Here is a 144179-nt window from a genome sequence, read left to right as displayed (position 1 = left end):
ATAACTCCAACTTCTTATTTAGGTCTTCCCTTGACTCTCCTATAAGGACGATATCATCGGCAAAAAGCATGCACCATGGCACAGGCTCTTGGATGTGCTCTGTGAGTACTTCCAAGACTAATGTGAAAATGTATGGACTTAAGGATGATCCCTGGTGTAATCCTATACTAATAGAAAATTCCTCTGTCACACCACCTTGAGTCTTCACACTAGTTGTGACCCCATCATACATGTCTTTAATTGCACGAATATATCCGATCCTTACTCTCCTCTTTTCTAAAACCTTCCATAAGACCTCCATTGGTACTCTATCATACGCTTTTTCCAAATCAGTAAACACCATATGTAGATCCCTTTTATTACCACAATACCTCTCCATCATCCTTCTTAATAGGTATATTACTTCAGTGGTAGATCTGCCTGGCATAAATCCAAATTGATTCTCTGTTACTTGTGTCTCTTTTCTCAATCTCCGTTCTATCACCATTTCCCATAACTTCATGGTATGACTCATAAGCTTGATTCCTCTATAGTTTTCGCAACTTTGTATATCCCTTTTATTCTCGTAGATAGGTACCAAGGTGCTCTTTCTCCACTCATTAGACATCTTCTTTGACCTTAAAATCTCATTAAAAAGCTTGGTTAACCAGTTGATGCCTTTTTCTCTAAGACCCTTCCAAACCTCAATTGGGATATTATCAGGTCCTACTGCCCTGCCATTTTTCATCTGCTTTAGAGTCTCTTTTACCTCGAAGTCTCGAAACCTTCGATAGTAGTCAAGGTTTTGATCTTCTTCCCTTGTGCATAATCGACCAAGGCTCGAAAGAGTCTTCTGTCCCTCATTAAATAACTCGTAGAAGTAGCTCCTCCACCTTTCATTAATCTTCTCCTCTTGAGCCAACACCTCTCTATCCTTATCCTTTATGCACTTAACCTGATCCAAATCCCTCGTTCTTCTTTCACGGCTCTTTGCGATTCTATATATACCTTTTTCTCCTTCTTTCGTACCCAAAGACTGGTAGAGACCCTCATATGCTCTTGTTCTTGCTTCACTTACAGCCACTTTTGTCTCTTTCTTAGTCGACTTATATTTTTTCCAGTTATCTGCGTTGATGCATAAAGACCACTCTTTAAAGCACTCCCTTTTTATCTTTATCTTTTCTTGTACACTCGTATTCCACCACCAGTACTCCTTGTCTCTTGGTCCTATTCCTTTAGATTCACCAAAGCTTTCTTTTGTTGTTCTTCTAATAACTTCTGTCATCTCCCTCCACATCTCTTCCGCACTTCCATTCCCATCCCACTTTGCCTCTTCTCCTACCCGTCTTAGGAAGCTTCTTTGTTCCTCACCTTTCATCCGCCACCACCTCGTCCTTGGGTTCTTCGTATGATGTCTTTTCCTCAACTTTTGCTCAACGCGAAAATCCATAACGAGCACCCTATGTTGTGTTGTCAAACTCTCTCCCGGGATAATTTTACAATTAATGCAAAATTTCCGGTTGAGTCTCTTCAAAAAGAAGAAGTCGATTTGAGAGCTTGTCATGCCACTCTTATAGGTTATAAGATGTTCGTCTCTCTTTTTAAAACATGTATTTGCGATGAGAAGATCAAATGTTGAGAAAAAGTCTAAAATAGTTTTACCCTCGGCGTTGATCACCCCGAAACCATGGCCACCGTGAATACTCCCATATCCAGTTACTTCTCTCCCAATATGGCCATTTAAATCTCCTCCTAAGAAAATCTTATCTTCCAAAGGTATGTCTTGAACCAAACTCTTTAGATCCTCCCAAAACCTTATCTTGTGTTGTTCGTCCGAACCCACTTGCGGTGCATAGGCACTAATCACATGGAAATCACCTCCCTCCACCACAAGTTTGATAGAGTTGATTCGATCTCCCACCCTCTTGACATTCACTACGTCCTTCTTCCACTGCTTATCCACAATTATTCCAACCCCATTCTTATTCTTCACCTTTCCTGTATATCAAAGTTTGAAACCAGAAGTATCCAACTCCCTAGCCTTCGCACCAACCCATTTTGTTTCTTCTAGGCACATAATGTTAATCTTCCTCCTTGTCATGATGTCCATCACCTCCATAGACTTTCCTGTTAGAGTGCCTATGTTCCATGACCTAAATCTCAACATTATGTCGCTCCGACCTTTACCTTTTACTATGTGAACTAGCTTATTTACCCTCGTCTATTCACGAAAACGCGAGAACCCTTGCTCATTTAACACTACATCCGAGTACCGATGCAGCGGCTCTTGCTCATTTAACACTGTACTCGAGCCATACAGCGCATTGCTTCCGGACAACGACCTAGCTTTATCGCAATAATGTATTTGATTCATGTCATGGGGGTTCGACTATATTTTTATGTTGGTTGTCGAAAACCTAACACAACCCTCCTCCTTTATCCGCGCTTGGGATCGGCTATGTACCGCAAGTGTAACATAGGCAGAGTTTGTCCACGCTATTTCAAACCTATGAAATATGAATTAGTTTAGGATAGAGAGATAGGATTTTTTTTGAAATAAATAAAAAATATTATTTATGGAGAGATTATGCCATTTGAATTATACTCATTTGCGAAGACATTAAAAAACTTTAATAAAGATTTAATATTCAATTATCATGAATTTAAGTTCAGTTGTGTTCGAAACCATATAACTTTTGAGTTGATTTGTGAAAAAATTATCCCGAGTATAATATTTGATTCATGGGTAGCAAACTAGAAATAATGCCACTTTCATTCAACAATTTTTTTTCCCCAAAATATCCTCGTATAGTCTTATTGCATTTGAGTTCCACTAAAGATCCCAGCCCATTGCTTTAGGCTTTAACTTCCCCATTCACACCATGCCTTTCTCATTGAGGAAAAATTACGTAGCAGAATACAAAGAGGAATTGAGTGAAAAGAGAGGGTATTTTTGGAAAATTAATAAAAAGATGGTTAAATGAGAATGGAGATAATAATTTGGGAGTGACATTAACATTAGTGCTACCCTTAATCAAACTCATCTAATTTGAACGTGAATTTTTTTTTCTCATTTCAAACGTTTACTCTGCATCTAAACAATTTCATTTTAAAAAAGTAATGATATGTATTGTTATCCATAAAAAATATCTTCAATTTATTTTAAGGGTTTTTTACTTAAATAAATTGTTTGCATTTCAAAATTACCTGATTCCCCTAAAACAGATTCTGCAACGTGATTATCCTTTTTGTATTATTATATAAATCGTCCTAGGGTGCAAAGGGTTATATAAAACATGAATCATCTCACCCTAAGACGATTAATGCATGAACTTGTGAGGCAAAGTAAGAGTAAATCGTGGCAGGGCTTCTTGGGTTAGAAGTAGAGCATAAATCGTCCCAGGGTAGTAGGTTTTATGTGTTAATGGGCTAAACCAAACTGGGCTGCCATGATTTATGTGTTATTGGGACCCTCAGGAGCCTGGGACGATTTATGTGTTACTTTGTAACACTCAAAGGGCTGGGACGATTAATGTCCAAGTTATAACCCTAAGGACTCAAGCACGAGTCATCTTTGTTGTTGCTGCGGCGTAAAGGGTTGAGGGAGGTCTTGGAGCCACCATATTTGACCGGAGAGGAAGTTTGGGGGGAGAACTGTTTTCGGGTGTGGGACTAGCCGGTGGCGGAGGTGCAACTGGTGGTGGGCAGAGGCGTCTGAGTGGCACCGGGGGTGGTGGCAGTGGGCCGTCGGTGGCCGGTTGGTGGAGTTGGGGGATCTCTCCGGCGGTGGTAATGGCCGCGAACCAAGGAGATATGTACCACCTAAACGGCATTGCGCATGTTGCCGGATTTATCGATCAAGAGGTAAGATTTTAAATTTTCTAATGTTTTTAAATTTTGGATGATATAGTATGTTGGATGATATTGTATAAGGTGAATATGCATCTTAGAATATTTTTTTATTAAGACGTTGCTGGATACCATGTATAGTGATTTAGTTAGTTTTTGGTTTAGTATAAGACGTTAGAAATAAGTGTTCTTAATAGCTTATGGAATTCGCTCATGATAGGGTGATGGTTCTGACGGTAGAATCCCATGAAATTTGCTGATTTTACTATTGAGTTCGGACCGGACCGGACCGAACCGGACCGGACCGAACAGGACTGGATCGAAGACGATCATGTGAAAGGAACCTACGTGCTACACGGAACCACCAGTCAAGATATTCAGCAGAGGGACGGGGATCTGGAACCAACTGAAAGGAAAGCACGCTCTGACGTCTCTCATCCCAACACTGATGCCATGTGGCGAACACCTCAGGAAACCACCTAGTGGGTCCTCTACCATCCTTCGATAACAAGAAGTCAATGTTGATGGCTGGCTCCGGGATGTGCTGAACTCCACCGAGCTGAGATAAAACCCTATCTACTTGATGCCACTCTATTGACGCAAAGTATATCAACGCAGTTGTCGACTTCCATAAAAGCGTGTGGTCAGGCCGGAGTATGTCAGGATGGACTACTTGGATCACCTCAAGACTGCTATATGGCATCCAGATGAACTGCAACATGGAAATCAGTCAACATTACCAACTGAGTATATGAAAACAGAAATACAGAAAATAGCATTATAGACATTCAAACTTATATCCAAGACTGTAGTAGCAACAGCGGTCCAGCGAGGTTCTTTACATTCCGATTCGCAACCCTACAGAGACACCTGTACAACCAAGACAAGGTGGCCGAAGCCTAGCTGTACTTGCCGAGTCCATCGAGGTCTGCAACATACGGGAGCCACCGTAAGTGTACCCTGGCACCAGACTTATTCGTGAACAGCGCGGTGGACAACAACATCATAATGTAACCCCGTGCATAGATCTGTACCGTCTCCTCTGACGCATGAGCGGGCAATACTCTAAACTTGTTCTGGAACCAAGAAAAAGAAACTGTGAAGTCATCGATGCAGTCCTCCAGTGGGAGTTCACCAAATAACTCTCCAAAGCACACCCATGCAGGCTTGCCACCCTCCATCAACTGCTCGAAGTCACTGAGGCACCCACTCACTGCATGACCGTCAATTGGAAGGCCAAACTGGTATGCCACATCTTGTAGTGTTATGGTACACTCCCCAAATGGCATGTGGAATGTATGTGTCTCGGGACGCCATCTCTCCACAAAAGCACTGATCAGCGGCTCATCAAGCTTGAACCAATAATCATTCAACCGAGCAACATGTAATAGGTTCGCACGATCTAAGTACGGGAGTATACGATCATGCAGTATCATCTTCTGTTGCCGATGCACGCTCTTAACGCACCGGGTTGGCTGAAAATATGCAAGCATAACGACATCATTATTTCGGGTCCTTATACAAACACACATAGAAAATAACTTAGTCCATGACAAATATTCAACTCACAGATGCCATCAAAATGGATATGTTCATAATAACATTTCATCTTCAAATCGACATTACCAATATAATGTAAGAACCATAAAAGTCACAACCGAACCGATCAAGTCAACGGGTTAACGGTTCAACCGGAAATTCACCGGTTGAACTGATTGACCTGGTGCAATATAATTAAAAAATAAAATATATTAAAAATTTTCAAATTTAAAATTTAAATACATATTTTCACTAATAATCCAACTTCAACTTTTTTAAAAAAATTTGAAACTCAAGCGGTTCGGTCGAACCGGTCTTACCGAGTGATATCAGTTTAAACCATTTCATTCCGGGTTTGACGATACCCAACCGGTTCGTTCCCTCATCCGGTCAGATCATCAGATTGGACCGGCTCAGGATCCCATTGCCCGGTTTTCCCCTCGAACCGGTTCGGTCCGGTCCGCTTCGATGCAGTCCTGTTCGGTCCGGTCCGAACTCAATAGTAAAATCAACAAATTTCATGGGATTCTACCGTCAGAACCATCACCCTATCATGAGCGAATTCCATAATCTATTAAGAACACTGATTTCTAACGTCTTATACTAAACCAAAAACTAACTAAATCACTATACATGGTATCCGGCAACGTCTTAATAAAAAAATATTCTAAGATGCATATTCACCCTATACAATATCATCCAACATACTATATCATCCAAAATTTAAAAACATTAGAAAATTTAAAATCTTACCTCTTGATCGATAAATCCGGCAACATGCGCAATGCCGTTTAGGCGGTACATATCTCCTTGGTTCGCGGCCATTACCACCGCCGGAGAGATCCCCCAACTCCACCAACCGGCCACCGACGGCCCACTGCCACCACCCTCGGTGCCACTCAGACGCCTCTGCCCACCACCAGTTGCACCTCCGCCACCGGCTGGTCCCACACCCGAAAACAGTTCTCCCCCCAAACTTCCTCTCCGGTCAAATATGGTGGCTCCAAGACCTCCCTCAACCCTTTACGCCGCAGCAACAACAAAGATGACTCGTGCTTGAGTCCTTAGGGTTATAACTTGGGCATAAATCGTCCCAACCCTTTGAGTGTTACAAAGTAACACATAAATCGTCCCAGGCTCCTGAGGGTCCCAATAACACATAAATCGTGGCAGCCCAGTTTGGTTTAGCCCATTAACACGTAAAACCTACTACCCTGGGACGATTTATGCTCTACTTCTAACCCAAGAAGCCCTGCCACGATTTACTCTTACTTTACCTCACAAGTTCATGCATTAATCGTCCTAGGGTGAGATGATTCATGTTTTATATAACCCTTTGCACCCTAGGACGATTTATATAATAATATAAAAAGGATAATCACGTTGCAGAATCTATTTTAGGGGAATCAGGTAATTTTAAAATGCAAACAATTTATTTAAGTAAAAAACCCTTATTTTAAAATGTGACAAAAATATACATCCATTTTAATTTGGATTCAATTAGATTTAAGATAATTCATATTTTTGTTTAGCTATCTCACAGTTACTTTTGCCACATAAAATGTCTTGTTAACTATGTTATGTTTTTTTTGTTAACGGAATAGATTTCTAATCATGACGGGATATTTTTGACATATTTTTAAATTATTGACAGTATTTTTGTTGATATCAAAATTTCAAAGTATTTTTGTCATTATCAAAATAATTCGAATGCATTTTTAATAGTTAAGCCTACTGAAGTCATAAGTGGAAACTTATGGGTTATGGCATGTTGCTCTAGGGTGTTTGGGTTAGTATGTAATAATGATTGTGGCTTGGTTTCATTATGTTTTGTTTTTTCGTGTTATGGCTTATGCGCCTGCTGGGTTTTCTTCTTGGATGGTGTTGGTGCTGTAACTTTGCGCCTAATCTTTTGATTAGGATTTACCAACATTGATCCTTAATACAGCATTGAGTAACAAGTGACAACATTGATCTCCTAAGATTGTAGAAAGCACATAGCAAAAAAAAGAATAAGATTATGTTGATACAAGATGTTGCTGAATATGCATGCATAGTCAATTCCACCTATGACTCCAAATTGAATAGCCAATTAAACAGCTGGCTAGTGTGTCTTGTGAACAACAACAACTTGTTCCCCAACATTCCCTGCATTTACAGCCTCACTATTCCTTACTCTTGTACGCAGCACAAACAAATATGATAATACATGAAAATATATATGCAACATTACAAATAAGCATCAAAGTTTGGTATATATTACCTGCATGAACATTATTATAGTGACCTCTGGCTTTGGAAGTGACCCACTCAAAAGGCATTAGTCATATGTATTGACCATGTGCACTGGATTCTTCCTACTCTCACTTTCGGTTATATCCAAACTCACTTGTCGCATCTATGTGAAGCTGTTTAATAATCTCCTTCCTTTCCAATTTCCATCTTCTTTATTACTCAGTACTCACTACTCTCCTATATTTTCATCTTATAGTCAAATGCATGCTCGCTCGGGACTCTCACAGGCACCCTTCACTCAATTCTACCGTAAAAAACAATACATCTATTTTAATTTAAATACAAATAAGATGAACAAGATGAATATAATTTGCACACTTCCAAGTATAAATGTTTATTTAGATACAAATCAAATATAAAGATGAGAAAAATGAACAAGTGAAAATCAAAATCCATTTTTCTCTTTTCAGTATTGGAATTCAAAAGAGAATTCTATTGAAGACCTCAATTTTTAAGAGAATTTTCTTGTTGTTTCGGTAGGATATCTGGAAGAAGAATCTCACGGACAACACCGAGCATTGAGTCATACTCCGCATCCTTACGTGCATACTTCTTTCGTAACCCCTTCTCAAACTCGATTTCACATTCTCTGCTGCGTGCACCTGCGCGAGGTTAGTACAGTTGGTGGCTGACTGGGAGATAAAAGCTATCTCTTCATCAGTGAGCTTCCTCAGGAACTTTGCTGGATTGCCTGCCCATATCTACAAACATATGCGAGTTTATTGTTTCAGATCTTCAACGACAAATATAATATCATAACATTATTTGAAACAAATTGGATGAATTTGTTTGAGCTTATTTTATAAGAAAAATACTTTTCTAATATAAATATATTTCTTAGACTTGTGTATAATGTTTGGATAACATTCCTAAAACACTAGAACAGAAAACAATTAAATTTTACTTATTTTTATTTATATAAATATGCAAAAGTTGCTTCCGATAAAAAGAAAAAAAAAAGAGTACACAGTACTTATTTTAAAAGTACCTTTTTGTCTTGTTTTAAAAGTGTTTTTTTTTTCCTTCATTTTCTTTAAGAAAAGGTCTATCCAAATGCAATCATAAGAACAACTACATACTAAAATAGCTTCACAATCTAACAAAACGTGTCCTGAATTCCACATTTGAGGTCATTAAAGGTTTCCATTACCATGAATCCATGATATAGCAATTTAGATACATCTTACAGGTTAGAAGGCATTAGTACTCATGCTGTTCAAGGGAAACAGCTCTTCCAATTGATCAAATAGGACACTTGTATTTGTTATAGAGTACAAAAATAATGCCATTAGTTCATACTTAATAGATATAAGTGATGGTCAATAAAAGTGGAGTAGCTAGGATGCCATATTAAGATGTCATCTATAAGAGTGAGTTAAGAACCAAGCTTGTATTTAAGGTTTATTGTTAAGATGATTTGGTGGAAAGAAATAAAGGATGAATCTTCCATAAATCTATTAAGGTATGTAAACAAAGAATATTTATTTATTTTAAGAAATAAGAATTAAACTGATATGTAAACAAAGAACATTAGATAACTAACTAAACTATGTCAATTTTGAAAGATATGTATATATATCTTTGGGGAACTAAAATTGGCACTAAGCAATAACAAAAAATCCATCAGTAGTTATTCTATTCTATATACGAATCTATATATCCGTATATCTATATATCTATCACTATTACCACACGCCTAGGCTTTGTCCCTTGAATCTTCAGGATTTGAGAGAACTAGAACTATCTTCTCCTACTCCTGCTCCTGGTTCTCAGGGTTGTTATCATTGTCAGCAGGATTGTTAGCAAAATTGCCAATGAGATCATCATTGAAGGGGTTATCAAAAATATTGCCAAGATAGAAAATAACCCTTCAATGGAAATGGCAGATTGAAATATCGGAGTTTAAGAAGGGATATGCATGTGTTCACCACTATGGAAATGTTTTGACTCCTGGATCCTCTGGAAAGGAGTCATACTCTAGCCTAGAACAAATATGCGAGTTTATTGTTTTAGATCTTCAATGACAAATATAATATCATAATATTATTTGAAACAAATTGGATGAACTTGTTTGAGCTTATTTTATAAGAAAAATACTTTTCTAATATAAATATATTTCTTAGACTTGTGTATAATAACATTCCTAAAACACTAGAACAGAAAACAATTAAGTTTTACTTATTTTTATTTATATAAATATGCCAAAGTTGCTTCCCAAAGAGAAAAAAAAAAAGAGTACAGAGTACTTATTTTAAAAGTACCTTTCTGTCTGTTTTAAAAGTACTTTTTTCTCCTTCATTTTCTTTAAGAAAAGGTATATCCAAAGTGCTAGATTGCCTGCCCATATCTACAAATATACGCAAGTTTATTGTTTTAAATCTTCAACGACAAATATAATATCATAACATTATTTGAAACAAATTGGATAAACTTGTTTGAACTTATTTTATAAGAAAAATACTTTTCTAATATAAAATATATTTCTTAGACTTGTGTATAATGTTTGGATAACATTCCTAAAACACTAGAACAGGAAACAGTTAGGTTTTACTTATTTTTATTTATATAAATATGCAAGAGTTGCTTCCGATAAAAAGACAAAAAAAAAAAGAGTACTTACTTTAAAAGTATCTTTCTATCTTGTTTTAAAAGTGCTTTTTTTTTCCTTCATTTTTTTTTTAAGAAAAGGTATATCCAAATGCAACCATAAGAACAACTACATACTAAAATAGCCTCACAATCTAACAAAATGTGTCCTGAATTTTACATTTGAGGTCATTAAATGTTTTCATGACCATGAATCCATGATATAGTGATTTAGATACATCTTGCAGGTTAGAAGGCATTAATAGTTTAATACTCATGCTGTTTTAAGGAAACAGTGCTTCCAATTGATCAGATAGGACACTTGTATTTGTTGTAGAGTGCAAAAATCATGTCATTAGTTCATACTTAATAGATATAAGTGATGGTCAATAAAAAATGGAGTAGGAACTCATCACGCTTCCTGTTTATGGCCCACTTGTCATAAAAAATAACTCCACATCAGTTTTTGAGTGATAAATAGTAAATAGGAACTCAAAACATCTCTCTCTTTTCCATTAGGAGGAACTAACTTTAGTCTCTATTGTGGTCCCACTTAATTAATTAATTAAAATACTTATAATTAATGTAATTAATTTTTTTTAATAATGTAATTTAAATATTTAAATTTAAAAATAATTCACTATTAAAAGATATTAATATTAAATAAATTCATATATAACAATAATACAGATAATTCGGGGTTACACTAATTTGTAAAATTACTTAATACAAAGAAAAACAAAATTAAACTCTATAGTTGACGACAAGCATTGTGAAATTGCCATATATGTTCAATCAAGTCCTCCTTCAATTGTCTATGCTGCTGCCTATTTCGAAGTTGGGCATTTCGTTGGAGAAATTGATGGTATGGTGCAAAATCTTCCTCTCCCAGCTGAGGTTGTGATAAGCCATTTCCGATAGAGGGGTTAAATATGGACGAAAATGGAAAATGGGGTGTTTGTGAATTTTGATTTTGCAGTTGGAATATAGGAAACTGATTATTATAAGGAGCTTGAAAATTGAAATTAAAAATATTTTGTGGATTTGGATTTTGAAATGAATTTGGTTGTGTGAAGTTTTGATTTGGAACTTAAGAGTTTGAGGTTTGAGATTGTTGGGTATTTGGAATTTGAGGAAAGTTTTGTAAGTAATTGCAGAAAGAGTTAAGTTGGTTTGGATCCATTTTTTCGAACAAAAAATAATAGTAGCAGAACTTTGATTTCGTAAACTTGGAAGAAGATAAAGAAAAGTAGTAGATAGTGTGAGAATAGAAGTGTATCTAAGTGGTATATATAAAGTAACAAAATATTAATTTATTAACAATAACGGTAACATAGTAACGACTAGTTTCTAACGGCTATTTTTACGACCGCTAGTTTTACAACGGTTAAATTAATATAATAATATAAATATAAATAATATTTAATATTAATTATGATATAAATAATTAATATAAATTATTAATTAAATAAAAATTTAATTATTTAATTTATTTAATTAGTCATTATAATTATTATTAAATTATTTATTATTTAATTATATAATATAATTATTTATTTTTTATTTTACTTGCCACTTGGCAATTATATATTGGTTAATGGGAGTCCCCATTCAGAGGGACTCCCTCTTCTTTCTCTTTTTGAAAAAAGTGAAGGAACTCACTTTAGTTCACTCCAACGGTCCAATTTCTTTTTTCTCTTACTAAATAGTAACTGGGCTTCTCCATTGGAGATGCTCTGAGAGCAACTCCAATGCTAAGAAATAGAGTTCCTATTCTAACATATGGGAAATCAATTACCATTGGAGTGAAAAGGAAAAGAGGGCTCTTCACGTGGATCAAGGTTGAGAGTCCCTCTAAGTAGGGACTTGCAACAACCAATAAAATCATGCCGTGCGGTAAGTTAATAAAAAAATAAAAAATATATTAAATATATATTAAATACTTATATATCTATTTAATTAATTATTTATATTAATTATTTAATAATTAGTTATATTAAATTATAATTAATATAAATAATTATGTTAAATCAATATCAAATATTATTTATATTGTTATATTAAATTATAATTAATTAAATTTATTTTACATAAAAAATAAATTTAATTTTTATATATTATAAAATAATTTTTAGTTGGATTATTTATTTTTATTTATAAAATTTAAAATACTAATTAAATTTAAGTTATTTATTTTAATATTTTATAATATTGAATTATTTTGAATTTATAAATTTAAATAATATTATTATAAAAAATAATAATTATATTAATTTTAATTATTTAATTAATTAATTAGGTAGGACCACAATAGGGATTAAAGTTAGTTCCTTCTAATAGAGAAGAGAGAGATTCATTGAGTTCCTATTTATTGGTTATGACGCAAAATCTGATGTGGAGTCACTTTTTATGACAGGTGGAGCATAAATAAAAACTGAAATGAGTTTCTTACTGGAGATGGTCTAAGATGTGATTTATAAGAGTGAGTTAAGTATATATATATATATATATATATATCAGCCTTGAAATATAAAAGGTGACACGTTACAATCAAAGCTGGAAAACAGAATAAGGGCTGGAAAACAGAATAAGGGCATTAGACATATTTGCTTATTTATTCATTGCTAAAACCTCATAATTCTTAAGGGCATATATTCTTATTTATTCATTTCAAAGGTTGCTGCATACACTTAGTGTTAATTCTTAAGGGCCTATTTATATATTAGAATAGGAAATATCTCTTAATAAACTTTATATATGTAAAAGAATAAGGCATAATAAGTGGCTGACAACAAAGAACCCTTCAGATATTTCTAATCCATGTTACATTTTGTGATTTATTTCTAGCATAATTATCCTTACCATATCTAAATATCCATGTAAAATCCCCTAAAAATAAATAAAATTGAACACGCAATTATCCATGTTACATTTTGTAATGGTTTTTAATCCGAAACCCCAAGTATAGACATGCTTAGCCTGAACACACACATACATACCTCTCCACTTGGAACCTTTGATTTCTGTCTCACAAGGGATCCAGCAGCAACCATCGCATGTTTCTCAACAACAACACCGTCAAGTAGTGTTGCACCCATACCAACAAAAGCCGGTCGACAACCACACTCTCATACCATTGTTAAGCATCTAAAGAAAGTGGAAACCACACCTTAAAAGCTAACTGATAAGAGAGAAGAACTACTCTCCTTATATACAACATCAAGCATCCCATAGTATCCGAGCTAGAACTTTGAGCATCCCATTATACCAAGTCCCTAACACAAGGATGGATATTATTATTAGTTCATCATCAATGGAACAAGAACAAGGTAAAGAGAACAAAGAAGAAGAAGCAGAAGTTCCTAAAGGAGGGGTGGTGGTTCCTTCTAGAAGCAGAGCTAGGAGGAAAACCAAACCAAGAAAGAGCAGTTAGTTTATGTATTATACATGATTATTATTTATAATTTATGATAATTAGTTCTTTTCTTTATTTCAGAAAGAAAAAAAGATTGGTTTCATGGATGGTTATGTTTAGGTTTTTTGAGGAATGACTGATATCAAGAGGTGATATTGTTATTGGGAATTAAACAAGAAGTTTCAATTATCAAAACCAAACTCCTCTTCAAGTTCTTATATATATATATATATATATATATATATAAAGATTGAAGATTAATCTTTATCTATCTTGGAGGGTTAATAAGTATTCTAATCCTTGCTTGAATACTAATTATAAGTAGATTTGAATTTCTTTAATAGTGTGGTTATGGATGAATATGTTGGTGATTGGTAGTGAAACTGCCATTGACAAAAGTAAATTCATTAAGACCTTCTTGATGCAACTCTTTGAGGTATCTCTATTTTATTCTCTATTTTGGTTGAGTAGCACTACGTAGTGACTAGTGACTAACTTTAGTATTAAGTACAGGTTTTTCATTTAATATTTTTAAATTGCCCTTTATATTTCAAGAGTAGTTTTTAATGTATATTTTAAAAAAAGACAAAAGTATAATTTAAAATTTGAAATTTAATTATTAAGAAAATAATATTTAAGATGAAATTATAATGCTGAAATATTATTTTAGGTACAAAATCATTTTGCAGATCCTCCTATTATTTCACTCCTAATTGAAAAAAAAGTTCCACATCTTGCTTAAAAGATGGTAATTTTTTTATTTTTTAATCATTCCTAAAGCTTGTTTAGTTTTTCTCTACGGTAATATTACTGTTGTGGTGTCTCCTGCAAGCTCATGTTCTCCAATGCCAAATTTGGTGCCTCTAAGGTTGCATTGGCCACAAGATTTCCATCCTTAATCTTGACAGGGCTAACCTCAGAGAGAAGGTCCAAGCATGATGGTGCTTCACATACCGCTTGAAGCAGGGAGTGAGCCTTCCAATACCCTAAAAGAAATTGTTCAGTGACATCACTCGACGGATCATAAGCTAAAGGCCCAGATGTCAACGGATAATAAGCTGAAGCCTGCATCATCTCAATCAAACAATTTAACAAATCAAGATTGACATCAATCAATTCTACTAAGAAAAGATCAACTGAAACGGTAGAAGATCATACATACAGGATATCCAGATAATGATGGTTGGGGAACACGAAACTTCAATTTCAACTGAAAATTTTTCATATGGATGTAGTGTTCTGACAAGTCAATTGTGCCAGATGCCTTGCGAGACTCAAACATGGACAGTAGAGAGAACCAACTTGAAGCATCATTTAAGGCGTCCATGGCAAGGCGACGGCCTTGGATGGTGGTGAGATCGCAGGAGAGAGCAATGTGGGTGCATAGGGCTCCCAGGTTGAAGAGAACAGAGGCCTTCTCCAAATGGATGTTATGCTGAGAAGAGTCCTGTTGAGGGTTGATGGCATTGTACCAAACAAAGATAGGTGGGTTGGGTGTGGCATTCATAGGAAAGAAAGGCACAATCATGCAAAGGCATTTGAAATAACGGATGAGGCAGTCACGGCGAAGGGGTAGCGAAAGGTCATCACGCAGCATCTCATTGCGCAATTTGTGTAGCATTTCGAGAAGGCCTTCTACTCTCTCTGCCACACTCTCAGAGTATTTGAGGACAAAGTAATTGCGGAGGGACTCATAGAGATTCAAGGACTCGCTCTTCTTCAAAGGAAGGAATGCAAGAATATCTGACGACGAAGAAGACAACGAAGATGAGAGGATTGCCGAATCTGTTGGATAAGGAGGAGGCATGTCCCATGGGTAAGCCACCAGCTTTCCATCCTTCATCATCTTGAAAGGATTGTACTCGGAGAGGATGAGGTCAACATACTGGTTTTGGTATTTCCTCGAGAGGCTGCAAAGCCCTCTAACTAATATCTCAGTGACACATTCTGTATCATGATCAAGAGCACAAGATTGGACCAATGACCATACTCCAGCAGGTCGCTCGGATTCGGGTAGGATGGATGATTTCCTCTGACAAGCCTCCGCCTGAAAGAATGTTGCCTTCTGGTAAAGATGAGTTATCCAGGTTCGGTCAAAAGAGAGGACATGTTTGCTTGCATCCGTATCAGTATATATCAGTTCAGCTGCTATATGATAAAGCTTATAAACCTACACATCATCATCATCATCATCATCATCAATTTATCATCATTAGAATGAAAAATAATTGTAAAATCAATCAAGAGTGAAGACAGACCGACATAAACGATCGGGCACATCGGTGTTGTTGGAGAACGTAACTGGCGTCGTTGTTGTTGAGCTGTTGCTGTAATTCGAGCTCGGAAGCCTGAGCTAAGAAGAGGTGGTGCAGAAACTCGGCGAAGACGAGAGTCAAATCGAGGGTGGCGGAGACCACGTCCTTGGTAAAAACCTTGCAGAGTTGGAAGAAGAAATTGGCGGCAACTTTAAAGGCTTCCGTTGCAAGGTGACGGCCAAGGGCGGTGGAACGGTCGCAAGAGGCAGCAATCTGGCTGTAGATGGCTCCAAGGTTGAAGACAACAGCGGCCTTCTACAATTGGATGGCGCTGCGCTGTGAGGAGACCCCATCCGGATGGTCAGGGTTGAAGGCGTCGTACCAGACAAAGAAAATGGGATCGGCGTCGGAAGAGATAGAGGTGAAGAGTGGCTCAACCATGGAAAGGCATTTGAAGTAGTGGAGGAGGCAGTCACGTTGCATTGGAAGGGAGAGGTCCCCTCTACGCTCCACCATGTCCCTGCGGCATTTGTTTAGGGTCTCGAGAACGCTTTCAACTTTTTGTGCATCGCTCTCTGAGTATTTTGAGGCTACCAACTTAGTAATGGCAGGTACAGCTCCACCGGATCAGTCTTTTTCAGTGGGATTGACAGCATCGTTTCCGGGTTCAACAATCCCCGATAATTGTTGTTCATGGCGGCGTCGAATTATGATAAGATTAGGAATCCCGGAATTGGAATTGGAATTGGATTTGCAAATTCCCCATAGATCCCCGCCTCTTTTAAGTTTGAATTCCGCTGGTCAATAGATTTTTGTACAATGTGTATAATGGACTGTTTATTTGATTTAATAGGAGTTAAAAATAAAAATTATTTACATTTATTTATAATATATAAAAGTTAATACCAATTTTCTATTATTAAAACAAAAAACTCTTATCTATTATTATTCAATTGAAACATTAAGTATTAATTAAATACAATAAATATACATTAAAAGTGTCATCATAATAATAATTATAAAAAAATTCAATTACAAATATTCAAATTCTACAGCTTATATATATTAAAACTCTTATTACTCTTCATTTTTTAATCTCTCATACTAATTATAAAAATTTTTTAAATTTAATATAACATTTTTATATGTTTTTTATTCTCATTCATTCATTTTTTTAATTATTTACAAAAAAAACGCAAGAAAAGACAAAGTGTAGCAATTAATACAAATCGAAAAAAATAAAGATACAGTTTTGTATGACTCTAATATAAATAATTTGTCTTTTTTTAAAATAAATAAATTCAAAATCATATTAAATATGTTCTTTAAAATATTTTTAATATAACATTTATTAAAATACACTATATAGTATAAATAATCTATCTCTCCACACATTACGCAGGTCTCACTCTAGTTTACTCTAATTTTAAAAATGTTGTTCATTTTTGTGTTAATCATCATTGTATATATTATACACTAATTACATTGCCTCCCCATACTTTTTTTAATCTATTCGAAGATTTTCAATTTTTAATTTTTAAATTATAAAATTCAAAATGTGAATAAGATAGAAAAAGTATTATAAGTTATTTATTGAGTATTAAATTTGGTCTATTGTCAAATCTAATCTACTGATTTAAAATTTATTAAAAAGTCTAATAATTTAAAAAATAAATAATTAAGTAAAATTAAAGATATTAAATATATTTAAAATAAAAATATTATATGTAATTAAAGAAACAAATAACCTAATAGATAAAAATCTAAATAAAATAAAGGATATAAGAAAGTTAGACAACGCGCATAATGAGAGACAGTAAAAATGTCACAATAAGTAAAAGATTATGAGAGAACGAGAGAACGTGAGGGGGGAAACACTGAGCGGGGTAGGTTTAGGGCTTGGCAACCACATCCAAAGGATCCTAGGGTTTGGAATCGAGAAGAATACCATCGCTTGGAAAATGAATCTTTCTCTGTGTTTGTGGATAACCTACCAGAAGATATTTCGAAGAAGGAACTATATCACCTGTTCAATTGGACGGGAAGGATTAACGATATCTATCTATCTCGAAAGCATAAACATGGCAGGGTGTATCTGTTTGCATTTGTGAGGTACACGACAAAAGGGGGTGCTCTGAAGGCTATCGCGGAGATGGATCGCTTGAACTTACGAGGGAAGACTGTATCCGTATTGGAAGCTAAATATCGTAGGCAACCGCAAGAGAGGAAACGAGTGGCACATGTAAAGCCGATAGTCCAGCATGAAAGAGAACATTCGGACCTTCAAGGTGGGACAGAAGTGCATATTGCTCATGATGAAGGGGGGTACAGCGGAGTATTCAAGGCTTGGACAAACATGGGAGCACGAGAAGAATTGAAGTGCCAGTAGTAGAACAGAATTTGGAGTGGTTGGCGAGGAGCTTGATAGGAAGCGCTTTGAAACCCATAGACCTCCAATCGTTGAAAAGAGCAGTTTGCAAGAATGTGCCTCATATTGTCGAAGTTAGCGAGATAGGGGCGCTAAAAGTTTTATTGACATTTGATACGGCACAGCATGCAGATGAGGCTTTTACGTTCAAATTGGATAGCCTGTTGCAATTGGTTCATAGAGTCTGGAGGTGGGATGAAGCTTTATGCTATGGGACTCGGAAAGTTTGGTTGGAATGCTGTGGAGTGCCACTGCATGTCTGGTCTCCAGAAACATTTAAAACTTTAGGTGGACTATGGGGTGAGGTGATTAGCTGCGACGCAACGACAGAAGCAAGACCTCCCTTTACGGCTGGGCGAGTTCAAGTTGAGACGTCTGTTTTTGACGTCATTAGAGATTGGGTTTACGTCACTGTTGGTAACCGGGAGTTTCATGTCTTTGTGAAAGAGGTCGGTATAGAGACATGTGGTGTAAGACCAGTGGGAGGAGGACAAGAAGACGGTTTTATGATTGGAAATTCTGGTTATTGTAGCAGTGGCATGTCGGAAGAAGCGATGCTGTGGGATCCGGTGGCGGACATGATGGAATTAGGTTCAAGGACCACCGATGAAGTGAAGGGCAGATTGGTCATTCAGGATGACTTTTTAAATGATTTCAATGTCGATTATTCTTTTTTGAAATCGAGGAATATCAGGGTGGATTCGGTTAGTGATTCGGAGGTTAATGGAAGGGCGGGTTTTCCGGAATTTGGATTAAATGAGGAAGAGGGGTCAGAAACAGAAAGAACTGTAACGCATGTATTTAAATTTGACAAGGATCGAAGGGAGGGGCTAAATAAGGGGTTAAGTTCTTGTGGCATTAAACTATTGGGCTCACATCTTCATAGCCCGATTAAGTGCTGTTTAGTTGAGGGTGTTGGACTGGGCTTGTATTCGTAGGGCCCATGTTTCAAAGAGAAGGAGTTTGGGCCACGGGATGAGGGGGACAGGCGGGTGGAGCGGAAGAGTCTGGTATCTGCTGAACAGGGCTGGGAAAGAATCCGACGAGTTGCTGGGTTGCTGATTGAGAATGCCACACGCAAAACAGCCACGATGAGCGATGGGGTTTCAACGGCTGCTCATGACCTGGGTAACGAAGCCACGCGGGACGCCGGAGAGACTGTACAAGACAGGGGAGGATGGCCGAACCTTCTAGGCTTCGGTGAAGGGGCGTCGTTGAGCGAAGAGTCCATAGAAGAGGATCCTTGTGGAGGAGGAGATAATAGAGGACAAAGGCCAGATCTGGGAAGGGAGGGAACTGTTGACGGGGTTAGCGGAGAGGGGGATCGGAGGGTGTCTCGGATGAGAGGGGAGCTCGGACTTGGTGAGGCAGGAAGGCCGCAGGGTCTGGTGGGGAGGGCGGGCGATGGAAATGGTCGTGTTGGGAGCGATAACTGCTCAAAGGATACGGCACAGGTAGATGGGAAGGATAGCGTTTTGGAACAAGCCAAAATGGTGGATACAGAGGTACATCGAAGAGCCAATAAGGGGAGCAAGGGGAGGGAGAATGCAGAGACGGTGTCGGAGACGGACATTGAGCTTGGGATAGATGGTGACAGACCAACAAAAGAAGAACAGATGAAGGAAAATGAGGCCACTTGGGCTTTGGCAGTGGAATCGGGTGCGGTCCTACATGATGAAGAAGAGGATATTATAGCAATTTTGCAAGCTCAGAATGAAAAATTAGCGGAGAGGAAGAAGATGGCCAAACATAAAGAAAAGGTACGAAGGAGTAGGCCTAAAAATCACAGTAAGGTGAGTAAAAATTTGTTTAAATGAATTTGAGCTGTTGGAATATTCGGGGGTTGAGGGGGATAGTAAATTGAGTATGGTGAAATCTTTGAAGAGAAATTATAAACTTAATATGTTAGACTTGATTGAAACAAAAAGGGAGGCAATCTCTAAATTTGATGTTGCTCGAATTTGGGGATATAGTACTGTGGGGTGGGAGTATGTGGAGTCTAGAGGGGCTTCGGGGGGATTGCTTTTAATGTGGGACGAGGCGATATTTAAATCTAGCAATTGTTATAAAGGAGATAGATAGCTGTATGTTGAAGGCGTGTTGATGAAAAACAGTTTTAATTGTGCGTTTTGTTTGGTGTATGGGGCGTTTGGGAGGGAGGAAAAGCGGGTGGTTTGGGAGGAGCTGAGCTATATTGTAGGGATGTGTCAGGTCCTGGTCTGCTTGTTTGGGGACTTTAATGAGGTTTTGCAGAGTGAAGAACGCAAAGGGGCGAGTAATTTACTGGCGTCATCGGAAGAGTTTAGGGATTGGGTACAGGATATGCAGTTGGTGGATTTACCTCTTCATGACAGAAAATTCACGTGGTTCAGAGGTCGTTCTTGCAGTAGAATTGATAGGGTTCTGGTCAATGTTGAGTGGCTTGAGGAATTTCCTGACATCCGAATTAAAGGTGGACCAAGAGGGTTGTCAGATCACTGCCCGTTAATTGTGGAAGTTTCAAGAGTTAGCAGGGGTCCCCGTCCATTTAGAAGCCTGGATTCCTGGTTTACGCATGAGTGTTTTCTGAGGTTGGTTAGAGATGAATGGAGAAACTTGGGGGATGCGCAGTTTACTTGCAAGTTGAAGGCCTTGACGGTACCTTTGCAAAAATGGCACAGGGACAACTTTGGGGACATGGATAGGAGATTACTGTTGTTGGAGGAGGAGATTAAGAAGGTGGATACTCAGGTGAGTAACGACACTTATGATGGAACGACAGAAGCTAGAAAGAAGGCGTTGGTGAGCTTCTGTGAGAAGTGGTATGTTCGGAAAGAGCTTCACTGGAAGCAGATGTCTAGGTCACAGCATGCTAGAAACATGGATAGAAATACTCGGTACTTCCATAACATTGCCTCGGCAAGAAGCAGGAATAACAGGATTGACGCTCTAAGGATTCATGGGCGAATTGTACGGAATCAGGCTAGGATAAAGGTTGCAATTCAAGGATTTTATAAGGATCTGTATAGGCAAGAATATGCGCCGAGGATTGGGTTTCGGGAGGGTTTGGTGAGACTGATTAATGGAGCTGAGGCGGAGGCCTTGGAAGTCATGCCGTCGGTGGAGGAGATTAGAGATGCAGTTTTGGACTGTGACTCTTCTAAAGCCCCAGGGAGTGATGGGTACAATATGAAGTTTATCAAACAATGTTGGGAAGAGATTGGTCAGGAGTTCACTGCGGCGATCGTGGGGTTCTTCAAAAGTGCGAAACTACCAACTGAGGCGAATGTTACATGGGTGACGCTAGCTCCGAAATTTGTGGGTGCTAATGAGATTAAGGACTTCAGGCCGATTAGTATGGTCGGGTGTGTCTATAAGGTGATTTCTAAGGTTATGGTGAGGAGGTTGAGAACAGTTATGCCTGAATTGGTTGGAGAAATGCAGACTGCTTTTGTGAATGGTAGAAAGATTCATGATGGCGCCCTTATTGCCTGTGAGACGGTGCAATGGCTCAAGACGCATAGAAAGAAGCGGCAATTATAAAGCTAGATTTTCAGAAAGTATATGATAGAGTTAGATGGAGCTTTGTGGATGTTGTGTTACAGAAGATGGGGTTCGGACAAAGATGGAGGAGTTGGGTGAAGGAGTGTGTAAGTACGGCAACTATGTCAGTCCTAGTGAATGGATCACCATCCAAGCCTTTTAAGATGGAGAGGGGCCTAAGGCAAGGAGATCCTTTGTCTTCTCTTCTGTTTGTTCTTGTGGTGGATGTCTTGCATAGGATGTTGGGAGAAGCGGTAAGGAATGGGCGTATTACTCCGCTATGGGTTGGGGGAGAACATATTGAACTGTCACACCTTCAATTTGCGGATGACACTATCCTATTTTGCCCTCCGGAGACAGAGACAATTGTGAATTATAAGAGGTTGCTGCGGTGTTTTGAGCTGATGTCGGGTCTGAGCATAAATTTTGATAAGTCGAATCTCATCTCAGTTAATTGTGAGCATGAGTGGGTGGAGCATGTGTGTGGCCTTCTAGAGTGCAAGCAAGCTGTTTTACCTGTGAGGTATCTCGGGATTCCTCTAGGAGCGAACCCGCATTTGGTGAAGACTTGGAAACTGGTCATAGATAAGGTGGAAGCGAAGCTAAGCTTATGGAAAGCGAAAGTTCTAAATAAAGCAGGCAAGCTAGTTCTTATTAAATCGGTGTTGAATAGCCTGCCGATTTACTACCTTAGCTTGTACAAGATGCCGAAGGCGGTCGCTGACAAGTTGATTGCCTTACAGAGGAGATTCTTGTGGTGTAAGGAGGATGGTAACAACGGTATACTTTTGGTGAAATGGGAAATGGTTCAGGCCCCTAAGAAGGCTGGAGGGTTGGGGGTTGGTGATGCAGTGCTCAGGAACACAGCGCTGCTGTTTAAGTGGTGGTGGCGGTTCTCCAAGGAAGATTGTCCGTTATGGAAGAGGATTGTATGCTCCTGTAACAACTTGAATCCTCAGGTTATGCTTTCTAGTCAGACTCTACCGGTAAAGGGTGGCCCCTGGAAAGACATCTGTCAGTTGAATATAAAGGATCAGCGGGTAAAAGAAAAAATGATGAGTGGGCTGACAATGGAAGTTGGAAATGGGTGTACAACACGCTTCTGGGAAGATAACTGGGTCCATGGGGGTTCTCTGAAAGCGAGTTTTCCAAGGCTCTTCTCTGTTTCAAACTAACAAGGATCTGTGATAAGGGATTGTGGGTTCTGGGATGGGTTTGAGTGGATTTGGAATTTCCATTGGAGGAGAGAGTTGTTTCAATGGGAGTTGGAACTAGTGCACCAACTACATGAGAAGTTAAGACCAGTGAAACTATCAGCTGACAGAGAGGATAATCTTATTTGGAAATTTGATAATAAAGGTATTTTTTCTACTAACTCTTTTTTGCAGGTGTTGCAATCTGAGAATCTTTCGGAGGAGATTACAAGTTATAGCTTCACAAGTGCGATCTGGAAAGGGTTGGTTCCGACTAGAGTCGAGCTATTTGGTTGGTTTGTGTTAGTGGGAAGAGTGAATACTAAAGAAAGATTGAGTAGATTAGGCATACTTCAACAGCATGATAATATCTGTGTCTTGTGTAAAAAGGATATTGAGTGTGTTCATCATTTGTTTATGTTCTGTGAGTTTACATGGCAGGTGTGGTGCGTCTGGTTGAGATGTTTTCACAGAGATTGGGCTGTCCCAAGAAGCATTAAGGGCTTGTTTGAGAGTTGGAATGGAACGACAAGTAGAAAAGAGGAGCAGAAGAGGTGGCTGGCTGGGTTTTTTGCGGTTATTTGGAATGTCTGGTTAGAACGCAATAACCGGATCTTCAACAATCAAGAGGTTAATGTTGGTGTCATTCAAAACAGGACGTTTTTTAGCTATAAGGAGTGGACTGGTATTGATCCTACTGGTTGTTGATGGCAATGCCGGAGATGACATAGGATTATTACCTTTTGTTTTTAGCTTTTCTTCTGTTTATGTCTGTTTTATGCTCCACTGTCTTGTGTCGAGCTTCCTTTGTTTCAAAAAAAAAATAAAGGATATAAGATTAAGTCTTTATTATTATATTCTTTTATAATAAAATTATATATTTAGATATTCTCAGAGACTCAAGTCGGCCTAACAGACTTAATTAGCTATTTTATAAGTGTGAGTCTGACCTGTTAAAAAATTTAAGCTTTTTACATAATTTGAGTCTGAATTTATCTTTTATCAGGTTAATCTAATATAAAGACTAGATCACAGACTCCTAACAGATCGTCTGACATGTTTTTATCGGTCCACCCTAATTCCAAAACAGTAAAACAAGAGAAAATTAAAAAAAAAAAACCAAGCAAAGAGCCTTGTGACATATAATAGAGGAGTAGTAGGGTTTATGGGGTAGTTTTCATGCATTTTAAAAAATACAATTTGCTTTCTTAAACTTCAGATTATATAAACATATATTTTTTAAGCTTTGAAATATCCTTAAAGAGATTACTATATAGTGCTAAAAAAGTAAAAATAAAAAATTTTATTAGTTTTCTTTTTTTTTCCAAAAATAATATTCCTCACATGATTATTTTTATTAGCATGTTTATTCTGAATATAATAATAAATTTAAAAAAAAATAGAAGTTAGTAGAACAAATTTCTATATACTATTTGAAACTTTTAAGTAGTAAAATAAATTGCACATTTTAAAATTTTAAGAGATAAATTTTAGTCAATAATTAAACAAAGACTTGTATATGTATTTCACAATTTCGCTCAATAAATAAGATAGATGGCCAGTAATTTTAGGGTAAGATTCCTGAATAAATTGTATACAAGTCAAGATGAAGAACATGATATTAAATTGATTTTTATTTTATTTTATTTTATTTTATTTTATTTTATTGTTGTTTGACAGTTGGTTGTGGAACCAAAAAGGAGCAAAAGGGTTGACATAATTGTCCTTCAAAAATTTATATGAATTATGAACCTCTCAATCTCAACCCTACTTGTGTTCTTGGGAGTTTACTCTCACACATCCCATATGCATTTTAGAAGATCTTGTCTCTAAATGCTGTAACAGGAAAAATAAACAAAAAAAATAAATCAACCATGTAAGGGGGCCTAAGGTGCGTAAATAGTGTCGAATCCAAAAATTTTAGGAGAGGGAGCTAAATTAAATATAAAATAAATTAAAATATAATATAACAAAAAGTTAACAAAATATAATTTATAGTATATATAGGTCAAAATTAATAATTATATTATATAAAAATTAATATTCAACTACATATTTTAGGATTTTTGTATTTTTAAATTTGTTCTACAATATTTTATATAACTAAAATATCAATTTATCATCTGAAATAAATTTTGAAACATTTTCTTTTTTAATATATACAATTATATAATCGGCTAAAAATCCATCTTCTATCATGTTTTAAAATCTTATTTTAATAATTTTTATTATTTAAAAAGTTTATTCAATTATTACTGTTGTCATAAAAAGAGTCAAAATAAAAAATTATAATTATTACTTTTTTACATTAATTCAAACATATTTTTTTCAATAACTTTTCAATTATTTATATATTTATACGTTTTTATTATTTTTTAAATTTATTTGTTAATTGCTACTAATATATTATAATACACATTATAATTTATACATATTAAGTTACTAACATATAATTTTTTTTTAATTTGTAATATACTAAAATATATTTAATCTATAATATATATATATTAATTATATAATAATAATAATAAATTAATAGTACTAATTTAAAAAAAAAAAAAAAACTGGGGACCATAGCCACCTTAAATCTGCCTTTGCTCTGAATGCTACTTCTTCTTCTTTTTCTCCTTTTTTTTTATTATTTTTCAATTTCGTTACCGTCGTCACCAACACCTCTTTCTCTTCCTCCTCCTCCTCCTCCTATTGGAATTTCGTCTCATCCTTCCTTTTTATTATTCTCCTCCTCCATCATCATCATCATCATTATCATCATCATTGTCTTCTTCTAATACGTATTGCCATTATCGTCATCATCGAATTCAAATTTATATAATGAACAATTTTCGGTTCTTTCAAGACGTAGGTGTTTCTGAATTTGAATTTATATAATGGACTATTTTCGGTTCATTTGGTATACAATATTTTTATTTTGACAACATTTTCGGTTCATTTGAGACACAGGTGTTTCTGAATTCGAGTTTATATAATGGACCATTTTCGATTCATTTGGTATTATACAATGGTTTTATTTTGATAATATTTTTGGTTCATTCGATCACCACAAAAAATTAGAATCAATAAAAATATTAGCAAAATGTTGGTGTTGTTGGTGATGACGATAATGATGATGGAGGAGGAAGAAGAAAAGGAAGGAGGAGATCAAAGAAATAGGAGGAGGAGGAGAAGAATGAAGAGGAGATGGATGTGGTAATATAGTGATAGTGACGATGATGATAATGAAAAAAAAAAAGAAGAAAAAGGAGAAGGAGAGAAAGAAGAAGCAAAAGGAGAAGAGGCAAAGCTAAATGAAATATTAGAAGGAACAAAAAATATTTACATAATAAAATAAGATTAAAATAAAATTTTAAAGAAGACTAAAATAAAATTTACATATAATTTATATGTTAAAAATTAAAATTAGGGGCATTGACCCCCTCCCCTTGCTAATTACTACTATGAGGCTCTATCTGTTCCTAAGAAGAAGGAAGAAGAGAAAGAAAAAGAAAAAATCGAAATCTCGTAGCGTAAACTAAATAACTTAAATGAACTTAGATATAAAATTAATTATATAATAATAACAATAAAATCTTATCTCACTAAATATGATTGATTATATAGATTAAATAATATCATTACATCCTATTATATATCACGTCTAAAAAAAATTGGTTATACGCACAAATCTCGTTTAATGGGTTTTTTAAATCTTTCTTCATCTCTAACTACTGATCTATTTTTCATATGATTCCTTCTCTTAATAATTGAATGTTATATAGTTCTTATATATTCAAACAAGTTAAAATGAAATTATGCATCTTCTATGTTTCAACAATCTACGTTACTCCAACTAAGCTTTCTCTCTCATATTATCCTTCCTTATTCTATGTTATGTATGAATAGTCATCCATCTATCTTATTGAATTTGGAATGCCAAGAAAGGTGTTGGCTGGATCAAAGATATGGTGATTTTCATTTTGTAAACAACTTGTAAGTACTAGTCTGTTATCTATTTTTGAAAACTATTGACCGTTTTTTTTTAGCAGAATCCAACTCTAGTCATCTTATTCTTAGCAAAGGATAATTTCATATGTGCTGTCAAGGTGTTAATTGACATTGATATCTCTTTGTTCAGACGATTCTTCTTGCGACTCATGGAGCCTATATCAGATATAGGTTTGGGCAAAATCAATGATATCATGTTCAATGACAGGACACCAGTGCTGCCAATTTGATTCAAGTCTTGAAACTGATTGAGCTGATGATCTTGCAAAACAATGACAGGAATCAACTTTCATATAGAATTCATTTTTTTTTTATTTTTTTAAAGCTTATGCTTGTCTACAACAACAACAACAACAAAAAAGTCTTGTCTCACTATGTGGGATCGGCTACATGAATCAAACGACGTTATTGAGCTCTATCATGTATCATGTCTACAGAGAGACCATTTACATGTAGATTTCGTTTGACCACCTCATGGATGGTCATCTTAGGTCTTTCTCTACCTTTCATCTTTGTCCATCTTCCATCTCATCCACTTTCTTGACTGGGTGTTCTCTCGGTCTTCTTTTCACATGTCCAAACCACCTAAAACGCGATTCTACCATCCTTTTCACAATTGGTGCTATTCAAACTCTCTTACTTATATCTTCGTTCCTTATTTTATCCAATCGCGTATGACCACTCATCCATGTCAATATCTTTATCTCTGTCACACTTAACTTATGTTCATACTCCCCTTTGGCCGCTCAACATTCCGTATCATAAAGTATAGCCGGTCTTATTGCAGTGCGCTAGAATTTACCTTTAAGTTTTAAAGGCACTTTTTTATCATATATAGAACCATATGCACTCCGCCATTTTGACCAACCTGCTTAGATCCTATTATTTACATCCTATTCAATCTCTCTATTATCCTGTATGATGCACCTAAGATACTTAAAACTTTTATGTTTTTGTAACGTCTTTGATTCATATCATAAAAATTCAACTAAGATTTTATGTTGGTTGTCGAAGACCTAGCACAACCCTCCCACTTTATTAGGTTTAGGACCGATTATGTACTGCAAGTATAATATAAGCAGAGTTTAAAACTTATGCTTGTCTACCCTAAAGTTTTGATGTAAGCCTTGCCTAACTTCTACACTCTGAATTGGTTGTAAGATGACAAAGTTGTTGATGGTATTGAACTATTAATAATTTAATACACACATCAAATTGAATTTCCATGAATTACGGAATCTATTTCTTTCTGTTTTTTTTGTGGGGGGGGGGGTAACGGAATCTATTTCATCCACATAAAAACCATGCTCTCCTATCACTTGAAGAGTAATTCAGCAAGCCATGATAGAAGTCAATCATTATTGATCCCTATATATTAGCTTGCTGCTTGTGAGGGATGACAATACCATTCGAATTCGTGGGTACCCACTCCGCCTCTATTTGTTCGGGACAGATTTTTAGGGGGCGGGTTTTTGAGAGGGGCGGAACGGAGTCGGGTTTAGATAATACCCGTCCCTATCCGCCCCACTATATATATAATATATATAATTTTAATATATAATATGTATAATATATGTAAAATATTTAGTAAATAATTAATAATATTGTATCATATTTAAATTTTTACTTTAATCTATATTATGTATGTGATGATGGTTATATAAATTTTGAAATTTAATTTTATTTATTGGATTTTAATAATTATAGGGACGGGACAGATACCCGTAAGAACGGATTAGGGTTTAACGTTTTACTACGCGCGGATAGAAGTGGAACGGGTTCTATGTGACTTGTTATATGACGGGACGGGATCAGGTAGAGCAAAAACCCGTTCCGTTGCCACCTACTTGCTACTTATGCGCTTTGATTCATGCTTTGGGCCCAAAAATAATACTCGCTTCCCTCATTCTGTTATTTTCCGTTATTATATAAATTTTGTTCCCAAAAATAAAGTTCTTTTTTTTATTATAAATATTTTAATGCACTTTTAATATCTTAAAAATATAATTTCGATATTTTCTTTTGAAGAATGATGTGTAATTAGGGGTATTTATGGATCAGATGAAATCGAGTTTATCCTAATTTAGATTCGGCCCTAAATATATACCGGGTCTATTTTTTAGACCCTAACCCGGTCATAGCACTACAAAAGACACCTTTAAAATCGACGGCCAAATCGACGGTTAGGCCGTCGATAATATTAAAAATTGACGGCAAAATCAATGGTGGATGAAGTCGCTATTAAACTTGTTGATTTTTCAAAATTCTAATAAAATCGACGGCATACCAGGCCGTCGATAATAATTCATTAAAATCAACGATCTTTTCATCTATAATATGAGTGTGAGAATTTTATCTTCTTAATAAAATCGACAATTTTGCCATCAATATTATTATACAAAATCGACACTGTTTCCGTTGATATTTGATTCAATAAAATCGACAAATAAGCCGTCGATATTATTATATAAAATCAACACCGTTTCTGCCGATATTTGATTCAATAAAATTGACAAAGAAGTCGTCGATTTAATTATTAAAATACCGACAAATTCGTTGTCTATATTTTGTTTCCTTTTGTCCATTTTAAATTTAAAAAGCGACAACTTTACCGTCGATTTTAATAGCCGAATTTTTTTTAAATCATTTATCACACCGCACCTTGAGCGGCTTTGGAAATACAACAACAACAATCTGCATCGAACATAAAATGATATTACAATCAGTAGAAAATTTAACTTTTAGGATGCAACGAAAGATGTAGATCAACAGCTACCTTTTGATAGTCAGCAAATGGCTTGAGCTTACGCTTACGTGCATTTTTGTGAACATTTGTTTGATCAATTATATAATTGCGAGGAATAATAGCTGCTCTCTTTAGCAGCACATTGAATACTCCGGTTACTTGATCCATCAAGCGATCAAATCTTTCACCACAGTCGTTCAACTGCACACAATTATTTGAGTTAAGCACAAATTAGAGACAGAAGAGAAGGATATATCAGTGTATCATTAACCTTCATCTGATCAAGAATCAAGTTTGTTCCAAGCAAAACATAACGCTTTTCTGGATGCTCTTCCACCCATTTTTCTGCCCATGTAGTCTTCCCTGAAGCAGGTAAATCCACCATCATTATCACCTCACAATTGCTTTGATCAGAAAAGGCAGGTCCCATGATGATGTTTCTGTCCTCAATAGCAGAGGCCCAAGGTTTGAACCCTTCTTGAGGAACAAGTCCGAATTGCATCTTAACCACCACATTTTTTAACAGCACATGTGGAAAAAGTGCTGATTTTCACTGTAAATCTTCCAGGGGAGAATCCACCACTCCAAGACCTAAAGGACTAGGGAAAAAATGGAATGCAGTTCCCAACCATTTACTATTCTTGGAGAAACCAATTGAAGCCATTGGCTTGCCTTCAAGGTCAATACAGCATACTATTGTATCACCAACACCAAACCTCTTACCATAATCTGAAGATTCTTCTTCATGTGAAAACTTTCCTGTCCCATCATATCCGAAGCTGTATTTGGTCTCCCCAACCCCAAGTTCCCCAAGCATATCATCCCCTCTAGATATACCAAGCCGGCAAATATGCCGCTCCTCAAAGTCGGTGTCCTCCATCGGAACCTGCTGCAAAGAAACAATTTTGCACCCGAAACAATATCTTCCCGTGGTTATTCCAACGTTAGCTCGGGCACCAGACCAACAATAAGCAAACCCCCGATCATGAAGTCCATCGGATTCCACATTGAAATCTAGCAACAATTCAATTTTCAGCAACTTAGTCATCACAAGCAGAATGCTATCAAATCAAATGCAATAACTAAAGAATGCAAAGATTTTTACTGCACATTAGGAAGAAAGAAAACAACAAAATACTTAACTATCGTGCACTTATTTCTCAGACATCACAAGCTGAATGTAATCAAATGCGAGTGACTAAAGAACGCACATTAGAAAGAAAATAAAAAAATAAGACAATCAAACATGCAAGTATCATGCACTAATACAAATTATCAACTCAATCATACAATCCAGAGCAAAAAAGGGAATATTCATGTTGAATTCACAAAACTCTAAGCAAAGTTCTTCTCTATTTAGCTAAAGGCGGCATCTTTAAGGGAGCCAAGAAAGATGATCGTGGAAGATAGGATTGAGAACAACGCGAGGAGAAGAAACGAAATGATGAGGGGTCATCGTGTTCGTGGAGTTCGGTATCCACTCCTCCGACAGTTGGCGCTTTGTGGAAGCCATTTGATAAAAGAGAGAGTCTCTTACTCTCAAGACTCACACTGCAACGAAGAAACAAGCGCCAAAAGCCATCGACAGCCATCGACAGTTGCTGCTTTCTCGCCTTCTACACTCAAGCATGCAAATTCCAAATCATTATATTTGGGTTTGGCCTTGTGCTTGGGCTTTCTTCTAAATTTTTGCAACAAGATATATGGCCTTTCATGTATCTCATAACTCATAACCACGCTAATTTGGGCCCAAGCAAGAAAAAACAGCATTCAATTACCTAAAATAGACCAAGTTAGATTGGTGTTGGTCTAGTGATTAGTTTTCTACTAGTATTTTTATTCATAATAATATTACGAGAATATAAATTTTTTAAAATGACGATCCACTTTATTCTGACAGTATAGATTATGCATCGGACAAAAAATTTATAAAATCAAACTACTTTAAAAAAAAGTCGTAGGTTGGCAAAAGTCTCTAGTTAAGAAGATCAAGCTATTTGTAGATTTTATCCGTAATAACATTACGGGAATATAAATTTTTAAAATTATGGTCCACTTTGTTCTGACAGTATAGATTATGCATCGCACAAAAGATTTATAAAATCAAACTACTTTTACAAAAAAAGTCGTAGGTTGACAAAAGTCTCCGACTAAGAAGATTAAGGTATCTGTAGATAAAAAATCAAATAATAAGATTTTTAGTTATTATTTTTATATAAAAAATTTAATTTTTTACTAATAATTAATTTTAACATTCGTTATCTAAAATTTAAAATAATTTAATGTGTATACTTTTACATTTAATTAGGTATTAATTATTAAATCTGTTGCACAAATAGAAATAATTAATTTTTATACTTGCTATTTAAAATAATATTTTTTTCTCTATGTATATAAAAATATAATTAGATATTAGTATAAAAAAATTATATTGATAGTTATAAAATTAACTCAAAATTAATTTTTTTAAACAATTGAATCTTAATTCTAACTTTTAATTATCACATTAGTATTCTCTCCAAACTATATATAATAAATATTTGAAAGAAGAGAAATGAAAATATAGATTAGAAAGATAAGCGATAAAAATTTAAAATTAAATAAAAAATTAAAAAGTTATGTATATAATAATAATAATAATAATAATAATAATAATAATAATAATAATAATAATATAATAATAATAATAATATTTTTTATTTATATTATATTATTTTATTAATTTTGTTTTCTCTAGAAGAGAAAGATAGAAAAAATAGAGAATGAGAGAAAATTAAAGAAAGAGAAAGATAAAGATGAAGAATAAGAGTGAGGGTGAGAGTTTGTTAATTTTAGAAGAAAAAAATTTATTTTAATTGTAAAAAAAATATCAGATGATATATTTTGATTTGTCAAATACTAATATAAAATATAAATTATATATAGAGTAAAAATAGTAGAGAGAAATAGAAAAATGAAGAGAGGTAGATAAGAAAATTTAGAAAGGGAGTTTATTAATTTAAAAAAAATTCTCTCAATTTTAATAAGAGGGTGTCATGTAAGTATATAACACATTTGATTATCAAATTAGATAGTAATATATGATACATAATATAGGTATATTCTAATTTCAATTTTAATATTTTAATTTTAATGCAATTAAAAAATATCATGTTGCATATTTTGATTGTCAAATTAGTAATTAGTCATTAATATTGATAATAATATATAAAATAGATAGAGTGGTTGAAGGAATGAGAGAAATAGAGAAAGGAAGAAGGAGGAGGGAAAAACTCTTTAATTTTGGAGGAAAAGATTTGATTTCAATTGCAATGAGAGAATGATATGTGGCACATTTTTTGTTGTAAAATTAGAGATATACAATAGATTTTACTCAAATAAGTGTCGGGTTCAAAATTTCGTTGTATATGCATTAACTTATTAACCAATCATAAATTCTTAAATAAAGTTCTAATCTATAATAAATTAGTCATTAATCTATCAAATCGTGAAATATTCATTGGTCGTTTATAAATTATATTATGAATCTACTACCATATACCTGGCGTGATAAAGAATCATTAAAAATTCTATATTTTTATTTGAGTAAATATTAAATAAGGCCAGTTATATGGTACAGATTTATTTATACAGATCGAAGGAGGTTGTGACAAATGGCACCGTAGGGGATAGACTTGGCAAAGCTCTGTCCCTTTGTCTGGACTTGCTAGTTGAATGGAGCCGTCCCCAACTGAGTTTAAGGAGGTGGCTGCCCAGTTGTTTTTGTTTTTTCATTTGGGTCATCAGTGGTGGCCTCTTTTAATCTAATTGGGTTTATACATCTTCTACCTTGCTTTAGCTTTTTATGGAATAGAACACTGCTGTAATCCCTCTTCTCTGGTCGCCGTCGTCGTGTTCCTCCCTGCTGGAGTTGGGGCCTTGTTCTTTTTGCTCTGCTTCGCTGTCTTTATCTGCTCGCGCCATTCTGAAACCTTTGCTCTACTCCGCCGTGGTGCCATGCTCTGTCCTCTCAGGCAAATCGACAACTCTCCGCCGTCCACGTCTTTCTCTCAAGCCTCTCGCATCACACTCGATCCTTAGGTATCTCTTCTTCTTTGTCTTTATTGCTTATTTCTTCTTAGTAATTTCTTGGAAGTTCTATTTCGAATCATTTTTTCTGATGTGCTGTTATCAAATTACCGAATTTAAGATTTTTCTCTTGAGAAATGCATCCAAAATAGTACTTATAACTCCACAATGCTTAATTGCTGTGATAATTGTTGTTGCTGGATTAATTTCTATATTTTGAAATACGAACTGATTTCTATTGTTGAACATAATAATGTAGGCTAAAAATGTGACTTGGAGGAGAAACTTAAGGGTCTCCAACATGAGGTTCATGCTGCTCAGCTAGATTGGGGAAGGTTAAGCTTTAATTGTGATATTTCGTATTTATGTTTTACCTAGATTTGGGAAACTTTTCTCCCTTATAATTCGTTATTGATCCAGGTTAAAGGAGAAAGAGACTAAGTTGATAAACAACGTAAATTTGCAGCCAACTGTTGTGGTATTTTTTTTATTATTATTATTATTATTATTATTATTATTATTATTATTATTATTATTATTGATTGATTGACTGACTTAATTATTAGGATCCAACTACTTCATCACTTCTTTAATTTGATTTTTGTTACCATGTTAACATACTAATACATACTTTTCTTCTTTAAACAGCGGATATAGTGTCAAATTTCAATTATTTAACAGTACTTCTATAATTGTGTGTATATGACAATAATATAAGACGGTGGATATTGGCTCACTTTTTTTGTTTAGTTTTATTTTTCTTTCATTTGGCTAAATTATCTTTCGGTTTATGTTGCTATTATAGGTTTATTAGCTCTAAAAGTTGATGGAGAGAACATGGACCAAAGTCTAGAAAATGCATGGATGGTGAGGCTTGATAGCTTAATAAGCTAATCACAAAGTATTAATCTTATGAGAAAGTTTAGGGGCAGCAATTTTTGTGTTTTGTGACCAATACTTAACCATTAAAAAAAAAGTGAGTGATCTTTTACCATTAGATGTAATCTCACACCATTAAAAATACTATTGATGGCCAATTGATGGTTACAAAACACAAAAATTGCTGGCCCTAGCATTCCTCTAATCTTATTATGATCTTGTGATAATTTTTTGCTAAAGGCATGGATAATGCATAGGCCTACTTTACTTTATGCCAAACCACTAGTTAATCATAAGCATTACTCACTACGCTTGATGTTTGATGTTTGAGAAATCTGAAAGTTGGATAAATGTAAATTTTATATTTAACCAAAGGTATTTTTGCATCTTGCTTTCTAGGTTTGGGATAATCCTTGTTAACTGAAAGTTGCTAGAGACAAAGCCTAAGTAAAGCAAAGAGGAACATGGTGGGGGTTTATAACGATATTCAACGTTCAAGACATCAGTCACCGAAAATGGAAAAATAGAAGCTAGGCAAAAATGAAGGTGTACGAAAAATGGAATAATTAATTATGCCCTTCTTGTATTGTTGCTGAGTCGTTAGATTTGTATTCAACTCTTTTTAAGTTAGAATATGTATTTTGTTTAAAGGCTTTTTATTAAATTGGCTTGTCATATATTGATATTTGAATTAGAAATCTTTATACAATACGTATAATGTTTTTGAAATTTTAACATGATAAAATTTATTGATCGTCTTTTTTATGTGTGTCTTTAATCTTATTGGATCCAAGTTATAATGGAATGCTTAAATTACGAGAAAAATATCAAAATGTAGCTATGATACTGCCACAAGAAAAAAGTCTGGTAAAAAAAAAATACCACAAGAAAAAAGCAATAGATTTAAAATATTTTGTAGAGCCTTTAAATTGATGCCATAATAATAATAGAAGAGACAATGGTTGTAAAATGATGCCATAGTAGGTTGAATTTCTTCATGACAACTCCAAGCAAGACACCTTGTTCAATAACATCAGCTGGTGTTTGTGATATTTTCATGACAACTGCAAGCAAGACAACATTATTTTCATCATCAAACAAGACGAAGATGTGGAAGCAACTAAATATGGAACGAAGATTTGAACGTTAAACATAAAAAAGAGAGGGATAAAAAATTTGAGTTAGACTTACCAAACCAGCAACCATGGCTTAAGGTTAGTCGAGAGAAGTAGGCATTCTAGTGATAGAAATTCAAATGGAGGAAAGTAAGAAGGAAGTAAAATGTTCGAGAAAATTCAGCACAAAAGTCTCATTGAAAGTGGTGTGAAGAGAAAAGTAAAGTTGACAAATACAGAGAAGGATAAAGCAGCTACTCATGCTCCTACGCGAGTTTCAAAACCAAAAACATTGAAAGGGAAATTCAAAAGAAATTTATACATTCAATTCAATTAAATTCAATTCAAATTACCCAATGCTCCAAACCTCTAAAGCAAGACACCATTTTGAATACTATAAAATCGAATAGAGCAAAAACAATGAAATTCATACCTGCGACGAGGACCAAACCAGAACAGCAGCAACTTCTGATCGCGCCGGCAGCGAAAGCGTGGACGGCCAAATGCAGGCAATGCGCGCTACGAGATGAATCCGTTCAACAATTTGCTTATATTTCAATCGATAGAGACAGGGAGGAGGGACCATGGAAGAAGTCGCTGACAACTTCAATGCATGTGGGGAGCGGACACGGGAGGTGATGGTCGGAATCACCACGAAGCAGGAGAAGGAGCTTCTTCAAGGCATTGGCAAGCGCAGTCCAAGGAGAATGAAATGACATGCGTGTTGGAGAGAGGTCGCAGTCATTGTGAAGAAGCACAAATGGTCACCATTGAACACGACCAACAGAGTTATCGAGTCGGGGTAAGCGCGACATGGGCGACCTCAAGAAGGCAGTACCTGAGGATTCTGATCGAGGCCACGGTTGAGGATCCAGGTTCCTGACTTTGCCTCCATGCAACAAAAGATGGCAGTCTTCAAGGGTGAGGGCGAGGAAGGGAGGTTTGGGGCTGTTAGGGGAGGGCGGGTCTCTACGTGGGTATTGGATAGTGCTTCGAGTCGGGCTGGTTCTGTTTGTGTGGGCTGGGTTAGCTCTTCGACCTAAGGCCATGTCCAAAAACACAAACAAAAAAAAAAATTTTGGCTAACTGGCTCAGCCACCCTTAACATAAAGCAGGAGACAAGTCCTGCAACAAAATAGCCAAGTGTCCATCTGATATTCATATAAAAGGAATATCTATAAATTTGTATCAAACAGTATCTGTACCATAGATTGACCCATTAAATAAATTCCAAGTGCATATTGTTTCTTATTTGGGTCTTATTTTTGTAAGATTTTTAATCCTAAATAAATCTAATACAAAAAAAGAGAATTGAATAGATTATAAATGTAATTTATTTCCTATTTTATCTTTTTTTTTAAAGCTTTTTAATTCAAATTGAATTGAAATTACCAAGAAAGCAAATTGAAAACTTCTTAAATATAACTGGAAGAATAAAAAAATTCAGGATTTCGTAATTTGTAATTTAATACACCCTCCTATTGAATACAAATATTTCCAAAGTTAAATTAGAAGAGTATAACATTTAAAGAAAAAAATGTTGGGAGAAGCAAGTAAATACACCCTCTTATTGAATACAAATATTTCCAAAGTTAAATTAGAAGAGTATAACATTTAAAGAAAAAAATGTTGGGAGAAGCAAGTATTTTGTTGATTAAGTTTCAATTAAATCTTTAAGAAGTTATTAGCTTTTTTTTTTTCATAAATAAAAGAGATTTTTTTGGGCAGTTAAGATCAAGAGGAAGGTAATTTGTTAAACTTACCGATAAAAAATTATATTATTCTCAAAATATCTTTTATATATTTTAAAAATTTTTGTCAACACTGTTACAAACCTATGAAATATGAATTAGTTTAGAGTAAAAAAATACCTTATGTAAATTTCTGGCTGAATTTTTTAAATATTGTAAAAAGGTGTGTGTTTTTCTTTAATATTTTTTTTTAGGTGAGTTTAACATTGGTCTGGGAGAGAAAGAATTTTTTGTCAGAAGATACAAAACGTCTCCAACGTTTTGTACATGATTTAAATTTTTTTAATAAATAAAACCAAAACGGCACAACGTTTTGTTAGAAATAAATAATTAAAAAAATAAGCATAGCTAAAAACGGCGTTGCCGTTTTGTCTACGTGGCAAAAAATTTTTAATTTAAAAATAGAAAACGGCGGTGACGTTTTGTGTTGAAACAAATTTTACCGTTGAAAATGGTCAAAACAGTGGTGACGTTTAGTACAAGTATGAATAAAAAAAATTTAAAATTAGCTATATAAGGTATGCTAATGTTATGCGAGAAACATCTTGAGTAGAGTAGAAAGTGAACGACACAGTTATTTGCCTCAAAATTTCAGAGAGCTTAGAGCTCTTTCTTCTTTAGCAGTTGAATTTGTTCTTACTTCTTTAGCTACTGAAGTTGTTCTTCATTCTTTAGCAGTTGAAGTTGTTCTGCATCTGTTGAGTGAAATAAGTTGTGGGTAAATGTAATAAGTGTATAAAATGGAGAGTTATGTTAGTTTAAAAATATATTTCAATGGTAAGATTTTGTATGATACACATGAGGGTGTGAGTTTTTTGTGTGAGAATCCATGTGTTATTATTGTTCCTCTTTCAATAACATATGAAGGACTTAAGAGTGTACTTTGTCAGAGTGTAGGTCAGCAAGACCGGAAGAGAGTGACCAATATTTTATATAGGCAGCCTGTGTTAGTATTTGGTGGTTTCGTTCAATTTCAAGTAATGCACGTGGCTGATGAAGCTAGTATACAAGGAATGTTTTCGACCTACCATCAATGTCCTTGCAATCATACCTAGATGCCCGACATAAGGATCGATACATGTGTGCAAGGCAAGCTGAACCCCAACTAAACTTGTGAATCTGAGAAAAGTCACGAAGCAACGGCAAATACTTCCAATGCACACTGATTCCAGACTTGTCACTAAATAAGGTTGTTCCAAATAGACACATTATGTGACATTTTACATAAATTTCCCTACTTACTGCGTCAGTCAAATGTTGGCGCCGCTTTAGGGTGCCGAACCATGCTAGCTTGACTCCGCTTCCTCTATGGTCGTTCGGGCCAGGAGCAATACCAAATTGGGTCATGCACTCATTCTCTAACCCACTTGTGCTGTGGTCAGTTGATCCAGTAACTGGCAAGCCATGAGTTCAGAGTCCAAAAATCATGGCGACGTCCTCCAACGTAATCGTGCACTCGCCGTGTGAAAGATGAAATGTGTGCGTCTCAGGCCGCCACCTTTCAACTAGTGTGTCTATAGTTGGACCGTGAGACATGATCCTTCCAATCTGAGATATATGATAGAATCCGCTCTCTCTGAGTTGTTCTTCCACCCTAGCATGTCTAGTGTGCAAATTTCTTGAACCCTGATAACAAAAATAATAACTAACCGTCAATAACCAGAACTAGTCAATATTACTAAACTAATACTCGGTTTAGTAACAAATATAATTAATATTTATTAAAAATCCAAATAATTTATAATTACTAATTGAATTATTAATTATTAAGCATAACAGTAAACACAAAAATTACTTACATATATAGGATGTTGAAGATATTCTGATATATGCTCGTCAGCACGTGTGATGTCACGTTTTCCCATTTTTTTCTTTAACACTACATTAAAATAATATAAAAAAAAATTACTTATATTTTTTCTTTTTTCTTTTCTACTGAAAACAATAATAATAATAACTCTTAATCTATTTACTAGATACATATCCTAAAAATTACTAATTATCCAATCTAAATATGTTGCCATTATTTTTCAATATATATTGCAAAAATGTCTAAAATTACTAACCATACTAAAATTTAATAACAATGATTTTGTTTTCCAATAATTAAATAAAATAAAAAACCGTAATGGTATATATATATATATATATATATATATATATATATATATAATTAATAATAATTCAATTTTATTATTAAAAACTTCACGCACTACATATATAAATTAACTAAAAATTTAAACTAATAAAAACTGAAACACCTAATATTTTATATAAAAAAATTTAAAAAATAACCCATGCTTATCAGATAATAATTAAGGTTATATATTTTAGTTAAATTTTAACCTAAAAACCTAAATTACTAAAAAATTATATCCGAATTAAATAAATATTTCTGTTTTAAAATCAATTATTTTAAATAAAACTAAAATTATTAAATTTTTTTCAAATAAATTATTTAAAATATAACTAAAATTATTAAAAACGTATGTTTCTCAAAAAAGTAAAAATTAAAACAAAACTATACAAAAATTCTAAAGCGACCTTTTTCTCACATAAATTACATAAAATCAAACTAAAATTAATAAAAATTCTGTTTTTTTTTTAAATTAATTTTTTTTTCTAAAGATAAATATTATTTTATTAATATAAAATAAAAGTGTTTCCATAAGGAAGTACAAAAGAATTGGGTATTCCCATTTATCATCAGCTGTGACTGAAAGACTAAGAGCTTAAAGAAGAGTAAAGTAAGAGTAAAGAAAAAGTAGCATCTATCACGTATGGTTCACGAGTTCACGCACTAAATTGCTAGCTTCTTTCACTATTTCTAGTGCTGGCCTTCTCAAAAACACACTGATTCCTCGCTTTCCAAGTGCTCCAACACAACGCCGCTATGAGGAGGGTCTTTTGTCTACCGTCGAATTGAGCCGCTGTCCAGGATAAGACTCGTTGCCACCAATTGAAAAAAGTTTCTTCTTCTCTCATCCATAGGTCAGGGGTTATTAAGCTTAGGCTCCATATTATTGAAGACAAGGGCATTGGAACAAAGCATGAGAAATTGATTCAGCCTTCAACATGCATCTTGGACAAGTGGCAGGAGTGGATGTGAACCGGCTGTGAACTTGTTGCAACACCGGAAGCTTTTCATGAAGACTTTTCCATAGAAAAATCTTAATTTTATGGGGTAATTTCAACTCCCAAATGCTATTCCAGACTCTGTTGTGTATGTTCTGGGACCTCAATGAAATAGGAGAATGAAAGAATCCATAAGCAATTTTGTATCCTGACCCAACTTCATATATACCAGATTTTGTCCAGCACCAATTAACTTCATCCTCCTCCTCTGTTGGTTTGATTGAAAAAATTTTATTGCATATATCAACTGAAAAAATCGACTCAATCAGATTTTTATTCCAACTTCTATCAGGATTTAGTAACGCATTAACGTAATACACTAACGATACGCTAACAATTAATACTATTATTTTAAGTTTATAACTATAACAAAGATAATATATTTTTTACTACTCTTAATCAAGAACTAATAATTAATTTATTCATCCACGTAATCAAAAAATTATTTTAAAAATATTATATACTATTTTTTTTTTACTTTTTATTTCAAAACAATAAAATTAACTCTAACTAATTACTAATAATACGTTTAAAATACTAACCTTGTTCTATCTTTAACTGTTGCCGTTTCCTTGTTGTGGTTGTTGCGGGAATGTGGGGCTGCCGTTTTTTTTGTTGTGGGGATGTAGGGTAAACAAAATGAAGAAGAAAAAATGAAGACTATGGATAAGAATAATGGAGACTATGAACTGAAGAAGAAAGAATGAAGGAAGAAGAGAGTTGGCATTTTCATCAACGTATGGGAAGAGAGAGGAACCTGCCACGTATTGATCATGCACAACAAAACGTCGGTAACGTTTTGATCAAAACGTCAGTGACGTTTTCCACATAACGACGTTGACGTTTTTCTTCCAGCATTTGACGGCTATTATAGCGACGTTAAACTCTCCTGTTTGGTCATTTTGGTGGGTAACACCACCTTTGGCCCAATACTAAAAAAAAAATTCTAGATTTCTCAACCAGTAAAATAAGTCAACAATATCATTTTATTAGATCTGAAACATTTACTTGTACATATAAACTAATCTATAGAGCAAGTGCTAATATATAATATAATTTAATCTATATTTACAATCCTCATCAAGTCATCAATAATCTCCTTCCTCCATTGATGGAAACAATGTCAATGACAAGTTCCCACCATTCAATCATGACTTACATTTCTTCAATTGTTTATTTGGAGCTTTAATTTTATCCAAACCATTCCCATCCATATCAAAGGGGTTGTAAAGAGCAAATGTATTATTCCTTGGCGTACTATACTCAAAATGCAAATCCTTAGCAACAAGAGCATGCAAAATATGTATAATAAATTATTTGCTTACGAAAAAATTAATACATATTGTTGAGAAGAATTAATTTACTTAATATATAGATAAATTAATTAATTAAATTTTTTTGTTATATTAATGTTCAACCTGATTAAAAAAAGTCAATATATAAATTTTTTTTAATAATATTTTTTAATATTTTAGTAACTTTAAAGATACATTTTAACTAAATATATAAAAAAATAAGTAAATAAAATTACTATTACATCTAATTAAAATTAACCATTAAAATTATTTTTTTTATATATTAATAGACTATTATGTAAATGTGTCAACTATTAATAACTTAAAAAATTAAAAAAAAATACTCTAGTTATTACAAATTTAAAATTGCATCTAATTAATAAAAAGTGCTCTAATTTACTGATAAAATAATGTAATTACATTTTATTTAATAACATTAGTTGGACATACTTTTTATTGGACGTGAATAATATTTATTAATATTATTTTTTTATTAGTAGTATATATAAAGGGCAAAAAACCATATTGAGCCAGAGCAAGAAACTTGTAACCAAAATGCGCCAAATCCAATTTCGTTTCAGCAATGAGCCAAAGTGTATTTTAATACAATTCGAACCAAGCTGGTTCGAATTGCACTCCTTCATAATTCGAACCAAGATGGTTCGATTTAGTGTTCCACGTTTTTGAATAATTCGAACCAAGATGGTTCGAACTTCTCCCACACATAATTCGAACCAATAAGGTTCGAACTTCTCTCATGCATAATTCGAACCAGGGTGGTTCGAATTATGCTTTGTATTCGAGTCCATGTAATTCGAACCAGGTCGGTTCGAATTACTCCTAATGCACTCCTTCATAATTCGAACCAGGCTGGTTCGAATTATGTGTGATTCGACTATATAAGGAGTTCGAATCACCCTCATTCGAACCATTATCCCTCCCCCCTACCCCACAAAATCTCAGAGAAAACGACCCAGATTCTCTCCGAGAAAGACCTGAACGGACTACTCTGCTGATGGGGGACGATCCGGCACGGTTATATCGGTTGGACGGAGTCGCTCATATAGCCGGGGTCATCAACGACGAGGTTAGTACGGAAATTTTTTTTGATTCAAGCGTTAGTTGTGCCATAGTGGTTTTGTATCTTGGTTAGACGGTAATTTATGTTAGTGGTTTATGTAGGTGGTTTAGGTGAGGGGATTATGTAGGTGGTTTATGATAGTGGTTTAAGCTAGCGGTATAAGTTAGTGGTTTATGTAAGTGGTTTAGGGTGGTGGTTTAGGGTAGTGGTTTTTGTTAGTGGTTTAAGTCAGTGGTTTTTGGTAGTGGTTTATGTTGGTGGTTTATGTTAGCGGTTTTTGTTAGCGGTTTTCGCAAGCGGTTTTTTTATGTGGTTTATGGTAGTTGTTTAATGCTAGGTGGTTTAAGTAAGCCGGTTTATTGAATTTGTTTCTTGTTAATGGGTCTCGTTAATTGTGGTATATGCTAGCGGTTTAGTTGTGTGGTTTAGGGTTTGTTTTCCAGTTAGTTATCTTTCATGTAATGTTATGCTGTTTAATTTAGAAAAATGGTTAATGTAAACCTGTTTATGGAAACCGTTTTATGTAAACCCGTTTACGTAGACCGGTTTACTGTGAACCGGTATATGTGAACCGGTTTACTGTAAAACCTGTGTAGTTATATATCTCAGTATGGGGTTCTTTTCATGCGCAGCCCGAGCGATGCATTAGGAGCATGAGGCGGCAGCAGGGCATGCGTCTTGATGACAGATACGTTCCATACTTGCAGATGGCAGGGCTATACCATCTTGCACGGCTGAACGACCGGTGGTTCCGGCTAGACGAGGCGCTCGTCAGTGCATTCGTTGAGAGATGGCGTCCCGAGACGCACACTTTTCATATGCCGTTCGGAGAGTGCACGATCACACTCCAGGACGTGGCATACCAGCTGGGTTTGCCAGTCGATGGCCGTTACGTGAGCGGGTGCCTGTCAGAGTTCCATATATACATCGATGGAGGCCGTCCACCCTGGGTCTGGTTCCAGGAGTTGCTAGGAGTTATACCTCCTCCCAGTCAGGTTCAGAAGTACGCAGTGAACTGCAGCTGGTTTCAGGAGACCTTTGGTGAGTGCCCTGAGGATGCAGATGATGACACTGTTCGCCGATATGTCCGTGCGTACATCATGATGTTGCTAGGCACGCAGTTGTTTGCGGACAAGTCTGGCAACCGGATTCACATTAGATGGCTTCCATATGTAGCGAGGCTGGAGGAGCTGGGTACGTACAGCTGGGGTTCGGCAGCACTGGCCTAGTTGTACCGGTGCATGTGCAGAGTGGCAAACAGACATGTTGTGAAGTTAGCGGGCCCGCTCCAGCTACTGCAGTCTTGGATCTTTTGGCGGTTTCCTCAGTTTAGGCCTGCAGGACATGAGACGTTTAGCTGGCCGTTGGCGTCGAGGTACTATACTGGGCCTATACTTTTTCAATATGACTTAGAGAATTGCGTGTATGTTAATACTCTATTGCATAATGTAAACACAGATATTAGTATATGTAACTCATGTGTATGGTGCAGATGGGCAGGTTACAACCCTTCCGGTAGCGAGAAGGGTCCGAGAGTGCGGTCGTGGAGGCTTAGGATAGACCGGTTACAGTCCAGGGAGGTTAGTCTGCTAATTAATAACTGATGCATTTTAGTTAAATATTTTACACTTGGGTCGTACAGTTGCCCTGATAAGGGTCGGTTTGTTCTGCAGTTTATATGGATGCCGTACAGTAGCCCCGACGTACTTCAGGTGTTGCACCCGGAGGTTTTGGAGCCTCGGCACATGGCGGTGTGGCGCAGTGTGACCGCGCTGATCTACTTTGCTGTCATAGAGTGGCATCAGATAGATCGTGTTCAGACCTCAGTATATCAAACCAGTAATCAAACTCAACCTCAGTCTTCGCGTACGCTGCATTCACGAGAAGCCTCCTAGCGTCTTTGCCCTTGAAGGTAAGGGCGAAATTGGCCGCTACGTGTCGTATGCAGAATGCACGGTACGCAGAAGGTGGTAACCAACCTCCGTCCGGGGCCTCAAGCGCAGACTTGATGCCGTTGTGCCTATCCGATATAACCAGCAGACCGGGAAGCTGGGTCACGTGCTGCCGAAGGTGCGAGAGAAAGAATGTCCACGACTCCGCATTCTCACCCTCTACTAGTGCGAATGCGACAGGTAGAATGTTGGAGTTCCCGTCCTGTGCAATCGCAATTAGCAACGTTCCCCCATACTTACCATATAGATGTGTGCCGTCAATGCTGACTAGCGGCTTGCAATGCCGGAATGCCTCGATGCATGGAGGGAAAGTCCAGAAAAGTCTGTGGAAATAAGCTTGAGACTCGTCCACCTGTCCTCCAACTAGAACCGGGCTCGTTCTGAGGACCGCAACAGAACCAGGCATCGTCAGCTGGACACCCAACACCCACCTAGGTATCTCGCTGTATGACTCATCCCAGTCACCGTAGATGAGGCCAACGGCCTTCTGCTTCGCCATCCAAACCCTCCTGTAAGTCGGCCTAAAACCAAAATGCGCTGCCGTGGCGTTCAGGAGCACCTTTATGCTAACCGATGCGTCAGCCCTAACCATTGGCATAATGAACGCCGAAATCACAGAATGATCCAAACTTCTGTGATCACTTGATATGGATGTGGCCAGGCAAGTGTGAGGGCCATTGTACCGTTTGACCTCCCAAATGCCCTTGCGCTTCCAGAGATTGAGCCGAATCAACCATGTGCACCCATTCCCGAACTCCGAACACTTGCCCACATACCGGCGGTGATCGGACTCCACCACCTTGTACTGTACCCCTCGCCGGATGCTGTAAGTCTTCACACTTAACAGGGCCTCATCTTTATCCTGGAATTGCTGACCAACCTGGAACTCTGTGAGACCAGCATTTCCTTCCGCATCTCTAGCTCCGAATCCAACAGGGTGACCTAGCGCACCCTCATGCGTCATGGCGTCCAGGTCCAGAGAAGAAAAATATGGTGGATACTGCTGTGTACCAGAGCTAGAACCACCGCCAGCCAATGCAGGCCCAGCCGCTTGAACCTCGTCCCCGCTATCATCCTCAATCGTTTCGGGCTCAACGTCGTCCTCATCAGGATCACCCAATTCTCCGTCTCCGACGCCAACCGGTGGAACGCCCTGTAAAGCGTTTGCCAGAACATCAAAGGATCCTACCTCGTCGCGGACGCCGTCATTCAAATCAACAGCAAATGACGGAGAGGCGACAAGTTGGGCCGCTGGCTCGTAAACTGGTACGGAGGAAGAGGCCACAGCAGCCATCGAACTGGAGCCAGCTGCCGTGGCTACATTGGCGGTATTCCGGTTCGAACCCCCTGAGCTGGATACCACATCAACCAGCTTTGCCAGCAACTCTGGTGTGCGGACCTCCGGAAACTGCCTCCGACAAAGAAACATGACTTGGAGGTCCTCATCACTACCAATCGTCAGACAATCATACTTCACCGTATCGTGCAGGATCGTGACTGGAATGCGATAGAAAAACTTCTTAATCCGCTTCGCACCTTCCAGGCCAAGTTTCATCAGCACAGCTCTAACCAGGTCATCATAGCTTGTCGTTCGATTCACCACAATATAGAGAGGATTCTTATCTGTGAACTTCACTCCAGACCGAGTTTTCCTCTTGATGGATCCTTTGTGGTGTACCAAAACAGCAAAACTCTCCTCCTCACTAGCCATCTTACGTCCTCTAATGAGAGCAATTCACGTTTACAGCGTTTATATAGAGCTCTGATTCCTACTAATTCGAACTAACCTGGTTCGAACCATCATACATGTAATTCGAACCAAGCCGGTTCGAATTACTACAATCAACCTCTCTTTGGTTCGAACCAACCTGGTTCGAACCAAGAAAGCATGTAATTCGAACCAGCCTGGTTCGAATTACTACAACCAAGCTCTCTCCCCATAATTCGAACCAACCAGGTTCGAATTACATGCTTTCTTGGTTCGAACCAATCTGGTTCGAATTATTCAAACTTTTCCAGTAGTAGTTCGAACCAAGTTGGTTCGAATTACTAGTTAATACAGTTCGAACCATGGTGGTTCGATTTATATAAAAATGCCTCTTGGCTTATTGCTGAAACAAATTTCTGTTTGGCGTATTTTGGTTAAACTTTTCTGCATGTGGCTTAATATGGTTTTTTGCCCATATATAAATTTATTTGTTATAATTTTTTTAGTGAGAGTACATAAAGAGTATATAATATATAGAACGTAATAAATATTTTAAAGAAAATTTTTTATTATTTTCAATAATAAAAATAACTTATTTTCAGATGATAAAATACCATAAAAAAACTAAAATTATCTTAAATATAATTTCATTTACTACCTATAATTTTTCTCTCACACGCATGCATGACACACACCACACAAAAAGATAACAATTATCTTTTTAAGCATTATAAAAATTTATTATTTTTCAACTGTGTTTGATTATTGATAGTTTATGAATTATATTATGAATCTTTTTTTTTTGGTGACTTAAAAGAAAAATAAACAAAAACTAAGAAAGAAAAAAAAACAAGAAACTGCTTAAGAAAGGCAGTCCCGCTGAATACTACTCTCAAACTCCTTCTAAGGCAATGGAAGCTCCACTTGGGGAGAAATAGTCCTCATTGCAGTCTTTGCCATGATGTCTGCTACTGTATTTGCATCTCTCAAGATCAACCGAAGATCAGCACGCCATTTCCAAGACATGATATCTCGGATTTTTAACACCAAAGGATTAGTAAACCCAGAGCAATCTTGTAAATTATTGACAATAGTAAAAGCCTCCACACAGTCTATCTCACATATAATGTCTCTTTGTCCCGAGTCCCATGCTAAAAGAAAGCCTCTCCAAATAGCAAACAACTCTCCTTGCAAAATGCTACGACTCTCAATTGTTCCCAGACAACCTCGTTGCCACCTTCCCTTCCAATCTCTGCTAACACAAGCAAAACCAACTCGAGCACCACTGCCAGGATAGCTAGCATCACAATTAATCTTAAAGGTACCCACTGAGGGGGGAATCCAAGAGCCACTAATGGTTGAGGGGATAGATAGTCGTTGCAACTCAAAAATATTTCGGAGCTCCTTTTCTAAGGACAAAGCCATACCAATCACCTTATCTGTGGTCCAATGCTCGTGAGGATGAAAGATCTCGTTGTTTCTCGAACACCAAATTATATTATGAATCTACTACTATATACATGGCGTGATAAAGATTCATTAAAAAATTTATATTTTTATTTGAATAAATATTAAATATTAAATAAATTCTAAGTACATATTGTTTCCTATTTCGGTTTTATTTTTGTAAGCTTTTTAATCTTAAATAAATTTAATACAAAAAAGGGAATTAAATAGATTCTAAACATAATTTATTTCCTATTTTATTCTTTGTTTTGTTGAAGTTTCTTAGTTCAAATTGAATTGAAATTACCAAAAAACAAATTGAAAACTCCTTAAATATAATTGGAAGAATTCAAAAATTCAGAGTTTTATAATTTGTAATTTAATACACCCTCCTTTTGAATACAAATATTTTCTAAGTCAAATTGGAAGAGTATAACATTTAGGGAAAAAAATGTTGGGGGAAGCAAGTATTTTACTGATTAAGTTTCAATTAAATCTTTTAAGAAGTTATTAGTTTTTTTTTTTCATAAAAAAAGAGATCTTTTTCTTGGCAGCTAATATTAAGAGGAAGGTAATTTATCAAATTTACCCGTAAAAAATTATATTATTCTTAAAATATGTTTTATATATTTTAAAAATTATTGTCAACACTATTACAAACCTATAAAATATGAATTAGTTTAGAGTAAAGAGATGCCTTATGTAGATTTCTCAACTAGTAAAATAAATCAACAATATCATTTTATTAGATCTCAAACATCTACTTATACATATAAACTAATCTATAGAGCAAGTGTTAATATATAATATAATCTAATCTATATTTACAATCCTCATCAAGTCATCAATAATCTCCTTCGTCCATTGATGGAAACAATGTCAATGACAAGTTCCCACCACTCAACCTTGACTTACATTTCTTCAATTGTTTATTTGGAGCTTCAATTTCATCCAAACCATTTCCATCCATATCAAAGGGGTTGTAAAGAGCAAATGTATTATTCCTTGGCGTACTATACTCAAAATGCAAATCCTTAGCAACAAGAGCCTGCAAAATATGTAAAATAATTTAAAACAAAAATTATAAAATTAGAATAACATAACATCATTGCTATTAACCTACTACTCTTGATACATACCGCTTCTCTAATAGCTTTGGAGACATGGAAAAGTCTATGCAAATCTTCATGTTCCACACCACATACCACCTTTATCTGCCATTCACCACATGCATTTTAATAATTAAAATGCTAACAAAACCCATTGACAAATAAGCTTGAAATTAACCACCCAAAATAGTTACATAATAATAATGATAATAATGTTACCAAAATATCAAGGGGAAGAGCTTCAAGGGGAGAACACTCAAATTTGAGAGTGATTTTATCACTGCACATTCTTTTCAATGGAACTTGCACCTTATTGGAAACCACAACCCTCTTCCTTCTAAATGTTAGTGTGCAAGGACTACTCATGGTGTGTTTACTAAGAAAATTTTTTTTCTTCTCTTTTTTGGCTGCAATATGCAGCATTCGAAATCCAAGGTAGAATTTATCTACCATTGTCACAATATCCTAAAAGGAAAATAGTGGAAACAAAATCCAACTTTTCCTAAAAAGATTGTCAAGCGGATCAACAAATTGAGGAAACAACATGGAAAAGACCACGAACAAAACCTATTTCTATTGGGAGATCCTATATTTAAGGTCATTTCTATTTATGCTTCTAGATATAAGAGAAAATTTGGTATCTTTTCAAAGATTGAGTGAACGAAACCGGTCCAGAAATCGAACTCAAAATTATAATTGAAACCAAATTGATAAAAGCTGCCTAATTGATTTAAGAATTGAATGCTAAACAAGCCTAAATTAGTGTGATAAAAATATTAGTGGAAAGTGTTAGCAAAAAGAATTTTTTTTTATTTAAAAAAATTCTAAAAAAAATATTGTTTTGTAACTTTTTTTTTAAATATCCTTAGATCTTATCCTTATCCTAAACTTAAAAAACCATGTCACATATAAGTCTAAAATAAATGCCTAAAAGGCTAAAATATCTTTGTCACATTTTGGATATCACAGAGTACAAGTAAATAAGCAAACAAGTAAATAACCGTCCAAATCTACAAGGAGGTATTGATTATGATATGATTATTGTGTCATAAACACAATCACACAAAAACACACTAGTCAGGTTGAATCTCATGCAACCTACAATACAAAATAAATTTCAACCTGCTAAATTTTAAGAATGACCCCGCAGTTTTCCGAGATTCCACACCTACACCGGGCAATTCCAAGTGGCTGCAGAGTTGTGTCTAATCAGGTAGAGAATCAAATCTTCACAATGTGCACCAGGAATGTACAGTTGAAAAGCATCAGAATATTCACAAGTAAAACAGATGCAGGCAGAGGTTGTTGGCATCAACTGTTTGTGAAGTAACAGTGGCAGCTGAGGCTGAGGAATTTCATATCCTTGCTTATGCTGTAAAACTTCAGCATCATAGCATTTCTGAAGCTCAGCCAAGGAGCATTTGATGCTATCACCAGAAAAGCTGTTGTTCATGAGTGTACCAGTTTTGTATTCTAGAGGTCATCCAACTCAACGAGCTGAGCCCGCCTCTCAGCTGCCTTCTTCCGAATAAAAATGCCCCATCTCAAAGCTGCCTTAAGCTTTAGCCAGCCCACGACGGCCTTTCCTGACGAACGGTTCTGCTCATTGTCAAAGTTGTAGCTCATGGAGTCTGTAGGCATGTAGTTAGATAAACAAGGGTATCCATCTTCGGCATTTAACGGAGTGCGGGGTTGGCCACCCATATTAAAAATGCGTAGCAGATGCTGCATATCTTCATTCTCTAGCATCTCGTGACTTCTGCTTCTAATCTCCTCCGCTGGAAAGTAATCTTCATATCCTCTATAACTAGGATTAGAAATGCCATTAGTGTGTAAGCCAGGAGTGTCTATTTGTGTTGGACCATTTCTTGGAAGTTGAGCATGGTGTGAAGCACTCATCATCTGGTTTGGTAGTGGGAACATTGTCTTATCGTACTGAATTGAAGAATTAAGATTAGCATTCTGCGGTTGCATTGAGAATCTAGTAGCTGCACTATCATGATAACCTGCACACGTAATTTAAACATAGTTAATTAGAAGCCAATAAATACTCATGTGAACATTGGACAAACATCTAGATGATAAAAAAAGTGCAAAAATATTTGGTTACTCTTGCTAATATGGCAATGGCACTGTATTACTTAGAACAATATACCTGCAAATGTTACTCCTGGATCCATCGAAGGTTGCCTTGTAGGTACAGGAACAGGTGAATTTGGGAAGGAGGTCTGGTGATCAAGCAAGTTTGAATTTGAATAATTATGGGAATCCATTAAATGTTGAAGTTGAGCAGTGCCCAATGTCTTCTGATTGTAATTTAGGAGAGACTTGCCATCATACTCAATTACATGCATCCAATTTTCATATGCCATCTTCACCAATGTGTCCACATATACCTATGAGAACAAAGACCATCCATATATTCATAACTAGCATCTTTTCTTTTGTGCCATGCTTTAAACAATATAGTGAGTGGTATTACATTTATATTAAGCCAACTTCTTAATAGTAGATACCCTATATAAGAGCAATATGTTTTAAACTTTCTTTTCATTTTTTGTAGAAGAACAAGAGTTTAAACTAGCCCAATGGTTGCTCCCATAAAAACTCGAAGATCAAAGAAAACTAAGCAAAAATTGACCAGCAGTCAAGGAATTCTTTGTTAAAACATTGAATAGCCTGGTTATTCAATTAAGAGTTGGACACTTTCAGATGAAAAATTACTTGTAAAAATAATAAAGTTATATGGAAAGAAAAATCATATTATATATATGAAGGAAAAATGTCTTAATTCCAAGTATCCAACAGTATTGTCCAAATATGACATGAATGCAAAACTTACTGTGCAGATTTACTTACTTTTTGACTATCAGAGAGAGAATCAGCCGAGTAGTATTGATCATTAGCTATTAAGCCACTCAACTCGTAGATGTTATTGAAAACAACACCAACACTCCTTGCATCATCAGGATAGTACACATAAAGTTTTCCGCTGAGAACACAAGTCTTTGCATGTTCAACGAGGACATCCCACATTTTATTTGACATGCCACTCCCAAGAATCTACATAAGGAAAGTTAAGCTATGAAAAACATAGATCAATGAAAAAATTTCAATCACTAAGTTAAACAATTTGATTGAACTTCAATCCCCCTGAGAAATGGTGTCTACATTCTTACATTTCGCAACCTCTGTGGGTCTTTAACCACAAGTCTAAGGACATCTTCAACAGTAAATATTCCTGCTCTATTTAACCTTTTGTGAAAGGACCCATCCTTGCCGATCTTCTCCAGTCTCCAGACCTCATCATTCAGGGCAGGTGGATAGTGTTTCTTGTATACTGTAACAAAGCAGATGTTCTGTTACAATAAGGCTGGGAAGGACAGACAGACTTCAAATAATGAGGTTATGTACTTCAGTACTTACATTCTCCCCGGTGATCTTTAACAGTGAAAGCTTCTGTTTTGGCTTCACGAATACGCTTTCCCTCATTACAATCTGAGGAAACTTTGAGCCCCAACCTGAACTTCCTACTCCTTATCCAGCTAGAGTTGTCTGTAAATGTAAGCTCACCCAATGTACCTACACCATCCTTCAGTATCACTTGCAGATCACCAGTCAAAAGAGGTCTCTTTCCTTCTCGCTCTTTCACAACATGGCTCTCAAATTCTTCTTCACTCCAATTATCATCATCCTCATTATTGAAATCCCCTTCAAGCACAATAACATCTAATTTTGCACATGACTCTGGACCAGATGTCACAATATGGCCTGTGCTTGCATCAACCAGGACAATATGTATGGCTGTGCCCTGCTCTCCCTCCACTTTCCCACCGGTAAAGAGAGGAAGAGATAACCTGGTCTTGAATTGTAATTGTAAATTGCCAACATCATGACCTTCTATTTGCTTAGGAGAAGTCCTGTATTTTACTCTGAGTATTAGACAAACACATTGTAGAAAACTGTTTTAAAAAGCAAAAGAGAAAAATATACCTCCCACTAAGCTTGGCAGTGCCTAGTTTTGCTAAAGCACGCTCCACTTCTTCACTAACCTGTTCAGCAACAAGCAAGAATATGATATAGGACACATCTATGATCATACATCATTCATTTTTAAGTGGCACATACATCTGGGGAAAAAAACCATTCATGCTAAGTGGCATATATTTACAATAGTCAGTATCATTCACAGACTTGTTTCCATTGAATTCTATTGGAAAACACTAGATACTGCAGAACAAAAGGAAAGATTATATCATACTTTTACCAAATAGGATCTAACACATTTATGAGTAAATAAATATTTTATTTCAATACAACTCTCTTAAAGTACTAAAGTAAACAGATAAATGTTTCAAGTTTTTAACCTTTTCAACTAGTTAATGTTTGAATGAGATCTCTAGTTCTCTATCTGACTTTGTCTCTCATAGAGTGACATCTAACCAAGGACTAAAACAGTCTAAAGGACAAAAGGGTTTCCAAATGGACCATGGGTAATAGGTGAAAGTGAAAACGTCTAGAAAATCAAACAATATGAACAAAATTTCCTTACAACTCTACGTAGGATAGGCTCCAGTGATGAACAAAGTTTCTGCAGACAGTCCACCTTCAGGGCTTCAACAATTACACTGCAGATGGATGTAAACAAATGAAGAACAAGATTAAGACCTACCTACAGTCCTACACATGTGAATATTAACATTTTAAGTGTAAACTATAGCAGGTATCTAATTACACATAATTGGTAGGGTCAATCACAAGTTTGATTTCCTTAATCATATTTACCAATTGTTACGGTCAGCATGCAAAACCTTTATATAACTTGCCTGAATCCTGTATTTAATACCACACCTTAATACCATTAATACTTTTAATAAAAGCATTTATACATATACATCCAAAGATTCACAATTACAGAGTCTAGTAAAGATAGTTTGCTTTGAGGTAAAGGTTAATAAACGAATAGCATCTAGAATCAGATAAAGTGACATCACATAATTTGTCATTTCCATTTATCATTTAGTATCCTTCTCTTTTCAGCTAAAATGCTTAATAGGTTCGAGCATAAAATCTCTTTCTTTTATTTTGTTTTTCCGCAAGAAAAAAAAATGAGGGACGTGAAAAAATGACCTGGCCAACGCAGGTCTCTTCTTTTGAGGTTCATCTTCATCAGCGGAGGTTGAATCCAAACTTCGCTTCTCCCTTGATCTCTCCAAGTACGTCGTTTGCATTGTTACCTTCTCAGCTGAATCTCCCTTGTCTGCTTGCTAGCTCACAGTTAAACAGTAAATCGAATTGTACTCTCTTCAGCTCAAAAACAAAAGTTCGCACCTTTTCCTTCGTTTTCTCACAGCCAAACAAACATGCAGTGTTTGCTAGCAAAATTTTGTGGCGGAATCGGTTTTAAAAGGGGAGAGGGTTCGCGTGTAGTGGATAGAAAAGTAGAAAGCTTGAACAAAGATGAAAATCTACACAAAAGGAAAAGAGTTCAGAATCTCTGAAATTTCGCCGAAGGGGTCTGCGAATTTTCTCTCCCACTTCGTTAGTGTTTTTTTTTTTTTTTTTTCAATCCGTCACTTTTCACTTTGTCGCACGAACCAAACAGACAGAGGATAAGAGAAAAAAAAAGAAAAGAAAAGAAAATGCAAAGACCTTGTATCCTTTTTTAGTTTCTTTTTGAGTAACGGTGTGACTGATGCTTTAACGGTTTGCGAATCTGGGATCGGTAGTTACTAGTTAGCTGTCGGTGGGGGCTTCGATCTTGCGGCTTAAGTAGATCTTGAGCTGTTAGCCGTTGGATTAAGAATCTTTGCCACGTGGGCCTCACGTTCACACTCTCGCTTCTTCTTTCTTCCTTTTCTGATAAAACATTTCTGTTGACTTTCAAGAACATCCATCCTTGGGCCTCGGCCCAACTTCTAGAAAGACAAAAAGCCCAAAGGGATGGGTCAACGTCAAAGAATGAGTGTTGAATTGTGAGGTAGCTTCCGTGAAAAGAGGGGGTTTGGAATGCTGAGGTGGCAGATGTGTCAAGAAAGAGGGCACAAAATGACAATCGGTCCTTGTGTTTTGTGAGCCATCGAATCCATCTCTCTCCTCTCTCGAAATCTCCATTTCCGAGATGGACCAATCCGATCACCAGCCGCACCTCCACCCCATAGTTTCGGACCGCGTAACCGTCAAAGGAGTCGTCACGCCGCTCGCTCTTCTCCCCGACGGTAGGCTGTGGTGGTCGGAGGGGCTCCAACGAAGCCTTCACCTCGAGAAGGATGTCCTCTCATTCGTCGCCAATGGCCCTAACATCACGCTTAGAACCATCCAGGAGGTCCGTGCCGGCTGCTGCAGCACAACTTCCGCTGGCAGCTTCGTCAGACGCGACGTCGTTTTCCAGCCATCCTCCAACGAATCGCACGTCCTCTGGTGCCAGAAGCTTCGGGAATACATTGAATCTCTCGGTAAAAAGCTAATACCTTATCCTAATTCTCTTATTTATTAAGCTTAATCATACAATATTAGCATGAATATCAGAATATATGTATTAATGTATATGATTATGTATTTATGTTCATGCAGGTCGACCGAAGAGGCTATTTGTTTTGGTTAACCCTTTTGGCGGGAAGAAATCTGCTAAGAAGGTATTTTGGAAGAAAGTGTCACCTCTTCTTTCAGACGCTCAGATCGAACTTACTGTCCAAGGTCCTCTCTTTTCTTCAACCATATTTCACTTATTTATTTTTCTTTCTCTTTATTTTGTTCATGTAGTTTTGATCATCTTGTATTTCCTCAGAGACTCAACATCAGCTCCATGCAAAGGAACTTGCTCGTTCGCTCGATCTTTCCCAGTACGATGGGATTGTCTGTGTTAGTGGAGATGGAATTCTCGTTGAGGTTAGTTTCATTGCCATTGGTACTCTGTAGATGTGAATTACTCTTGTGAAGGATCAAGATCAATAATTCAAAGAACATAGACAGTTCTATGAAGTTAGGTTATAACTGAATTTCTGTTTCAGTCTGATTCATGATGCATTTTCAGATTCAATCCTCGTTCTTCTTTTCTCTCATTCTCTAACTTTTCTACTCTCTGCTTTATTGATTCTCGTCATCCTCTAATTCTGCAAACCTTCACAACTCTGTGTATGTAACAGTGATAACTCTGTATTTCCCTTGATGTTTATAATGCAAAATGGTTTGTTACGCTGCTAGGAAATCATTTATTTTCTCTGCTTCATGCATATATACATGTACTTTATGTGTAAGAATTGACAGGACAACACCTTTACTGAGGTATTCATCCAATATATTTGCTAATGTTGTACTGTGAATCATTCTCATGGATTAATTGAAAAGTATTTAGTGAAGTTTTGAACTTAGCACTATTTATGTGAAATTGAAGTCTCAGAATTTTGGGAGCAGAGGCTTTTGGCCGGCTACCCGTTGAGTTCAGAATGCCTACTGGTCTTTGAGTGGAAATCATGAAACACTGAAACCTATGTGACTTACCTTCTAAATTTTGAATTTTAACCTGTGGATTATATATTAGTGCAGCGACTCACTAGTTCATTTATGACATATTTTCTGTCCTATATTGATTTCCTAATCTTACATAGACAGTACATTTTAGTAGGTTGTAAATGGACTGCTGGAAAGAGAGGACTGGCAAACTGCAATAAAGATACCCATTGGAGTAGTTCCTGCAGGTGGGCTAAGTAGAATTTATTACTTTGCTTGTATTTGGGCATGGGTGGGAGTCAGACATAAATCTACTTTGGACTGATTGTTAGTGAGAATGGTGTGATAGGGGGCTAGTAGTATTTGCTAAATGCTGTTCACAAAATCTACATGTAAACGGTCTCTCTGTAGACATGATACATGATAGAGCTCAATGGCGTCGTTTGATTCATGTAACCGACCCCACCTAGTGGGATAAGGTTTTGTTGTTGTTGTTGTTTGTATTTTTTTTTCCCTCCTGCTTTCTCTCTCTCTCTTTTTAATTTTAATATTTGAGTGCATCATCAATCATACAAAGTTAGTTACGCAAAGCTAATAAGATGTGCCATGGTTTTTGAAGGGACTGGAAATGGCATGGCAAAATCTCTTCTCGATTCTGTTGGTTATCCTTGTAAAGTAGCTAATGCGGTTCTTGCCATCATACGAGGTTCCAATCTATTTAAGTCGTTTCAACATGTCAAAACTTGGCCAATATATTTTTGCTCCTTGCTATTATGATAAGAATATCTTAATAATGACAGGCCATAAACGATCACTTGATGTGGCTACCATCAGACAAGGGGAAACCAGATTTTTCAGTGTGCTGATGCTTGCATGGGGTAATTACTCTCGCCATTTATTGAATATGCTTATGAAGTGGTAGCAGAATTGCTGAAACATCCAGCCAAATAGTTTGTTGTTATGATTTTCTTTGTTAATTTTTCTCTGTCATTTCTGAATATAGTTTGGGCCATGATGTTCACTCTAAAATATTCTCTATAATATGGTTATATTAATTAAAGACATTGTTATATTTCAGGTCTGATTGCAGATATTGATATTGAGTCCGAAAAGTATAGGTGGATGGGAAGTGCTCGCCTAGATTTTTATGTTAGTAAGCCATATATGATAATTAATGTGATGATATGTCCATTTAGGAAGCTCTTCTCTTATTGAAATGCTTGCATGTAATATCAATTGCAACTCATCCACTTTAGTTTTGGGTTATAATATAAAGTTGTTTATGACTTTTAGAATGCCTTAAACTACCTTCTTCAGAGAAAAAAGGCTTTTGCTTTGTAACAATAGAATCAGATATAACTAGTGGCAACACACATTAATGCTAAATTGCTAATCCAGTTTATTGATATATTCTTTTATTTTGTCCGCTGTTTTTATTTATTTTGATAAAATCCCTCTTTAATTTTGTTATTGTTTCTTTTCAGTCTTCTGCTGTTACTGTCCACTTACATCTTTTCTATGGTAACCATAATCATCCAAAATATAAAGGGAAAAGGAATTACATCATGGCTTTGATATTAGGAAACTTACCTTCCTTTAGCAAAGTTTTTCTTATATTTAAATTCCTCGTCTTGTTCAATTGTATTTTGAAGGGTGGTTCTGACCTCAATTTGTTTTTGCAACCCAAAGTGGACAACCCAAGCATAAAATTTGACATAACTATGCGTTTCTGAATTTGCATCTTGTTGTTTTGAATTGCATTGGTGTACCAGTTGTACTGCAATTAATTTGACATAAGCAATTAAAGACTAAGTTATGGTTCACTTTAGGCTATCTGTCGATTTCTCAATTTGAGGCACTACACCGGACGTGTTTCTTTTGTGCCTGCACCTGGATTTGAAGAGCACGGGGAGCCAAGTAGTTACCCTGGCCAATCCACCAGTGAAGGCAGCAACATAGATCCAAGTGAAGCAGAAAACACACAGTTACAAAAGCTTGGTTATCAAGGATCCAATATAAACTTGGAACATCTAAATTGGAGAGCTATAAATGGGCCCTTTGTTTCTGTCTGGCTTCACAATGTACCATGGGGAGCTGAAGATACAATGGCAGCACCTGATGCAAAGGTCGGTTTTGTGTGTTTTAAGCAGCTAGATAATTTTTTTTACACTTAAAGTTTCCCGTAGTTGCAAAATCATTGCTGACAAGTCTTTTGGCGAATGCAGTTCTCTGATGGTTATCTAGACTTGATCATAGTTAAGAATTGCCCAAGGTTACCTTTGTTGGCAATGATGACAGAATTGAATAAGGGAGGCCATGTAAAATCTCCATATGTCACGTACCTAAAGGTTTTACCACCAATATATTTCAGTTTCCCATTTTTTCGGTAATATATATACTCACATTGAACTCTGCAATTTTTTAATATACTATCCTGCAACAATTTGCAGGTGAAGGCTTTTGTGTTGGAGCCTGGTCCACGAACCAAGAAGCCAGAGAAGGAGGGTATAATAGATTCAGATGGTGAGGTTTTGGCTAGGGGTAAAGGGACTTACAAGTGTGATAAAAAAGGTTTGATGGCTTATGATAAACTTGAGATAACAGTGGATCAAGGTTTGGCTACACTTTTCACGCCTATTTGATGTACACTTTGATTCAAGTATTCATTGGTCCATTACATACGTATTCCAGGCATATATGGCTTCAAGTGAGGAGTGCTAAGGGGCTAGCAATTTTTGTGTTTTGTAACCATCAATTGGCCATCAATAGTTTTTTTAATAGTGTGAGATTACTTCCAATGGTGGGAGATCACTCATTTTTCTCTTGATGGTTAAGTGCTGGCCACAAAACACAAAAATTACTGGCCCCTAGACTTTTCCGGCTTCAAGTTGTATATGCCTAGTTGTACAGATTGGGTTGTGTGTCCTGTACAGCTCCATATATATTGGAATGAATACAATTTTGCCAATTTTCCTTTGCACCACAAAATTCATAGTAGTATATATTGAACAAAAACAAAGATGTTGGAGATTTTTCAACCAACTTTTTTTTCGTGAGAAGTGGGTAAACTGAAACAATGTTCTTTTGGTATGCTATCGTTAAGAATTGAGGGAAGATAAAAAAAATAAAAGATATATACAAAAAATGTTCGTAAAGTTACTCATTCTGCCATGGCAAAAATAGGTTAGAAGTAAGAAACACCGTGCTTAAAGCTCCGTTTGTGTATAGTATAAGACATGGATTTTATATAGACATAGATACAAAATACATGTTTTATGTTTGGCAAAGAACATACATAAAACACATCACATTTTAAAAAGTCAATAATACTCTCATTATTTATCTTTACCATCATCACTATTATCTATATTTCTTCAACAGCTACACTAAGTCTTTTCTTCCATCTCTATTCATAAAAAAAAATCCAAATAACAAAAATTCTAATAATTTTAACAACAAATTTAATACATATTTTTTTTCATTAAACAGCAATTCTCATTTTAAATTTCTTGTGTCAATCTTAAGTTGTTGAAGCGACTATGAACGAATGGAATATCAAATTAAAAAATTAATTAGAAAGTGAGATATTTCAACAGCATAAAAGCCAACAGCAAAGAATTGTTCATAGTATTCAAACTATAATTTTTTTCTTCTAAAAATATCACATATTAATAATAAAAAATAAAAGAAAAAATAAAATTTTATTTTAAAAAAAAAATCAGAAAAGGACAAATAGAAAGATGAATAGAGATGAAGATGGACGCACAATAGGTTCGATGATAGAGGCTCTCGTGAGACATGACGGAGACACAAGTCGCATATCAGAAGATTTAGAAGAAGGAAGAAGACAGTGGCAGAGACACTTCAATAAGAGGAGGTTGGTTGGCCATGAAGAGAGAAGAAACAAAAATTCAAATAGGAAGAAGAAGGGAAGGGAGAAGAGATTCTACTTGGTTGGCCATGAAGAGAGAAGAGACACAAGTTGAAATAGAGAAGAGAAAGGAAGGTAAAATGATCAAAATAACCAGTGTCTCAATATTAATTTTGTATCTCAATTTATTAAAAATACACTGAATACATGTAATTTGTATCAATTTATCTATTAATTGTGTCCTTTAAAATTGTGTGTCTCAACAACCAAATAAAGATAAAGACGTGTGTCAGTGTATCTTATGTAGGCATACCCACTAACCAAATACTACCACTTATAAATATTTTAATTTCAATTAATTAGCTCCCTTTGTTACGCATAATATTCAAAACTTCCAACTGTCGAGTACTAGTCAACAATGAAGCATGGGGTCGTTCCATCATATATTACCGGCTTCAATGTCAAATTATGTTACATACTTAGCGTACATGCTGATAGTATATGAATACTCTATATAGTATCATTAATATGGCATGTAGCCATGTAGGGGCGGGTAGTATATATATGTATATATCTAGCATCTAAAATACCTACCAAAATACGTACGTTAGCGGAAATTAATGGAAGAAATTATCCGCAAATTACTGTAATCAATCAATATAATAAGGAAAAGTATATGTAACCAAGAGATAAAGTAAACAACTTAACTAATTTATAATTATATTTAATTAATTTTATTTATTTTTAATTTATAATATTTTATATTAATTGCTTTTCACCCCCAAATTAAAATTCTGAATGATACGTTAAAGAAATATGGGGAGGATCATGGAACTTCTAACAATCCCGATTTTTAATATATAAAAAAATTTATAAAATATATAAAAAAATATCCATTTAGTATGAAAAAGAAACATTCTAATACTTAATAGAAGAAACATTCTAATAACTAGTATAAGTACCATTCACGTAAAGATTTTAGATTCAGCTAGAAGTATTTGACTAATTTTTTGCTAGTATCTTCTTAGTTTCCTAGCATTATTGATATAATAATCAAAGCATGATGGTTATAGCTAGCAACCTGCGTGGCAGCAAGTAGCACAGCCAATAATGAAACACTAAAAACAATGAATCACTATAATCATATTTGTGTGTTTGAGAAATTACGGAACAACGCCTTTTATGAACAAAGAAAAAAGAAATGTTAATTTTAATTTTAAAATTTAAATTTTAAATTAATTATATTTATTTATATTTAGTGGATCTAAGATATAATTTATTGTTCACAATCTCTATTATTTACCTAGCAAAATTGTGTGTGTTTTATTACGCAAATTTAGATAATAAAACACATATTTTATAAAAATTACAAAATCAATTATAATTAATTTTTTATTTTATTATTTTATTAATTTTTTATATTTTAAATGATGTTGGTTCTTTTATTACATAGCGGAAAAATAATGATCAAGTGGTCCCTATATATCCATAATCCATATTCATATTCGCATATACATTTATGGTTGTCTCGTGCGTGATTATTCTTTGTATGAGTACACACCTATAATTTATTCAAATATTCATGCAACTTTAACTTGTTGAATGACCGGGCCTAAACTTCATCGTTTTAAATATGAAGAGAGAACGAAGGATCGAATAAAAAAGACGTTTAATTTTGTCATTATCTAACACTAAGATTGATTTTAGATTTGGACTTTGTAAATAAAAATATAATATTGAAAGATTCCTATAATAATGTATGTATATACTGATTAATTAACTCACCATGAAATGTAAAAAAATCAGTAGACTTGAATGTTAACCAATATAATCTTAGGGTAAAACTAAAAGCTTAGTGTTCGAGTCGACAAGAACAAAGTTAGGGTATGGCCTCCCTTTGTGGACTATTCAAACTCCAAAGCGTTGAACCAAGAAATTATGAGCGTTGAAAAAGTGGCTTGCATTATAAAATATGCACTGAAGGTTGATAACAATAAAACATATATTCGTAGGGACAAGCTAAGTAGACAACTATGTATTTAGTAATTAGTACGTAACAATGAATTGAATGGAATTTTTAGATATATATTATATTTTCTGTACACATATATTTAATTATAAATTATCACATAAGTAAAAATAATTTTTTCTCACATTATTCATCACATGAATGATTGTGAAAAATATGCAGATCGATAATGTGAAACTCTTTACATATGGTTATCTAATCAAATTTTAGTTTTTGAATGATTATTTATATGGATAAAAGTTTTGTGAAACTTTTTTTTCTCACACATTATGTATATAAAGGTGGAAACTCAGATACAGTGTGAAGTTGATTAATGAGAGCGGTTAAATGATTTGACTGATTTGACTAAATTTTTATCTAACGACTCTCAACTATCAACTTTACATGAAGTCAACTGCACCTGAGTTTTCACCCTATATAAAACAATAACACGTTTACAAGTGCCGATTGTTGGATTTTCATTTTAAAAAAAAATTTACATGGAGCGGAATTTGGGTAGAAATAAACTCCTCTAAAAAAAAGTTTTGGATAGATTAAAGGATCAATCATAACATCCAATCTGCTACCCTTGTTTTTTCACATCAAACTCTATATATATGATTCAAAGTGACACTTGAGGCCTTGAATTAATCTAGTATCTTCTAGCAACAATAACAAGGTGGCAGATTTCTCGGAGAAACAAGCAACTAGGAAAACAACATTGTTGCTAGCAACATGTTTTAGATGTGGACGACATTGGTTCGCTTATCTCTTTTGTGGCAACCAACGTGTTTGTCATCATATGTAGTGTTCCCCATAGGCATATATCATCGGACGAAAAATCTAAGATCTTTCTTGTCCTGCTTCATATCTTCCGCGATTATGAATAGTTGATTTGCTCTAGTAATAATTTTCATATTGAATGCACGAATTTGATTGGAAGACCCACTTTATATAGTGCATATTTTTCCAAAGCTATGGTCATATATATTAATATTCAAAATACTATTCATACACTAAAATAAATTACTAACATTAGTTATTATATATAAATACATATGTTATTTATTTTTATTTTAATATATATTTTATATTTTAACATATATAAAATATATGTTAGGTAAACAAAAAAAATAAACAGAATTTGCCTTATTTAGCATTAATTAATTATCGCAACAATTAATGAATACTAAATAAGATAAATTATGACTATTTTTAATTGATTTTTTTTATTACCAAACATTTTTGTTTTATATTAGTAGTTGATTTTAATGTACATGTAATATAATTGATTAATATATATTTATGACATGCAATTATAGTAGCTAGCTAGCTAGGGTTGGTTACATGTTTCCAATTAGTATATACTGCAATAAAAGTGATAATATAGTTTAATATCGTAGATAGACAATTGTTGTATAATGTAATGTTTTTTGCCCCTACGACGATACATGTATAATGGCTGGTACGGATATATATGATAAAATTAAAGGGAGAACAACTATAAATGTTTCATCTCTTGAAACTGTAAAAGCTAAGTTATGTCTCATAAATTTGTTCTAATAAAAAATCTTAAAATGCCATGCCTTATTATTCAGAATCAAATCTAAAGGTTGGTACCTTATTTCTAAGTTTCAAGGATCTAATTTGTCGTGGTGGGTTTGGATTATTTGCAGACTAAAACTAAATATAGTACAGTTATTCGAAAGTGGAGAAATTCTTGCCAATTTAACTTTAATAATCAAATTAATTGGAGCTTTACAACCTTATATACTGTAATAGCTATAGTAACTTATTTAGGCTAAAGAAAATATCGATTTGTTTTCTTAAACTTATATGTAAATTATACTTTGTAGTAACTATAAATATCCAAACTACTAGAGATATGATAATTTTTTTATCAATTTCGCTAGGTAATTAATAGGAGTCTAACCAACAACAAGCCAACAAACATTTCTCAATTGCACTTTATATTAATTAATTATTATTAATTAATGATTATTTAAATTTTATTTTTAAAAAATATAAAATTAATAATTATTAATTGTAGTATTTAAAGTTGGCTGGTTAAAAATTATTTATTTATTTTTATTAATTAAAATTTAAATTTGATGCACTATTAATATAAAATAGTTTTATACGTATATTTAATTATATAATGTCATATTATTAAAAATAATTATATTTCACATTAATTATATAAATAGTCATTAAAAAAAAGAATGTAATTATATAATTATGTAAAATATTTTATAACATTAGTGCATTAAAATTATATTCTATTAATTATAGTCCTACTTTGGTAGTGACATTTTGGTGTCCTGCTGCCCTGTTTTGCTTTATTTTGTTATCTTTAAAGCCAATCATATATATAATAATGTGTTTCATTAATGAAATTTATCTTGTTATCATCGATAAAAGTTTAAAATATTGGAGAAATAATAAATACTTAGAATTTAGCTAACAAGTGCTATAAGAGTATTTGCAAATTAAATTACTAGTTTTTTAAAAGTGCTTATAAAAATATATTAAATATGTAGAAATTTTATGTTGAAAATTTAACATTTTCAAGTTTCTAAAATATTTATAAAAATAATATATAACTTATGAATTTCTCTTTTTTTTTTTGAAAAAAAAAAACTTAACGAACCAGTGTTCCTAGAATATTGGTTAGCAAAGTTCATATGTTAATACACTTAATCAACAATTATTAGTTAGACGATTGCTTACTAACTTTTAGGATTTCATGTAAGGTAAATTACTCATCACAATAGTATTAAATATTAATACGGTACTAATACTTTTAAGGACAACATATATATACAACTCTATGAAATGATGTGATTATGTAAGTTTAGAGGAAATTAAAAAAGAGAGTAGTAATTAGGTCCCTTGGAAATCACAAATGGAGATGGATTATGGAGTTAATTACGATACGTGAATGTGATGCGTGAGAACCCGGGCCATGGCCATGCAAGATAGTGTCTTAGTAATTGCCTAACCATATTAATAACCTCACTGCTATCACAATTCCCCACTATTTTTAAATAATTATTTCTTTCTCATTTTTAAATTAAATACTATTTTATTATTAAATGAAAATAAAAGATTTAGAAAAAGTAATTAATAAAAAAAAACTAATACTAAACATTTTTTATCTTTTCTTTTAATTATTTATATTTTTAATTAAATTTTATAATTGTCTTAATAATTATATACAAATAAAAAAATTAATTACTTAATTAGACACCATAATAATATATAAATAGTTGAATATTGGTATCGTTAAATTAATTCTTCCTACTACGTACCCCAATGCTACGGGTACGGGGTTCAGGATCATTTCTTTCTTCTTTAGTATTTTTCAATAAAATAAACGGGAAAAATGAGTATCATAATAATAATCTACAACATTGTGAAGCTGGAGTTTCCTTCATTATTGGTCAAGTTATAGTTTTCCACTTTTCACTTTTCAGGGCTGAATTTCAGCTTATAATAATGTGTATGTGTATGTGTATTATTGGCCTATGAAGTGCCTCATGTATATGTGGTAAAATCATTATTTGTCTTGAAATTAAATTAATACTAGTTAATTTTCTATTAAAAATATCGGTTTTTTATTATTTTCTTAAATACATCATACATACATACTAACACTATCGATTTTAATCACTATTAAAATCGATATTTATTAACCTTTTAATGTTAGATACTTTCGTGATATATGGTTGATATTAGAATTTATTTGTAAATCATATTACGTATGCATCAAATTTGATTATTAGTTTATCATGAATTTAATTATTTTGATGATTATTTAATTAAAAAATTAATAATTTTAGTTTAGTGCTTGTTTGTGTATTATTATTTTGATGAAAAAAGATTTTTTTTTATTTTTTAACGTGTTTAACAAATTTCTAGTAGTAAAAGTAAAAGTAATAAAAAAATAAAAAAAAAAATATTTTTTTTGAGAAGCTGTAATTTATATTTTTTTCAAAAAAAAAATTTTTCTTAAAAAAAGATATTTTTCATGTAATAAATAAACAAAAAAGTATTTTTATATTGTTATACCAAAACATAATTGATAAATAAAAAAATATTTTTATATGAGATATTCAAATATAAAATTATTTTTACTTTTTTATAAAATCTTTAAAAAAAATAACTCAAAAAATAATATTTTCTTAAAAATTCACCCAAATAAACTCTATATTAATCATTATTTTTAACCAACAATCTAATATTTTTAATCCGGTAGATCAACACTATATTTTTTTAACTACCAACAATAAATTATACTAATCTTGTAATATTGTTCAATATATAAATATCCGATAAGATTTTTAGTTTTACGAAACATTTCTGCTAATTTGTTTAGTTAGGTCAATGATTTTATTTTGGGAAAATAAGTCTCAGCAGAATGCATTAGTGTGTGGTGTGTTATGATTTAGCAGTAAATGCAAGTGTTTAATTTTGATTTGTTTCCAAAGGTATGGCATGATGATAATTTAATTGATGGAGAGTGTGAAAGTGTTTTCCAAAGTTTGGAAGGAGAGATACGAAAAAGTGTTGAAATATAGAAAACGACGCCCCCGAATGAATGAATAACATCACTGCTACTTTTAATACCCATTTCACTCACTTTCTCTCACCTCTTCAAAATTGAAAAAACAATAATTAGAAAAAGAAAAAACAATTCTTTCTTCTTTCCCAGTTTCTACTGCTATGAACACAACATAGCTGCATTCTCTCTCTCTCTCTCTCTAAAACCCTTCTTCCCTGGGCTTTTGGCTTTGGTGATTATTGGTGATTGCAACAGATCAGGTTGAGTTCTCAACTCAAATGGCGTCTGCTTCGTCGGCTTCTTCGTCAACGTCCAAGCTCTGCTTCAATTATGACTGCAAAGAATTCAAGTCCCAACCACCAAAGAGAGGTTGGACACTCCGTTCCGGAGACCTAGCCGAGCTTTGCGATCGATGCGGGTTTCTATTCTCAACCCACTTTGCTTCACTTCTACACTATTCTTTCTTCTTTCAAATTTTTATTCTTTTTTCTTTTCATGCCATAAAAAACACTTTTTTTTTTCTAAAAATATATATATTTGGAGCTTAAGTAGCACTTTTCCATTCTTTTATACGTAAAAATTGGGACTTTGGAGTAAGTTACACGTGGTAGCTGCTATACGAGAATTGGGATTAGCCGAGGTTTCTGGGTTTGGGTATTGCTATGTAATTTTGGATAAAGTTTACTGCTTTTTGGTTTTTTGTTTTTTTGGGTGTATTAAAGGGTGTTTCGTCCAACGTGGGGTGAACATTTCCATTACTTTTGCTGTTTCTGTTGTGAAGTGGGAGTTTATTTTTGAACAGAAGAGACAAAAATATAATGCTTTTGGATTAAACTTCCAGGTCCTCTCTTTGTTTCATCTGGTTATGGACCTCTTTTGTTTCTTAAAATCATGCTGTAAAAGTTTTCAAATTTCATGATGTTTTAAGTGTAGAGACCGTTTGAGTGCTTCGGAAATTATGTGGTGTATATATTATATTCATAGTTGTCTTTGTCAATATCTCAGGCAGTAAGCACTAAAGTTTTGTTTGAGCTAATTTGCTTAGTCTATTTGTTTGATTGCATAGCTATCAATACTGAGCTATAGGCTATAGTTAAGCCAAATGCAACCAACTTCTGTGCGAGTAGATTGTAGTGAGTTTCTTAGTGCTTCTATCTGAGCCAAATGTTTTATATACTAATTTAAAACTTCATGATCCCTTTAATTTCTAGATTATCCCAAACCCCATATTTTCCCCCACAAAAATCTTATACAAGAAGTTGTGATCCAAAGAGTTCACTATTCCTCTTATCTAGTGAATATCATATTCAGAGGGAAATTCTATTGGATAGCTTTAAGACCGGCAATGATCTATGGTGGGGAATGTGGGAAAGGAAAGACCAAGAGCAATAAGTATATCAAACCTGAGAATGCTGGAGTAGATATCAAGGGAAACTAAGATTTAGGGATGGATGTGTCCAAGAGAAAGTTGCAGTGTTGAGTAGCACTTATTGAGGATTGATGACAGAAACTTGGTTAAGGTGATTTGGTCATGTGATAATTAAGTAGCTAAATAGACATTGCATTAACGATTGTTTTTGCTTATTGCTTATGATAGAAAGAAAAAATAAATAAATACTCCTATGTTGGTTATACTTAATAGTGAATTTCTTGATCAAGAATTTAACTGGTCATATTTGAATAGTTGTGCTGATAGCTTGTCATATGTTATGTTTTGATTTTACTATCATATTTGATACATCTATGCCTTTCAGTTTTTAAAATTTGGCTGTTTCTATGATACATAGTTCTGTTTTTGAAGAAGGGAGATTCTGTGAAATCTTTCACTCAAATGCATCTGGTTGGAGGACTTGTGAGACTTGTAGGAAGGTCAGTGAAATCTTTGTTGTAGTCACGTAAACTAATGTTACTATGCTAGTATGCTGCATATATGAATAATTGAACATAGATCCCAAAGGCCAGATTTTATTATTTGGGTTTAGCTGATGATTAAACTTTCTTTGCAGCGGGTTCATTGTGGATGTATTGTTTCAAGTCATGCCTTTATGTTGTTGGATCCTGGAGGAATTGAGTGCCTTGCATGTGCCCGCAAACATATGGTTTTGGTATGTTTCGCTATCAATAATTTGTTCCTCCTCCCCTCCGTTCTTTGTCTTATTATTATTAGTATTATTAGTATTGTGGTATGATGAGTTCATATATCTCATCATCAGACTTCTTTTCAAGTTCAGCATTTTTTGACATGATGGCTCTAAATCTATATTTTGTTATCTGTATCTCAGCCATCTAACTCGCCATGGCAACAATCTTTCTCCCTTCAAAATCGTTTACCAGAAAGAATTAGAGACATGTCTGGAAAAAATTGGAGTCAATTAGCTGGATCAGGTCCTGTTCCATGGAAACAAGCACCGAGTTTGTTCAACTCAGTTTCTTCATCTGACTTACATCCAGATGTGCCATCCCTAGTTGAATTGTCTAATAGCATTGACAAAAGGTATGTCATTGAAAGGTTACCTGCCTCGACCATGGAAAAGAAAAATGACGATTTGTCTGGAATATCTGTTAACTGGAGTGTAAAGCTTGGTACCCGGGAAACGATGTTTATGAATGGTAAAGCATGCTCTATCTTTCTTCAAACATTTTGCTTTTATATTGTCAAGTGTATGGGATGGAAGAGTCTCTTAATAACACAGTGATGGCTACATAACCTATGTTTTTTACAGACCTTGCAGGAATAAGGAATGATGACAAACCAAGTTCAGGTTTAAATATGTGCCAGCAGCCTCCATCTCTGAAGGAAGATTCATCTTCTCAACCATTTGGTATGTCTATACCTTATGCATCTGCAAATGAAAGAAATGGTCAAATTGGAGTGACAGGAAGTCATTCACAACAAATACAAACTCCCCCAGGAAAACATTTCAGTGGCCTTATGCAATTAGCGCTTGACTCATCAAGTGAAGCTCTGGTTCGTAATGGACGGCCTCGGGCAGATGCCCGAGGAAGAAACCAGTTATTGCCACGGTACTGGCCCAGGTGTACTGATCTAGAGCTACAACAAATATCTATAGAGTATCCTTCAAGTCTAATATGATCATTGTGTTAGTTTATCAGTTTTTGTAATGCTCCAGTTTACAATTATGAGAAAGTCATACAGGAAAGTAAATATCTTAACTTTGTGGAAGTTCTAATTCAGTAATCACTCCCTTGTTTCAAAAAACCTTGAGTGCCAGTGATGCTGGGAGAATTGGGCGTTTAGTTCTACCAAAAAAGTGTGCCGAGGTTGGCCTCGAGAATCTTTCTTCAAACTGTTATTTTGAAAGTCTTTTTTGGATTGAATATAAGCCCAGGATACATTCTGTGATGTATATTATAATACTACATTCAATTCAATGAAACAGGCCTACTTCCCACCAATTTCTCAGCCTGAAGGATTGCCACTTAAAATCCTTGATGCAAAAGGCAAGGAATGGATATTTCAATTTCGCTTCTGGCCAAACAATAATAGCAGGATGTATGTTTTAGAGGGTGTCACTCCTTGCATACAGTCAATGCAGTTGCAAGCAGGTGACACAGGTAACACTTCTTCACTCCCTGAAAAATCCTTTTGTTTTACATGCTTAGTTCTTTGCCCCCTTGTTTTATCCCCACCATCTTGCTATATAATTCATTATATATAGGACTTTCTGTGTTTGTGGCTGACCTTCATTGATTTTCTCAGTAACATTTAGTCGATTGGAGCCAGAAGGGAGGTTGGTTATGGGATTTAGAAAGGCTTCAAATGCCACGCCATCTGATCAGGTACTTTCCTTGAACACCTGCATCTTATTATTTTCTCAACTATGCAGTTATAGGTTCATGTGAATTATATTGTTAGAGACTTTGCTTCGTTAGGTATAACTGTTGCTTGATGGTCGTAAAGAAAAGTAAACACATGACACTAATTTGCTAACATTTTAGGAATCAGCATTATTCTCTATTACAGTTTTGTAAAAAATTTTCAATTGTCTGAAATCAGCACAGTTTACCTTGGCTAATCTTCTATTTGTGGACATTTTCCAATAAATATAGTATAATTCATCGGTTTGATAAATAACTTCTGAATTTATTGCATATCTTGTATGTTATGCTTCCTGTAACTTGTATAATTTACTGAAACTTTGGATTTATTAACTGTTGTTTGCATAATTTTCTATTTGCAGGACAATGAAACAAATAAGAATGGAAATGGATTTTCTGCACCTGGTGAAGTTAGTTTTCTATAACTATCTCCATTCTAGCTTATTATGATGGCAGTCATTATTTTTTTTTTTCCCATCACACTTGGTTACATTTTTCATCTATAGGTTGAGTTAGCTGATCCTAGTTCATGGTCTAAAGTTGATAAATCTGGCTACATAGCAAAAGATGCATTGGGGAGCAAATCTTCAATGCCTAGAAAGAGAAAACTCAACATCTTGGGTTCAAAAAGTAAACGTCTAAAAATTGAAAGTGAGGATATGATAGAGCTGAAGATTACGTGGCAAGAAGCTCAAGGCCTGCTCCGTCCCCCTCCTAGCCATGTCCCAAGTATTGTTGTGATTGAAGGTTTTGAATTTGAGGAATATGAGGTACCATTTTTTTTTGCTTTATTTCAGAAATGGTATTGAACTAAGAGTCAAACACATTGTTTGACATTTTAATTTTCTTCTTTACACACTCTAGTTATTTATTCTAGTAGCAATTTGCACGATCAATATGCGTGCCAGATGTTCAGATTCCCAAACTTCCTCTTCCTTGTCCAATTGTAGTCTGTGAACCGAAATAGATTTTTGGCTTAAAATATTGAAGCCGTTAGACTCCAATTGTGGACTTGAATTATAGAGTCTATGTTATTGTTTGTTGTCATCGTGCTGATTCATTCCTCTGAAAGAGATTTGGGAACTACTATGCACTGTGACTGAAAGCTGTTTTGTTGGCAATGCTTTTACAGGATGCTCCGGTGCTTGGAAAGCCTACAATTTTCACAGATGATAATACGGGGTAAATAACTTTCCTTAATTAGATATATTGGTCAATCTTTTACATGTCTTTTTCTTGATAATTATATACTTACTGAATGTTGATACTTGATACATAATAGAAAAATCCACATCATATTTTTGATAATGTGGTATGTTTATGTTCTGTTTTGTTGCACATGCCTTATTTGATATTTGTATCATTTAGTTTGGGTGATTTTGTTTTAATCTCTAACCATGTAAATTAATTGCTGGTAATGAACTTCATTTTTGGCAGTGAAAAAGTCCAGTGGGCTCAGTGCGAAGATTGTCTCAAATGGCGTAAATTGCCAGCAAGTGCACTTCTTCAATCAAAATGGACATGTTCAGATAATTCATGGGACCCAGAAAGGTACAATAGTGATCCATTCTCCTATTACTTCTGCTATCTTTATTCTTTCTAGATTGAACAAGAATGCATTTCATTAAGATCATTTTTTGCATATTTTTTATTTGTTGAATCCATGGTGCTAGATCTTCATGTTCGGCTGCTCAAGAGATGACAACAGAAGAGATTGAGAATTTGCTTCCACCTTGTAATTCAGGTTTGAATTGTTTGCATGCTTCACTTGAATCGTAAACATAGTGTAGTTATGATGTAATCTCAACTAATCTGAAAACGAGTGTGTTGTTGTATGCATTTGTATTGCAGCTGCTTCTAAGAAAATGAAGGCTACTAAGCAGGAATCTGATAATGCTGAAGCTTTGGAGGGACTTGACACACTCGCAAATTTAGCTATTTTGGGAGAGGGTGAGTCACTCCCTACGTCTGCCCAGGCCACGACTAAACACCCGCGTCATAGGCCGGGCTGCTCATGTATTGTTTGCATTCAACCTCCCAGTGGAAAGGGCCCCAAACATAAGCAGTCATGCACATGTAATGTCTGCTTAACGGTGAAGCGTCGATTCCGGACTCTAATGTTACGACGTGAAAAGAAACAATTTGAGAAGGAAGCAGAGACTACACGTAAAAAACAAAAGCAACCGCATTCTCAACCATTACATTCTTCTGAAATTTTTTTTGACGATGATTCCTTGCCTTGTAGTAACCCTGTCGATAGTAGTAGCCCAAATCAAAACAAGGAAGGTAATGAGGTTTCTGACGAAGATCCAAACCAGGTAAAATCATCTACCTCACCTTTTAAAGGCCAAATCGACCTGAATATCCAGCCAGAGCGTGAAGAAGAGTCATCTCCCGGTTCAGATTCCGGTGGCATGATGAAATCGCTCCACAATGCTGTCGAGAGGTGTACGAAACCGACATTGAACAGCGGTATTGGAGATACATCTGGAAGTCAGTCACGTCAGGTTGCGGATGGAGCCGGGGAAGATAAACTTAGCAATGGTGTAGCTCTCGGCAGTAGTAGTCATGGTAGCAAGGAACATGCACAAGCTTTGCCTATGAATATGTGAAAATTATAGTGTACATTTATCACTTCGGCTTAATGCTTGTTCAGGTGTACATAACGAGGGGTAGGAAAAAAGGGCAATTTGATGAACAACTATTTTGATAATATAGACGGAAAACATCATCATAGGCATAGCAGTTTATTTAGTGAAATGCTGATTGGGGTTTGGGTTGAAGCTATTTAGTTTCTTGAAAGCTCACCAATTCCACCTTATTCAACAACAATGCAAAAAATGTAACTAACCCTAATTTGTTCTACCGATTTATTATTAGCCTGAAAGATGTTTCTGGTAGAAATTTAAGCAAACAACATCTGTGAATAAATATATCAGATCAAATTTTTTATACTAATGATTTCTTTTAAGTAACCCCGATAATAAGAAGAAAAGATATGAATAGAATGAAGAAATATCTATTGGATTCTGACTTCAATTTTAGAGAGTAAAAACAAGAAGCATAGGTTTTGACGGTTTCAGAAGTTTGGACTATTAAATAGTTCAGTAATAAAATATCTTTTTTTTTAAAAATTTTAATAATTGTTAAATAATTTTTATTTAATTTTAATTATAATTTATTTTTTATATATTATTTAATTATTAAATTTATTTTTATTTTATAAATTATTATTTTATTATTCATCTATCATCTTTATTAACCATTAAAAACAAAAACAACAATGAAATAAAGCTTTTATTAAATGATTTTCATAAATATTTTGACAATCTGAAAACGCTAATAAAATAATGTTTCTTGATAATTCAATCAATTGCACGTACAAAACAATATTGAATATGGCACGGCAACATGAGTTTTCTCAAAATTCAATTTATTGTAACTGTTATACAATCGATTGAATTTCGCAAAATTACAAGGGTATTTTCTTACTAATGAGTTATAGCTCAAATGGCATAGTTTCTCCATACTCACTTAAGAGGTTAACAAGGGTATTTTCTTATTCAATCGATTGAATTTTGTAAGTGATTAAGGGTATTTTCGTATACAATTAATTGGTATGATACCATATATATATATTAGTTTAAAAAAAATCATATTTTTACGATGAAGTAATGTCATTTTCATTTATTCTTTCAACAACTTTACTTAAAATGTTTTTTTAATTTTCTACCATTTTTTTAGAGTAACGTGTTTTGCATTGATTAACTCTTAGGAATTCTAATTTCCTACCATTCTTTAGAGTAATGTGTTTTGCATTGATTAACCCTTGGAATAGAATTTTCTGGAAAATTGGATATTGAAGAGATGGATAGACCAAAAACAAAAATTAGATATCTAGAAGATGGATAAATGATAAACAAAAATGATAAACAAATTGATAATCAAGGAGATTGGATAATTGAAAAACAAATTGACAATAGATTATTATTTATCAATTATTAATATTAGTATTGAAAAAGATAAGATTATAATATCTAAATAAAAATAAAAACTTAAAAAATTAAAGATAAAATTTTAAAGATAAGATAAATGAATAATAAAATAATAATTTATAAAAAGTGGCGGAAAAGTTATAACGGCTTAATATACATTGCAGTTCTCAATCAATTGATTATGTTACCACACCAATTGATTAAATACGAAAATACCATTAATCGCGTACAAAATTTAATCGTGATACCAGTCAATCGATTAAATAAGAAAAAAAACTTATATTTTATAATGCAATTGAATCGATTGTATTACATCTCTAATCCATTGAATTTTGAATCAATTGAATTACAAGAAATACAATTTGTCTGGCGTTTACAAATGTAACGGATCAAAGATAAAAAAAATTAGTTGATTTGTATTGTCAAAATATTTATAAAAATCACGATTAATAAAAGATCTATTTTGTTGTTTTTGTTTCTAATTATTAATAAATATAATAGATGAATAATAAAATAATAATTTATAAAACAAATAATAAATTTAATAATTAAATAATATATAAAAAATTAAATTATAATTAAAATTAAATAAAGACTATTTAATAATTATTAAAATATAAAAAAAATATGTTTTGTTCGAATCCTATGCCAAAACAGCATGCCACATGTTAATATAAGAATAACGTTTGGTATATCCTATTCCAAATTAGAATCACCGTAATATGGTTGGTCCTTGCCCACTACATTTGACATTTCCAAGCACCAAAAAATTAATGAAACGAGCTGCTCTTTAAAATTATCATGGCTGACTTTTCAAATTATCATGGTTTAATACTTGGAAAACAAAAACAGAAAACCAGAAACAAAATACACAACATAGAGACATCATGATAAGGACATATAATGATGGGTATCATGGACATAACTTCATCAAGAGAAGTTATTGCAGTTTTTCTTCTGATTTGGAGTGTCATACAACCTACAAGATACACAATTCAGGTTCAAGTCTTCGTTGCCGGTCTAACCAAGCCCAAACCAGAACCACTTCCCAAATGCTTGAAGTCTGTGGCCTCAAGATGATCCCCATGACCAGCAAATCCAGTACCCCCTTTCTCCAAGTTGACCAAATTTCTCTCTTTACATGGTTTGTTGCAAATAAGACAGACCTTATCAACGGCCATGAATCTATCAGCACATTTCTTGCAAAATACATGCCCACATGAACTAAGGGCCACAAGTGACATTGTGTTGGTGAGAGTAACTTTGCAGCTAGGACAAAGGTAGGTCCTATCAAGAACTTTGGGCTTTTTCTGCTCACTAGTATCTTCAGTGAAGTGGACAGGGAAAAGTGTCTTTAACCTCAGTTTCTCCCTGCCTTCTGGACAGATAGTACTGGTATCAGGCGCATCTACTTTAACAGCAGCTTCTGGCGTAGCAGAAGGCAGCCAAAACGCCTTCATTGTCCGCAGGGCTTCCTCCTCATAGGATGTGACCTTCACACTGTTTGCTCCATGGAAACCATTCTTATCACGGCTGTAATTTCTATCACTGTATTGTGGTACAGCACCATGATTTTGCTGATCAAACGCATCGAGCTCTTTAGCCTTTTGTAACATCAATTTCTCCTCCTCTTCTTCTTTTTCTTGCTTCTGCTGAGCAGCATGGGCTGCAAGCTTTCTGTTTTATTGTAAATATCATGAGCACATCACTGCATAACAACATGTGATGGTATTCATACCACAGGAAAAAACATAACATAAACGAATAAACCAATGCAAGATATCATTGAAAGTTTTAGGCAATCAATGGAATTTGTCTAGCATAAGAACACATGGTTTAACATGATAACTCGTGCAACATCCAATACAAGTTAAGGCCCTGAAAGGACTAGAGGAAAGCAATTGTGAAAATGATCTAAACATTATAAATTTATATCAACATGATGACAAAAGGAAAGCTCAATTTAAACCAGAGAGAAAAAAAAAAGCAAAGCATGTCGAAAGCTGGTGATAGTGGTCAAAGTGAAACCACAAATAAAACTTAAACTTCAGTCATCAAATAGCATACAAGCATCAAGCATGTTGAAAGTTCAATAAGCACATGCAAAGGTATAATACAAGACACTGTACTTAATGATTGGAGGCTATTGTCATCATCGGCCAACCTTCTCATGCCTAATCAAATTACAAACTCATAAAAGTAGTATTGTTCGCATTTCTCAAAATTTCAACCAATGCATCTCAAATCTCAGACAGAAAGCCACAAGAGAACAAAACCTTCAATCAGCACCTTGCATAAATGCCATCAACATATAAGAAACAAAGACGACCGATACTCATGAATGAGACCAGCCTCCTAAGCTGACATAAGCTACCCGTTGCAATAGATCTAAAAGCCTAACTTAACTCCACAAAAAAAATTTTCACTAATCCAATTCCAACTCTTTACTCCTAACAAAATGAACAGGTCAATGCAGTTCACTAAATAACCCTTTATTCCCAATTTCTTTCACATCCTGAAACACTGCATACAGTGCAGTAAAGTTATACAAATATACACAAACAATAATAAATCGCTGCAAAACACCAAATTGTCTAATCAGTCATAAGCATGCCTTCTAAATTCTATCATGCATGAACTTATCAGCAAAATATCCTATGATCTGCCATTCCAACTACAGAATTTCAAAGACAATTACCCTTAATCAAAACACAAAACAGCATTGCATCACAAGCATGGGTTTAAGAAGGATCCAGCCCCACCACTTGAATAAGAATCCAACAAATCAGAAACTTATTTTCCGTCAGAATAAGAAGTGAAAAAAAAAAACGAAAATTAAAAAAGAAAGTGGTTGAAAATGGAGACCTTTGAATGTCTTTCTTCTGAGCCAACAAGCACTCGAGAATGCACTCTTTACAAAAGACATGACCTTTGTGGCAGCTCATGGGGTCAATAAAGGGCTTCAAGCAGAGGCAGCAAGCATCGAAGGGCTTGATGGAATCCTTGCCCAGCCTCTCCTTCTGGGTCCCATACCCTAGCTTCCGCTTCTCGTCGTACGTGAAGAACGCGAGGTCGTTGTTGTTCTTCGAATGCCTCTGAGGCATCTCTTTTTCCTCTTCCGCTAATCACAATCGTAAATTTCAGGCTCACCTGCGTCGATTCTAGCTATGGGGTTTTACAATTTGGGATTTCAATCTTCGCTCGATTCAATTGGACTTCGATATCTATTGACTTCTCAGGTCGGTAGCTTGCAGAAAGAAAAGAGTCTCTCTACAATGGGCCCAAAGGGCCTCTTTTATTGGGCCAATAGGTTTTCGTAGGCCTATTTTATGGGCTTTCTAAACTACACTCTTTTTGTCAATATTATTTTCACTACTTTTCCTTTTTTTTATTGTTAGTCCAAAATTGACTATTTTTATTATTTATTTATTCATTCTAATTAACTTAACTTTTAAGAATTATGTACATAAATTGAGAGACGTAATAAAATTGTGAAAGATTAGAAAAATAAAAGAATTGTGAAAGAAAAAGATGAAAAAATTTTATTGATTGTTGATTGATTGAATTGTAAACTATGAAGGTAAAACTAAGTATATATAGAGTATTGGCCTATGAAAGATAAAAATAGATAAAGATAAGATAAAGATAAAGATAACTAATATAAAATAAAGATTAAATTATAATTTAATTTGTGTATCCTGTTTGACTGAATTTGTGAGTCGTGAGACATCTTTATTATTGTCATGAGCTAAGGTGGAAGAGTGATTTAATAAGTTTCACTTAATAATCATTGATTCAAAGATAAAGATAAAGATAAGATAGAGATAAAGATAAAGATAACTAATATAAAATAAAAATTAAATTATAATTTAATTTGTGTATTCTGTTGGACTGAATTTGTAGGTCGTGAAACATCTTTATTATTGTCATGAACTAAGGTGAAAGAGTGATTTAATAAGTTTCACTTAATAATCATTGATGCTGAAATGCTGGTAGAAATAAACTATTTTGCAAAAAGGTTGTAGGTGATTGTTAGATTCTGCCAACTATCGTGTAATATACAATTATACATGCATGACATATTTCAATTTATTTTTTCATTTATATTTTAATAATTTATTTTATATGTATTAAAACAAACAACACATAGATATTAAAATATAATATAATATTAAAAATAATTTAAATAACACATATTTATATGGAACTATATAGTAACTAATTTTATGATTAATTTTTTATGTGTGCATAATATTTTTTTATTATTGAGTCTTTCATTGTTCATATGAATATAGTTAATCAAAAAATAAAAATATTATTTGTACACTAAAATCAATTATTGAAATCAATTAGTATATATATATATAGGAATAAAACACACAATTTTCTACTTGCAAAAATTAGAGAAGCAACAATAATATTTAATTTTAATTATAATTTATTTTTTATATATTATTTAATTATTAAATTTATTTTTTATTTTATAAATTATTATTTTATTATTCATCTATCATATTTATTAACCATTAAAAACAAAAATAACAATAAAATAGATCTTTTATTAAATGGTGATCTTCATAAATATTTTGACAATCTGAATTAACGAGTTTTTTTTTCTTGATTCTGTAAACGCTAGTAAAATTATTTTCTTGATAATTCAATCGATTGCACGTAAAATCGTGTTTTCTCAAAATTCAATTTATTGTAATTGTTATACTAGGGGTGCACAGACCCGGCCCGGCCCGAAGGCCCGGCCCGGTCCCGAACACTTTTGGGGCTAATTTGGTGTGATTTCATCGGGTTTAGAGTCGGGTAAGGGTCTCAAAAATAGACCCGGTCATTATTTCGGGTCGGGTCCGGGCCATAGCTCGGGTCACCCGAAGTTGGCCCGGTGACCCGGTCATCATACACAATTAATATTTTGTGTTATTAGTGATAGATCATGACTATTCTTATGTGGAATTTAAGTATTGTAAATCTTAATATTTTGTGTTATTAGTCATTATAAAACTATAAGTTAATGTTTTATGTTTAGAATGCATAAGACTTTAGACTAATGCATAATATTGTGTTATTTGTATTGATTTAAATATTTGGTATTATTAGACAATATTAGTATTGATTGTGGTTATACTTTAGTATTGATTGTGATTATGCTTTAATTTTGAAGAATGGTTGGTTTTTGTTATATTTTTCTAAATGAATTTTACCATGTTAAATAATGGTTGGAGTCTTGAAAATTTGGATATTTTTACATGCTAGCTTACAAGAAAGTATCAACGTAATGTAATGTTAACGGCCCGGTTTTCACCCGGTTTTTACCCGGTATAATTGTGGCCCGAAAGTGTATTGGTTTCATCGGGTCTAGGGCCGAGTTCGGGTCTAATAAATAGACCCGATATATATTTCGGGCCGGGTCTGGGTCACATCAAACCCGGCTTCACCCGACCCATGTGCACCCCTATGTTATACAATAGATTGAATTTAGCAAAATTATAAGGGTATTTTCTTGCCAATGAGTTATAGCTCAAATGGCATAATCTCCCCATACTCACTTAAGAGATTAATAAAAATATTTTCTTATTCAATCCATTGAATTTTGAATCGATTAAATTACAAGAAATATAGTTTTTCTGGCGTTTACAATCTAACGAATCGAAGGCAAAAAAAATTGATTAATGTGCATTGCCAGAATATTTATGAACGTCACCATTAATGAAAGATCTATTTTGTTGTTGTTTTGTTTTTAATTGTTAATAAATATAATGAATGAATAATAAAATAATAATTTATAAAATAAATAATAAATTTAATAATTAAATAATATATAAAAAATTAAATTATAGTTAAAATTAAATAAAAACTATTTAATAATTATTAAAAATTAAAAAAATATATGTTTTGTTATCGAATCCTATGCCAAAACAGCATGCCACATGTTAATATAAGAGTAACGTTTGGTATATCCTACTTCCAAATTAGAATCAACGTAATATGGTTGGTCCTTGTTTTGCATTAACCATGCACCTCTAATTCAAAAAACTATTCACCTTGCAGCCTTCTGTTGCTAATTCCCTCAACATTAGTAAAATTGATCAAATCCAGAGCACATAAATCAAGACAGCCATGCTCTTATGAGCCTTTTGTTACTTCATTGGGAAGAATGGAATAAAAGAAAAGTGTTTATTTGTGATTGTTGATCAAATCAAAGTTGCAAAAATGAATGACCTGTTTTCAGGTTCCTTCAGAAAATATAGCAGTGACCTGAAGGAGGAAAGGCAGCTTGATGATGTGGAGGCTGGAAGGGAAAGCCTAAATCTGGAGAAATTCTTTGAAGAAGTGGAGGGTGTAAAAGATGAGATGAAAGTGGTTGAGAGCCTCTGCAGAAAATTGCAAGAAGCCAATGAAGAAAGCAAAACCATTCATGATGCCAAAACCGTTAAGGATCTTCGAGCTCGGATGGACAAAGATGTTGTGCAGGTCCTCAAGCATGTTAAGATCATCAAAACCAAGCTTGAATCTCTACAGCGTTCCAACGCAGCGAATCAAAACGTTCCTGGCTGTGGTCCTGGTTCTTCTGCAGACAGAACCAGGACTTCAGTGGTTAGTGGATTAGGGAAGAAGCTAAAGGACATGATGGACGATTTTCAAGGCTTGAGAGCAAGGATGCAACATGAGTACAAGGAAACCATTGAGCGCAGGTACTTCACAATCACAGGGGAGAAGGCAGATGAAGAGACCATAGAGAATTTGATATCAAGTGGAGAGAGTGAAAATTTGGTACAGAAAGCGATTCGAGAACAAGGTAGGGGTCAGATAATGGACACCATATCAGAAATTCAAGAAAGGCATGATGCTGTAAAGGAAATTGAGAAGAATTTGATAGAGTTGCATCAGGTGTTCTTGGACATGGCAGCTTTGGTAGAGTCTCAGGGGGAACAGCTTAATAACATAGAGAGTCATGTAGCCCATGCAAGCTCATTCGTTACTCGCGGTGTTTCTCAGCTTCAAGAAGCTAGAGATTATCAAACCAACTCTAGGAAGTGGTATTGCTATGCCATCATTCTTGCTATTCTCCTCATCCTTTTACTCTTGGCTCCTCTCTTGTTAAATCTTTTACCACATTTCAGAAGAAGGTGAAGGACCAGATCATCATCATCATCATGGCCATTAAGAACACATGCATGCATGCATCTCATGCACAAGTATTCTCATGTTCTTCATGGAAAGATTGCACTTAGAAATCAACTTGGAAAATCCCTATAGGGCACGCTCTGGATTTTCTTCCAAGGGCATATCAAATCTCAAACATGTGCACCAGCCCTTTTAATGTTCTGTGCCACTACCAACATGTCTCATGTTTCACAAAAAGACTTGGTCTTTGGAGGGCCAGCAATATTGATTTAATTGGATGGATTTTCTTGGCAGCCCAATTATATGTTTTTTTTCTCTCCATAGAACAACAAATTTATCATTTCTCCGGCAGAGAACCAAGGATTAGTCTGAGCTAGTAATAGAAAAAAAGGAAAAACAGTAACTTTTGTAGCAATTCAGTTATTACTCATTAGCCTGGCTTGTAGGACAGTACTCCTATCACTATAATTATGAAGAGCAAGATCCACTCCACTTTATTTACATAGTCTTATTGTTTTTCTCCCAAACATAAAGGCTCATCATTGCATAACCCATACCTTAGAGGATCTTGTGATTTGCACAAGTCATCCACATTATGAAATTATTAGCTTCAACTTTCAATATATGTTTCCTATTAGAAATTAGTTCAGAGTAAGATTTCACCCTAGTACTAGTAATAGTATAATAATGCCAAGAAAAGAAAATGAGAATAATTATAAGCACTAGTAATCTAGTATAAAGTAAGATTGGTCAAGAAGTACAAGGGAATTTAAACCGAAGAAATACACATGTAGCAAAGAGTAGTAGTTTAAACTTTAAAATTTTAAATTACTTCCCCAAATTTTAAGGTTTAGGATAAAATTATCTATTCAATATTTATTGAATCAAGTTAATCTCTAATTCATTTTATATCTTTATTTTATTTAACCTCTGTTAATTTAGACTGTTAAATTTCCCATAAGACAAAAATGTTCCGGAGACTAAAGTGATATAGTTTAGCACACCTATATGTTCAATAAAAATTTTAGAGAACAATTTGGCTTATAAAAATTAAAAGACTATTTTGTAAGTATTTACTCCAAGGAAAAGGGAACCTCTTCCATACTGAAAAATTAAAAAGCTTCAATGAACCATAACAATAAGCAATCTGTAAAAGTAATGAAATACAGCCTAAAAAATATACAAAGTTGTCAACCAAATATCCAATTTTTTTTCTTTCCTTTTCTCTCCAATCAACAACAAGAATAATAGTAAACTTGAAAAAAAAAATCACCACCAGAAAACAAACAAATCTAATCTAAAAACACAAAAGCATAACCCCCCAAACTGAATTGAGTGAATCATGAAGCAGCATTAGGCAGTGCAGCCATAAAGGAATTGTAAGAAGACTCAAGATCAAAGTGAAGCTGCCTAGCCTGCTGTTCTATCAACTCATCAGCAGCACCCATCTTTGACAACCTTCCAATCCACTCCTTCATCTTTGTCTTCCCCTCAAAATCATGCGGCAGTATGCTAAGCTTATTGAGTGAACCATAAAGGTCAGAGAGCAAAGGGTGAACCTGATCCACAGCCACCATATTGAGCTTCAATGAATCCATAGCTGTAATGAAATTCTGCACACACTCAGCCACAATGGCAGCAGAGGTTGATGCAGTAGCAGCAGCCGCCGCCCGGTGCTCCACCGTAGCCGGCACGCCAGATACCACAAGGCGGTTAATTGCTGCAGGGCAATCCATGTTGTAAGTTTGTTCAAAGTGGTCAATGCTTGGAACAATGCCTCTAAGAGTGGAAGCTAAGGTTTTGAAATGTGCTATGAGTTTCTGGCAATCCAATTCATAATCCTCTGGTGTGATTACGTCTCTAACATAGGCCTTTTCAAGCCTCTCAGTGGCCTTAACAATGGCATAAAGCTCAGCAAAGTTATCATACATTTCCCTCTCGCACTTGTCATTCCATAGCTTAACCTCCATAACTGAAGGGTCTCTCTCTATATATCTATATCTATCTATATACTTATATTTATATATGGTGAATACAAAGGTTGGTGTGTGCTTTTTACACTCTTGTGAGGGTGGAGGATTGGAGAAGAGGACGGGACACGCGCAAAGAGAAGGGTCCTTCTTTAACTGAACAAGTAAAAGCAGCAAAATAAAAGAGTTAGGTAAGTTGTAAAAGATCAAAACTCAAAAGCACAAGGGAAATGGATCTTTCATCAAAAGAAGAACAAGAAGAAGAAGAGGGAAAAAAAAAGAGCAATATGGGAAAACTGTCTAAAAATGCCAACTTTGTCTTAAAATAAAGCAAAAGCAACAAGAAAAAGTCGAGAAAACAGGATGGGCCATTCTAGGCTTCGTCAATTTTGTTCTAGACGTGGAATAAGAAGCGAAAGGGTTAGCAAGAAAAATAAGACTTTGAATTGTGGATTGGAGAGATTTTGTTGAAAGAATCTTGTGAGGAGTAACGACATGATCGTTGATGTGAAAAGAAGGCAAATAAAAACGGGAAGAAGAAAACCCCATATCAAAAATAAGAAGTTTTTACAAAATTGGGAAAATATTTACATTACAGAACCCTATAAATTTGAGGAGAGAAAGAGAGAGGAGGAGGAGGGAGAGGCTTACAAGGGTAGAAGAAGAAATAAGGAATAAGAGAAAGCGCGTTTTTGAATAGAAGAGAGTGATGGTAGCTCAAGAAGAAGAAGAAGAAGAAAGCAGATAGAGGAGTTGAGAGATGGGATGGGCAATTAATCAGGTAGGGTAGGGTGTAGTGGGGTTGCGTGTGGGGTGTCACATAATATTATTGCTGCTTACGGCATCGACGTGTAGCAGTTGAAAAAGCCTCTCTCTCTTTTTTCTCTTTTTCTCATTTCTCTTTCTATTTTTAACGTTTACTGTTACGTTACCTGTGACGACCCGCTCCATTCTTTTTTCCCTTTTCTTTGTTTTTAAAATCAACTCCGCTAGCTAACCAACTCAAATAGTTTTTTTTCCATATAAGAGTCACAAAAAAAAACTAAAATGGACTTAGTAATAAAAAGCCCAAAGAACAAAAAAACACTCCAAAAATTCATCCACTAATTATCCTAACCTCACCTTTCAATATTTTAACGAAAAAAAAACTTCACCCTTCAAATTCACATTCAGTAAAATTAAAAAATTTACGGCACAATTCTTCCTCTTCATCCCTCACTCGCTATCCCTGCTGCGTCGCCGCCATCCGCGAATAAAGTCACCGACTCACCGCCAACGTGAAACCGCCGGTGAACATTTCTTTTAATTTGTGCTTAATTGGTTAAACCGTCAAATCGAATAACCACACCTTTTAGCGCTAATTAAGGCGACTATGCATTACAAAATATATACATATACATAATATTACATAAGAAGGTTTTTACATATACCAATATAATTGACTGGTATACTGATATCCATCGATTTAGAACTGTTGAAATATTGTATAAAATTAAAATATGTTGAAGGCTCAGATGTTGCACAGCGTACCATTAGCATTGTAAAGAGTATGGTGAGTGAATAATAGAATATCCCCTTAATCGAAGAATGAATTTTAGAAATTGTAGAACCATGCCTTTAGTATACGTACCCTACCATAGCGGCTTAGTCGCTTTCTGTAAGCAGCTTCGTTGTGGATTGCAGGATTTTTTTTAGTGAAGATATGAAAATTTGAATTCGCAACTTTTTAATTGAAAATGAGAGATTATATCATTTGAGCTATTGTTTTTTGACTGGATTGCAGGATTGGTAGGTGCGAAATTAACGGACTATAGCAATTGGACTAGGATTACGAAATAAATTACGGTAAAATGAAAAAGGTGAGACATAACGTGAAAGCTGCTTTTTTTTTTTTGGTCAGTGGTGAAAGCTGCTTAAGAGCATAAGCGTGCTGGGCCAATAACAAATGGACCATCACGCACAATTTTATGACATTCACATTTGTTAAGGGGCATTTTTTTATTTTTTTCCCAACATTTATCGTATCCAAATTTTCATATGTTTTTTTAAACAACTATACAAAGCAAAGACATTACTTAACTCACTAATTTATTACAGCTGTGGGAAGACCCAATAATTTTTTCGGTACCTCAACTCTCCTTCTCCTATTTAATACCTCTCCCACTAGCCTTGCCTTCCGGCTCCAATTTTAGTAATCACAAAATACCTGGATTAGTAAGTCTAATTTATTTAGATGTAATTAAAAAATAATTGAATAATTATATATAATAAAAATTGATATTATTAAAAAAATAATTAAAATTTATTTTTATGTATATTTTTGTTCTTAATATTTTTGTCTTATTTAAGTCTCTAACGTTTTAAAATCGTCTCAATTTTATTCTGCCGTCAATTCTGTTAACCGATCTTTAACGGCAAGATAAAATTGAATCAATTTTGAAACATTAGGACGATTTAAATGTTAAAAACAACTTTAGAACTTACCCCAAACGTTAGAAATAAAAACAATACTTTACTAATTAAATAAAAATTATTTAATAATTATTAAAAATTTAAAAAATATATATTTTATTATTAACACCATTTGATATTACAAACGATTTGAAATCACCTAATCATTTGCCTTGCCTTCCCCCTCCCTTCCTCCTTTGCCACGTCTTTATCTCCGATGGCCTAAATTCTCCATCTTTGTTTCCTATTGGCCACCTTATGACCATACCAAAATTTTGACCTTTTATCTTTTTTCCCCTATTACTTTTGGAAACATATGCTTTTTTCCCTTAATCACAAACCCTTATTCAGCTCTTCGTCCTCATTAAACAATATAAAAAAACTTTGAACATAATCCAAATCCGAATTTTGGTCCAACTTTGTTATTCTCCATATTTTGAAATTGCCCGAACCAATAAGCCCATAAGCTCCAAGCCATTCACAGCTGTAGCCGATTAACCCACGTAACAACATTCAGCCAAATAGCCGATGCTTTTTCACTATACTTTTGGTTATTTTACTTACTTTTTCTGGGATCTTTCCGAAATTTCATGTCACAAAACAAGACGAAAATTTCACTGGGTACTGTGTCGTACAATTAAAGCAAATGGTATATGTGAAAATTTTCCATTTACATAATATATAATGAATGTTTAAGGTACTAATAGTACTACTAATAACGCGAAAATTGCCATAATGGCAAAGTTCGATAAGAATAATATAATATTAAAAGCAGGGACGGATCCAAAAATGATATTATGGAGGGCCAATAACACATATAATATTAAAAATTATGTAAAAAAATTATATAATATAAGATGTATTATAAAAATATACGGATAGAGAATATATTTTAAAGTAAAAAAAATATGTGTATATTTTTTACTAACGAAGTGGTCGATTTTTCGTATCATAAAATTCACCAATAATAGAATTTGTGTCAAAATTTTCAACAATTTTCTTTCCAATATAATTAAAAGACAATTAGCAAAAAATTCATCTTTTATTTTGTTTCTAAGTTATTTTTCACAATATTTATAGTTGAAAAAAGATCTCTTAATTGTAGCAACTGAAAACAGAAAAAATTAATACCAAACGAATAAAAAAAATGGCCACAAGAAGAAAAAGAATTCACTAATTCCTTTTATGAGATTTAAAAATTTTTATTTAATTAAAAATATTAGTAATAATATCTTTTTCAGATTTTTTTAATATTGTTACTTATTTTTTAAATATTAAAAATTATTAATATTTAAATTAGTCTAAACTTTTATTTATATTAGACTAAATACTAAATATTTTTTTTTAAAAAATTAAATTATACATAATAACTTATTACTATTAAAAAAAGTAGGGGCCGAAGCCGTCACTCGCCCCTTACGTCCGTCCCTGATTAAAAGGTAGTGGTACACCGCTAAGATTGCCCCTGTCTTCCAATTTCTTCATCACGTTATGTCCGCGCGAATTTAATGTTCCTAACTAACACTCTCAACTGTAAAAGTTGTAAAAAAATAAAATAAAATAAAGCCTACTCGGTACTCTTCTACTCCTATATATAGTTGTTCTCATCTCACAAATATTTCATAGCATCTAAACTAAACAACAAAGCTTCCACTTTGCCATGGGTGACTTAGCTTCATTATCCGTTGCTTCATTCAATTCAATGGGCGGTGCTCATGATGAAGTGCATTGTGAAGATGATAGTGGCAACGAACATTACTGGTGGTGGTAGTAGAAGTAGTTGAAGGTGCATCACAGGTACCAATGTACCATGCTACTTCATATTTGGGGACTCATTGGTGGACAATGGCAACAACAACAATCTAAAGCCAATTACCAGCCTTATGGGATTGACTTTGGTGGCCCAACTGGAAGGTTCTCCAATGGCAAAACCACTGTTGATGTCATTAGTGAGTTTGCTTCTAACTTCTAAGTCATCTAAATTGCATGAATATCATATACTTAATTAAAATCACACACTTTTTATTAGCTGCCTTAACTGGTTTTCACATGCATGAGCTTGCTTGTTAACGTCATCTATCGTTGTCATAATCATCTTTATTAACTAATCACAATAATAATATCATCTATCTATAGTGAACTGTCTAAGATTTGACATCTTTTAATAATTTAATTTATTACATGGCTAATTAATTACCTTTAAATAAATTTATCGACTTTCTATCTAGTTAGGGCCAGTTTTTCAATCATTAAATTTGAGTTATTGTTTTATTTCATGCATGCATGCGTTCATTTTTTATTTATGCATATATATATATATATATTGACACCATAGTAGAAGGTCTTTGCCTACCCGTTACTTAAATTGAATTCCAATCACATGGGCTTGTTAGGTGCCATTTAATATGCAGTATAAGATAGAAGTCCTTTCGGTAGAAGAATTTGAAGTGCATGCACCAGCATAAAAATTATACTAACACATGCCCTTGTCAGTTTTGTCACCTTAATTATTGATGATACCTATGAATATACGTCTGTAACTTATTACCAAACAAGGAGTCAACTATGCATCAGCAGCTAGGGGTGTAAGTTATCGAACCGGACCGAAAATTATCGTAAAACCGAATCCAAAATTACAACAACCAATTTAAAAACTGAAAAAATTGGGTTTTTTTTGTTTTTTTTTTTTACAAAATCGATCGGTTTGGTTCGGTTTTTGGTTGGCTTGATAGAAACCGAACCAAAGATATACATACATTTCAATGTTTTAACCATTTTAATCTTTAACCTAACAACAAAAATCTCCAACCCCTAACCATTTTAATGTTTTTACTCTTATTATTTCAGTTTATTGACTATTTTAAACCTTTAATTATTGTGATACATATTCTTCTCATTAGGAATTAAAAACCGAAAAAATCAACTAAACTAAACCGCTGTTAATTCGATTCGGTTGTTGTAAAAATAGCAAATCAAACGGTTGTGTATCTGTAAGAACCGAACATATCGGTTCGGTTGGTTTTTGGTCCAAAACCGAACCAAACCGAACCAATAACACTCCTATCAGCAGCTGCTGGCGGAGTTAGAGAAGAAACTGGAAGGCAATTGGTACTATTTAATTTCATTTCATTTCTTCAAAAATTGTAACACCATATGAACTCATATCTTATTTACCATCAAAATGTTAGAAGATTTTTCTATTTTTGGGCAAGCAATTTAAAATAATTATGATGTAACTACCTAACATATTTTTTAGTTTACATGTAACTAATAAAAGATTGTTTTTTTTTTTTGAAGATTCTGTATAACTATGGAACAAGAAAGATTGTCCTATTTGGAGTAGGTCAGATAGGTTGTAGCCCTAATGAATTGGCCCAAAATAGTCGAGATGGTACAACATGTGTAGAAAGGATCAATTCAGCAAACCAAATGTTCAACAATGGATTGAAATCCTTGTTGATCAACTCAACAACCAACTACCCGATGCAAGATTCACCTACATCAACACTTATGGTGTGTTTCAAGATATTATAAGCAACTCTGCTTCCTATGATTTTCAGAGTTACATGTCTGCCCCCTGCAACCAGCATGCAGGAACAGAAGAGAGTACGTGTTTGGGGATGCATTTCATCCAACGGATGCTGCCAACACAGTCATTGGTAGAAGGGCTTACAGCGCTCAATGTTCATCTGATGCTTACTCTATTGATATCAATCGCTTAGCCTCTCTCTGAGAATGTTCTCTTCAATTTCTCTCTAAGTTTTAATTATTATGGCATATGTATGGGAGAGGAAATACCTCTTAAATTTTCTCTTTTCTATACCGTATCTATTCTATTAATATATAATTAATAAGAATGTAGTAAGTAGTTCATTGCTTGACAAGTGGTGGTACATGTGCTCGACAAGTGGATGTTCCTGTTAATTGACACGTGGCTTTGATTTCACCATGCAGAGATTCATTAATAAAGTGATCATCATGGTCAAACGCGGCAAAATCTTTTACTGAGTTTCAAAATTTACAGAACCTATATAAGGTTGCTACAATTAGTTTATAAACTATTTCTTTCAAACACACGTTTTAAAAGCTTATACATAACCTCATATATATTAGTTGTGTTAGAACATTTGGTTAATTCAAAGATGACAAAAGTGTTTGACAAGTTGATGGATGTCAATGCACGAAAACTTGATTGGAACTTTCAAGTTTATATTGTCCACCTCTGGGAAGTTCCAAATATATTTAATATAAATGATATCAATGGAATAGAGATGGTTCTCCAAGATATTCAGGTAAGTTTGTTGAACTTTCTTTTTTTTTATTTTAAAAGTTATTGGTTTTTTAGCAATAAAAGGTTGACAATATGGCTGAATGGTTTATAGGGTGGAAGGATCCAAGCCTCAATAACTAAACCTTTGGTCAAGAAATGGAGAGGCAAGATTCTGGAGTTCAAGATGTACATCATGACCCATTTTATTGTGGTGGACAAAAAGGAGAAAACCAGGACAACCAACAATAAATGGTCCATAAATTTCTCACATAGGACAACGGTTCAGCCTGTTGTTAAACCAAGCTATCCTCTGAAAGCATTTTGCTTTAAACCCATTCCGGAGTTGCTGGCTGCCGAAAAGCTGGAAGATTCAGTGCTAATAGGTAATACTATAACTTATGAGTTCTTTTAAGACAAGATGTGAAATGCCACCGAGTTTTCTCATTTTGTTAGTTTTCATCTTAACTTCAAATGCCGTGTAGATGTTATAGGGGAAGTGATTGGTAAAGAGGATCCAAGACAACTGATAACTAGCAAAGGAAGAGAGACAAAAAGATTGGCTGTGATACTTGAGGATCTTGAGTAAGATAATAAATGACCAGTTTTGCTTTTATCAAATACTTATTTTTACACAACTAACGACCATTTGTCTATTTGAATGCTGTGCAGAAACAATAGTATTGGCTGTGTGTTGTTTGGACATATGGTCGACCAAATACTTCCATATCTAGAAGAAGGGAGGGTGGAGCCACTAATAGATATAGCATAGTTTTTTAAACCCAGCAGGTGGAATGGTATGATTTAAATCCATTAGATGATCTATATATGGTGGCTATTAGTTGCATAAACATAATGGTTTTTGATGACTCACGACGAACTCCAAATTGTTTCAGAAAAAACATCAGTGCAAAGTCATTTCGATATATCCAAGTTACGTATTAACCCTGACCTTGATGAGGTCAAAAAGTTTCGTAACAGGTTAGTGTGACATGTAATTAGGTCGGCAATTCAATAAAATGATTTCTAATCAGATTTATTCAATCAAACATATAACTTTGTAGGAGGCTTTCTAGCAAACCATCTAATTCGGCAAGGATTAGTCAAGTTTCATCCCGTGGTCCACGTTCTGGTGCAGACGAATTAAGAAATGGGGATGTCGTAGTCAAAACAATTGAAGAAGTTTTAAGCTCTACGCAGGTGAATATAATATATACTAAAACCATGGATGTATAAAATCATTCTGGATATGATTTTTGTTTTTCGATTAATTTGTTTTCAGGAAGGACCTACATGGATTGCCGGTACTATTGTTTCGATCAATGCTGGGAAGGATGATTGGTTTTATAAATCCTGCCGAAAGTGTCCAAAGAAGGTAGACACCCCAATCGGCAACAGATATGAGTGTGAAAAATGTGGCCACACTCACGGTAGCGCATCATTTAGGTGTGTTATATAATCTAAATATAATAGGTGGATGTCATTCTGTTGAATCTGGTCTGGGTATAAGTGTTGAGTATTATATGAGTTTAAGTGTTGAATGAGTTTAAGTGTTGAATCTGGTATGAGCTTAATTGGCATTTTCTTTCAGGTTCAAGGTTGAGGTAATGGTATATGATGGAACAGGAAGCTTGATGTTGCTGATGTGGGACAGGGAGACGGTACAATTTTGTGGGAGGCAAGCTGAGCAAATCAAGAATGAGGAAGTAATTCAAAACATTCATTAGTTTTTGTTTCTCTTATATGTTCATCACAATATTAATTTTTGAATCTACACATTTTAATTAATCTGAGCGGGCAAAGAAATATAATAAGAATGATATATTGTAGTATAGGCAATACCTGATAATTAGAATACGCATCTATACAAGTATTATGGTGTAGGCAATACCTGGTGAAATGTCAAAAATATCAAAAAATGGGTATATAATTACTTGAGATGAAAAAATAATTAGCAGATGAAGTATTAAGTTATAACTTATATACAAGTAACAAAATTGTACCAGGAAATTGATATTTGCTTCAGTAAAATTAGTGTAATAAGCATTTTAATTTATATGGTTTATTCTTATTAACAAAATAATATATGATGTGTTCTTATTAATAAGTGATGGATATATCAGAATATATAAATTTGACTAATTAGGTGGAGCAAAATATGATATGGTGGAGCAGATTTACATAAGATATAACAAAGTACAAATTTTCAACATATAGAAGAAAGGATTCACGCTGAGATTTCTCTTTAACGATGCCTTAATTGGAATGAAGAATTGGTTTAAATGTGCAGCTTAAATTGTAGTAAATTTTGCTTCAAATTATAGGAAACTAATACATCTTTATGACATATCACATGTTCTTTTGAAAACTAACAAGTCCAAACCTGTTGATGGATGAAGAGTTATATCAGCTAAAAAACACATGCAGATAGAAATCACATGGCAAGAAGACAGACAGCCATAGGTGAAAGAGATCAAGTTTAATTGATAGATTGACTCATGGCCATCAATGAGGTTTTAAGTATTTTTTAGATACACACTATATCAACTTTTGTACTTATAGCTATAGCCACTAATACGTTTAAGATAGATGACAGGTAGCAGTGTTCATTTTTCAACATAGTTAAAAAGTAAAATATATACTATATGTTGAAGCATAGCCCAAAATGCTTAAATTTCAAACATCAAAATGACAAATCTAAAAGTACTATGACCAAAATGGTTAATTGTCATTTACTACAAGCTTGATATTCGTGTAGCAAGTAAGGATGAGCAAAAGAAGAGAGGTAGCCATAGGTGTAAGAGATCAAATTCAATTGACAGATTGACTCGAGACCAAGAATGAGGTTATAAGAATTTTTTGGATACACACTATATCAACTTTTGTACTTATAGCTATACTCACTAATACATTTAAGACAGATGACAGGTAATGGTGTCCAATTTTTAACACAGTCAAAAAGTAAAATATATAGTATATGTTGAATCATATCCCAAAATGGTTAAATTTCATATCAAAATGACAAATCAACAGGAACTATGACCAAAATGGTTAATTGTCATTTACTAAAGTAACCTCTTCATTCTCTTTTACCAAAGTTTCCAGTTTCCTATTGATGTTTATAGGTTCAACCTCTCAACGTTCCACAGTGAATTTTAACCTATTCCTCTTCTCATGCAAGGCTTTTAGTTACACCTCGAATTCATTGATTTCTTTTGACATCTCATTGACCCTTTCTTTTCCTTTAGAAATTAAAGCAAAAAAGTGTCCCTGTTTGGCCTTTGCTACTTTTAATTTCTCTTGAAGTCCATTCTTTGAGTCAATCAATCTTTGAGGATTGTCTAACACTTCTTGAACAGGTGTAAAATCATTGAGAAAATCTTCATAAAAGTGACTAATCTCAGAAACCAAAGAGTGAAGATCTTTAGGAACGTGTGATTACTCTATTATTTGGCCTAATTGAGCCACATAGCCAAGAAGCTGATTCTTCATGTTAACATATCTCTCTCTTTCTATATATATATATACTAAAGTGATGATAAGATTGATAGATGTAGCCACAAATAAGTCTATTCTAAGTGACAGGTATTATCAATAGATTTTTGAAATAATCAACAAGAAAAATATACGGTCTTAGTTGAATAATCACAAAAAAGATTAACTGCTATACATGCCAAGGATCTCTCAAAAGAAAGTATGAATGAATTGATTAATTGTCATTGTGGAGAAGGTTGATATTTGTGTAAATTTATAAAAAAAAAAAGGGATAAAAAAGGCCTAGATTCATAGAGTATAAAAAAGTGACACTTTCGCAGTCTATTATCGAAGCTTATCATATAAGTTTAATGTTTTAGTAGTTGGTTGAAATAAAGTGATTTGATGAATTTCTTTATGTTCAAATCCCCAAATAAAATGGGTAAACAAATCAGGAGATTGTACTAGGTTTAAAAAATTTCAAACAATGTGTATTATAACATCTAATGGTCAATAATGTATATCAAGTAGAGAATGCTTTGGTAGAAATATGATAAGGATTATTTCCTAATGGAGTAAGACTTGATGGTTTTAGCAAATAGTGGTTGATCAAAGTGTATTCTTTAAAGTGACATAGGTTAATGTCCCTTGGATAAAGACTACATACATCATTATCATCAAAGGATTATTTAATGGTATTTTAAAAATCTGATTTAGTATAGCTTTGTCAGCACTTATACACTATTATGTGTAAACACAAATTTGTAAGTAGCATAGCATGTCTATTAAAGAGCCACAGGTGTCCAGCGTAATATATATCAATAATAGTCCATAAATAGTACTTGAAATTACATTTGACATTGAGTAGGCCAGAGGCCAAAATATACATATACATATTTACTTAACTTATTAAGGTTATTACCCAGCAAATCACACTTTTTGGCGGTGAGGTTTAACTTTATCAGCTAGGTAATGAGTGTTAACATAATATAGTAGGTCAATTTTCTTACCAATCTTATCAATATTATGTGAGCAATCAGAGATTAAGCAATTTTTTTAGGTAATCGTGCCAACAAAATGACGAAAGTGTAAGTGTGTAACCTGTTAGCAGTATAAGCTAAAAGGAAGCATTGGAAAAACCCAATACACAATGTGACCCACATAGCAGTGGAGAAATTAGATTATAATTATACTTCATAAATACAATTTCAAAAAAGGATGGTCCAAACAAAACTATCTTAATAATGTTGTATATAAACAATATTAAAGACAGAGCGGTGGGTGCAAAACAGAAGCTACATTCTATCTTCCTAAAAATTATTAGCCAAAACTTAAACTCTTGCATACCAATAATGAGTGATTTTCTACCCACGAGGACTCCTCCTCCTCATCTTGGTGATGAGGACCTGATATGGAAAATACTTGTGAAGGCTGACCCGAAGATGGTCGGTAGGTGCATGACTGTAAGTAGAGCTTGGAACTTCAAGCTCTGCACACCAACATTTGTGAAAGAAAACTACAAAGAAAACAAGGAACGGAATAAGAGTGTTATCATTGGGATAGGCTATCCTCCGAGCAATCAAAACTCTTTATGGTTTATTAGAGCCTTTGTGGATGACGGCCGTCAGGTGCAATTCAACGTCCCGATGGATATAAACCAATTTGGTTTTTATGCCGTTATCGGCTCTGATCACGGAAATATATGCTTGAGGATCTCAATGGGTGGCCTTAATTCAAGGTTACTAATTTGGAATCCTCTTACAAGCAAGAGGTGATATGCAACAGATGAATCTATCAAGCACCTCGTGCACGCTGTTTCTAGCTATGCATTTGGCTTTCTTCAAGACACGGTTGAGTATAGGATTCTCCATATATGGAAGAAGAGTTTCTCACAGAAAACACTTTCATGACCTCTGTACACATCCTTTGAAAGATGCTGGAATCAATCCGGGACATTCGACATAAATGTGCAGAAAATTGAGCCCAAGTATGTTGTCAATGATGGCATCTTCTATTGGATAGGGTGGGAAGGTCCTAACTTCACCCATCCAGAATCAATAATTATGTTCAATCTCCTACAAAGGATGTTTCATGAGGCTACGATACCCTCGCAAGTCCCATCTGATTACAACGGTTTAACTCACTTCAATGATGGAGTATGTTTCATTTCATATCACAATGTTGAGTTTACAAGGCAGGTCTTGATTTGGTAGTTGAAAAGCGACTGGGACCATAATCTTCAGTGGGATAAGATGGTAAGGGTCTCTGGATTTGGCATTCCGTACACTCCAACTTTGTTCATTGGGAATGATATCTTATCATTCATAGAAGCTCGAAGCGGTCATAGGGGTTCAAATGACACAGAATGTACTGATGTTATAATTTCAAGACTCAAGTACATGGAAGGAAAAAGGGAGAATATGGTTCACCGCACTTGGCAGGAACATGTGAATGTGAAAAAAATCACATTGCACCATGAAGGACTCTTTATGGTGTAGTTTATAACTAAAAAGTTTGATTAATCACTAAGATATATCTGTCTGTTGTAATGTTTCTGCTATAGTTGATGGTCGCCAAGTTTAGTTTATGTAGTTTCTACCTAAGTATGTCATGGTTTATGTGTCTTGATATCATAGAATAGTCTTAGATCAATACCATCCCCCTCAAAGTGGAGCTATCAGGTTACTTCCTTTTAGGAATTGGGTAAATTATGAATATCATGTTTTTGGAATGCAAAAGTGTTTGTTGTCACTTAGCTTTTTAAGTTATAATCCACAACAATTTATGAAATTTTAGATGGTTTTTAATAAAGACAATGCCTTCAGCATTAGGATGTTGATTTTCAAATGCAAGAAAGGTAAACCTCCATCATAGGATTTTCATACAGTTGACTAACCTGAAGTTGTGAGTTATTTACATGGTCATGATTGAGTTTGACAAAAAAGATGTTAAGATTTAAAATGGTATAGATTTTTTAGTGCAGCAAATTTTTTCACATATTTTTATTTTTTATACTTCTTCATGGATGAATATAAGCCCATAAAAAATATGTTCCCAGTTAGAGTTACAAATGGATCAAGAAAAAAGAAGTTGACAAATAGTTATAACTAGCATGCAAACAAGTCACACTCATATCCAATGAACACAATTATACCAAAAAATGGAACAGGATCGCATAACTACTCCTAAAAATTATGTACTCGATGGTATAAATTGGTAAATGCCATTTGTAAGTGGATCACATATTGACATACAAATTAGACCCAAAAAATGTTCAGAATAAAGATGCTGAAAATTTTATATTGCATCAAATTTGTCCGCACAATTCAGTTTTTTACACTTATTGATGGATTGATATAAGGTCTTAAAGAATATGTTCCCAGCTTGAATTACCAAAGATTCAAGAGAAAGAAAATTGACAAATAGACTGATTTAATTACTTAGATTTATCGGGCATTAACTTGCAATAATGAAAAATATAGGTACTAGATAACATAACCCAACTCAAAACATAGTTATAACTCACATGTAAACAAATCGCATTCATATTCAATGAACACAATTATATCAGAAATGGACTAGGACTCCATAGTTACTCCTATAACATATTTACTTAGTGCTATTAATTGCTAGATGCCAATTGAAAGTGGATCACATATTGATTTCAAGATAGATTGTAGCAACTTGATTTCCTAAATTCTCTTGCGACATAAAATGTTATCAAAGTATTGTGTTTCAAAGTTATTTTAAAGTTATTCTATGCTCTTATTGATAAAATATAACATGTTTTATCAATCAAACTTTTGGAAAGGGGGAAAAATTAAATAAAACAGTCAATGTAGACGAGTTAATTTATGATGAACTAAATGTAAAAAATAAGAAATGTTAGTTAATTTGAGAGTTTGGTAGAATAAATGTGTTTGAATGACCATCAAATATATGAGTCACATTGCAATAGGCCTTAGACAAAACACATAATGAAAATTCTGAGTTGACTAATCTAAGCTTGAACAAGGAACCCGAAGGACAATTAAGTGAAAGGCACCACATGAATGGTTAGCTATCAAAACTCCTATTCAAGTAAGAAAATAGATCTTCATGGTATGGATGAACATTAACTACGACATAAGACATTTTATACTTATCTATTCATCATTGATATGGTGGAGAGAGCACCAAAGATGGACGAGAATGAGAACTCTGTCCAATCTTCAAGTGAACAATGTGCAGTTATTTTCAATGGAAGGACCCCAATTGCAGAAATCTGGTTCAATACAAGAAACAATATTCAAGGTAAATTGACATGCCAACTTTTAAATCTAAACAGATAAGTATTTTGCTAATTTTTTTTAAGATAGAATATAGGTCATGGGCAAATGTATGTGTATTACAACTACCGGGTTTGGAGGTTATTTTTTCAGTTTAACCATGAAGGGAACATAGATCTGCTCAGAAGAATAATGGTATTAGTATTTAATGTTAAATTCAACCTATTAACTTTGCAGTAGACGAAAGGATCGGTGGTTTCAGGAATAAGAGGAAGGTCGATGAGTACTGCATCAACAAGTGGTTAAGGCTCACAAAGAGGGAAGGTAGTAGCTCTTTAGCTTACGAAAAAACTCAACAAAAAGAAACCAAGGGCATCCCACCTCCAGGTTAGAACCGTTTAAATTCATACAAGTGCATAACGAATTTTATTGTAAAGAATAGATACCGTTTTTTGGATAATATAGGTGAAATTCTAACTATTTAATCAATAAATGCAGGATTGGTTTCCCTCGGCCTTACAAGTTTAGAGGAACAACCACATATAATTTTAGATACCAGCAGAACCAGAAGTTTTAGAACAACAAGTGATGTTGCACAGCCCACAGACATTAATGGTTGTCAAGAAATTCTGACAACAGAGGATTCATCATTGTTGGAATACAATACGGTGTGTCAGGTTACTCCATCAAAAGGTAATGAGCATAAACCAAGGTTTTGCAACAGATGAGTCCCATGATTATACATGTAACAATAGAGATGAATTTTATTACTAGATGATGCAAAGCTTGCTAGGATGGAAAGAGCATTCAAGATAGCTAAGAAGAGGAAGCGTATGGAATTTGCTTTGCCTCAAGGTAATCTAACCAGAATCTGAAGTTATATTATCTGAAGTAATATCATTCTTTAAAATTAGGGGCAACATAATACGTTACATGAGAATAATAGCAAGGATTTTTAAATTTTAAGAATAATAGAAAAATACTCTATATCATATGTTATAACTTTGGTGGTAACAAAAATTCATTTGATTTAAGAATGTTGAATTAATTGACTTATATGATTAAAAATTAAATTATATAGGTTGTAGTAAAGACAATATAAGCACTGCCACTGATGGATTGAGTCAAGTGTTGGCATCCAGGGCACTAGGTATTCAATTTTATATATAATAGTCACTATTAGTTGCCACCACATGTATAACTCATTGGAATACTTTGTGGTTGTTGAAGGTACTGTAAATGCTTGGGAAGTTAAACAATCAACTTCCTATTCAGAGGATAAGGAAAATCATAATAACAATAATGTGGTTGACCAGATAGATATAAATCAAGAAGAAAGTACTCATTGTCGTCAAAACCAGGTTAAGAGTAATGTTTCTGGAACAATTTCGTCAGCAAGCCAATCGACACTAAGCCCACTATCAAAAGGTAACGCTACAGTAATAAAACTCACATATATTTAATAGATAGCTATCCCTATAAACTGATATCAAAATTAAAGAGATTTATACAGAGTCAGCAAGGCACGCGAGACTTGAAAGAGCACTCAAGTTACTTAAGAAGAAAAAGGAAACTATAGTATCACAGAACCAAAAAGGTATAGCTTAACTATGTATTTAAATAAAAGCACCACAGTAGTCATGTTGATGATAGAGCTTGGAAAATGCTGATTACTATAACTATGCAGTGAAAGGATCCATATATTTACAAGGGTTTACTAATGGTTGCAGGAACCATTTCAGCGATCACATTCACCACACAAATCACCAATGTTACATCAATGGAAGGTATCAAAAGATTTTGGATTAATTACATAGTTAACTCGAATGAAAGTTGTTACATGTTATATGGATAAATAAGAGTGGAGCTGCTAATAATCAGGATATTATTAAGCATATTCAAGTTGATAAAGGTATAATGTTACAATTCATTATGGTTCTTAAGATAAGTAATAAAAACGGTATCCTAAAATGAACTTTTTTGTGTGTACTTATTGATAATCCTCCAAATAGATTTAACAAGATTGGCTAGAAGGTATCGAAGGCAAATAATGGACACAAGAAGGACCCCTGAAATCTCAAACCATGGCCAAGGTGCGGTGTATTTTGTGTATGTAGTGTGTTTTTTTAGTTTAGAGGATTAATAAGAATTTATATCCACAATCATTTCCATCTAACTAATATTATTTATCTCAGATATTTGTAATACGAGGTAGTATTAACAAAGTTAGATAAGTGGATCGTTGCCTATCTGATTGTATCTTAATAATTATACAGGTGGAGAAAAACACAAATCGGCCAACAAAGGTGGAGCAATACGAAACACAAAAGACAAACGAGGTACAATGTTTAAACTAGAGTTAGACCAGCGCGTTGTGCAAAGTAAATTGAATGTGATATCTATGAAAGGAATGAACTAAAAAAGACTTCAGAACTAATATTAAATCTATTTCTATTAAGTTAATTTAAAAATTATTTTTGCTTAAAAAATTACTTAAGTAAAGTAACTAATTGGTTACATCTATAAATTAAAACTTAAAAGTAACTATTCATGCAACTTATAAGAATAAAATAAAGTGAGAATGATTTATATTTGACTAACCAATTTATATGTATTAAAGAAAAATAATATTAATTACTATTAAATATATGAAGTAACTTTTACTATAAAAGGAAGAGACTAAAACAAGATTAAAAAAATAAGGTTAAACACACAAAAAGAATAAAAAACGATGTGAAAATAAAAAAATTAAAATAACAATTTGACCAAATTAAACATCAATATTATAAAACTATATCATATATCAAGAATTAATTGTACCATTCCTTGAACTAAAAGAGAGAATGGTTTATATTTGATTGACCAATTTATATGTATTGATCTTAAAATATTATTAATTACTATTAAAGATACAAAGTTACTTTTATAAAAAAAAAAAAAACACTAAAAAAAGGTTAAAAAAAGTAAGGTTAAACACTACACGGAAAGAATAAAAAGGGATATACAACAACAACAACAACAACAACAACAACAACAACAAAGCCTTGTCCCACTAAGTGGGGTCGGCTACATGAATCAAACGACGCCATTGTGCTCTGTCATGTATCATGTCTACAGAGAGACCGTTTACATGTAGATCTCGTTTGACCACCTCATGGATGGTCTTCTTAGGTCTTCCTCTGCCTTTCGCCCTTTGTCCATCTTCCATCTCATCCACCCTCCTGACTGGATGTTCTATCGGTCTTCTTCTCACATGTCCAAACCACCTGAGACGCGATTCAACCATTTTTTCCACAATGGGTGCTACTCCAACTCTCTCCCTTATATCTTCATTCCTTATTTTATCCAATCGCGTATGACCACACATCCATCTCAACATCTTCATCTCTGCCACACTCAGCTTATGTTCGTGCTCCCCTTTAGCCGCCCAACACTCCGTACCATACAGCATAGCCGGTCTTATAGCGGTGCGATAGAATTTACCTTTAAGTTTTAAAGGCACTTTTTTGTCGCATATAAAACCAGATGCACTCCGCCATTTTGACCAACCTGCTTGGATCCTCAATCTCTCCATTATCCTGTATGATGCACCCAAGATACTTAAAACTTTTAACTTTTTGTAGGATGTTTTCTCCAATCTTTACCTCTATATTGGGGTTTTCCCTTCTCAAACTGAATTTACATTCCATATATTCTGTCTTGCTACAGCTTATGCGCAGACCATATACTTCTAGAGCTTCTCTCCATAACTCCAACTTCTTGTTTAGGTCTTCCCTCGACTCTCCCATAAGGACGATATCATCGGCAAAAACCAAAATGACAATTTAACTAAATTTTTTATATAGCAGTTTTAAAAATTATATAATATATCGAGAGTAAATTGTTACATTTCTTGAAATAAAAAAGAGAGGATGATTTATGTTTGAGTAACCAATTTATTGTATTCAAGACAAATAATATTAATTACTATTGAAGATATAAAGTAACTTTAATAAAAAAAAAAGGGACTAAAAAGAGGTAAAAAAAAGTTGGAATCAACATTACATAGATAAAATAAAAAGTGTTGTGAGAATAGAAAAACTAAAATGACAATTTAATCAAAATATTTATATAGTAGTATTAAGAACTATATAATATATCAAGAATTAATTGTACCATCTCTTGAACTAGAAAGAGAGAATGATCTATAATTAACTAATTTATATGTCTTTCAGAGAAATAATATTAATTACTAATAACATATAAAGTAACTTTTATAAGAAAAAAAAAGACTAAAAAGAGGTTTAAAAAAAGTCAGGTTAAACACTACAAAAAGAAAATAAAAAGCGATGTGAGAATAGAAAACTAATTTGACAATCTAACTAAAATGTTTATATAGCAGTATTAAAAGCTATATAATATATCAAGTGTGAATTATACCATTTTTTTAAATAAAAAAAAGAGGATGATTTATATTTGATTAACCAATTTATATGTATTAAAGACAAATAATATTAATTACTATTAAAGGTACAAAGTAACCTGAATAAAATAAAAAGACTAAAAAGAGGTTATAAGAAAAAAGTTAAACACAACACAGAAAGAATAAAAAGCGTTGTGAGAATAGAACAACTAAAATGACAATTTAACTAAAATATTTATATAACAATATTAAAAAATAGGTTTAATTACTCTGCTGGTCCCTATAGTTTCGCAAAATTTTCAATTAGGTTCCTATACTTTTTTTTTTCTTTTAATTGAGTCCTTGCAACAAATTTCTTTTTTAATTGGGTCCCTACACTTTTTTCCCTTTTATTTAGGTCCATGTACCAATTCTTTTTTTTTTAGTTGGGTCCCTATAAAATTAAGCCAATTACTAATAAGAGGGACTTAATTGAAAAAAAAATTGGTGCAGGGACCCAATTAAAAAGAAAAAAAGTATAGAGACCTAATTAAAAATTCCATGAAATTATAGGGACCAACAGAATAATTAAACCTAAAAAATGTATAATATATCAAGAAATCATGGTTGCTTTAGAATTTTTTTTATTATAAATAAATTAATAGATAAATAAAAAATAATTTTTTTATAAAATGAAAACTTTATCTAATTGGGACTCTTCCTTTATATATTACAATAGATATTTTTATTTTGTTATACAATAATGCCTAAAGTTGACAATCAAGTACATAATGTAATCAAAATATATGAAGTTATTATAAAGCAAAAATTGGTACTTTGTATATCAGGTTCGGGAAGGGCACAAAGAAAAAGATCTATTGAAGTGGACAAAGACTCTTGCAAGCAAAACAATGGTACGAGGCACATATATTATGGTTAATCTTTGGTACAATCTCTACTTTATCATACTATCAATTCATCAAATCGAGATAGATATATTTGCAAGACCCACAATTGGTTATTCATATTAAAATAGGACAACTTATTAGTCATTGAATCAGTTAATTTATGACTAAATTATATTGCTTTGCCCAACTGATTATAAAGTAGCGTCATCTTAGTGCAAGCAACAATGCCTAACACAGATGGTTATTTTATTGAATGGTTAACCGAATGGATGAATAAAATAGGTGTCTTTAAAATAGAATAATGTTTAATCCCAGTTGTATCCAAGAGCTGACAATATGATTAACATTTGTTAAAATCCTTGAATATGCAAAGTATGTGCACATTGGATCTGCCATGTACGAATGTGAGCATTGTAATGCTCTATATTGGTATGATGAAAGGTCAAATAAAAGTTATAATACATCTGAACCAAAATTCTCATTATGTTGTAAAGGAGGACAAGTTCAACTTCCCCAATTACAAGAGCCTCCTACAGTATTGTATGATTTGTTGTACAATAATAGCACTAAGAGCAAACATTTCAAGGAGAACATTAGAGCTTATAATAGCATGTTCTAGTTCACTTCAATGGGCGCGAAGATAGACCGTGGAATAAGTAAGACAAGAGGTCCACCAACATTTATCTTATGTGGAGAGAATTATCATCTAATGAGTAGTCTCATTCCACCAGAGGGAACTGCTGCTAAATTTGCCCAATTGTATGTATTTGATACCCAGAATGAGATTCAAAATCGCATGGCTGCTATTCGGTAAGCTTTTAGATGTATGGATGTTTAGTGTACTAACATATGTTGGTTGTTATCTACTAGAATGATCCTAATATTATTAAAAGTACTTATTTTGTTATGGTACATAGGGGTGAAGATCATAAAGAGATACATGAGGACGTTGTCAGAGAATTAAAACAGATGCTTGATGAGAACAATGCCCTGGTCAAGGCATTTCACATGGTCAGAGAGTTTGTCGCAAAAGAATCTAATACTACAGTAAAGCTCAGGCTTTTGGGTAAAAGGGGTAAGGATGGTAGGAGATACAACTTGCCCACAATAGATGAGGTTGCTACATTAATAGTAGGAGACTTTGACATAAATAAAACTGATAGGGACATCGTGGTTGAGACACAAAGCAAAAGATTACAAAGGATTAATCAACTAAATCCAGCCTATTTGGGTTTACAATACCCATTGTTATTTCCGTTTGGAGAGGATGGTTACAAGGAAGACATAGCTCTCAACAAGCGTAAGCAAAGTGGTAGTAAAGGACGTCAAGAGGTTTTGATGAGAGAATTTTTTGCATTCAGGATACAAGAAAGGTTAGCCGATGGCTTTCCTTTGTTATATTCTAGGTGATTATTCCAACAATTCCTGGTTGACGGGTTTTCGATGATTGAATCGTCCAGATTAAACTATATACGGCTTGATTTGAAGAAACTTAGATGTGAAATGTACAAGGGTATAAAGAAAGCAGTTTTGTGTGGGGAAACAACACCATCGTTGCGTGGCAAACGTATTATATTGCCATCCTCATTTACAGGTGGTCCAAGATATATGTTTCAGAACTATCAGGATGCAATGGCAATATGTAAGGTTGTGGGATATCCAGACCTCTTTATTACATTCACATGCAATCATAAGTGGCCTGAGGTTGAAGACTTCCTTAAGAATAGGGAACTAAATGCAGAAGATAGACCCGACATAGTATTCAGGACATTCAAGGCCAAGCTAGATCTGTTGATTAAAGATATCAGAGTGAACAAAATTTTTGGCAGGGTTTGTGCAGGTAATTTCATGTTTAAAAATCAAAAGCATTCCATTAATTATTTATTTAATCAATAGGTATTAACATTCAGTACCCATGCCATCAGTTTTATATGAGTTTGCTGATATATGTACTATTGTTGGCACAGTTGTATATACAATCGAGTTTCAAAAGCGTGGATTACCACATGCACATATACTATTGTTCTTACACAAGGATGACAAGTTTCCGTCAGCTGAAGATATTGATAAGATCATATCTGACAAAATTCCAGATAAGGAGTTAGACCCTGAATACTTTGAAGCTGTGGAGAAGCACATGATGCATGGTCCATGTGGGTTAGTGTGGAAAGATTCACCATGCATGGACAATGGCAAATGTATCCGTCACTTCCCTAAGCGATTTGTGGATTGCACAACTATTGATGATGATGGGTATCCAGTATATAGGCGCAGGGAAGATGGAAGAAGTATCAACAAGTCTGGGGTTTACCTAGATAATCGTTATGTGGTTCCACATAATAGGCTTCTCCTAATGAGATACGGAGCCCATATAAATGTGGAGTGGTGCAATCAATCAAGATCAATAAAATATTTATTCAAATACATGAACAAAGGCCATGACCGCGTAACTGCTTCTTTCTATAAAAGTGCAACAGAGGACGCTGAGTTAGATGAACATGATGAGGTGAGTATGTATTATGATTGTAGATACATATCACCATGTGAAGCAGCCTGGAGGATTTTTGGTTTCAATATCCATTAAGAGATTCGTCGGTTGTGCGATTAGGTTTCCACTTACCTAACGAACAGAATGTCATCTTCAAAGACCACGAAAATCTTGATGATGTTGTTAGAAAAGCATCGGTGAAGGAGTCTATGTTCCTTGGATGGTTTCAAGCAAATAAGCACTATGCAGAAGCAAGGGCACTGACATATGCAAAGCTTCCAACTAAATTTGTATGGAAGCCAAATGAGAGGGTGTGGTTGCCTCGGAAATCACATTCCGTTATCGGAAGGATTTTCTATGTACCTCCAGGATCCGGTGCAGTTATTACCTACGACTTTTACTTAATTTTGTTAGGGGACCAACTTCTTATGAGGAGATACGTACTATAGATGGTATTTTGTATGATACATTCAAGGATGCCTGTTACGCATGTGGCCTTCTGGATGATGACAAAGAATATATCGAGGCAATAGAAGAAGCAAGCCACTGGGGATCGGGCACATACTTGAGGAAGTTGTTTGCAACGCTTTTGTTTTCAAATTCAATGGATTCATCAGAACATGTTTGGCAGAAGACATGGACTCTATTATCCGATGACATACTTCATAGACAGAGGAGCCTTCTTGATAATCCAGTTTAGTTATAACTCAGTCTAACTTCTTTTGTATCTTTCCGAAGGCTTAATATGTCTATATTGCTAACATATTAATTTACTTTGTCAAACAAAAATGCTATATTGATAATGTCATATTAGACTGATAGATTTATAGATACATATTGGCAGATTATAGACAATTAGTGTTTAGAATTAAAATAATACAAAGAATGAGAAGTTTTTTAGTATCCAGGTTAATTGTAAGTGAACTTACCTATGTTATAAGATATAATTAAAAGTTAAATGATTAGAACTAAAATTTTGTGTAGGGGCAAGCAATATAATCTTTTATATTGCTATTTGAGATTAATGTATTTTTCAAGTTGTCATCATGGAAGAATGAACAATAAAATATACTATTAATTGTTTCTATTTGTAATGTGGTTACATAATTGATATCATTGACCAAGATTCATTAACCTGAATTTTTGCTACATATCAACAGAGTTGTTCCTTACCAATGATGAACTGAAGGACTTGACGCTTATAGAAATTGAGAGAATTCTCAACTCATACAATAAGAGCCTTAGAGATTTCCCTCCAATGCCAATTCCAGATACAAGTCAATTGAATAGTCAATTGTATGCTGATGGAATGAACAGGTTAATATGCGATGAGCTCCGTTATGACAGAAGACAGCTAGCTCTAGACCATACCACGTATTTGCAACAACTAACCGATGAGCAAACTGTCGTGTGCAACGCAGTAATAGATGCCATTGAAAGTGGGAGGGATGGAGTCTTTTTTTTTGTATGGTTATGGTGGGACTGGCAAAACATTTGTTTGGAAGGCTCTAGTAGCTGCACTAAGATCTAGATCACAAATTGTACTTACCGTTGCATCGAGTGGGATTGCATCTCTTTTATTACTCGGTGGTAGGACAACACACTCACGTTTTGCAATTCCATTGAATCTAGATGAATTCTCAACATGCAACATAAGACAAGGAAGTGCATTGGCTAAGCTGTTAATAAAGACAAGGCTTATCATCGGGGATGAGGCTCCTATGGTAAATAGATTTTGCATTGAAGCCCTTGATAGGACAATGCGCGATATTTTAAGATTCAAGAATCCAAACAGCCTTGATCAGCCATTCGGTGGGAAGACAGTTGTTTTTGGGGGTAATTTCCGACAAATTCTGCCGGTGATCCCTAAAGGGACACGTCAAGAGATTGTTAATGCCACGATAAACTCATCATACATCTGGAATAATTACAAGCTATTGACTTTGACAAAAAACATGAGATTGAAAACAGGTGATAACAACCCAGGGTCGTTTGAGTTAAAAGAGTTTTCTGATTGGATATTTGGTATTGGTGATGGGAGTCACGGAACTGCAACAAATATGTGCCAAAGGATTGTTATACCAGACGACATCTTGGTTAAAGACTGGGATGACCCTATTGAGGCTATTTGTAAGGTAACTTATCCTGAACTTTTTGATGGAACCATTATTGATGAAAAACTTGAAGACTGAGCAATACTTGCACCAACATTACAATTAGTAGATGAAATAAACCAATTCATAATGAGTTTAAATCCCGCTGAAGCACAGGCATACTACAGCTCAGACAAGGCATGCCCAACCGAGTCTTATAATGACCTATTGGCATCCATTCACACTCCTGAATTTCTGAATACAATTAGATGTTCAGGAGTGCCTATTCATGAGTTGACATTAAAGGTCAGAACTCCTATCATGCTTTTAAGAAATATTGACCACGCGACAGGATTATGCAATGGTACACGCTTGGTTGTGACTAAGCTTGGGAAACACATAATAGAAGCACATAGCAGTGTTGGAAGGAACAAAGGTCAGAAGGTTTTTATTCCCAGGATGACTCTAAGCCCATCCGATCATCGAATACCATTCAAGTTCCAACGAAGATAGTTTCCTATAATGGTATCATATGCGATGACTATCAACAAAAGTCAAGGTCAATCACTACCAAAGGTTGGTGTAATACTTAAAAAACCTGTATTCACACATGGTCAACTATATGTTGCAGCATCTAGGGTGACACAGAGGGCAGGGCTTAAGATACTTTTATGTCATGGTGAGGAAAATCATACAAAGACAGATAACGTTGTTTTTAAGGAGGTGTTTAGGAATGTTATATGAACAAGTATACTTAAGCAGCAGTATCAACTACATTCTCATATTCTGCACAGTTTTTGCAACAGAGCCGATTTGATCCAGGTAATACCTTTTCTGCTAGCTCTATTTTTTCTTTTTCTCCATTTTATGACATCAACACATACTAATTGGAAGCAATAAATAATTTATTTAATCTAGATAGGTATTACTAAATCAGTTGCCAATAAGTACACTTCTTCAAAAAATGTATGATATATGAAACTTATGAATCCTAGCCAATTAGTCTTTCACGAAACTAACACAGCAGATAAGCAGAAAATAACATTGTTCTACAGGACATCATGTTGATTTATAGATGAGTGTCAAATGAGCTAGGAGAATTAATTGCAAACATAAGAGTGTTTGCTCATAACTGAAAAAACTCACCTTGGTATGTGACAACAAGTTCTCCTGATTAGGAGCTAATATGAATCTTCACCAAAACCTTTAAGTCCTAATAAATACCAATACAAATGAAGGTCCGTAAAAATCATTGAACCTGGAATTTATAAATGAGGTAACAACAAAGCAAACAAAAGAATGCCAACCAGGGACAATAATTATATTTTTAACACCTATATCTCCAATAAAGTTCAATATTGGTTTTACCTATTAAAAAATACTAAAAACTAAAGAATCTCAATATATTTCAAATTTGTATATGCATAAGATGCTACCATACAGCCACAAATAACACATATATATAAATTTTATCATGTGAAGAGGTCAGCATTGTTTAAGTTTAAACAAGAAAATCACAATAGGTTTAATCCAATCAAATTGTATTGATAATCAAAGCATAATCAACTGCAAAAACAAAAAACATAGCTTCTTCATTTGTCTCTATCTACATCTGAGTTATCTATCAATTTATTACTGTTAACTTATGACAGGTAAAACCAAGTTCAAGTCGCATAAGAAAAATCATTCAAGAGTCTAACCCTACATAAAGCCAGTTTATGCTCCCTATTGATTGCCGATTTAACCAATGCTTAACATACTAAATGGGACTGTTCTCATTACACTGAAGGTTATGGTTGTCATTTGTGATATTCATTTCAACTTAGTTTACAGCTACGAAAGGAATGAGCAAGTTAATCATTCAGAATCTATACATCAATTGTCACAATAGATTCCATATTCTATAAAAATCTTTTCTTTCTCCCTTTTACTACCCATAAATAGATGCAACTCAAAACATGGCATATGGTTATTTCAAATAATTTAATAGAATGGAACACAAAGACAAATTTACTTACTCAATCGATTTTGATGCCCAGATCTCTAAAGAGGTAAAATTAGAGATTGAGAGAAGGAAAAGTTAACACCTTTTGATATAGAAATCCCTAAAATCAGATTAACATAGATTCATGTTTTAGTGGAAAATAAAGCAATAAGATTTAACAAACACTTTTAACTTAATCAAACATGTTTATTGTTTTCATTTACCTTTTTATACACAGATGTGCATTGTTTTGAGTTGGAACAACTTCACATGAGATGAATTTGGGGATATCCATGGAGGAATCTAATCAACCATCCCAAGGTGTGCAGAATCAGAGGTCTTCACCATCCATCAGGTGTCAATCTTTGGAACAATGCTTCTTGCCACGGTGAATCACCTCCCTTTAAAGAGCTACTGTTTAATGGAATACTTTGTATAACTTAAGGTAATCAGCAAAGACAGTTTTTTTGTTTGTTGTAATTTTGAATTACATACTTGAGTTGCTTTTTTTCTTCACCTTATACAGTTGGTGAACCCGCTTAAGTGCCAGTTGAATAATGTTGGTATATGGTAAAGGTGTTGGTGAAGCTTTATTTGCATATGAACCTAATCTTATTCAATGCACAATACGATGGTTCATTTTATTTGCCAGAATTAGAAGAGTCAGTTTTATTATTACACTAATGGAGTAGGTATTGTAATAATGAACATAATGAAAATGGTTTGACTTCTTTCTTTAGGTATTGCACGTAAAACTAAATATTAGATAGGTATATCATTAATTTGATATTTATATACACTTTTTATGTCATAACAGGTAGATTTTAGAATATTAAGGCTCACAATATTTTTTAAGAATTTTAGATTATTGGAGTAATTCAAGTGTTAAAGTTCTGATGTCAATTTTCATATTTAGGTAAAAGAATTCAATTAATATATAATTATGATGTTTTAAATATATAAAAGAGCCCAATTGATAATTATTCCAATTTTTTGTCACACTTTTACTAAAGAAGCAGTTTACCAATAGCATATGGCAATTTTTTTTTGCCGATCCTTGAATAGCATGTTTTGGTGTGTGTGGGCCTAGGAGTAACATTGCATGTTTTAATAAAAAATTATTAATAGGATTTTTCAGACATCAGGTCTACATGTGGGTTCCATTCACCACATACATACAAATGGATAATAAAATGGTGACATTTGTTATATTTAAATCAACGAATATTATTATTAACCTTCCCATTGTTATTAATCTTACCAAGGAAAGGATAAAGACTATTTTTTTGAACGGATTGACATTTGACCCGCGCGAAGCGCGGGTCTTGCACTAGTTTTATACTTATAATAATGTCTAAATAGCGTTCACAAATCCAAGTGTAATTTGTAATGAATTTTGATAAAACTACGAATTTAATTTTGATATACTATCATGGTAAAATAATTTTATAAATGGTCAACAAGTTATAACTCAAATGGCATAGTTTTTCTATACTGATTCAGAAGTTGCAGGTTTGAATCTTTTTATCTTTGGTAAAAAAAATATAATAATAATAATTTTATAAATGCATTTAATTACGTAATGTTACGTCAATAAAAATAACTATATTTCATATTGATGCATGAATAGTTATCCAAAAGAATAGATGTTATTTTACGACAATATATAATATCCTTTGTATCAAAATTAAACTCATTATTTATTTATTGAAACTTCTCGTGGTGGATCATGTTATAGTGGGTTTTTAACTGGAGGTCTACGAAATTTCAGATGAGTTAGGCCCAATTCAACCAAATTTGTTAGGTTACCATAAAACATTTGAGAAGATTTTGTTCAAAATAATAATAGTAAAAATATAACCGTTTCATTCGTTGGTTTAAATAAGTGTTGAAGTGTTAAGGGTTTAAATTTTATCTTGTGCATGCAATAATTCATTGACCAACAATAAATCTTTTTTTTTTAGTCATTACACTACTCACACACCTACACATCCACATTTTGAGGTTTCTCAAATCTCAAATGGAGCTTAAATTTTAACATGTGGGTTTGGTACATTGGGTTGCATATTTAGGGAAGTTCAGAGAGAATTTATTACACCATACCTAGATTTTAAAGAGATATAACGCACTTATTTTGACGAAATTGATTTTTTTAAGAAGTTGAAAAAATTAATTTAAATTGTTTTAATATATATAATAGACAAAGTGCACATAGCCTATATAAATTGCCTATGGAAATATAGGCAATTAACTTTAATATATACAAATTTGACAAATTAAAAAAAAAAAGTGTTAGATAATATGATAAAGATGTTATTAACAAAACTTGGCTTTTGATATATATAAATTAACTATGTAAAAATGTTTAACTGTAAATGCACCAAAATTAAGCTTTTGGGGATGAAATTTTATATAACACTAGATAGATGGTGTAGATTTATGACGATTTGTAAAATAAATTTAATTTCCTTTTGAAAATCACTAATTATGGTTTGTAGGAGAAAGCAACTAAAGAATAGCTTTGGCTGTTGAATGTTCGGTGCTTCCCAATTACAAATATTTTTTTTGTGGATTCATACTTCATAGTACTTGTTTGCAATTATTCAACTAGAGAATATATAGCTTTTGTCACAAATCGTATGGAGCTTCCAAAGCAAACGGGAATCAATTTTGGAATACAATTTAATTAAAAAATGAAATGCGAATGAATTATGAATCATATGACATAAATTTTTCGAGTACAAAAATGTCAATACAAGTGCACACTTTTGGAACACAAGAAAAATGTGATATAAAACAATAGGTAATGAATGAAAGTTTTTTTCCCCTTTGGTTAATGATGTAAGGTTTAATTTGTGTAGAATTTCCCAAACGGTATTGAAAGATGTAATAATAGTTTAAGTTTTTGATACGAGCGGTTCTCCAACTAGATTGTACAGTGGGGGGACGATACAAAAATAATTTAATTACGAAATTGAAAGTGACTTAGAAATTTAAATAAAAATTTTTAAAATATAAAAAATTAATTATAAATTTAATAAAATAATAAAAATTGATAGAATAATTAAACTTAATAAGTAATCATATATTTGTCTAAAATATTTTTTTTTGCACTAGTTGTGAATAAAAATAAAAATTTTAAATTAATAATTCCAAATAAATTAAATATTTAAATATTTAAAGATCAATTTCTTACGGATTTCATTCGAATTGTTTGCTCTCTTTTGAGTTTGGTATCTCTCCAGATAACTTGAGCTCATTTCAATATCGCGTGCAATCCTTAAACGCAACCATCGATATGTTAGTTTCCTTACGCGAATGATGAACACAAAGGACGAAATTTGTGAGCGTGCAATGTCACGAGAAGTTGTGAAGCCTTACTTTTACAAATGGCGTTACCTATAACTAAATTGACACACAAAGATGCCATGTTGCTACGACGTCAAATTGTGGGGAAAATTCCTTAAAAACTTGAAAGAAAGATTAACTATAGAGCCAATGTTGGTGTTGCTAGAACCTCATGAACCATTTGAGATCTACGATGATGCTTCGTTGAAAATCTTGGAGTGCGTTCCAATGTAGCACTATGAGGTAGTGGTTTACGTGTAGATTCTAATACGATTGATATAACATTTGGTACCTGGTGAGTTGTTTAAGTGCGGAAGCAAGTAGAAGAAGAGAAAAATAAGTGAGAATAAATTTAGGTTTGAATTTTTGGCTAAGTTTAACATTTGATTTAGTTATGATAAGTGAAGATTCGTAGGTTGTTTAGTAGGCATAGATATACTATATGGCCCTAAGTTATTACTTAGTCTTAGGATGAGCATAAACCTTATTTGGGTTGAGTTGGGGAAGTTTAAAAGTAAGTCTAGGTTTCGTAATCTGATAATGATGCATGACTTGATTGAATAACTAGATTAGTTAATTAATTAGTGAAAAAAATCAATCAAATCAGAGTGGCGCAGCAGAAGCTTGTGGAATGCAATAGTACATGATAGTTATGAATAATGGATGTTAAAATGGCTTTTCTAAATGGAGATATTAATGAAGAAATTTATATAGAGCAACCGGAAGGTTATATGCTACCCAAAAATGAAAAGAAAGTTTGCAAATTAATTAAGTCTTTGTATGGCCTAAAACAAACGTCTAAACAATGGCATAAGAAGTTTGATTTAGTGGTGTTATCAAATGGCTTCTCACATAATAGTACAGATAAATGTATTTACTTAAAATTTACTAAAGATTATGGAGTAATCATTTGTCTATATGTTGATAATCATCGAAACAAATTTAGAAGGAATTCGTGTAACGAAAGAGTATCTAACTTCTAAATTCAAGATGAAGGATATGAATACAATATTAAGCATAAAGGTGCATAAAAATGAAGTTAACTTTACTTTAAGCGAATCTCATTATATAAAAAAGGTATTGAAAAAGTTTGATCATCTCACAATTAAAGAATCCAATACACCCTATGATCTTAATCTTAAATTAGAAGAAAACATGGGAAGACTTATAGCACAATTAGAACATGCTAGTGCTATAGAAAGTTTAATGTATGCAATGCATTGTATTAGACCTGATATAGCATTTTCTGTGTGCAAATTATCAAGGTTTATAGGAAAGCCTAGCAATCAACATTGAAAAGCTATAATAAGAGTTCTTGGTTATCTCAAGAAAACCATAAATTTGGGATTACATTACAGTGATTATCCCGCAATTTTAGAAGGTTATTCCGACGCAAGTTAGATTACAAATCTTAGTGATAACAAATCTATTTCAGGATAGATTTTCACCATAGGTGGTGGAGCAATAAGTTGGGTCTCAAAGAAACAAACATGTATTACACATTCTACTATGGAGGCTGAGTTTGTAACTTTATCAGCTACGGGTAAAGAAGCGGAACGGTTAAGAAATTTGTTGTATGATATAAAGTTGTGGGCACAACAAACGACAGCCATTTCAATCTTCTGTGATAGTGAATCAACCATGTCTCGAGCATATAATAAGGTTTATAATGAAAAGTCTAGACATATAAATTTAAGACATGAGTTTGTGAGGCAACTAATAGATGATGGTATAATTACAATTACTTATGTAAGATCTCAAGAAAATTTAGTAGACTCTTTTACTAAAGGTTTGTTAAGGGATAAAATCAAAGAGACTACTGTTAAAATGAGATTAAAACCTATTATTACTAAATGACGGAAACCTAACTTTATTCTAGTAGATCACTAGTTTTAAGGTTTAAGGATAATAACAAGTTATTTATCAATTGGAGTACTAAGGTATAGGATTTAGTGCTATTTACAATAAATTAAGAGGATGAGTTAAAACTCTTAATAGAATGATAATATTTTTTATCAAAAGATTCCACCTATATAAATATAGGAGTGGTGCCGCTCTAATTGAGAATTTTAGAGGTTTTATTCTTGTAAATATTCATGAAATCAGGATGAGCACAAGGCCATATAAGTGCTTAAAATTATAAACTCTTGAAATTGGAGGGTATAAGTAATGTGTGTGATTTTTTGTACTAGTATATGTTTAATCGATTAGACACCTATTACTTTGTTAGAACTTTAAAATTTACACTAAAAGAATGTTTAATCTTAGTGACACATTCTTTATGCATATATTTTTATGACATTTGAATTTTGTAGATAGTGAGGATAGAAGGGTATTTACAAATTTGATTAATTAATATTATTAATATTATTGATATTATTATTAATATTAATAAACAGTTACTAACTGTTTAGTACCATTTGACTAAAAGGACACCACATTTTAAGAATTTATATGTTCAAAATATTGTATCTATTGGCTAAAGAGACACAACTCTTTAAGAATTGTGTATGTTTAAAATATTGTATCTATTGGCAATACAAAAGACACAAATATTTGTGTACGAAACAAATTATAATGAATCCTGCTAGGGAGCCAATGGAATATTTATACAATGTGTGCAATGGGTTATTTATTTAGCCCAATATGAGTTAAAAAATGAACATCTCGGATAAAATACTACTAACTTCTCAAACACAATACACCCATATTATCCAGAATAACCATCCGAATACCAAGGATAATAAACATCTGATATCTTATTGAATCGAACATCCCTAAACTCCCATTGTACACATTCTACAGATATTCTATTGGCTCCCTATACTTCCTCAATTATAATTGCTACGTGCAATATGTATAAATAAGTCTTTGTTCACTATTTCAAATATAGAAGTAGTGTATATTTTACTTAACTATTAAGAAATTTTTTTGTTCAAGAGGGTTGAGAATTTCTTACTTGTTAATTAAAAAATTCTTAGGTTTTATTGTATCTTGGAAGAGTATTGTCATCAATCTTATAACAACTAAGTGTGGGGACAAATATCTCTCTAAAAAAGCGATCTAATTGTTATGTTAATTGTTACCATGCTAATGTTGTCCACTATCTCTCTTAAAACCATCTTCATATACCCAATATGTTAATTGTTACTATACTAATTTTGTTTTATTTAACATTCATTAATTTTAATCACAATTAATAAATACTAAATAAAATAAATTTGAACTACTTTTGGTACCATAATAGAAAACTAAAATATGATTAAGTAATTTGTATTATGCAGAGCCAAGGAAGTAAGTTCTAATCAATTGAGAGAGAAGATTGTATTTTATTCATCAAGTGAGATTTATTATGTAGGCTTAATATCCGTTTCTCAAACTCGAGTGGGGTCTTGGACATAGTAGATAATATCCTAACAGAAAAAAATCTCATGCTATAAGTTAGTCAAATTATGATGTTGATGGTTTGATAAACCAGAAGTGATCGAGAAAAGGAGAAAAATAAGTTCTTCTTATTTGGAAAAGAATGAAAAACTCTTTAAAAAATATTTGTTGAATTATTACACCTTATATATTATGTACTCTTTATGTACTTTCATTATAAAAATAATTTTAACAAATAAACCTATATTTACTATTGATAAAAAAAAAATCTAAATAACACTAACAATAAATCATTACTAGAAAAGTGGATGCTAATAAATTTCTACCGCTTTTCTATTATAAAACGGATTCTTGTCTTTTGTGGTGTCACAAGCTTTAGCTTGCACATTTGATCCATGAATGTTAATAAATTTCTATCGCTTTTCTGTTATAAAACGTATTTTTGTCTTTTGCTTTGTCACATGCTTTACCTTGCACATTTGATCCATGTGATGATATTCGTAGTGGTGATATTGGTAAAAAATATAGGTGAACTCTTATAATTTTAGGAATAACTAGGTGATATTGTTATTTTACAGTACTCTTCGTTTTTATAGTAGATAGTTAAGGGTGATATCCAAACTAGGAGGTTATCCTCTTTTATCTTAAAATTCTTCATATTGCAATAAAAATTTGTAGTGATCTTTAGATAGATTGCCCTCAATTTATCCAAATAAACCAATTAATTTTAGAGTTAAAACTACAAGACAAATGAAAAGGATAGAAATAAATTTGTGTGGAGTACGGTACGTACTCTCTTTTTCTGTTTGAGTTTTTTTAATTTCAAAACTATTTTTAAAATAAATTTGTGTTCTTCTTTTAATATATTAATATTATTATCATTTTAAATATTCAAAGAAATTAATTACATATGTTAATATTATGTTTAAGATTATTAAAATGAATATGTAAATGTTAGTATTAAAAGACAAAATACTTAATAAAAGAAAGTATTTCTTTTCATAATTCTTTTTTGTATTTATAATGGTTATATATTAACATTATTATGGCTAATAATATGAAAATTATTTATTATTAATTTTAAAATGTTAATAATGTGTAATACTCTGAAAAAATATATTATTGTTGATTTTAAATTAAAATTATATATTAGTAGTCATATTTCAAATTATAGTATAACGTTAATGTATTTTTGATCTTCATATTAGTAAAATATATTTATAGTAATATATTTATTTTAAATATATTATAAATAAATGATGCAACATACATAAATATATTAGTAATAAATATAGTAATTGTTAAAGTATTTTTTATATTCATGTTGGTAAAATATATTTATGTTATATTTATTTTAAATAAATAAATTATGCAAAATACATAAGTATATTAGTAATAAATATAGTACGATAATATATATTATTAGAGTTAAAATATATGTATGTTAATATATATGACGTCATGTTATAAATAAATATATACGTTATTTAGATTTTATTTATTAATTTTTATACCGCATTTAATTACGAATATGTATTTACGTTAAAGTATCGTATATATTAATGTTACTAAATATATTTATATTAAAATATTTATTCTAAATATATTGCTGTACGCAACATACATAAATATATTATTATTGATATATATAGTTTTATGATAAGATTGAAAAAATTGGTGCTCTCAGTTAGGCCCGTTTATTTCTAAGAACAGGACATAACAAGACACTAAAAATAGGATAGAACAAGATATTGATGGACAAAGATACAAAATTTTGTGTTCTTGTATTCTGTTTGGTGATAAACTAGAACAAATTATAAAAATCTAATTTATCTCATTTTTTCATTCAAAAAATTTGAGATGAAAAATATAATAATAAAAAAAATATAATTATGAAAAATTAACAAGAATAATGAAAGAAAAAATAAAAAATAAGTTGTATCCCTTGTTAGTGTCTCCGTGTCTTTCTTGTCATGATGAACACAAAATACACTAATTCAGTGTCTCTAGACACATTGTCTCTGTCCATGTCTCCTCTGCCAAACATGAATTTGTGTCTCTGTGTCTCTGTCTCAGTGTCCTGTGTCTGTAAACAAACACAGCCTTAGTGACGGAAGCATTACGAAAGACCGAATTCTATCATGTTTCTCAAATAGAAAGATAAACTGTAAATCATCCCTAATAACGGCATTAATAGACAGATGGCGATCGAAAACACATACGTTCTATCTTCCAGTGGGTGAGTGTACAATCACTTTGGAGGATGTGATACACATCTATGGTCTACCAACTAACGGTCGTGCTGTAAGTGGAAGAACAAATAGTAGTTTTGCCCACCTAGTCGACGAATGCATGGCCAACTTCGAGATACCGCTGGGCGAAAACGATCATGTATCTAGTGTGATCAAGCTATCATGGATAAGACAAATCCGTGATACGGATGCGTCGGACACTCCAGAAACAATGGACATTTCTTTTGTATCATAACGCGAGACCCAGTACAACGACTTATACAAATATGCCAACAGCATAAACAATGCATATAATACCACAACAGTTATAACTAACAAAAATCAAAATGCATATAATACCACAACAGTTATTCTAATTTCATTAAAAAAATAATAAAAATATAACAACAACATAAACAATGTATTGAAACACTGCACCATAACACCATCAATTTAAAATATAAAAAAAATCAATAACCCAGAATCAACAATTCAAAAAAAAAAAAATCAATCTTACAATTTCAAGAAATCACTAAAAAAGATTAAATAAACAAAGACCAATTTGCTAAGCAATCAAAAGATTCAAAATTCAAAAGGGGCTAAGAAATTCAATTAACCAACTTGAAACAACAAAACCTGAGAAGAGAATATGAAATTCCAATATCCATACAATTAATTCAGAATCCAATGTCCATACAATTAACTCAATCCATATAATTAACTCAGAAATCAGAATATACAACAACAATCTAAAAAATTAACAAGAAAAAAAAACGTAGCTCTAGGAGGAGTAGATGAGTGCTTATCGGAGGTGATGGCCGAGCAGTGGAATAGAGGTGACTTGCGAAGAGAAGACAGCCAAGTAGACACGCTCGCGACGGCGAGGAGAACAGGGCTGCCAGTAGAGACAGGGCGAGGAGAACAGGGTGACGCGAGGAGAACAAGGCGACGCGAGGATAAGAATAGACCTTTGAAAGGAGAAGACGAGGATGGCAACAACTGCGCTGACACCGATAGTGGGGGCTGATGGTAGGGGCGTGGCTGGGTGCTCCTCTGAGTCTCTAATAGGTTTAGGTTACTCAAATGAGGGATTAGGGCTTTTTCCTGAAGAGGGAAGGGGAGCTCTGTCTCTCCCATTTTCCTTTCTTATATATACAAGGGACCAAAACGACGCCGCATTTGTGCTTGAGGAGAGAACTGGCTCTTTAGAAAACTGGTCAAGTTCAAACAACGGTTTGGCCAGTTTTTTAACCGATTTTTTGCAGAACAGTTTTGTGGCTCAACCAGACCGGTCAGATGACCGGTTTTTGATTAACCTCATCGAACCGGCCAGTCTGGTCCAATTTTTAGAACAGTGGATATAATAAAAATAATAGTAAATTTCCGTTGCTAACTTCTATTTGACTGATAAAACATTTTAAATCAGTTTCTGTGGCGATCATTTGTACACATCCAGCATGAAGTGTCACAAGATGTATACAGTCATTATGAGATATGGACTGTTGTGGGCCCACTGATCAACTTTAAAATCATAGAATGGCACCCGGCTAATAGAGTTCACCGGCAATTTGGTTATCCACCGCCTGAACCTGGTCCGCCAAAGAATTTGGAGGAGGTACGCAATATCACGTTGCGTGGTGAACAAAACACCAACTGGAGACTATATCATAGCGACTCGGTCACAATATGGGAGGTGCACCGACACCATTACACCATTGATGACTTTCAGGTAGATCCCTATGTACCTAGTGTTGAATACATTGGTTGGTATATAGAAGAGAGTTTGGTGATCATCTGACTGCATGCGACAAAAGTTGGGTCGATCCGTTTGGTGCACAACAACCACACTCGCCACATCGACAACCACCACTGCCACAACCATACTATCCGGCTCCACCACCACCACAATGTCCACCATACTACCGAGTAGGGATGACAAACGGGCCTAAATCTGCCGGGCCGACTCGCGTAACCTACCAAAAAAGGCGGTCTGGGCTGGAAAATTGATACCACCGCACTTCAAAATTCCGCCTAACCTGCACCGCTTATACCACAGGCTTTGGCGAGGGGGGCCTCCCTGGCGGGCCCTGTGCTTTTTTTTTGCTAGGGACATTTTTTGAAGATGTTCTAATTTAATATTTTGGATTATATTTTACGTTTGATTGATTATTTTCTAAACTTGTAGATATTTAATTATTATATATTTTGGACAATATTGGTTTTATTATTTTGTTTCAAAAAACATGGTTTATGATTATGTTTATTACATATTTATAATTTTAAAAACTTTAATATTTATGAATTTAGAAATTATAATTTTTTTATGTCTTTAAAAATTATAAATTTATTAAAATTGTTATGAAATTATATATATTGTGTAATATTTAATAGTAAAAAAAGGAGATTTGGCGGACTTGACCCGACAGCCTGCCGTTAGGCGGGATGGGGTGAGGGTTTTAGGACCGCCTCATTAGGCAGGGCAGGGAGGGGTGGGTTTTCCCGTTCGCCACCCCTACTACCGAGCACAACCTGAACCGCAGTATCCACCTCTACCCGGGGACTATCACATGCAGTATCCACCTCCACCATCGCACTATACACCACAGTATTCACCACTACCACTACTATTCCCTACTATCCACCACAGTACTGACCTCCTCCATCATTTTACCCACCATAAGGACCACTGGCACCACCTCATTCGCAACAATAATAATGGCAACAACAAAAAGGGATGTTGGAAGTTTTTCCATATCTCGGTTAATAGAGTTGGGACGAAACGAGTTTCGGTTTCCATTTTGGAATTTGGCCACACCAAGCAGTGCTCATCAACAGGAACCACATAATAACAAGGAATCTCATGCACGTTCCGTTCTTAGTCAACCAATTCCTGGTCGTATGTTACTAGATGCTCGTTCTGGTCGTGTTCTTGCAGATGCTGGCCAGTCTATAGCACGGGCGTCTACGGATTCCATGGGTAGTTGTCCAGATGGTGGTTTTGGCTACATGCATGAGAGGCTTGATACACGCCTAAACAAACAAGCGTGGCAAATGCGTGAAAAAGAAACATGTAGTGACTCCGTTGAAGAGAATGATGAGGGATATGTGAATGCAAACATGGGTGACTATGGCAATGGTTGTGATGATGACTCTCCACGTGGTAGTGCAGGCGGCAATCGCCAATACGATAGTGGATATGAGAGAGCATATTTTCTTCTGACTCATGTAGCACAGCCAGATAAACTCAGCCCATCGCCTTTTATGAAGATGCTTAAGAAGGGAAGGAAGTTTATAGCCGGTGGACCAAGTTGGCTAGGAAAAAGGAAGAAAAAATGAACCTCATGTGATTTTCTAATGTAATATACACTTAGGCAGCTCTTGTACTATTACTTTTAGCTTACATTATAAGTCACTACAAGACAACATGTACTGTAAAACCTAGGAAAAAAAGGGAAAGACCAAAAAATAAATGCCAGCATGTTATGACAATAACAAAGTAATGACATCTACAACAACACGCCGAACAAAAAGACAACATCTGAATTAATAATGTAAGTTCTACGAAGATATTGATAATTAGAAAATCCCAACATAACTAACTATGCAACAGGTCTTCCCCGACCTGAGCTTGACCCAGCATGGTGACGACATCAACTGCGGCTATGTCCCTCGTCCCTGCAAAGGTTGCATTGTCACAGACCACGCATCTGGCGAGCATCTAGTTCGTTCAAGTATTGGGTTAATTTTGGTCGACCCTTACCACCTCGCCTAAGTTTCGGATTAGGGATCAACCATGGACCGATATTAGCTAGCCATGTGCTCGGATCTCCAGCTGGTTCGAATTCAGTCCGATAAACTCTTCGAATTTGGTCCATCTTATAGACATCATGCACATAAACATGCCAATCTAGACGCTGGTTGGCACAACATGCAAAAACATGCCGACACGAAAGTCGGGTCACCTGGAAGTTATCATATACATCTACATACTTTGTGCCTGAGATCGACGGTGTATTTAGCCCCACTAAGCATCTCACGAACCTCAAGAACTTCGTTGCGTCTATCAAACCGATGCACTTGTATGTTTCGTAATTCTTGTAAATTTTCCTACAACTTTACAGTGGCAAATTCTGAGAAGGCATGTCCAGCATTGATGTGCTCTTGAGCATCGGCACTCTTCCGGATAAATAGCTCGCTTAAGCGGTAAAAGGTTGCCCTGACCAATGCTGTGACCGGGAGGTTGCGACCACTTTTCAATGTAGAGTTTATACACTCTACCAGATTGGTTGTCATGTGACCCCAGTGATGCCCTTCATCAAAATCCATAACCGCCTGTCGAAGATCAATAGTGTCACACCATTGAGTATATGCCTCTCCTCGATCCCGCAACTGCTGGTACTGCTCGTTGTATTGTTGTTCTGTCTTACAATATCCTATAGAAAAATTCATTTTAATATAATACCACTCGTTAGTAATTCGAATAGTATATAGCAATTTTAAGTTCAACAAAGATCAACTCAACATAAAGAACATGTTTTACCCATGTTTATGATGATTTTTTGCAAGTAAGAGGCCTTGAATCTTCGTAGGAAGTTTGACGCAATATGCCTGACATAGAATAGATGAAATGCTCTAGGAGGACTCCATGCACCATTACATCTAGCCATTGTTGCACTGATAGAGTTGTGCCTATCAGAAATAATACCGACATCGTCCCTCCTGACGACATTTTTCCGTAGATTATTCAAAAAAAGTGCCATGCGTCAGCGGTCTCTCCTTCAACGAAATGGCAAAAGCAAGTGGCACAATATTCTGTTTTCCATCTTGAGACACAGCAACCAAAAGAGCTCCTTTATATCACCCATACAGATGTTAGTCATCAACTTGCACAAGTGGTTTGCAGTGTCAGAATGCTCTAACGCATGGATGGAAGCTCCAAAAAATTCGGCGCATTATCTTTACACCTTCCTCCGCCTCAGATCCATGATATGCTGGTATAGTTCTAAGCACACATTGCCATACACCATGCTGACAAACACTCATAAGAAGCTTTCTGTTGAGTTAAGAAATTAACTAACTTATTTGACGATGACAAACATTATTTTAGTTTTGATTGTGTTTGATTAGTGTTGCAGGCCAAAGAAATAATGATGCAGCAATCCAATAGGATGGAAAATCAAACCAGTAACTAGGTGGGCTCTAAAACATAAAGCCCAAAGTAATTGAGCAAAGAAATCACTTGGGCTAAATAGAAAGAAACCAACCCAAGCCCGAGTTGCTCACCCAAGCTGATCCTTTCAAGTCAATACATTCCAAAGCCAATGTTCACTTTTTCTTCGGTCAGACTCAGAGAAAGGAGAGAGATAGTTTCGTTCCTTGCTCATTTCATCAAAGAAGAAAGATAGAGAAAGATTAAGCTAAAATCCAGAGGTCTAATCACCCAAATCAAACTATTTCAAGCTAAATCAGAAGCTAAAGGTGATTTATTTCCATTTGAATGTAATTTACTTTCTTCATTCCTTCTCCAACTTTCTACTACTCTAATTTGGGATAAATGGAGAAAGTGATTTCTGATAATACTGCTGTGAATCAAAGGCCAAAATTATTTCTTGGGGACAAAGTTGTAGCTCAAGGGTTCAGATTTGGGTTTACCATTGAACAACTTTTTCACTGCTTACCTGAGGCTTTCGGTCAAGCAATAAGGCTCATATTCAAATTTCCTAATTTAGGGATTAATTGAAAATAGTGAAATGATAAGTTGGTGAAGCACACAGCTCGAGGAGTTGACTTAGAAGAGAGAAACTCAGCAACATGGAAGGAGATACAAAAGAAAAATCTTCATCTTTCTGAAGACATAGAGAAAGAATCAGAGTTTTAAGTTTTTGTTTTGAGGAGCTAATCTGTGAAGAGTTCAACATGTTGGACAGTGTTTTCTAGAGAAAGAAGCATTCTGCCAATGTGAAGAACTTAATCAGTACAATGGTGCAAGCTAAGAAGGCTAATCAGGAACAAAGGCAAGTACAATGGTGCAAGCTCAAAGGAGTACAAGAAGGACTTGAGCAAAGTAATATGTCACCATTGCAAGGAGGCTGGACATCTCAAATACAACTGTCCGAAACTCAAGAAAGGGGACAAAGGAAAGAAAGAAAAGAAGAGAGTGCTCATGGCATCTTAGGAAGATCTTTAAAATGATTCAGATGAGGAAGAGGACTCAGAATGCGAAGCTCAAATATGCTTCATGGCTAGTGAGGATCAACTTGATGAGGTAAATTACTATGACTTGCCCATAGATGATTTACATGTCATAATTGATGATCTCACACTAAATTCTACAAGACTGTTGGAAAAATACAATAAATGTAAATCTGAAAAAGAAATATTGAAAGCTAAAAATAATTTCTTGAAACAAAAAGTGAAAGAAACCGAATGTGGTTTGGATATTATTGAAAAAAACAGATTTCTGAAATCTGAACTTGAAAAACTAAAAGGAAAGCACATTGTGGATTCTTCTCTAGAGCTTATTGCTGAAAATGAAAGATTAAATGAAATGATTAAAAGATTGAACAATGATTTAGCAAAATTTTCTCAAAGTTCCAACAACTTGGACAAATTACTTGCAAATCAAAGACCATTATTTGAAAAATCTGGGTTAGGATATGTGACAAAAGATAATGCAGTTTTTGATCATATCTCAACAAAATTTATAGCCTCTTCTTCCAAAACAAAATCCATCATGAATAAATCTGGTCTGGGACATGTTCTTTCCTATGAAGAGAAATTTGGAAATTATTATTTTGATGAAACTGTATCATCTTCAAGGACTGAACCTGCATAAAACAAGTCGGGTCTGGGCTATATCTCAAAAAATGAAGTTGCTTTCAAAAACCCACATTTTTTCAAAGGGACTTCACAATTGAGAAGCCCACATGCGTTTAAAAATTCTGGTTCAGATGCATTAACAAAAAGGAAAAGCAACAACAAAATTATTTTGTCAAGAGAAACGCTTATTCTTCAAAAATCAGAAAAACCCAACCTTTTAATCATTTCCAGCATCGAAATAAAAATCAATTTCAGCAACATGCTTCAAGAAATCATTGTTTTAATTGTAAGAAAACTGGTCACTCTTACTTACAATGCTTCATTGAAAAAAGAAAAATAGGAAACCAAATTTACAATGTTGTTTGTAACCTTAATGCACTTAGGCAACCAATGTGGATTAACTTCAAAGGATCCAGATTAATTTAGATACCTAAGGTTGATTGAAATCATATGCATATTTGCCTAGCATACAAGAAAAAGAAAGATATATGGTACTTGGATAGTGGGTATTCTAGGCACATGACTGGAAGGTCAACCTTCTTCATCAAACTAAATAAGTATGATGGAGGTTTTGTGACCTTTGGAGATGATGGAAAAGGTAAAATTGTTGCTGTTGGAAAAGTAGGTAATGATCACTCTACTTTCATTGATGATGTCTTTTTGGTTAATGGTTTAAGGCATAATCTTTTGAGTATAAGTCAATTGTGTGATTTGGGTTATTTGGTGACTTTCAAAAGATTGGAGTGCTGTGTTGTGAATGAAAAGACCAATGATGTATTGTTCATTGCTAAGCGTTGTGATAATATGTATGGACTTACTCTTGATGAACTAAAGGATAAAAATGTTGCTTGTTTTCATTTTAAAGAATCTGAAAAATGGCTATGACACAAGAGATTGGGTCATGCTAGTATGTTTCAAATAAACAAGCTTGTCAAGAAAGGATTAGTGAGAGGTCTTCCTTTGATAAAATTTGACAAAGACATCACTTGTGATGCTTGTCAAATGGGAAAACAAACAAAGAGTTCATTTAAATCAAAGGAAGACATCTCTACTAAAAGACCACTTGATGCTACATATTGATTTATTTGGTCCAACAAGAACTCAAAGTTTAGGTGGTAAACACTATGATTTAGTAATTGTGGATGACTACTCTAGGTTTGGTTAGGTTTTATTTCTTACACACAAAAATGAAACCTTTTTGGCTTTTGAAATTTTTAGCAAGAAAGTTTAAAATAAAAAGATCACCTTAATAAGAAGTGATCATGGAACTGAATTTGAAAACCAATTATTTGAATCCTTTTGTGAGAAATTTGGAGTATCACATAACTTATCTTGTCCAAGAACACCACAACAAAATGGTGTTGTGAAAAGAAGAAATAGAAGTATTCAAGAAATGAACTCTATTTATTAAGAGACTTAGTTCTTTTCTTTTGAAAAATAGTTTTTAAAGAGGCACCACAGACACTACTCTATTTATTAAGAATTCTAATAATTCTTTCATTCTAGTCCAAATTTATGTTGATGACATTATTTTTGGATCAGCAAATGAATCCCTTTGTACTGAATTTGGAAAACTCGTGACAAGTGATTTTGACATGAGTATGATGGGTGAACTTAACTTTTTCTTTAGGCTTCAAAATAAGCAAAGAGAAAATGGTATTTTTATTCATCAAGAGAAGTATGCCAAGGAACTAGTTAAGAAATTTGGTATGGAAAATGCCAAACCGATGGAAACTCCTATGTACCCTAATTCAAAATTAGAAAAAGGTGAAATTGTAAAGATGTAGATGAGACTAGGTATAGAGGAATGATTGGCTCTCTTATGTACTTAACTTCCTCTAGACCTGATATTGTGCAAAGTGTTAGAATGTGTTCAAGATTCCAATCAAACCAAAAGAGTCACATCTTTCAGCAGTTAAGAGGATCATTAGATATGTTCATGACACATCCAATTTTGGCTTATGGTACCCTAAGATTGATAATTTTTCTGCAGTTAGTTACTGTGATGCAGATTTTGCTGGAGATAGAGTGGATAGAAGGAGCACATCAGGCATATGCTACTTTCTTGGAAAGTCCCTAAACATTTGGTCAAGTAAGACGCTGTCCATAGTAGCCTTATCCACTGCAGAGGCTGAGTATATTGCTGCTTCTTCTTGTTGTTCTTAGCTTATTTGGTTGAAAACGCAACTTGCTGATTATGAATTAAATGCTGAAAATATTCCTTTGTTATGTGACAATATGAGTGCCATTAATATTTCAAAAAATCTAGTCTTACACTCTAGAAATAAATATATTGGAGATTTCACTCAATAAGGGAACATGTTCAAAAGGGAAATATTAGCATTCAATTTGTTAAATAAAAGGACCAATTAGCAGATATTTTTACTAAACCTCTAGCTGAAGACAGATTTTACATGCTTAGGACTAATCTAGGGATTATAAGTCATGATTCATTGTTTGCGTATTGCTGATGTATTTGTTGAAGTTTTTGTCTCTCAAGTAAGTATGAGACAATTCTGGGTAAATGAAGAACCATCTTTCTGAACTTCAATTTCTGGGTTCTAATGCACATGCTGAATCATCTGGGCCAACCTTAAAATTCAGATTCTGTGTGGTTCAATATATTTCCTTAAACAAAACCACCTCTGGACCCAAATGAGTGTTACATTGTCCACATGTCATTTTATTTTGTCTTTTAGTAAAAAGGTTTCAATTTTAAATCAATAATTTATTTTTTTCATTTAAAATAAAATCAAATCACTTTTTGTGATGTCAAGTCTTTTCAAATGTCTAGTCAAAGTGATGCAGTTGCATAGGTACAAGAAACCTCTTATTTTTTGGCAGTTAATAAATCTCTCTCTTCATAAAGCCTTCCACTAATCCTTCGGTTTCTTTCCCCACTACCATTAGTGCTTCTCCTTGTTCAAAACCAAGGTTCAACCTAATGAGGAAGAAAACCATTCTTCAAAAGCTTCCTCATGAAAGGGTTCTCAAGCTTCCAGCGAAATCGAAATCCTCTACACACTCCCAAGACCAAACCTTTACACCTTCACCTTCTCCTCCTATATCTCCTCCTCGCACAGACCCCATGGCTCGAACAAAGAACCCTTCAAGGACGCCTCCTTCCTTCAAGCCAACTGCTCCAACAGCGCACCTTACAAGCCCAGCACCTCAAAAGGGAAGCGTCCCGCCACTGAGGAACGTCATCCTGAACCTTCTCGTCCTTAGAGAGGTAAATCTCGTATCCCTCTTAAATTTGTTAGGAAACCCTCCATTGATCCTTTTGCACACAAATCACACTTCATGACCTTTCACTAAAACTACAACCCTCACCGTTTTCGATCTGCCATGAATAATGATTTCTATGAAGGGGTTATTGCTCATCGCACCTTGTGTCCCACGTTTCTTGTTGATTTACCAAATCTGAAAAAGAAAGGTTTTGAGTTTGCTGAAAATCTTGAATTTCTGGACTGGAACCATATTTTTAAAATAAAAAAAAACAGTTTACCCAGTTCTAGTCAAGAAATTTTATGCAAATATGCCTTATCATGAGGGCAGTATTCATTCCTATGTAAAAGGCCATGACATAGTTCTGAACAATAAAACCATCAGTGATTCCTTAAAATATACTGATGTTGGGGATTGTGCATACACTTCGGGTAAGTGGGATGATGGGGTAGGTCTCTCTTACAATCATGCTCTAGCCTATGTATGTGAACACATTTCTTTGATTGATGGCATTACTCCTACTCACAAAGTCATGGGTTACACTCGTGCTCAGTTACATCGCATAGTGAACCATGTCATCCTTCCTCAGAGTGGCTCATATCAAAGGGTGTCTTACACTGATACTCTAGTTTTGTATGCTATTCTCACAAAAATAGAAATCTCTTTTGCATATTTAATGGTAAGGTATATGTTTGATTCTGTTAGAAGTGAGAAGGATAAAGCTCTTCCTTATGGCATATTCTTAACCTGTATTTTTTAACATTTTGGTGTTGATTTGTCAAATGAGACATATGAAAATAGACACTCATATCTAAAAGGAGGTGGTTCAGTGAAACAGCAGAAAAAGGGACTCACTCGTTCTAAAAGGGTGGTTCTTGATGATGATGATGACTATGAACCAGAAGAATCTCCTCCTCCTTTTACCACGGGTACTTCAGCCTCCACTGGACACAAATCTGCTTTATATGGGGTAGTTAAGGATGTGGTGCAAGAGTTTGTCTCTCAGTCAAACCATCTGATTGCTATGAGTAAGGAGCAAAGGAAACTAGCCACCAAGCATGAGAACTTTCTCAGAAAATCCAGAGATAGAGTGGCAGTTTTCTTGAAATTTATTGATAATCTCCAAGAGGATGACAATGCTACCACTGATCCTGAAGAAGATGCTGATTCTGAAGAGGATGGTTCGGATGCCTGAAATTGTCTCATGTTGCTGTAGCCTTCTATTCACTTTTGTCTCATAAACACTATTATTGTTTACTTTTGAACTACTTTATGTTTTGTTTTGGATGACTGTAAACTGTTAAACAACTGCTCCTTTTAATTTAAGTTATTTAGATGTTTAAACTTTAAATTGACACTTTGCTGCAGGTCTTAACATGTTCCAAGTTAGATGTTTTTTGTTTTTCCTCCCTTGATGACAAAAGGGGGAGTAGTAGAAAGTAGAAAGCATGTAATTGTTGCATGTTAGTTGCTCTCTGATTTGGTGTTGCTGCTCTATTTTGGATTTAATTAATTTTATCATTCTCTTGATAATATGTTTTGTTCAGTTTCTGCCATGTTTTGTTTGGTATTGGATTGGATTTTAGTTAATGGTGATGTACAATCCCTTAGTTAAGTTGAATTGTGTGTAGTACGTCATTGTTCTCTCTATAAGAATATGCAAACAGGAAAGAAGAGAAGAGCACCAATCAAGGGGGAGCAACTCTTGAAAAGGAAAGGGGGAGCAACACAAAAGCAAGTAACATCATTCAAAGGGAAGTTCTTTAACTTTATTTGAATTCAATTCCTTTGATCAATGTTACAATTATGTTTGTCATCAAGGGGGAGATTGTTGAGTTAAGAAATTAACTAACTTAATTGACGATGACAAACATTATTTTATTGGGTTAAACACCTAATTAGTGTTGATTGTGTTTGATTAGTGTTGCAGGCCAAAAAAATAATGATGCAGCAGCCCAATAGGATGGAAAATCAAACCAGTAACTAGGTGGGCTCTAAAACATAAAGCCCAAAGTAATTGAGCAAAGAAATCACTTGGGCTGAATAGAAAGAAATCAACCCAAGCCCGAGTTGCTCACCCAAGATGATCCCTCTAAGTCAGTACACTCCAAAGCCAACGTTCACTTTTTCCTTCGGTCAGACTCAGAGAAAGGAGAGAGATAGCTTCGTTCCTTGCTCATTTCATCAAAGAAGAAAGATAGAGAAAGATTAAGCTAAAAGGCAGAGGTCTAATCACTTAAATCAAACTATTTCAAGCTAAGTCAGAAGCTAAAGGTGATTTATTTCCATTTGCATGCAATTTACTTTCTTCACTCCTTCTTCAACTCTCTGATACTCCAATTTGGGATAAATGGAGAAAGTGATTTCTGATAATCACTACTATAAATCAAAAGCCAAAATTATTTCTTGGGGACAAAGTTGAAGTTCAAGGGTTCAGATCTAGGTTTACCATTGAACAACTTTTTCACTGCTTACCTGAGGCTTTCGGTCAAGCAAAAAGGCTCAAATTCAAAATTCCTAATTTAGGGATTAATTAAAAAGAGTGAAATGGTAAGTTGGTGAAGCACACAGCTCTCGGAGTTGACTTGGAAGAGAGCAACTCAGCAACATGGAAGGAGATACAAAAGAAAAATCTTCATCTTTCTGAAGACAAGGAGAAAGAACCAGAGTTTTGAATTTTTGTTCTGAGGAGCTAATATATGAAGAGTTCAACATGTTGGGTAGTGTTTTCTAGAGAAAGAAGTATTCCGCCAAAGTGAAAAACTTAATCAGTGTTAGCACAATCCGGTTCATCTTATAGCAATAGAGGCTATTGAAGTATCAATCTCCTTCATGTTTTACAGATTGTAATTTCATTTTTAATGTATATCTTTCTGTAATTTCTTGAGTGGTAAAAGGCTGAAAGAGAGAGAGTTCAAGAAAAAGCCAAAGAGTGACAAAAGGTTGAGTGATACACCTGATTGAAAAGCCTAGAGTGGTTTCAGATTTCTTTTGGTTGTTTCAAATGTCTTGTGTCTTGTACCTTTGAGGCACCCCTTTCTAAGTTGGGTTAGCACTTAAAGTGGAGAGTTAGGTATTAGCATAACCAAGTCAAGTTAGGATAGAACTTGAGAGGGAAAGGATTGTGTCAATCCTATGAAATTGGTGTATGTAATACTTTAACTATAGTGGAAATTTCACCACTGTTGTGGCGGAGACTGGATGTAGGTTGCATTACACAAGGCAACTGAACCAGGATACATGCTGGTGTCATTCTTCTTCTCATTCTTTATGTTCTATTTTCTGATATTTATGAGACAAAATAAAATTGTCTCATAAAGTTTCTGCTGCACAGTTCAAACAGAATCTAAGTGAAAGCTTATAAGTAAAGGCTTATTTCATTAATGTAAAAGAAGGTCATAGATTCAACCCCTCTTCTCTAACCCTTCTACAACCTTCACTTTCCAACCACAAAAAATTTTTACAATCGACTTTTGCTTTGCCAACCACACTTTATGATAACTTATCGTATAGTTGAATTTCGACTGAATATCTAGGATCACAACTCAAATCTTCAGAGATGGTTCGGCTTCAACTAGAGATCTTATAGCGTCCGTGATTGTGTCGGAATCTAGTTTCGAATGGTCTTGAGAAATTGTGCCCATAGTGCAAGTATGACTTTCATTGTATCGTCTAATTTTCTAACAACATTTTCTCTGAATCAAACTAGCGTGAATCAGCCAATCACAACCTCTGCCATACTGCATGCATTTCGCATGAAATGTCAAAGGCTCAGATTCAAACACCCTGTAATCGACACCGCTGAAAATGGTATAATTTTTAATTGCCATAACTACAGACTCTCTAGAACTGAACTCAATTTCAACAGCAGACTCACCATCTTGCACAAAAGGAACTCTTGTGTATGTGGAATAACATTTTCTAAGTTCTAAAAAAATATATCTAATTGTATTTAAAGAGTTTTCAATTTTCAATGATTTGTATAATATTTCATCAAAGCAGTCACAATATCTAGTAAAATAATGTAAGTTAGATTTTTTTTTTCTTTATCTTTTGTACAAAATAATCTTATTACAAAGTACTCTCAAGCTGAACAAAATTTATTGTTTTTAGATAGTGAACAATTTTTGAAACACTTTAATTGGTAACTTAAAAATAAATATATTTTAAATAATTCAACAAATAAAATAAGAATGTATAACCGAAATTTGATACATAAAAATAAAATTGTCATGACAAAAAAAAAAGATAGGCTGACATATCTAAGTTTGCCAACTCATAAAATTCGGGTACATTCATAGCTTCAAGATCCAAAGCACGCATGAAAGATAGAACACCAAATGAATGTTAGCTTCTTACCGTGCTTGTTCAAGCCTGAATTTTTGTGTTGGTAGTCTCGTTTCCTCCCAACATATCATTGTTGGATAAGAACTCCTCTTCGTTGTAAAAAAAAAAAAGAGATAGGCTGACATATCTAAGTTTGCCAACTCAGAAAATTCGAGTACGTTCATAACTTCAAGATCCAAAGCACGCATGAAAGATAGAACACCAAATGAATGTTGGCTTCTTACCGTGCTTGTTCAAGCCTGAATTTTCGTGTCGGTGGTCTCGTTTCCTCCCAACATGTCATTGTTGGATAAGAACTCTTCTTCGTTGTCACGGTCATTTTCTTCTCATTATGTATTGCCCCCTTCATTTAGGAATGATTCGTCAACCTCATGACTAATAGTCAACTCCTCGAATTCATATATAGCTCGATCATCGACACACGAGATTAATTCTGTCGATAAATCATTAACATTTCTTGTTTGGTGACTTTATCGGTCACATTCATTACTTGAAACTGTATTACATCATTGAAAACTAACACGGGCTGCCTGTATAAAATATTGTTAACTCTCTTTGACAAATCACCGTATATATGTTGGTAAAGTCTATTTTGTAACTCTAGAAATGACATTGTATAGGAAATAACAAAAGATACTAGATTTGCACAAATAAATTTCATACTTTCATTTGTATATGATATAATCTCACCCTCAAAATATACTAATAAACACACATTAATTTCTATGACTTCCAAAAATAAAAACTTCTCAAAAAAACTCTCACATGGTAAAGACTTATACAAAATTGCAGTTTTAACTTCTCAACGAAAATGAATGTTATTTTTGGAATACTAACTCTCTTATAGAGGAAAAGAAAACTAATTTTTTATTATTTTTAATAATTTTTTCTCATGAAATAATTAAATTATTTAAAAAAATATTAAATTATTACGCTTCTCACCGTCTCTAAATTAGTAAAAATGTCTCATCATATAAAATTTATTGAGTTAAAATATTAATTTCTTCAAAAACTTTTTGTAAATATTTTTTTAAGTAAATAAACCAATTTCACACCAATTTCATACCCTGCGAGATAGATTCAACAAAAATTAAAAAATGCTTATGGTAGTTAATGAGAAGTTTTTGCTTTCACTTTATCCCATGCTCATCTTGTTAATAGCGGGAAAGTGGACACCACCGCCACCATAAAGTTTAACACCTCACATGCCCATGTTAAAGATCAACTCCAAAAAATTATCCATATTTAAATTTTTTAGACTAGTTTAGTTTGTTTAATATTTAATTAATTTTTTTATTTCTAATACATTTAAACAGTCTTAATTAATTTTATAAGCGTAATTTAATATTTTAAAATTAATGTTTAAAGAATATTTTAATACTTTAAATAAAAACTAGAAAAACATTTTTATCTTTTTAAAATTAATTCTTAAAGACCTTTTTGTCTCTTAAATAAATTCTACAAAAATAAATTCTTATTTAAAATAATACTGTTTAAATGATATTTGGTATGCTATTTTTTTCAATCAATTAAATACATGAATTTTACAAAATTAACACAAAAATTTTATTTAACTAATTTTTTATTTTTTTATTTTTTTTAAGTTGATTATGGTATATAATCTTATAATTGCTGAAAAATATTTGTTTATTATTTTTATGGTTGTTTCACAAATTAATATATTGTGGTTCTCATATAATAAACGCATGTGAATATTTTGTATATAAGTAATTAATATCATACTAGTTTGGAATTAATATTGAAAAATTGGAATTCAATGTTGGATGTCCTTTGGGAAGGACCAAAGAATATTAGGATTAAATAGAGGCGACAAGGACTAAATTTTTTTTTTTTTGGTGACTTGACAAGGACTAAATTAAATCTAAATTACAATTTTATCAGCTAAGTTAGCCGTTACACACTCTAATACAGTTTACGATAATTACGTTAGCCTAAAACAGTTGAGTCATTATCGAAAAGATATTCAGAGATCATTATAGTATTTGAAACTCAATCTAAAAAATTATTATGATAAAATTAGAACTTTAAAGACCAAATTAAGTAATTTCATACATTTTAGAGACCATTATAAAAATTTACTTGTTTTTTCAATTCCACATTTTCAAGTCTTTATACAATTTTTTATTCATTTAATAAAGATCTAATTTAGTTTAATTCACATATTGATACTTTAAGATGTGGTTAGTTTGATCTATTCTCTCAATCTTCTTGTACCGTGTTTATTAGGATTTTTTTTCTAATCAAATGTGTTTTAAATCGCCTACCTCTAGTTTTAACAAAAAAAAAATTAAGAGTTCCACCAGTCAAATAAGTGTACGAGTAAATACTTTTTGCATAAAGTCTTTCTAGGTTACAATGTTGACAAAGTTGAACTACAATTCAATTTAAAGATTTCGAGATTATCTCCATAAGTATTTTTTATGAGAAATTCTAAAACTCACCAGGGTAAGATTGAAAATGTTGATTAATTGCGAGGTTGGTCTAATATGTTTTCTAACGAGTTGACAGCATTGACGTGTTGTATTCAACCAATTAATAAAAAAATTAATACACACAAAATGACAATGATATTTTTTAATCTTTTAAAAAGTGAAACTTTTTTCTCATAGCAGTTTTAAATTCACAGATGACAAAATAACGATAACAAACACATATTTTTTTTGTAATATTAAGATAATTAATCCGAATTTTATGTATTTTTTTCTCTAAAATTTGAAAATTGTTTACAAATCAAGAAATCGGTCTAATTTTTGTTTATTACAAGTTTTAATTTTTTTGAAAGAATCGGAATCAAAGAACCTAAATCCTTGCTACCCAATTCAAGGCAATCAAAGGTTCTTCATCTCTTGTTATTTGATTTGAACATAATTTTAAATTTTTTAGGTATGGTTATTGGAATGGTTATAGGAAGAAACTTTTACATCTTGGTGAGGACTTCACAATTGAGAAATTACTAAGGCATATACGTATAGAGGAGGAAACTCGAAAACGTGATGCTGTGTATATCTTTCTCAAAGTTTTAAAGTGAATCATATTGGTGAAAACAACACCAATAAGAAGAAAAGAAATTTCTCTAAAGATTTAAAGCAAGATAAGAAGAGACAAAGAGAGTGTTATCATTGTCACAAGAAAGGACACTATATCAAAGAATGTAGACTTCTGAAAAGGGAAGCACCAAAGACCAACTTAGTGGAAGAGAAGGATCTAATTGCTATAGTTGTAGAAAAAGTACAAAACATGCATATTGGCATGGTTACAGAAGTCAACATAGCAACACAAGAAAAATCACTTGAGTGGTGGTTAGATTCTGGGGCTACTGTTCACATTTGCAATTATCGCAACCAATTCAAAACATATGAAGAAGTGAACAATAGAGAAGTCTTGATGGGCAATGACAACTCAACCAAAGTTTTTGGTCAAGGAAGTGTGGAATTAAATTTTACATCTGGAAAGAAATTAAGTTTAATAAATGTACTTCATGTTCCAGATTTGAGAAAAAATTTAGTTTCTGTTAGTCTCTTGTGTAAGAAAGGATTCAAAGTTGTAATGGAATCCGATAAAGTGATCTTGCTTAAGAATGATGTATTCATAGGAAAAGGATATTGTACTGAAGGCATGCTTAAACTTAGTATTAATAAAGTGAATGTTTCCTTGTATGTTGTTGATTCTTGTGATTTATGGCATAGTAGATTAGCACACTTAAATTACAAATCAATTGAATATATGCAAAAGAATAACTATATTGATCTTAGTAACAAGGACTTTAATAAGAAATGTGATATTTGCATACAATCTAAAATTACTAAGAAACCTTTTCCTAAGGTTGAAAGAAATACACATTTATTAGAATTAATTCATAGTGATATTTGTGAGCTAAATGGCAATATTACTAGAGGAGGAAAAAGATACTTTATAACCTTCATTGATGATTGTTCAAGATTTACTTATGTGTATTTGCTTAGAAATAAAGATGAAGCTTTTGAAATGTTTAAGAAATATAAAATGGAAGTAGAAAATATGCATGATAAGAAAATAAAAGTTCTTCGTAGTGATCGAGGTGGAGAATATTTTTCTAATGAATTTGATCACTTTTGTGAATTACATGGTATTGTGCATGAATCTTCCGCTCCATATACTCCGCAACAAAATGGTTTGGCGGAAAGAAAAAACCGTACCTTAGTGGATATGGTTAATTCAATGTTACTAAATGAAAAATTGCCTTACAATTTGTGGGGTGAAGCATTATTGACATCATGTCATATCCATAATAGGATACCATCAAGACATAGAAAGGTTTCTCCTTATGAAATTTGGAAAGGAAGGAAACCTAATTTAAATTATCTTAAAGTGTGGGGGTGTTTAGCCTTTTATCGAGTTCCTGATCAAAAGAGAACCAAATTGGGGCCAAGAGCCATAAAAGACACTTTTATAGGATATGCTCAAAATTCTAAAGCATATAGAATATTAGACTTAGTGTCTAATGTAGTTGTTGAATCAAGAGAAGTAGAATTTATTGAAAATAAATTTATCAATGATTCAACTTCTAATTCAGAGTATTCCCAAAATGATACTAATATTTCACAAGAAATAAATAATCAAAATAATAAACGTCTAAGCGACAAAGAGTTTATTGAACCAAGGAAGAGCTTGAGAGTAAGAAAAGAAAAGGACTTGGGTCCAGATTTTATTTCTTCTCAGGCTATCACCTTTTTGGTTGAAGGAACTAGGAATTCTGTAACAAACAAGATTCCTATTGTTATGAACATAGAGGGTGATCCTCAAACATTCAAAGAGGCTATGACTTCAAGGGATTCTGCTTTTTGGAAAGAAGCAATAAATGATGAAATGGACTCAATATTATCTAACAATACTTGGGTCTTGGTTGATTTGCCTCCAGGATCAAAGCCTATAGGATGTAAGTGGGTATTTAGAAAAAAGTATAATACTGATGGTTCATTACAAACCTTTAAAGCAAGGTTAGTGGCCAAGGGGTTTAGACAACAAGAAGGTCTAGACTATTTTGATACCTACGCACCTGTGGCAAGAATGACTTCTATTAGGGCTCTTATAGCATTAGCATCCATACATAAGCTTCATATACATCAAATGGATGTTAAAACAGCTTTTCTAAATGGAGATCTTAATGAAGAAATTTATATGGAGCAACCGGAAGGCTATGTGCTACCCGAAAATGAAAAGAAAGTTTGCAAATTAATTAAGTCTTTGTATGGGCTAAAACAAGCGCCTAAACAATGGCATGAGAAGTTTGATTCAGTGGTGTTATCAAATGGCTTCTCACATAATAGTGCGGATAAATGTATTTACTCAAAATTTACTAAAGATTATGGAGTAATTATTTGTTTATATGTTGATGATATGTTAATCATCGGAACAAATTTAGAAGGAATTCATATAACGAAGGAGTATCTAACTTCTAAATTCAAGATGAAGGATTTGAATGAAGTTGATACAATATTAGGCATAAAAGTGCATAAGAATGAAGTTGGCTTTACTTTAAGTCAATCTCATTATATTAAAAAGGTATTGGAAAAGTTTGATCATCTCACAATTAAAGAATCCAATACGCCGTATGATCCTAATCTTAAATTAGAAGGAAACATGGGAAGACCTATAGCACAATTAGAATATGCTAGTGCTATAGGAAGTTTAATGTATGCAATGCATTGTACTAGACCTGATATAGCATTTGCTGTGTGCAAATTATCAAGGTTTACAGGAAAGCCTAGCAATCAACATTGGAAAGCTATAACAAGAGTTCTTGGTTATCTCAAGAAAACCATAAACTTGGGATTACATTATAGTGATTACCCCGCAGTTTTAGAAGGTTATTCCGACGCAAGTTGGATTACAAATCTTAGTGATAACAAATCCACTTCAGGATGGATTTTCACCATAGGTGGTGGAGCAATAAGTTGGGCCTCAAAGAAACAAACATGTATTACACATTCTACTATGGAGGCTGAGTTTGTAGCTTTATCAGCCGTAGGTAAAGAAGCGGAATGGTTAAGAAATTTGTTATATGATATGAAGCTGTGGCCACAGCAGACGACAGCCATTTCAATCTTCTGTGATAGTGAATCAACCATGTCTCGAGCATATAATAAGGTTTATAATGGAAAGTCTAGACATATAAGTTTGAGACATGAATTTGTGAGGCAACTAATAGATGATGGTGTAATTACCATCACTTATGTAAGATCTCAAGAAAATTTAGCAGACCCTTTGACTAAAGGTTTGTCAAGGGATAAAATCAAAGAGACTACTGCTAAAATGGGATTAAAACCTATTATTGCTAAAATGGGTAACAACAAGTTATTTAGCAATTGGAGCACTAAGGTATAGGATTTAGTGCTATTTACAATAAATTAGGAGGGTGAGTTAAAACTCTTAATGGAATGATAATATTATTTATCAAAAGATTCCACCTATATGAATATAGGAGTGGTGCCGCTCTAATCGAGAATTTTAGAGGTTTTATTCTCGTAAATATTCATGAAACCAGGATGAGCACAAGGCCATATAAGTGCTTAAAATTATAAACTCTTGAACTTGGAGGGTGTAAGTAATGTGTGTGATTTTTGGTACTAGCATATGGAGTATAGGTTTAATCGATTAGACACCTATAACTTCGTTAGAACTTAAAAATTTACACTAAAAGAATGTTTAATCTTAGTGATACATTCTTTATGTATATACTTGTATAATATTTAAATTTTGTAAATAGTGGGGGATTGAAGAGTATTTACAAATTAATATATTAATATTAAATATAAACGGTTAAATAATTACCGTTTATGGTTAACTCTTTCTCTAATGGTTGTGTACCTACATATATATATTTTATGAATGCTTGTTAGTGTATGTTAAGTGTTAACGGTACTTTGTACCTATTCAAGAAATAATCAAAAAGTCATATCTTTTCATTATGTAACCATTTAATAACCAAAGGTTACATCTGTTCAAAAGCTACGTGACTCTTGATTTACGTGACTTTTGATTCTAAATACATACAGCATATATATATATATATGAATTACCCACTATTTAATGGTGTGTGTAACAAAAGAGAAAATAACAAGTACTAAGTGTACATGTGATTTTAACTATTGAGAGTTTTCTTTGTTCAAGAGAGTTAAGAATTTCTTATTATTGCTAACTAAGAAATTCATTGGTTTCATTGTATCCTGGGAGAGTATTATCATCAACCCTATAGCAACTAAGTGTAGGAACAAATATCTCTCTAAAAAAAGCGATCTAATCGTGTCTTGAAACTATAACACAAATATAAGATTTTGTCATCTTCTCGTACAATAACCACAACAGTGGGACGTGTATTTTAATCTCTTGTGCCTTTATTTCCCTTATCGAATATTGATTTATGATTGTACAGTGTATCCAAGTCAAAGACATTCCCAGAAACAAGAAATAAGAGTAGTAGCGTTTGCACTTTGCAGTGTAGTCGCCAAGGCCCCAGAAAAGGTTTTCTTCGGAGATTTTCAGCATTGCTTCCTCTTGGTAAGAAATATAACATAATACATATTATTATTATTATTATTATTATTATTATTATTATTATTATTATTATGTTTGATTTTCCAAGTCTTTTTTTTTTTTTTTACTTTGGCACTTGTCATGAATAATAATCAATAATGTATGATCATCTATCTAGTTTCATAAGCATTAATTTTAAACGTTAACATATGTTGGATTGGATTGCATGAATGCGATATAGTTAATGAATGTATGAAGCATATGCATCATGGATGGACCTTGAGTTCACTAGCTAGTGATGCATGTCCTTAAATTAACATATGGGAACGTGCATACTTAGAAATTAAAGGTGAATATTCTCCAAGTTATATTATAATAAGATAACAAACATCATAGTATATTAAGTATGTAACGACGTTATATATATTGAGCGATCCTCTGGAGTGTTCTGCGCATTTGTGGGCGGTGGCACTTACAATAATTGGTAGTTTCTTATAGTTGTAGGCAGGGACAGACATAAAAGCGAGTGGAGGTTTTGGCTCTTCTAGTGTTTTTTTCTTTTAATTAATAGTAGTAAGTTATTAGGTATAATTTAATTTAAAAAAAATATTTATTATTTAATTTAGTATAAATAAAAGTTTAGTTTAATTTAAATATTAATAATTTTTAATATTTAAAAAATAAATAATAATATTTAAAAGATTTGAAAAAGATATTATTATTAATATTTTTTAGTTAAATAAAAATTTTTAAATCTCATAAAATGAATTTTTTTGTGATTATTTTTTTTTATTCATTTAGTATTAATTCTTTCTGTTTCAACTGTTACAATTAAGAGATTTTTTTTAACTATGAATATTGTGAAAAATAATTTAGAAATAAAATAAAAAATAAATTTTTTATTAATTGTCTTTTAATTATATTAAAAAAAATACTGAAAATTTTGATACAAATTTTATTATCAATGAATTTTATGATACGAAAAATTGACTATTTCGTTAATAAAAAATATACACATATTTTTTATAGTTTAAAATATATTTTTTATCGGTATATTTTTATAATATATCTTATATTATATAATTTTTAATATTATATATGTGTTATTGTTTATTGATTTCCACGTGATAATATTTCTAGGTCCGTCCCTCAGATAATGAACTGTAAAGTAAATTTCTTTTTAGAAAAACAATAAAAATTTGGTTACATCTTAAATTCGAAAAATATACATTCAAAATATCAAAATTACACCTTCAAAATTTTTATTGCTTTTTTTTTGGTGACTTAAAAGAAAATAAACAAAAACTAAGAAAGAAAAAAAAAATACAAGAAACTGCTTAAGAAAGGCAGTCCCGTTGAATACTACTCTCAAACTCCTTCCAAGGCAATGAAAGCTCCACTTGGGGAGAAATAGTCCTCATTGCAGTCTTTGCCATGATGTCTGCTACTGTATTTGCATCTCTCAAGATCAACCGAAGATCAGCACGCCATTTCCAAGACATGATATCTCGGATTTTTAACACCAAAGGATCAGTAAACCCAGAGCAATCTTGTAAATTATTGACAATAGTAAAAGCCTCCACACAGTCTGTCTCACATATAATGTCTCTTTGTCCCGAGTCCCATGCTAAAAGAAAGCCTCTCCAAATAGCAAACAACTCTCCTTGCAAAATGCTACGACTCTCAATTGTTCCCAGACAGCCTCGTTGCCACCTTCCCTTCCAATCTCTGCTAACACAAGCAAAACCAACTCGAGCACCACTGCCAGGATAGCTAGCATCACAATTAATCTTAAAGGTACCCACTGAGGGGGGAATCCAAGAGCCACTAATGGTTGAGGGGATAGATAGTCGTTGCAACTCAAAAATATTTCGGAGCTCCTTTTCTAATGACAAAGCCATACCAATCACCTTGTCTGTGGTCCAATGCTCGTGAGGATGAAAGATCTCGTTGTTTCTCGAACATCAAATCCACCAGAGACCAGAAAAGAATCTAAAGGGGCGCTGTTTGCTATTATGTAAGAACCAACTCATCAAATCCACTGGTTGATCGGAGATCCCTAAAACTTGCCAAACAAGTTGGGCTTTTGGACAATCCCGAATACAATGTAAAACCGACTCCTGACTTGAGAAACATCGTGGACAGCTATCCGTGTGCGAAATGCCCCTTCTAAAACGAAATGCAGCAGTAGGAAGAGCCTCCCGAAGACATAGCCAGGCCAAAAATTTGTGCTTTTCCGGAACATGTTGACGCCAAAGCCAAAGCCAATTACCCCTATCCTCCCAACTAAACATCTTCTTACTGAGCCATAAATAACCACTATGAGCATCATAAACCTTTGAGGCCGCACCAGTCCAACACCAACCGACCTCTGAACCAGCTTGAACATCTGGGTTGTAAGAATTAATGTTGCTCTGCAGAGACTGATTCAGAGGAGAATAGATATTCTCAAGGTTCCACTGTCCAGATGACCAAAGGTCCAAGATCCTGAGATCCGAATCAGAAATGTGAACATAATCCATCTCCTGACACAGTCGCCCCTCTCTTCTCCATTTAGAAAACCAAAAGTTCTGTTCCAAATCCCCAATGCACCAACTAAAACCTTCCTTTAGGATATCCCAAGCTCGACATATACTCTTCCAAACATAAGATCCACTTCCTCGAGACCGACTAAAACAATCATCCTTAGAAGAATGGTATTTCTCCGTCAACAGTTGAACCCATAGCTTGTTGGGATGGTGAAAAAGTTGCCAAACTAGTTTTCCAAGAAGAGCAATATTGGCACAAAAAGGATCT

At 33.8% G+C, this 144179-nt stretch overlaps 11 protein-coding genes and 4 pseudogenes across 14 annotated transcripts; 9 read left to right on the top strand and 6 right to left on the bottom strand.

Moving 5' to 3' along the window:
* Positions 1-14470: 14470 nt before the first annotated feature.
* Positions 14471-16651, bottom strand: LOC107624367 (uncharacterized). Its single transcript, XM_088488074.1, has 3 exons — positions 15922-16651; positions 14826-15833; positions 14471-14728 (listed from the first exon to the last, which is right to left on the bottom strand). Exons 1-3 carry the CDS (start codon positions 15925-15927, stop codon positions 14471-14473), a joined length of 1272 nt encoding a protein of 423 aa, XP_088344200.1. The 5' UTR covers positions 15928-16651.
* Positions 16652-29706: 13055 nt separating this feature from the next.
* Positions 29707-30857, bottom strand: LOC110268329 (uncharacterized; annotated as a pseudogene).
* Positions 30858-36776: 5919 nt separating this feature from the next.
* On the top strand, positions 36777-44693 carry LOC148579015 (uncharacterized). Its single transcript, XM_088488060.1, has 4 exons — positions 36777-36896; positions 43766-43903; positions 44000-44327; positions 44626-44693. Exons 1-4 carry the CDS (start codon positions 36777-36779, stop codon positions 44691-44693), a joined length of 654 nt encoding a protein of 217 aa, XP_088344186.1.
* A 4370-nt stretch (positions 44694-49063) lies between these two features.
* LOC107619989 (F-box protein At1g61340-like) lies at positions 49064-49909 on the bottom strand. The gene is made up of 3 exons (XM_016322215.3): positions 49568-49909; positions 49379-49453; positions 49064-49287 (listed from the first exon to the last, which is right to left on the bottom strand). Exons 1-3 carry the CDS (start codon positions 49799-49801, stop codon positions 49084-49086), a joined length of 513 nt encoding a protein of 170 aa, XP_016177701.2. The 5' UTR covers positions 49802-49909; the 3' UTR covers positions 49064-49083.
* A 341-nt stretch (positions 49910-50250) lies between these two features.
* Positions 50251-54902, bottom strand: LOC107623069 (calmodulin-binding protein 60 C). The gene is made up of 8 exons (XM_016325210.3): positions 54479-54902; positions 53901-53976; positions 53342-53400; positions 52775-53268; positions 52528-52688; positions 52208-52411; positions 51504-51744; positions 50251-51354 (listed from the first exon to the last, which is right to left on the bottom strand). Exons 1-8 carry the CDS (start codon positions 54577-54579, stop codon positions 50822-50824), a joined length of 1869 nt encoding a protein of 622 aa, XP_016180696.1. The 5' UTR covers positions 54580-54902; the 3' UTR covers positions 50251-50821.
* An 82-nt stretch (positions 54903-54984) lies between these two features.
* On the top strand, positions 54985-59765 carry LOC107623332 (sphingosine kinase 1). 2 transcript variants are annotated; one of them, XR_015905010.1, is made up of 11 exons: positions 54985-55803; positions 55922-56044; positions 56136-56236; positions 56973-57045; positions 57417-57503; positions 57598-57675; positions 57876-57946; positions 58627-58923; positions 59023-59145; positions 59248-59504; positions 59686-59765. XR_015905010.1 is itself a non-coding variant. In XM_016325546.3 (10 exons), exons 1-10 carry the CDS (start codon positions 55470-55472, stop codon positions 59437-59439), a joined length of 1479 nt encoding a protein of 492 aa, XP_016181032.1. In that variant the 5' UTR covers positions 54985-55469; the 3' UTR covers positions 59440-59765. The 2 variants fall into 2 exon arrangements, 1 of the variants encoding a protein (XP_016181032.1); XM_016325546.3 differs by having other exon boundaries at positions 59248-59765.
* Positions 59766-67215: 7450 nt separating this feature from the next.
* On the top strand, positions 67216-73984 carry LOC107623096 (B3 domain-containing protein Os07g0563300). Of its 2 annotated transcripts, none has more exons than XM_016325243.3 (14): positions 67216-67658; positions 69028-69109; positions 69247-69345; positions 69523-69850; positions 69964-70312; positions 70426-70522; positions 70642-70816; positions 70962-71041; positions 71443-71490; positions 71587-71850; positions 72213-72262; positions 72518-72631; positions 72754-72824; positions 72932-73984. In XM_016325243.3, the coding sequence occupies exons 1-14, from the start codon at positions 67519-67521 to the stop codon at positions 73690-73692; spliced, it is 2658 nt and encodes an 885-aa protein (XP_016180729.1). In that variant the 5' UTR covers positions 67216-67518; the 3' UTR covers positions 73693-73984. The 2 variants fall into 2 exon arrangements, with proteins under 2 accessions (XP_016180729.1, XP_088360323.1); XM_088504197.1 differs by having other exon boundaries at positions 67327-68760.
* Positions 73985-75845: 1861 nt separating this feature from the next.
* LOC107623781 (E3 ubiquitin-protein ligase CSU1) lies at positions 75846-78321 on the bottom strand. Its single transcript, XM_016326151.3, has 2 exons — positions 77941-78321; positions 75846-76752 (listed from the first exon to the last, which is right to left on the bottom strand). Exons 1-2 carry the CDS (start codon positions 78177-78179, stop codon positions 76077-76079), a joined length of 915 nt encoding a protein of 304 aa, XP_016181637.1. The 5' UTR covers positions 78180-78321; the 3' UTR covers positions 75846-76076.
* A 2973-nt stretch (positions 78322-81294) lies between these two features.
* On the top strand, positions 81295-82215 carry LOC107619988 (syntaxin-125 pseudogene; annotated as a pseudogene).
* Positions 82216-83346: 1131 nt separating this feature from the next.
* On the bottom strand, positions 83347-84922 carry LOC107623993 (vacuolar protein sorting-associated protein 28 homolog 1). Its single transcript, XM_016326414.3, has 2 exons — positions 84831-84922; positions 83347-84335 (listed from the first exon to the last, which is right to left on the bottom strand). Exon 2 carries the CDS (start codon positions 84177-84179, stop codon positions 83550-83552), a length of 630 nt encoding a protein of 209 aa, XP_016181900.1. The 5' UTR covers positions 84180-84335; positions 84831-84922; the 3' UTR covers positions 83347-83549.
* A 3368-nt stretch (positions 84923-88290) lies between these two features.
* LOC148579014 (GDSL esterase/lipase At1g29670-like) lies at positions 88291-90391 on the top strand (annotated as a pseudogene).
* Positions 90392-90770: 379 nt separating this feature from the next.
* On the top strand, positions 90771-91966 carry LOC148579013 (replication protein A 70 kDa DNA-binding subunit C-like). Its single transcript, XM_021113109.2, has 5 exons — positions 90771-90922; positions 91013-91283; positions 91383-91482; positions 91570-91694; positions 91794-91966. The coding sequence occupies exons 1-4, from the start codon at positions 90773-90775 to the stop codon at positions 91667-91669; spliced, it is 621 nt and encodes a 206-aa protein (XP_020968768.1). The 5' UTR covers positions 90771-90772; the 3' UTR covers positions 91670-91694; positions 91794-91966.
* LOC107623611 (replication protein A 70 kDa DNA-binding subunit B-like) lies at positions 91623-98991 on the top strand. Of its 2 annotated transcripts, XM_088504162.1 has the most exons (5): positions 91623-91878; positions 91962-92097; positions 92180-92343; positions 92489-92603; positions 98877-98991. In XM_088504162.1, exons 1-5 carry the CDS (start codon positions 91763-91765, stop codon positions 98877-98879), a joined length of 534 nt encoding a protein of 177 aa, XP_088360288.1. In that variant the 5' UTR covers positions 91623-91762; the 3' UTR covers positions 98880-98991. The 2 variants fall into 2 exon arrangements, with proteins under 2 accessions (XP_088360288.1, XP_016181428.1); XM_016325942.3 differs by lacking the exon at positions 98877-98991 and having other exon boundaries at positions 92489-92691.
* A 5565-nt stretch (positions 98992-104556) lies between these two features.
* LOC148579012 (uncharacterized) lies at positions 104557-108608 on the top strand. The gene is made up of 7 exons (XM_088488053.1): positions 104557-104738; positions 104846-105301; positions 105389-105768; positions 105896-106434; positions 106560-106791; positions 107577-107836; positions 107922-108608. The coding sequence occupies exons 1-7, from the start codon at positions 104557-104559 to the stop codon at positions 108606-108608; spliced, it is 2736 nt and encodes a 911-aa protein (XP_088344179.1).
* Positions 108609-108659: 51 nt separating this feature from the next.
* LOC148579011 (uncharacterized) lies at positions 108660-109253 on the top strand (annotated as a pseudogene).
* The last annotated feature ends 34926 nt before the right edge of the window (positions 109254-144179 follow it).

This window comes from Arachis ipaensis, chromosome B10 (genome assembly GCF_059453495.1).
Source record: "Arachis ipaensis isolate K30076 ecotype BB chromosome B10, ASM5945349v1, whole genome shotgun sequence".
Lineage (NCBI taxonomy): Eukaryota > Viridiplantae > Streptophyta > Magnoliopsida > Fabales > Fabaceae > Arachis > Arachis ipaensis.
The sequence above is the reverse complement of the archived record's forward strand: the minus strand, read 5'-3'. Positions and strand labels throughout refer to the sequence as shown.

Excerpts from the sequence above, each read along its gene's own strand:
- LOC107623611 (XM_016325942.3), top strand. The coding sequence starts at position 91,763 with ATGACTCACGACGAACTCCAAATTGTTTCAGAAAAAACATCAGTGCAA. Across the intron at positions 91,879-91,961 it reads GTCAAAAAGTTTCGTAACAG|GAGGCTTTCTAGCAAACCAT; the intron begins GTTAGTGTGACA and ends ATAACTTTGTAG. Across the intron at positions 92,344-92,488 it reads CACGGTAGCGCATCATTTAG|GTTCAAGGTTGAGGTAATGG; the intron begins GTGTGTTATATA and ends ATTTTCTTTCAG.
- LOC148579015 (XM_088488060.1), top strand. The coding sequence starts at position 36,777 with ATGGCAGTCTTCAAGGGTGAGGGCGAGGAAGGGAGGTTTGGGGCTGTT. Across the intron at positions 36,897-43,765 it reads GTTCTGTTTGTGTGGGCTGG|CCCGAGCGATGCATTAGGAG; the intron begins GTTAGCTCTTCG and ends TTTCATGCGCAG. Across the intron at positions 44,328-44,625 it reads AGCGAGGCTGGAGGAGCTGG|ATGGGCAGGTTACAACCCTT; the intron begins GTACGTACAGCT and ends TGTATGGTGCAG.
- LOC107623332 (XM_016325546.3), top strand. The coding sequence starts at position 55,470 with ATGGACCAATCCGATCACCAGCCGCACCTCCACCCCATAGTTTCGGAC. Across the intron at positions 56,237-56,972 it reads GAGATGGAATTCTCGTTGAG|GTTGTAAATGGACTGCTGGA; the intron begins GTTAGTTTCATT and ends ACATTTTAGTAG. Across the intron at positions 57,947-58,626 it reads GTGCTCGCCTAGATTTTTAT|GCTATCTGTCGATTTCTCAA; the intron begins GTTAGTAAGCCA and ends GGTTCACTTTAG.
- LOC107623069 (XM_016325210.3), bottom strand. The coding sequence starts at position 54,579 with ATGCAAACGACGTACTTGGAGAGATCAAGGGAGAAGCGAAGTTTGGAT. Across the intron at positions 52,689-52,774 it reads TAAAGATCACCGGGGAGAAT|TATACAAGAAACACTATCCA; the intron begins GTAAGTACTGAA and ends GCTTTGTTACAG. Across the intron at positions 52,412-52,527 it reads ACCCACAGAGGTTGCGAAAT|ATTCTTGGGAGTGGCATGTC; the intron begins GTAAGAATGTAG and ends TTCCTTATGTAG.
- LOC107623096 (XM_016325243.3), top strand. The coding sequence starts at position 67,519 with ATGGCGTCTGCTTCGTCGGCTTCTTCGTCAACGTCCAAGCTCTGCTTC. Across the intron at positions 71,491-71,586 it reads GATTTTCTGCACCTGGTGAA|GTTGAGTTAGCTGATCCTAG; the intron begins GTTAGTTTTCTA and ends TTTCATCTATAG. Across the intron at positions 71,851-72,212 it reads TTGAATTTGAGGAATATGAG|GATGCTCCGGTGCTTGGAAA; the intron begins GTACCATTTTTT and ends ATGCTTTTACAG.
- LOC148579012 (XM_088488053.1), top strand. The coding sequence starts at position 104,557 with ATGGGCGCGAAGATAGACCGTGGAATAAGTAAGACAAGAGGTCCACCA. Across the intron at positions 106,435-106,559 it reads AGTTAGATGAACATGATGAG|AATGTCATCTTCAAAGACCA; the intron begins GTGAGTATGTAT and ends CCTAACGAACAG. Across the intron at positions 106,792-107,576 it reads CTATGTACCTCCAGGATCCG|AGTTGTTCCTTACCAATGAT; the intron begins GTGCAGTTATTA and ends ACATATCAACAG.
- LOC107624367 (XM_088488074.1), bottom strand. Across the intron at positions 14,729-14,825 it reads CATCATTATCTGGATATCCT|GCTTCAGCTTATTATCCGTT; the intron begins GTATGTATGATC and ends GAGATGATGCAG.
- LOC107619989 (XM_016322215.3), bottom strand. The coding sequence starts at position 49,801 with ATGGTAGATAAATTCTACCTTGGATTTCGAATGCTGCATATTGCAGCC. Across the intron at positions 49,454-49,567 it reads CTCTTCCCCTTGATATTTTG|ATAAAGGTGGTATGTGGTGT; the intron begins GTAACATTATTA and ends GGTGAATGGCAG. Across the intron at positions 49,288-49,378 it reads CCAAAGCTATTAGAGAAGCG|GCTCTTGTTGCTAAGGATTT; the intron begins GTATGTATCAAG and ends CATATTTTGCAG.
- LOC107623993 (XM_016326414.3), bottom strand. The coding sequence starts at position 84,179 with ATGGAGGTTAAGCTATGGAATGACAAGTGCGAGAGGGAAATGTATGAT.
- LOC148579013 (XM_021113109.2), top strand. The coding sequence starts at position 90,773 with ATGACAAAAGTGTTTGACAAGTTGATGGATGTCAATGCACGAAAACTT. Across the intron at positions 91,284-91,382 it reads GGAAGATTCAGTGCTAATAG|ATGTTATAGGGGAAGTGATT; the intron begins GTAATACTATAA and ends AATGCCGTGTAG. Across the intron at positions 91,483-91,569 it reads GTGATACTTGAGGATCTTGA|AAACAATAGTATTGGCTGTG; the intron begins GTAAGATAATAA and ends AATGCTGTGCAG.
- LOC107623781 (XM_016326151.3), bottom strand. The coding sequence starts at position 78,179 with ATGCCTCAGAGGCATTCGAAGAACAACAACGACCTCGCGTTCTTCACG. Across the intron at positions 76,753-77,940 it reads CAGAAGAAAGACATTCAAAG|AAAGCTTGCAGCCCATGCTG; the intron begins GTCTCCATTTTC and ends ACAATAAAACAG.